General features: G+C 44.9%; 1 protein-coding gene across 10 annotated transcripts; it reads left to right on the plus strand.

Annotated features, from left to right (window-relative positions):
• The first annotated feature begins 2,556 nt into the window (after nt 1-2,556).
• RNF152 (ring finger protein 152) lies at nt 2,557-75,583 on the plus strand. 10 transcript variants are annotated; one of them, XM_057313359.1, is made up of 4 exons: nt 2,557-2,819; nt 4,053-4,176; nt 6,482-6,690; nt 67,813-75,583. In XM_057313359.1, exon 4 carries the CDS (start codon nt 67,960-67,962, stop codon nt 68,569-68,571), a length of 612 nt encoding a protein of 203 aa, XP_057169342.1. In that variant the 5' UTR covers nt 2,557-2,819; nt 4,053-4,176; nt 6,482-6,690; nt 67,813-67,959; the 3' UTR covers nt 68,572-75,583. The 10 variants fall into 10 exon arrangements, with proteins under 10 accessions (XP_057169342.1, XP_026352204.1, XP_026352202.1 ...); XM_026496419.4 differs by lacking the exon at nt 4,053-4,176 and having other exon boundaries at nt 6,479-6,690; XM_026496417.4 differs by lacking the exon at nt 4,053-4,176.
• Nucleotides 75,584-129,294: the final 53,711 nt, after the last annotated feature.

Genomic DNA, 129,294 nt, shown 5'->3' on the forward strand with positions numbered 1-129,294 from the left:
GCCCGTGGGCAGTACAGACCCATCTCTAGTACCCTGTCTGATAAGAGCGAGTCCTTCCCTGTTTACTGCCTGCCTTGCTCCCTCACTTCCTGCAGCATGCTCCTCAAAGGATACCTTCTGAAAGGTGCCCTCCGGCCACCGGACTGAAATTTTAGCCTTCCTCGCACACGGGGACTTCATCCCCCTCTGTCCTGCTTGCCTTGCTCCCTTTCCCCTTTCCGCCGCCCCCCAGCACACAATTTATTTTACTTATTCATTATATTGTCTGTTCTCTGCTTTCTCTGTTAGAATGTGTGTTCTGTGAGGGCAGGAATTTGGGTCCGTTTTCTTCTCTGTTCTGATCCTAGGGCCAAGTTCCCGGTACACAGTCTATACTCAAGGAATATTTGTAGAATGAATTCATGAATATCTGATCTTTATCTTGTTCCCCAGTGCCAGAGCCTATCCTGATAAGCCTCGTTCTTCAAGACCTGGGACGCTGCCTGGACCCTGTCTCACTCCCACCATGGGCAGGGTCTCAGTCTGGAGGGTAAGGCCAGAAGCTCTGGCCACACTGCTGGCCAGCTTGTGGCTCGGGACACGGCCTGGTCGCAGCTGCCTTGCTCCGGGGACTGCCTCTCTGAAGTATCTGTTCAGACATGTCATTGCCTGTTCCTCCCCGGACTTGAATGGTTGCTGCCAGCCCCAGTGCTGCCCCCGACTAGTCTTAGAACTGGTCTATCCCAGTCTGCCCCAGTTAATTAACCTTCTCTACGTGACAGCTTTACAAGACTGGACAGAAGGCAGAACACCCATGATGTGGTGTGAATTAAAATACCAGCCAGCGGGAATGCTTGAGTAAGGTTGGAAGTTACCCTGAACCATGCTGAATGCTTGAATCCTCCTAAAGAATTGTTTTGAAAGCAGCTGAAAGAAGAGTTTCAATATTTTGGAATAATTACTGGTCCCTGAAATTAGCTTCTTAAAAGCCATCTTTAAAGTCACTCTTGTGTACTCGTAATATTTATACGTTAAACTTTCCTAGTAAAATTTTGGGGTGTGATAACTCACCATCCTATTTCAAGCTCCTGGTCAACATCAGAAGTTTTCTATACTCTCATTAGCTTCTCATTGAAAAAAAAAATTTTTTTTTCTGCCCTTAATTTGAGCCCAAAAATAAAGACTCCTTAAGTCTTCTACCTCAAGTATACCTGAGATGTGTGTTAAAAACACACATCTAGCTTTCACTGCCGCCAGGTGCACAGTGAGGATATAACTTCGGGGTACAAAAGAACACGAGTTAGCCAAGTGAACACTTTAATTAGGAGCCTAAGAAGAGGACTGACAGCCATCAAGCTATAAAGCTATAAAGCTGTCTCTTGGTGACTGATTTCTGTATGTGCTTAGTGATAACACATTTGGAAACACTATTAACAGGTTTTAGTTGAGTATGTTTTGAATTTTAGTAGGTCATTCAGAGCCCCCTCGATGGTTTGCAGGGTTTCCTTTTCATTTTCTTGGCAGAAACACTTCAATGAGCTATTGGGAGAGGTTAGAATGGGAGTTCTTTCTTTGTGGACAAGACAGCAGAACATAAAGACAGCCAGGGAGAAACGCTGCATGCCCTCTGTTGTTTGACTGAGGGACCACTCAGTTAACCCCGGTGCTGGAGTTCCAGGCAAGTGGGTAGGCTTATCCTTACCAGAGTCATAGAAGAGAGTTTGGGTCTTCATTTTGCATAGAAACCCTTTAAAAAGGCACCAATGAGCATGGATACCATCCTCTACGAGCCACCCCCTCTCCTCCATTCCCCAGTTTTGCAGTCACACAAGAGGCAAGAGACCATGTCTTCACATTTTCTTGGAGGGACTAGTCATTCTAAGCACGTCCCCTGAGGTAGGAGTTAGGTTTCAAGGTGGAGAATAAGGTGGGCCGCAGTGGTGCGCACCTGCCATAGAACCCTCAGCACTTGCACCTCCCTCTTCCCTACCGCCCGCACCCCCTCCCAGGGAGCCAGGTAGTAGGGTATCCATTCCGGCTTCTTTGGAACCGTCTTCCCCTTCGCAAAGCAGAACCGCTCCCTGCTTGGATTACGTGAACTTCTAGGGGCAGCCAAAAAGTATCTGCGGCGACGCGTATGCCAGGGCAGTTTCTGGAAGCGCGACGATGTCAACTCCCTGGCTCGGTCACCTGGTCTCGAGCCGCACGCTGGTCCCCGCCAGCCTCGGCCCCCACCTCAGCCCTGCCCTCCTGCCGGCTGAACGCGGCCTCGTCTCACACCTGATCGCTGCTCAGGTCCCACCCGCGCGCGGTACAGAGACAATGTCGAGGTCCCGGCCGAGGTTGGGCACTTAGGGCACGGCCTAGGAAGCCCGCGGGCCAGGGTGGGCAGCTCCTCACTCGAGGGGTGGGTGAGCGATTCCCGACTGACAGATGGACGTCCAGGACCCGCCGCTGTAGGGGGTGGGGGAGGTTGGAGGAGGTGGAGCCGCCGGGGAGGGGCGGTGCCGCGGGGAGTGGAGCCCGGCCTCCCGCCCCCACCCCCCTTCGGTGCCTTAGTCTGGGCGGTGACACAAAAAGCTCCCGCTCGGAGCCGAGCGCCTGGCGGCGGTGTCCGACCGGGAGCGCGGAGGGCGGCGGGCAGGTGGGGCGCCTCCCGAAGGGCCGAGCCGGGAGCCGGGGTGCAGGCGCCGACGCCGCGTTCCCCGCGCCCGCCCCGCAGCCCGCCACGCGCGTCTAGCCGAGCGGGTGGCGGGCGCGCCGGGACCACCCCGCGATGCTACAGCCGCCGCCGCCGCCTCCGCCTCTGTAGGGAGCGCCCGAGCCCGCTGCAGAGAGAGGTCGGTGACTTTCGGTTTGTTTCTCTGCTCTGCCCCTCCCGGGTCGGGGGCTGCGAGAGGGGCGCGGAGGGATGGATACCTTCGCCCCCACTGCTGCCGCGCCCGTAGCCAGGGAAGCGGGGAAGGGGAGCCGCCACCTGGTGTGTTGGGGGGCTCCTTTTGGGCAGCGGACTGGGGTGGCGGGCCGCAAGGGTCCCGGGGAGGGGAGTGCGGTGCACAGCGGGGCGGTCCCGGGGCGCCGGGGAGGGGGGGTCCCTGGAGTTGCGTTTCTCTCGAGCGCTGGCTGAGTTGGGCTGGCGGCTGGGGCGGGGGAGCGGCGCTGTCGGCGGCTCCGCCGAGTCCTCGGATGCCCCCTGGAGCTCCAGTCCGAGGGAGCGCGTCTCGTGCCCGCGCCGCGCGCGCCCCGGAGGGTGCACGTGCGCGCGCGCGCCCCAGCTGCGCCCCCACCCCGCACGCACCCTGGACAGTGCCCTAGCAAGCCCCCTGTGGAGTAAGGTTCCCACCCCCAGAAGTTGCCCTCGCGCGCCACTCCGCGGCCCCGGGACCCCTGTCGGGAGGAGAGGGAGCTGTGGCGGGCCAGATGTTGGGGGTCTTTTGTGCGGATCCACGTGCCTGGGGCGCTTGCTCCTGGAAGGGCAGCGGCAGGACAAAGCAGGCTGGACGCGTGGGACGCTGCACGCGAGGCGGCGGTCCCCGATCCCGCCTAGGGTGGGGGTGGGGCGGGGGGAAGCGCCACACGGTTTGGGAAAGAGTAGAGAAATCGGCAAAACAGTGACAGGGACTTGATGAGGTGGCGGACAGGGGCGAGGAAAAGGATGCTCGCGAATGCAGCACTTGTGTGTCTGTCTGGGCGGGTGACCGGGAGCCCCGCATTCCCTGATAACCCGATTTACTAGTATATTTTGTTAGTGTGTCTTTGCCCCGAGATGTTATTCTACGCCTTCTCGTGTTTCTTTCTTTTTGAGAGGTTACAGTTGCTGGTGGAAGCTCTACCAGCAGAGGAAAACTTGGGGGCGGGGGGAGACTGCAGCGGAGTAGGGGGAGGGGGTTATTTATCCTATAGAGACAATTAGGAAGCGTTACGCCCCCTCCGCGACTGGCCGGCTCTCCGCACCTCCACCGCCTCCCTCCACCGCCCAGCGCACCCACTCCACCGCCGCTGGCCGGGGAGGGTGCTTGGATTTCTTTCTCTGCTGAGCGAGTCTAACCCTTCCTGCGTGTATTTCACTGCAGGCTGAACAAAGCTCAGGCTCAGTTGTGCTTCCTGCTTGTCAGCCTCTTGCCTCCCAAACGCGTACCATTTCCACTTGATGTCATCACGCAGAAGGGGGTGAAAGAGACTCGGTGACAGATTCAGGTAACCCCCAGCAGTCTGGGTAGCCGCCTGGGTGTCTCTGGGTCATTTGGGCCAACAGTGTTTGCACGGGGCTGTTTGGGTGGTTTCTGCATCACACCATTCCTTTCCTGTCTATGTGGAGGAGCTGTGGGGGGCTGCTGATAACTCCTGGTTCTGAGAAAGAAATTGCAAATGACTTGAAACCTTCCTTTGGAAGAAGTCGTTGAGGACAGGGTGCGTTTGGGGTTGAATCAATTCCACTGGGTTTCCATTGATGGGAATTTTGATATATTCAGTACATAGGCAATTGTATCTGAATGTGGGGTTTGGATAGATGCCTGCTTTCTTATCTGTAGTAATACATTTTGGCTTCAGTCTGTTCATGGATATTGCTTGTTGAAAAGGTATCATCGTAAGGCAGATTATAAATTTGACCAGTGCTCAATTAGGGCATTGGTCAAATGTAGTAACCTTATGAAATAATGTCTCTCCTGCAAGCCTTCATTGTAATAGTGTTTGCAATATCAGGAGGGACATGCCAGCAGTAAGTTCCTGGGAGGTGGAACGGAAGGCAGTTGGGGGAGCAGAAAGAGAACAGAGAAACGGTGCTTTAGTTAAGTTCCCATTTACATAGCCATGAACCATTAGGCTCTCAGGCTGCATTTTATCTTTAGGTTGTTGGTTCTTTTCCAAAAACTCTGGCCTGTTCCTTTCTTTCCAAGGATAGTTCTGTTTTGGTGTCAACCTCACGAAATCTGGGGTTATCTTGATGGAGCTCAAAGAAAACGTAACCTTCAGATGTGTCAGATCACCTTGGCAATGGCATTGTCTCCTAGAGGGCAGAGTCCTGGCATCCTGCATGAGGAGCAGAGAATAAGAATGGTTATGGAGGTGGACTCAAGGTTTATCTTGTAGGAAGAAGGCATTGCTGAGGGCCAAAGGCTCCTGGTGCTCTCTCTTGGACTGCAGCAATAGCCATACTGGGTACTGGGCAGATTCTTCCATCACCAACCCCCCCCCCATCCCTTGAAAAATAAAATTTAAAAACTTGAAGGATTTGTCATTCACCTCTGGGGTAGTTCTGAAAGGTGACTTTAAGAAAACATAAGTGACACCGGCATGTATCCTTCTACTCAGAGCATCCAGGAATCACCAGGAGAAGTAAAGGAGGTCTCTGGTCCCAGCCGGAACAAAGACCACCGCTTGGGGAAGGTCAGATTTGTAATGGTGCTAGGATAGAGGGATTTTGACAAGTAATTTTTATGTCAGCAATAACGCAGGGTGTGTGCTGTGTTCCTGCAAGAGGAAAAGCCACGTGATGGGATAATAAGGAGTGTAATAATGCAATAGAAACAAAGGGTGTGGTTTTTTTTTTAATAGAAAAAATAAATACCTCACACACAAAATTCCACACAGGAAAACAGCTGCCTGCACATGTAAATGCACGTCCAAGAACAAAGATAGCCACAGTGCAGTGTTAGGTTTCACTGTGGTTTTAAAGGGTGTGCAGGAATAAATCATAATAAAGTGTTGTATTGATGCTTATTTTGGTTTTTTTAGGTGGAGCCTCCCCACCTCCAGATGTCTGCAGCAGTGTGTTTAGCTGTGGGTCGGGGGAGCCCTCGAGGGTTACTAGACCAACCTTTGCCTCCAGTGCCCGAGTCCTTTCTACAGTGTTCCTTTAATTCATTCAGCAGATGTTTATCAAGCACCTGATAAATAATAGGCTCTGTGAAAGATGCCAAGGGGTGGGGTGGGGGGGCTGTCTGGAGACATAAAGATGAACCACCTTCAGGGAGCTTATGGAAGACCTGATTCTAATTAAGTTCAATGGAAGCGAGAGGGAGAGGAACAAAGGGTGGTATTGGACTTCTGAGGGAGGAGCGTATGATCATTGAATGCCTCGTTCATTGGGGAGATCACTACTTCCTAAGTGACTAGACCTGTTGTCAGAAGGTGACCTTTTCTTCCTAGTCTTTAAACTCTTCAGCTGAATTCCACATGAATGTTTGGATTTCACCATGTTGAAAGGTCATTCTGTTTCATTCCTTATTCCCTTAGAGTTGCTTGAACCTGTCTATCCTGTCTGCACCCTCTACATTTGAAAGAATTATTGAATTTTGAAACAAACTCTGCTTTCTTGGTATTATCCGATTTAGAAAACAGATGGGGGAGAGGAACTTTTGCAGGTTTCTCTCTTTTTTAAGACAGCGATATTATTGGCAGTTTAGGTTAGGTTATGCTGCAGTAAGAAATCACCTCCAAATCTCAGTGGCTAAATACAGTTTCTCTCTTTCCCGTGCTGTGTGTCCGGCGTGGTCAGCAGGTAGGCCCTGCTCGTCGTCGCCCGAAGACCCAGATTGATGGAGGTGTGATCTTGAGTGTGCAACGTTGGAAAGGAAAGTATAGAGGATCTTGCTGTAGTAGTGACATGCTCGGACCCAGAAGTGACTTACATTGCTTTGGCCAGAACTAGTCCCCACTGAAGCCACAATTCAATATCTCTTGTCTTGAGAAAGAGGGAACTGGATAGAGGTGAGTGATCACTACTGACTTCCACAGGTAATGTGGCCCAGATGGGGTTGCAAAGTGTCTTCCTACGGGGCTAGCTCATGCTTTGTAGACATTGAGTGTTACACGAGTATCAGATGAAAGAATGAATGATAGATATCTTAAAGAATCTGGTCCTACCCCCACATGGTATTTACTGATATGATGGTATTATGTTTACTAATACTATTGTACACTGACCATCAAATAAGAAAATTATAATGCTGTCTCTTGTTGCCTGTTTTGAGTAGTTGTTTATTCTGAAGTGATAGGCCAGGAGATGGTTCTAGGGCCAGTTCTAGGAGGTTCTGTGCTTAGCATTATGTAACAGAGAGCTGTTAACTTACAGACTTTGTCTCCCTCACCATCTGCCTCTTGTCTAAGACTTCCTGAGTTTGTTTGGAACAGCCTGGGGTAGAAAAGGAGTGGCAGTGGGCCTAGAGTCACACAGGGGATGGCCTCTCACAGCAAAGGTTTCAGGGCCCCAGAGAAGACTTCGAGGGGGCAGGAATGTGCGTAGGGTGGCCTTGGGCCACCCCCTTGTTACTCCGATGTTTAGAAAAAGCACTTTGGACAAGCGGCGTTTTCTGGTCACGGGACCAGCAGAACACTCAGAGAGTTTTGGGACATTCATGCTCCCATCAGCAACGATGTTGACAAGGAGAGTGGTAAGTTTTAAAGCCTGCCTTGTTGCATTGTCCCTAAAAATAGTTGGGTGCCGAGGAATAGGCATCGCAAGGGGCGGTGGATTAAGTAGCTGGTGGCTTGTAGAGAGATTTTGCTGTTGGAAGTGCTGGTTCTTCAAATATCTTTGTTCATGTTGTGATAAATGCATGAACGGATTAGAATTTTTAGGATTTAAGAAGTACCTTCGGCATAAGCGTGGAATTTAACAATATAGTATTGCTTCTGGCTCAGTAATCACGTCGCTGAAGTCATTTTATAAAAAGAGCTCTCCCTAGACAGGTGATACGGTGAAATGAGAGCTGGCCCCTGAGTCACAGTGACTAGGGGACATCAGTGTTCGCCTAAGAATGCAGAGGCTGCCCTCTGCTTCCCTTGAGTGACAAAATATTGCACCCAAAGGGAGGGAAAGTGGGAAATGAGTGGCTCAGAAGCCAGCAGGGAGAACCAAAGATCGCCCTCCACGGCCTCCAGGAAGCAATTCAGGGTGTGTGTGGTTGGGCTGAGGGCAAGGCACAGACCTGGCGAGAGGGAAAATGAAGCCCTGAGGGTCTAGTCTCGAAATGTATTTGGGAAGCCCCAAAAGACATTTCTGTATTTTGGTTGCCCGCCACTTGAATTTCATGACCAGTCGGCTGACCAGGTAGAGGGCACTTGTGGAATGAATGCAGTGCTTGGCCTGAGGTGCTGTGGTAATGTCAAGAAAGCCAGGAGGGAGGAAGGCATGGGTTTTCCTGCTCCTTCCCTCCTGGCTTTGTGAGCTAGCTGCCCAGAATTCCAGGAGTCCGCCTGAGTGATTGAAGTCACCATTTGGATAAAAGAAAACTCGTTTTATGTTTAAGGATCTTTTATTTCTGGTTGACTTACTGTCATTGGAAGACTCGAGGCCAGCAGCAGTGTGTGTGACTTGTTTCTCCTTTGGGTGGTTCTTGAAGCCTGTGGTTTTCTGGCCTAGACCCTCTATGGCTGCTGAGGCCCAGAGTACATTTTTTGTAGAATTGTGAGGGGGGGGCTCCTTGTAATCTGCTGGGAGCAGAGGGCATAAGTAGGGCAGGATGTCTTATTTACCACTGGATTTGTTAATTCCTGCATATGTAAAACTCATTGCAAGCATCCTGCGTGCTAAAACTTATTCTGACATCACACAGGCTCCCTGGGCTACCAGACTTCATGCAGGGAAGGTATTGATCGAATGCCACTAGGAGGGGCAAAGGCCTGATGAAGTGGGGTCTTGGGGTACCATGTTCTGTGCCCATGCTTTCTCTCTAGTCCCTCCTACCTACTTCCCAAGGAAATGTAGCTTTCCTGCCTCACTTTCCATTTATTTTATTTTTTTTGATTCATATAATAATATTTTTTTATTATATTATGTTAGTCACCACACTTTCCGTTTATAAATCCGGAGAAGCACGCTTAGTACACTTGTCACTGAGGTTCTACAGTCATTGATGAGATTTTGGCAAAAGCTTTGCCAGATACTGAGGAAATAGGGAGCGTTCTTATGAATATTGGGATTCTGCTGATTAACAGATGAACTGTCCCTCCTTAGTGACAGTTCCTGTCTCCCTTAATTTCTGTCCTCACCGCCATCTCCCAGCTGTGGACTTCATTTCTCTCTGGATTGTAAGAGTGGGTACCCTTACCTCCTGGCTTTCCCACCCCAATCCATATGACAAAACGCTGCTACCCTTAGGACAGTAGATCATTTTAAGTGTTCATTCCCTTGCTTTCTACTTTTCAATGGCTCCTGTCTTTTGGCGATGAAGTTCATATTTTTTAGTCTTCCCTTTAAGGTTTTCCCCACCTAGACCCAGACTTATGTCCATCCCTGACTTTCGCTCCACCTGACTTTAAAACACCAGCTTGGCTGGGATGGCGAACACACAAGTCCCCAGAAATGCTTTGCATAGCCTGTTTTAAAATTCTGGAATATTCTGTGGCCTACAGTGTCCTCTCCCTATACTCCGTCAGTCAAGGTGTGACTTTGCTCTTAACTCTTCTAAAAAACTTAACTCTGTCACTTTAGCCCCTAGCAGTCTTTCACTCCTCCAAAGTTCTCTGGCAAAATTGCCTTCATCTCTCATTTCGTTCAACATTCATTCATTCTACAAAGGGCATTTACCATAGATGGTCTTGTATTATCACCTAAGATTGAGGGGTCTTTTTCATTCTTCCTTTTTTTTTTTTATTTGAGAGAGAGAGAGTCAGAGAGAGCACAAGCAGAGGGGAGGGGCAGGAGGAGAAGCAGACTCCCCACTGAGCAGGGAGCCTGACTTGACGTAGGCCTTGATCCTAGGACCCTAGGATCATCACCTGAGCCAAGGGGAGACACTTAACTGACTGAGCCACCCAGGTGCCCCAGTCTTTTTCTTTCTTTTTAATTGCAAAGAACAGAAACCCACTCCAGCTAGTTCAGATAAAGTGAGATATGCTGAAAAGATGTCCCAGGATGAGAGTGGGACTTTTCCAGTCACTGCTCAGCTGGGGGAAAGGGTGAGGGGTCCAGTTTTCTCCAAGGGGGTCTTGGAACTGGTGGATGTAGGGACTGAAACCAGCAAGATCTCATTTCTCTTGCAAGCTCCTTAGAGATGAATACTGGGTAAGGTTTGAACCTATTTTGTATTCCCAGTGATGTTTGTACAATGTAAGGGCTCAGTAAATAATCATTGATGAATCTTTGACAGCACAGAAATGATTTTGACCTACTATGATAAAGGAACTATAGATGCTTTTGGCCTTAGACTTAAAGGAAGTTTAGAAGAAGGAAACTTTTTTTCTGATTTTATTTATTTATTTATTTATTTATTTATTTATTTATTTGAGAGAGAGAGCATGTGCATGACTAGAGGAGAGAGGAGAGGGACAAGCAGACTCCCCACTGAGTGCAGAGCCCAACACAAGGCTCCATCCTAGGACCCCAAGACCATGACCTGAGCCAAAGAAATTAAGAGCTGGATGCCCAGCTGACTGAGCCACCCAGGCGCCCCAAGGGAAGCTTATTTTTAAGAGCTTCCCATACTTTTGTGTTAATAATGATTAAGTATTGAATCAAATTAGAGTTGTCAGGCTGCAGTGTGCATTTCAGTGGTCGGGAAGTGACCATTCTCATTGAGGGTCATCACTCTAACAAAATGAATTGTTATTGGTAGTCTGTTTTTCAGCATCCGTTTGTCTTCTTCCAAAACAACAACAGAACACACAAAAGCATCTTCTTGGGGGACGTAGAGAACTTGACATCCCACAGTCTCAAGGCTACCCCAGATTCTCAAGAAGCAGACTGTGCTGTTTGGGTTTGACCGTAGTGGGTGACAGTTGTCCATAATTGGCTGCCATATCTCCCTTTGTAATTAGCTTGTAGCCATCTGGTTTGCTCTGCCTCTTTTGATTTTGGAATACTCGTTCATGTAATAGAAACTCTAACCCTTGGAATGCTTGATCATTATGGATAGCGTTATTATGAAAGAGGAAATGTGTTTAGCTGCTTGGAGAAAATGGCCACAAATACATTAACATCAGAATAATGTTCTCAGTTTGAGGCCTAATGAATGGAGCTGAGATCAAGGTCTCAAAAATGAAAGTATTTGCTGTGATATTCTTTTCCACTTGTATTGCTCTGGGGTGGGTTTGTAAATTGCTTCCTTGCAGGTTAGTATGAGGTTAAAAGTGGTTGGAGAGAATGTGGATAGATCTCTCTACCTTGTTTGGAGAATTTGCCCCTTTGTTGCATGTGACGTAAGGATTATGGTCATTCTAAGTGAGGAATAGCTAATTCAACCATACAGGTAGAGAGCCATTTTTATCTGGGGTAAGTACTTGTCCATCTGGTCCTACTCCATCACCTAAGGTAGGAATCCATCTATTCACCTCTCATGGTGGGTAAAAAAACATTTAAAACACTGAGAATCAATGACTTAAACCCTATATTAGGTATAAGGTTGTATATATTACATTTATTCAAATATTCAATGTCCACTGTTTGCTAGGCACAATTCTAAGTAAAGTCCTTGCCTTGCCTTAACTTAATATACAAACTTGTAATTATTTTGGTTTTCTGCCCTTTTTTTTCTTTTTTTCTTGTTTGCAACGGCAAAGCTAAAAGGGGACAGAATAAAAGAAATGTATCCGATACTCTTCTTTCTCAATTCTTGGTCTGTTACTGTACATACCCATCTTACTTGATCCTAATTCAGTTGAGTGATTAAAACCTGGCATTTTTGAAGCAAGATGGGTTTGGGTTCAAGTGTTGGCTCTGCCATAATGACCTTGAGTAAATCAGGTCTGACTGAGCTTTGGTTTCTCCAGCTGGGAAATGGAGGACAGTCAGCCTCATTGAGTTATTCAAGAGTAAGTGAGATCATTTACAAAAGTGTTTAGCGCGTTGCCTTGTGCATTGTAAATGCTCTGTTAGTGGCGGCTATTATTGATGTCCTTTTTATTCAGCATCTACCATCCACCAGTTGTGGTGTTGAAATCTGGAAATCTCGGGATCAATAGTTGTGCTCTATACTGAAGAAGCTTTTTAACTAGCCACGAAGATAACCACATCCAAATAACTACGGCTTTTGGCATTTTTATGAGGATTTGCTTTGTATGCCGTGTCATCCGAGTCTTGTTGCAGAGTCTTTCTAAAGCTTTGCCTAAATGGTGTGGGGTTTAAGATGATAGGCCTTCTCAGGAGGAAGCTGGAGGAAGTGGAGAGGCTCTGGGACAGCCTGCAGGCAATCGAGCCTTCCTTCAAGAGCACCGGCCTCCTTTCTCCTGTGGCCTCACTCCTCCCAGGCCAGGCAAGGGTCTGGTTTCTTGGGGAGGGGAGGGTAGGAGGACCCACTGACTCAGCTTGTCCAGGACTAAGAGGATACCCAGGGTGAGGGACTTTCTGTTTTAAAACCAGAATGGCCCCAGGAAACCTAGCATCCATTGGTTACCCTACTTAGGGGTCCTGTCCTTGTTCTGGGATTGTTTTTTTAGCTTCCTAAAGCAGGCTTCGTGGACATTTCACATGGGTAGAGAGGCAGCCATCCTCAGAAAAGGAGCGGGAGAGAACAGGGCTGGATAAGCCTGCAGGAGGCAGTTGGCTTTGTCAATTCTTTTCTTTACGAATGTACTTTTTGGAATAGGATCTTTATTATTGTTGTTACTTTTATTAAAGAAGAGATCTCTCTAGCACAGGCAAGAAAGGCAACTAGACTATACAATAGGACCGTAAAGTTAATGGGCTCTTTAAAAAATGCTCTTTAAGCTGTAGTATTTGCTGTGTCTGGGAGGGTTGTTGCACAGGGCTTGGTGCACCGTAGACATTCAATAGATACTTGTTGAAGGAATGGTGGAATTTAATCTTGAGAAATGACTTTTGAGAGCTGGGTTCCAGTTCAGGGCTGGGTTGCGGATCCTTGCAGGATTTCAGGGTAGGCCCTTGGATGGCTACCTTGAAAATGCATGACCCTCTATCTGCTCGGGGTTCTGGAGTGTATTTATGTATAAGCTTATGCTTTTCTTGATGGTGTTTGTTGTTGTTGTCTTCTTGGTGGAACCACACAAGAGCAGCCGATGAGCTGCTGCAACGTGCGCGTGTTGTGAACATAACGGTTGCGCGAGCAAGTGCCTGTGTACACACTGCCCAGGGAGCGATTTCCTGATGAGTCTGTTCATTCCAAGAGGGGGTTGGGAAGGGAAGCAGGCCTAGCTCCGTACTACTGAGTGGAGATGTCTGGAGCCCGGGCTCCAATTTGCCTGCATTCCCTCTTTCTGAATCTCCATTACTAACACATGGCATTGATGGCAACTGATAAGGCCCTTGGATAAGCCACAGATTTTTCTAGTCTTTAGCTGATGCCTCCAATGATAACCCTTTGTGTTCTGTTTCTTTTTGGCAAGTGTAACTATTTATCTGGGGATGTTAGGACCTGCAGCAAATTGCCAGAAACAGTAATTAGTTTGCTAGTTCTGCAAACCCCATGCACATAGCACCCGAGGGCAATTGCTAGACATTTACGTCACTCTTTCAACTCAGATTCCTGGGTAATCACCATGCACACTGAGAAATCATACTCATTTCGGTTCCCGATAAGCCAGATTTCTTCAGGGCCTGTTGCTTCACCTGAGAAAAAGGTAAATGGTTTGTCTATGGAAGGGGAAACTTACAGGCAAGCAGAATTCATTTTATAAATTGCCCTTATTTCTACACACAATGCTAATATAAGTTGAAAGAATTGGTGGGGTTTTTTGTTTTTTGGGTTTTTTTTTGCTTTTTGTGGATTTTTTTTTTTTTTTTTTTGCAGAATCGTTTACTTTTTTTTTCCCCTAACAGTGGAGTCAGCGCTATCAAAAATTAATTGTTCACACACCTTGAATTTATGTTAAAATAATAAACGAGGTGTTTGAGAATTGTATCTTAGGGCAGTCATTCTTCCCAACAAGAAGTTGTTTGATTTGCAAGAAAAAATGTCTTCACTAAGAGGTTAAAGAGAGTATGTGAGGTTTTACCCCAGATTTATTATATCTTATTTGTGGAACCTGTGTGTGGAGGTGCCAAGCCCTCTCTTTAATGTGCTCCTTAAAATAACATTCTCAGGAATCAAGGCCAGTCCGGAATGGAAATTGAAAAAGAGATGCTGTCCAAACAACTTAGAATTCCTTGTAAATTAGGCGGGCAGTGATAATCAATTTTGAAGTATAAATGGGATTCAGCCTCGGTCGTCTGGTCGCCTTGGCTTTCATTCTGTTCCTTGTCCTTGACTTACTGCAAAGGGCAGTGCCATTAGACTCTGTGGCCACTGTGAGTAAAGGTGAGTGGGACTTCATGTGTGTTCACCTGGAACACCCCAGAAATGGGCATTCCGGATTCTCGGCGGAGGAAGCCACTCTGCGCAGGCTGACACTCCGCTGGGTTCTGGAGTCCACTTCCCTGGGTTTAACTTCTCCTTCGAGATTCTGACTTGTAAAGAAACAAATTTCTTCCTTTTATGAGGCTTTTTAGTGCTAGGTGACTGGTGTCGTTCGATATAATCTATAGTACTTAACAGCGAAATACACTTTGTTTTCCCAGAGCTGATCACAGTGAAAATGAGAAAAGGAGAGAGAGGGACAACAGTTTGAGGGAGGAAAAGTGAGTTAAGCGAATAATGGGGTAAATAATGGTGTAGGAGAGTGTTATTTTTTAGACTCAATTTTAGCTTCAAAATTAAGAACAACTGTTGTTTACATGGTGGTATTGACTTCGTAATTGAAAGCATCTTGCCCAAAGCAAATTGACGTTGTTATTAATAATGCATGTTTTACAAAGTGACCTGGAAGTTTATCAGATGCTTTCCTTCCCAAACTGTGTGGGATTCCATAGTGTATTACTAGAGGGGGATGGGGGAGATAACTCTAGTACAGAGATAATAGATAATGTTTATTATATGCTTCAGGCTCAGTGCTAACTGCTTCAAGCGTGTTATCTGAGAGACAGTGGATCCTGAAAAGTTAGGGGACTTGCCCAAGGTCACACCACGAGTTTATGCCAGAGCCGGGGTATGAGCTTATGCTGTCTGTGCTCTGAACCCGAGCCTGGGAGCCACATCCACGGCTGGGATTCGGGATTGAAAGAGCAATAACTCCTTTTTCAAAAATGGGTTCAGTGCAATATAACTCAGGAAGTGATCTGACTTCTGCACTGTTCTGTCTCTGGGAACGAAGATGGATGATTTTGGTCAGCATCTCCCTGAATCAGTTTGATGTTGACTTTGAGGCCGTATGGTTTTGAAGGAGTCAGTGATGAGTTCCGCTGGGAAATTCACAGTGAGATTTCCGACTATTATCTGAGTTTTGCCCTGTGCTAACACGTTTCTGTGTAGTTAGGTGATGGGAATTGTTTCTTGAAGGGCCACTTGACTGAAAGCCAGTGTGTGTAGTTGGGAGCTTAACACTTTCATGAATACACTACTAAAAAATATTGTTTGAACAAAAAAGCATTTCTTACAATGTCTGTTTGTGGGTGAACCCTCCTCCCCTAGTTACTGTTTTGCCCCATACCAAAAGGAGAAGAAGTCATATCCTTTCATATTGCCATTCCTTTGTTCGTATAGTTCCCTTTTCCTGGAATGCCTTTTCTTCCTGTCCCCCTTCTCCCCCTTCCCACAAAACGCCTTGTCTTGATGGAAAGCTGTTAAGTATATGCTTCCTTCAAGGCTTCCTTCCCATTCCATCTGCGTTATGGATTCTCCTCCAACTCTCTCAGGAAGAATGAGTGTTCCTTCTGTTTGTTCTTTTTTAATATCACTTACCTCCGTGCCTGATAATACTGTATGTGGTTGCCTCCCTGCTCCATTTGAATTCTGACTGCAGGGACCTTGTTTTGTTCAGAAGTTTGGATGAATGGATGGAGGAACGAATGAGCGAATGGATGAACAAACTTGAAATGTGGATTCGCTGGAATTGGTTAGGGTGTATTTTAGTGACAAATGGTGGTCGACCTGAGCATTGACATGTCGCATGATGGTGGTGAGTGGCTAGATGCTTACCAGAATCTCAGCACTGTTGACGTTTGGGACTGGATGACTCTGTTGTGCGGAGACTGACCTGTGCGCCGTGGGGTGTTTCGTAGCACCCTTGGACCCTACCCACTAGGTGCCAGTTGCCTCGTTGTGACAATCAAAGATGTCTCCAGACATTGCCAGTGTCTCCTGGGCGTCACAGCTGCCTCCCGTGGACAGTCACTGTACTAGACTACTTTTCACATGTGGGCGGAGGGGGGGCATGGGACTGATTCTCACCAATAGATGTGTGTGGACATGAGAGGCAGCTAAGAGCGGGAGTGCTTTTTCCACATTTGCTCTCTTTCTGGTCTGCTGGCCGGCTGCAGGGGGCAGGGGGATGGAGAACTGCGAAGCCCTGGGCTATGATGGAGCCACAGGATGGGAAAAGCCACGGGATGGGAGAAGCCACGGGACGGGAGAAGCCTGAATGACTGTGTGGAGCAGAACCTCCCTTACCAAGCGGAACTGGAATGCCGCGGGAAGAAGAGGTTAAACTATGTGTTGCTTGATGCTAGTAAGATTTGGGGGTATTTGTTCTGGCAGTCAGTCTCCCCTGCCTTACCTTCCCTGACATTTGGATGAAGAGACCTCGCTGAAGCAGCCGTGCCAGGATTCCAGGTCGTAAGTAAAAACAGACCTTCCAACCATGGAGAAGGGGACAGATATTTTTGTTTGTTCTTGTAAGGCATCAGCCTTAGTGCTAGAATTCTGTTAATTTCTAGATTTGGTCAGAAAATACGACGGTGAGAAATGTGAATTTGTGATGCCACCGCTCTGGTAATTCTGACATGTGAGTAACAAGTGATTTTGAGCTGTAAATAATTTTAGTAAAAAGTAATAAAACATCAGATGTCCTGGCAGGTTTCACTTCACTGTGTGGGAATATGCGCCCGCGATGTGGGTTCAGGTTGTTTATTTGTGGCAATTTCTGTATAACGCATTTTAACATTTAGGGGGGAAATGACAGATGTTGATGCCCTACAGTCACAGCTGTTCCCCACACCATTAATTAATAAGTCACCGTATGATGGGGTGGGCTTTGACACAGACTCATATTTGCATAGTCCAGCTGGATGCTGTGGATTCGTGTCCTTTAAAAATTTGACCCCAAAAGCTCCCTTATCAGACCAAATTCAGTGCCTAGTTCTGGCTTTCTTTTGCCATAACTAATTGTACCTGTGGTGTGTCTACACAGAGCCACTGACCAAAATGCATTTGGTCAAATGGTTTCATTCGGCCCCATCCGGATGACAACAGCAGGGTTGTTTGCAGGAGACAATGGCTGTTTGTGGGCTGTTTGTGGGTGAGCCCTTCTTTGTGTCTGTTTCAGAGGCCAAGGTGCCTGCTCTGTTTGCACAGCATTCAATCCGTGGTCCCGAGAGCCACCCCTGGTGAATTTCACCCTACCTGTCAGTCAACCAGAAACTCCCTGTCAGGAAGTCGAGCAAATGTGGATTGATGATTTTAAGATGGTGAAGTCTTCCTTGCTAGTAAAAATCCTGCTAGGCATCTTAACTACCGAATATGTGATTCTTGTGTTTTTCCCCCATATAGAACATTTGCACAATAATAAGAACAGCTAACATGGACAGGACTAGTTATCTGCCATGGCTCTAAGTGTTTTTGCGTATAGTATGTGCATAATTCTCACTACAGTCTGAAGGGGAAGGTACTTTTTTTTTTTTTAAGATTTTATTTATTTGACAGAAAGAGAGGCAGTGAGAGAGGGAACACAAGCAGAGGGAGTGGGAGAGGGAGAAGCAGGCTTCCTGCTGAGCAGGGGGCCCGATGTGGGGCTGGATCCCAGAACGCTGGGATCATGACCTGAGCCGAAGGCAGACGCTTAACGACTGAGCCCCGGGGAAGGTACTTTTTATATCTTCATTTTAATTTGTCTCTTTACAAGGACTTGAGGCTAAATGACTTGCCCAAGGTCACAAGGTGAGTAAATGCCAGAGCTTGGATTAGAACTCAGCCCCAAGGGGCTCCAGGGTTGAGGCTATAGGCCACTACAGTATGCTGCCTCAAATTCTTCATTCTGTTCAGAAGACTTCTTTTCTCTGAGATGTTCTGTATTTTCATGAATTCAATAAACATCTGTATAGGATGGTTAAAAAGAGTTACTGATATTATTGCTTTATTTTTGCATTGTTTGAGCATAATTTCTCCATTTAGCTGTCAGCTCATGCTCTTGTGTCTTCCATGACTCTTGGCACAATGCTCGCTCATCAGGAAGTACTAACGTAGCACATTGGTTTGATTATTTTCCCACAGAGATGCTCCTTTAGGAAGTCACCTTGGTAGGAGTAAGAACACATGCGCACAAGGAACTCACATGCTGGGTGGGGTGGATGAAGTGGTACTGGAATGCGGAGGGGAAAGATTACTTCCTGCTAAAGGATTTAAGATGGCTGCATGCGGGAAGTAGCATTCGGTGATGCTCTTGACGCATAGGGGATACTCTGGCCACGTGGCAGTGGAGTGGCATCCCAGCAGCAGCAACGTGGTCGGGGATGGTGGATCTTGTCTTCTGGACAACAATTAATGCTTTATGACTACAATGCTTTATGACTGTGGAGTATGCAAGCCGGACTGGGAGGAAAAGGATTAGAATAGCTGGTGGGAAGGGGGCCTTTGGGATTTATTTGGCAGGAAGTCCTTGATGGTTTGGGAGTTGGGGAGCATGTGGGTATGAGGCTGTACTTTTGGGAGCTTAATCTGGCAGCAGTCCATATGGATGGGAAAGGACAAGGGTGGGGAGACCAATTGGGGTCCAGAGAAGATGTAGTGAAGACTTACACCCCAGGGGGAGGGCCACAGGAATAGAAAGGATGCATGGACACAAGAGACATTTCAGAGACAAAATTAGTGGAATTTTGGAGATGAATTGAATGAGAGGTGGGAGATAAACAGGTTTTCAAGTCTGGGTAACAGGGTAAATAACAATAACAAATATAAAATGACACAGAAAAGGCCAGATTGGGAAGAAATCAAGAGTTCTCATTGGAAATGGCATTTGGAAGAGAGGTCAGAGTTGTACATTTGAGAGTAATCTACATCCAGATGGCCATCGTGAGTCTGAGGTTGAACCATGTTGCCAAGTGGGGGAGAGAGCCTCTGAGAGCTGTCTGTGAAAGGACGCAGGTTGAAAGGGAGGTAGGAACAAGGAAAACACATTTGTTTCCTGGAGCAGAGGACACCTGCATGTATTGAAAACTAAAAGATAATGTGTGACTTCATGGTATAGTGTAGCTAAATTTATATTTATTCTTCCCAGATTGATTATGATTTCTCCTAGATTGAAGATACTGGAGCTATTTTGCAGACCATGCATGAAGAGGGTTCTGTAGGGGGCCCTGCCTGGAATATGGGGAATCTGGTGGGACAGTGCTCTGCTCAGCTGAACTGGCCATGGTGGTTCTACCTCACCAGCCCCGGGGCATGCTCAGGCTGGCCTGCCTTCCTCCTGTGGCCTCCCTGAGGATGCCTGCCTTCTCTTTCTTCCTCCGCTCCTCAGTTCCTTTGGTACCCTGCGCAAGGCCCATCTCTGAATCCCTGATGATTCGTGGGGCCTGGTGGTGGTGATAGATGTGGCTGAGTGATGATAGATGTGGCTTGCCTGAGGGCCGTGCCTACCTTATGTATCTTTGCATCTAGGGACCTGGCTTATTTTTTTTTCCCCACCAGTAAATGTTGTAACTGGTTATCTTCTACCTCTAACTGACTCTTAATCTCCTTAAAGACTGTAGTGATCTAACACTTTTATATACCCCCCCACACTATCTTGGATGTGGTATCTTCATGCTACTGGTTGGTTAGAAGCTGTATCATCAGGAAGTTTTCTTTTAGGGGGCACTGTATCTTAGTAGCCAAGTCTCATATTAGCAATGGGAAGTATGATGGTTCCCACCACTGGCATCATTTATATTCGGCTGTTCCAAAGACATATTGACTGTCTTGATTGATTCTTCTCTCAGTTAATGCGCAGTGAAGCTAGCAGCAAGGGGATGGTATTGTCTTGTAGGTCAGCCTTTGGGTTTCATGTAAGAAGCTGGGGGTAGGTTTTCAGGAACCAAAATATACTTGGAGTCCCATATGGGTAAAACAGTAGTAGAGGCCGGAAATTAGTTTTTATATGTCTTAAATTAAATTAATTGACAAAATTCATTTAGTACAGTGTGAGGAATGGTCACAAATACACAGAATAAAACTACTCGTGTAGATAGATTAGGAAGATACTTTGAAGATGGGAGAGGTTTCTTTTTCCTTTTGTGAGGTTTGTTTATTAATGCAGTCTCTGGCCCGTTGGCCTCAAACACTCTGGTATAATCAGCGCCAGTTAGTTTGAATCTGCTACCCTGGCTTTGCTCTAGCTGGTTCCATTGTCTCAGAAAATGTGTCTACTTTCTTGGGGTTGTGAAAAGGAACCTTATTCCTTCAGAGATTGTGTCAGGTGGACTGACGTTCATAACCGACTGTTGGATAATCAGTTTAGTACATTGGCAAATGTACTAAATGCAAAGAAGCAAATGCAGGTGACATTTTGAGTAAAATCTTATTTTATTTTATTTTTTTTAAGTAGGCTCTATGCCCAACATGGGGCTCAAACTCATGACCCTGAGATCAAGAGTCACGTGTTCCACCTACTAAGCCAACCAGGCGTCCCTTGAGTAAAATTTTAAATATTGAATATCTTTGAACTGAATTTACAAGTTAAAGAAGTAATTGCTAGCTTTACGTGGCCGTAACTAAGTCCAAAGCATTTTGTGAAGCTCTATAAAAGTTACCCCACCTAATTATTAGAATAATTTAGAAGTGGGTTCTGTTTTAAGCCCCATTTTTTTGGATGAGCAAACTGAGACCCAGAAAAGTTTGGTGGCTTGGGCAAGATTATGCTCCCAAGGGGAAAAAGGAGCATAAAACCCTGAATCTGGGGGTGCCTGGGTGGCTTAGTAGGTTAAGCGTCTGCCTTCGGCCCAGGTCATGGTCCCAAGGTCCTGGGATTAAGCCCTGCATCAGACTCCCCACTTAGTGGGGAGTCTGCTTTTCCCTCTGCCCCTCCCCCTGCTTGTTCTCTCTCTCAAATAAATAAGTAAAATTTCAAAAAAACAAAACAAAAGAAAACAAACCCTGAATCTGATTAGTAGTAACATTCGTACTCAGATACAGTGGTCTTTCAAAACTTTGCAGTAGTAGTTATGGAAAAGTACCAATACCAAGAAAGCAGCTGCTATTAGAAACAAAATATACTAACAATAAGTGTCTTTGTAGTAATTATTTGCTGGCTACAAAGATGAACATGATATCAAAAATGAAATACTAAAACTTTCAGGGTTTTAATTTCAGTCACTGTGTGCTATAGTCATAATAGAGTTGTAATTAATTATCTTATTGTGGCTATTTTATTTCTACGCCAGAAGTTCATCTGGAAATGATGGTGCAACAAATAGCCACTGGAATCATGATGGTAGTAATTATATCTGTGACATAATTGTTCAAGTCTTGAATAATGAGGTTATTTTGAGGGAAGTCTGCTTCAGTGGCATAGTGAATGCTTTTCAAATGTAGAACAAGCCAGAAAGGAAAGAGGCCTAATTATGGATTTGTAACCTACAATGGAAATAGGTGAGTTTTCAAGAATATTTTGGAGATTAAAAATTAGACCGCCCAGACTTAATTCAAAATTTTTAACCAGATATTATCAAGATCATTAGTAATATTTTTAGCTCCAGCATTTTTTTTTTTTAAATAAGCATTGTTCATCTCTAGCCTGTTGTTCAGTGAAGCCTTGATTTCTCACATTGGAAGTAACTTAACATTCCCAGGTTTGCTGTCCTCCTTACTGTAGGACTTAACTCCCTTTCTGGAGTTTCTCTCACAAGGGGTTTTCTCTTCTGCCATGAACACCTCCAGGGGTCAGGAGCTTGCAATGTCCCAAGTAAATTTTATGTTCCATTTTACAGTCAGGAAATAAGGCAGAGCCTAAATGAGGCAAATGTGTAGACCAAGGTCTGTGGTTCAGAGGTGGGCCTTGAGTTAACCCTGACAGGACATTCCATGCTGTTCAACTCTGGTCATGCTCCGGGAATCATTCCGTGCTCACCCCAGCTGCCCAGCCTTTCCTTCTGATAGTCCACCATCAGCATACCACAAGACCCCTTCAATGAGATCTCACCCCACAGGCCTGCAGAGTGTCCATGATTTTACCATTAGAGATGCATTCCTTGTGGTGTATTGAAAACAGCAGGGATTGTGGTCACTTGGTAGACTGAGGGCTGTATCCCTACTCTGCTAATTCATTAGCCTTGTGATCCTGAGCAAGTCATTCTGTGTCCTCGTTTAAGATGAGACCAGTAGTGCTTCGTTCAGAAGGTCATGGTGAAGGTTAATAAAACTGATGCACGTGGAGCCCTTGCAAGGTGTCAGGTGCTGTTCTAAGTATTACGTATATGTTAGCTTACTTAATTATCAGAACAACCGTGTGAGGCAGGAGCCAGAGTCAGGCCCAGAGAAATGACATGATGTGTCTGGGGTCTGAGGCTGGTACGTAGACAATTCATTATAAATTAGTTCCTTTTCCTTTTGGGTTTTATGTCCCTGAATCCTTTGCTAAAATGTGCGCGCCCTTGTGAAGGGAAACACAGTCACCTCCGTGAGGGTGTTGCAGCTAATCGCTTGGATCAAGTATCTGCCAGCCCTGCTGGGAAGCAGGTGCAGATGGGGTGTGGGCGGGTCTGATGGAGGGAATGGGAAGAAGAAGACCACAGGTTGTAACGTTATCCAGACAGATTGGCCCCACTAAGCCTTGGGGATGGGGTGGTGGGAGGACTAACCTGAGCATCAAAACCAGGGCAGGAGGCAAGAATGCAGGAAGACCGGGAGGCACTCAGTTTAAACTGGGTCATTTTGCCTTGGATGGAGCTGGCCCCTTACTTTGGCTTCTCTTTTCTTTTTCTTGGATCTGAAGAAGTGAGGTCTACAAACATGCTGGCAGGAAAATAGGACTCTGGTCCTTTTTCCTTCGTGGTTAACCTTAAAAGAACTCTTCTTTCCACATTCTTAAAAAAAAAAAGGTGGGGGAGACAACAGTGACATCCCGAAGCAAAACCTAAAGGGAGTGGGGTTGGGGTCGTTTTGGCCGAGGCACAGACCCTGGCTGGACTCTGGAGCCGTGCAGATGGCGGGGCTGGGGAGTCTTTCCTGGAGGGAAAGCAGGCCGGCTGTGAAGAGCCAAGGGGTGAGGGGACTGACCGCGGGAACACGGAAGGGAGCGCTGCACACTTTCTTACTTGGCCGAGCAGATGAGGTCCCTTGGTTGAAAAAAAGCGGTGTGGGAGACAAGCAGACGAAATGTATGACATGAAGATCTTTAAAAATGCCATCCGTGAGTATATTTGCGATAATAAATCCCATCCTCAGACACTGATCCGTAAAGCCTGTTTCTCTCTGGAGAGAGACATTTGGCCACCGAAGGCTTCCCGCCACACTCTGAGCCCCACCCCCCTCTCCAGCCTCTTTATAATCCTAAAAGCAGGGGATTAGAGTCAGATGTGGGTCCAGTAAAATAATATTTCTACACTTCCAAATGATTTCTTTTCCAGACAGGGCAAGGTTTAGGAGCAATGGAAAGATACGATATGACAAGGTATATAGTGAGGCCTGCCTTGGGTTGATAGACTTGCCCATCTTTTTTTTTTTTTTTTTTCATGAATTACATCCAGAGTGAACAAGCTCCATGCAGAAGTCTCTACCAGGAAATACAAGTGCTTATAGTGAATCCTGATTACACCGTCAGCTGTCGTGGTTTCCTGGTCAAAGCACATAAGCTTACAAACTTCCTCATTTCGTCTTTATATCATTATTGCATTGTGAGCAGTTAAAATGTGAAGATCGGGATTTCCCATTTCTGTGGATTTCTCTAATTAAAATTTTGTGGTAATTGAAATGGTGGGAACTGGGGCTTCCTTTGGCTAGTCCTACGTATAAAGAAACAGAGAACTTGAGATATTCGTAGAACAAACAAGGTCACCTGCAAGGTGTTGGGATGTTCAAAAGAATCTTTTCTAAGCCTTTCAAATGCTTATGAAAGACCTATATTTTTATAAACAGTGAATACTTTTAGTTCTATTTAATCGCTAAATTGGGAACCCTGGGAACCTCAAGGATAGGCAGCCCCTTTATCAGCCTGCTTTAAGTCACGTGGGAAGCCTCCTGTATGTCATTGACCTTTTCCCCACAGCTGCTTTTGTAAGGCCTCCTCCTGACTTTCCTACACACTTTCCTGCTCTGCCTCTTTCCTCTGCATCACTACAGGGCACGATACTGATTTATGCTTTTCATTCATTTAGTGGACGACTTTGAAGTTACTTGTAAAGCCTGTACCTAGCCTTTCGACCTGAACCGGCTTTTCCAGAGTGCCCTGCAGCCTCAGCAAACAGCGATGGGGGCTGCACTCCCCCCCCCCCCCCATCCCGTGCTCTCTGATCTGACGCTGGGCAGGTGTGGCTGGGAGGAAGAGAAAATATTATTAAAATGCTTTTCCCTGGGAGAAACACCCCCGAACACAGTGTTGTAAGCCTGCAGCGACACTTGGAGCCGACCTCTGTAGTCAGCAGCTTGTTCTGAATGTCTGTGCTGCCTACAAGGAAAATGGGGAGCGATTGGAAAAATCCCGCTCCACCCATGACCATGAATCTCCTTGGACGGTTTTGTGAAAGAGGCCGTGGCATCCAAATTGCACCCCCACCGCCCGCCCCCTGGGGCTCATTAAGTTCTAAGAAGGTGAGCAAAATGGATTTAATATATAGTTGTTTTAGTTAGCATATTAGTTTTAGGCTAATTTTACATAACGGTAGGGTTGTATTTTTAGGTGTGTTTTGTGTATTTCCACAGTACTGCGGGGTTTCTCAGAGAATTTGCATGCATTGGACATTTGTAACCATTTTATGGGATTTAGGAGCATTATTTTCTATTTTAAATTATGACCGTGAGTTACCATCGTGATCTTTGATCTTCGTGCTGCATTGCTGATGGTATTGGGGTTTATTTGATGCCGAGTTCATGGTCAGGAATGGATGCCCGCCTGGTAAGACTGGTACTGTGGGCAGACCAGCCTGCTTTACATCCCTCACCCTGTGTGGGGGCGACAGAAGAGCTGCAGGGAGTGGGTACACTCCCTCCTTAAAATTAAAAAAGAACCTCCTTAACGTGCCTCTTCTCTCCCCCTCCTGCTGCTCAGAAACTACAATAAAGACCAGTCTGAGTTGCGGGTTCAGTTTGCCATCCCTGTTTTGTGGCGCATGGGTAACTCTCGAGTTCCCATTCTGAGATGACCTCTTGCTGATTTTAAATCCCAAACAGGCTTGTTTCATAGAGCCACTTGCTACTGAGCAGATAGCTAGGTATTCTTCCCTTCACGTGGTTGCAACGTTTGAATGATTGATGGAAAAAATACTCCCTGATGGACCTTTGACAAAGTTCACATAAATCCTGCCATCCCTCGTCTTCACTCTCTAGGGACCTAACTGGGTCATTTGGGGACAAGTTCCTGAGTCTCTGGTTTGGTTTTGGTTTTGCTTTTTTAAGTGTCACTGATGATTTGCTGTAGCACATTCCTTAGTCGCAGAGGTTACAGAACGTCTCACCATGGCCCTGCTATGCTGTGGGAACACAGGGCAGGTCATAGAGAAGAAGCCAGGGTGGTGGCTGCGAAAAGGTCACACACTCGAGGGGAGACAACGGTGCGCCTCCAGCGTCAGTAGACAGTAGTGGATGGTCAACTGAAGGAATGAACTTGGCACTCCAGGAGCATAAAGGTGGGGGGAAGACACCCCAAAGGGGGACTTGGAGGCTGTCACGGGGGAGAGGTGGAAGGAAGATCAGGTGCACGTAGATTGGAAAAGCCAGAATGGGAGGTAGATGGAGAAGAGCGTGTTTGTCAGATGAGGCTGAAAATGTAACTGAATCACCAAAGGACCCATAGAGCCTGGCGGCTGTGTGGGCCCTGCCCCCTCGGAAATAAAGAGTGAGTAGAATATTTGGAACGGTGGTGTGGCATGATCAGCTGGTTCGAAGCATGGGCAGTTGGGCAGAAAGTGTGGGTGTGAATCCTGGCTCTGCCGGTTACTTGCTCGGTAAATTGGGTGCGTGTCTTGAACCTCTTTGCCACCATTTCTTGCTCTGCAATATGGGGACGAAGAGGACACCTTCCCCGAGTTGTCCCAAGGACAAAGGAGTCACCATTTGTAAATCCCTGGCATGGAGTAGCACCCTTGAGGGCTCTTGGGGATCTCACCTGTCATTTAGGAGCAGCACACAGGATGGTTGGAGTGAGACACACCCTGGAGACAGGGGACCTGGTTTGTGGCAGTCTAGCAGCAGTTCTCAGAGAGGTGCCCTGGGGGAACCCTGATCCTCTGAGGTCCTCTGGAGGTGGGTTGTGTGCAGGCAGGAATATCCTTGCCTGCTGCTTCTCTCTAGCCTAGGCTCCAAATCCAGGCAGTGGTTACAGGAACCGACCTGAGAGAAATTTCTGGAGACAGAATAACCTGGGCTTGATGAAACTTCAGGAGCATTCTGTTCTCTCATCTTTTGGATAGCATGGTTACTCTAGTGCCCAATTGTTCTAATGGGGAGATACGTAATTGGATCTCAGCTGGCGAGGCTTCCTTGCGAACGAAAGGAAAATTGCCATTTTTAGAGTTTTATGCAGGTTTCTTTGGGGAGATGCGGACAGATATCATGGGGATATTTGCCTTTAATTTAAAATGAGTTTCCTTAGAAATCCATTGGATTATATGTCTAAAGTCTAATGTCGAGAAAACTCTCTTCCGAGGCACAGAAGTATTAGTCCATTATGAGCCTCTCCGAGGCAGTAGGGACTCTCAGTACTGAATCCCACTATGGGGTGGAGGCCGCTAGCAGGGGATTATCTAGGACTTGGGTTTAGGCAGTTTGCAAAACAATTCAGCAAAATATATAAAGGCAATGGGGGGAAATGGTATTGCTTTTTTTGTGTGCTGCCAACCAGGTTTGTCACACGGATTAGTAATTTAGATAGGAACAGCCATGAATCACTGCTTAGAGTTTCGCATTTAATTTTATCCTGGAAGCAATTTCCTTTCAAATTCTCGAGCTGTAGTTATCATTAATGAATTAAACATTATGAAACCCAGAGAACCACTAATTCATTTTGAAATAAGCAGAAATTTACGTCTGAAAAAGAAACCTTAAATTTTGTTCAGTGGTGTTTAATATTTTCAAGCTGACAAAATGTGGAATGGCGTTTCGCGGCCGAGCGTTCGCAGAGTGGTGAGTGGCTGGTCCCAGGGTATGTGTGTGTGCCTGGCATCTTGGCTGCAGGTTTTAAGGAGCATGAAAGAAGAAACCCAAGTTTTCTCGGTGGCCAGAGACTGGGTGTTTTCCAGAGGGAGATTACAATATTTGGAAAAGGCAGCTGATTAGAGTCCGAGCTCTCCACCCAAGGTCCTTATCTCCAGGGCTTCCAGCTTAACCCTTTCCCTCCTGTCCTTTCCTGGGACACGGGCCATCCCATTGGGTCCCTGTATTCTCCTGCCTTCTCAAGTGCTGCTTTGGGAGACGGCTCACTCAGTCACACAGGTTGCTGGACACAGTCTGTGGGAGCTCCAGCCTCTCGAACGCTCAAGTCCAGCTTCAGGAGAGCACGCCCTGGCTCAGGTGACGGCTGGGCAAGGACACAGCAGCGCTTGAAGATTGTAGAGCGCACGGTGAAAGAGCACGCAGACGCCCTATATTTCAAGCCTGGAAAACGTGCAGCTTTTTTTTCCCCCTCAGAGACACCTGAAGGTAAAAAGCTCGCCAGAGAATTGGCAGAGTGTGTCGACAGCCACGTTCTGTGACTGTTGCTACCTTCAGGAAAAGGGAAAGGGGCTACGTGTCAAGGGCAGCAGATTTGGTTTGGTTTGGACATGCAAGGTGTCTAGACCTTTTGTATAGCTTGTTTTTTGTTTTTTCCCAGACAGGATTTACCCCCATCTCACCTCTTTTGAAAGCCTTTTGCTTTGTCAACTCAAGTTCTTTTTGGAATGGTCATCTTGTCTGTGGGCAGCCCATGACTTAGTCTGAGCCTCCTTTTCCTTGTGTGTGAAATGGGGATGATAATACCTGCCCTCTTTCTCTGTCACCCAAATGGTCGTGACAATGAAAAGAGATCATGGATTTGAAAACACCTGCCCAGTACCTTTTGTCAGTATGTGAGGCAGAGAGGCGCTAAGAGGCTCAGGATGGAGAAGGCAGGACTTCCTCCTCCGTTCCCTCCCCTACTCAGGACCTGAACTAGTCTCACTTCTTAGGGGAAGGAAGGTTCCTCGGAGGGATGCAGGGCCTTGTCTTTCTTCCTCCAGTTCCTTCAGGTGGGCGACCATGCTGCAGAATGAGCATGAGCACAACCATATATTTTTCTTATTTGGTGCTTCTTCCAAATCAAGAGGTTTTTGTGATTCCTAGGTTTTCCTTTCCACCTTATATTAATTTCCTAGGGCTGCCGTAACGAAGTGCAAGGGCCTGGGTGGCTTAGAGCCACAGAAGCGTATCCTCTGACAGCTCTGGAGGCTGGAAGTCTGAATCCAAGGTGTCAGCAGGGCGACACTCCCCTGAAACCTGTAGGGGGGACCCTTCCTTGCCTCTTCCAGCTCCCAGTGGGGCTGGCAACCCCTGGCTTGTAGACGCAACTAATCTCTGCCCATGCTGTCATAGGACCCTCTTTCCCGAGGTGTCTGTTCCCCTCTTGAAAGTGCACCAGTGGTGTTGGATTAAAGGCCATCCCAACAGTATGAGCTCATCTTGCCAAACCACCTGTGCAGTAACCCTACTGCCCAGCAAGGCCACACTGTGAGGTGCAGGGGGCTAGGACTTGAACATAGGTTTTTGGCGGAGACTCCATTTAATACCCCTGTGCACCGGGCACACACACACACACACACACACACACACACACACACGCATGGACGGATTGCTACTCATCTACTCATTCACACCACAGCTCCGAGCTCCTTTCCAGAGGGCAGCACGTGCCAGCCTGGACAGGGAGGCAGCTCCTCCCTGGCTCTTTCCAGAACCGGTAGCTGTGTGTCTCTCGTGACTACGTTGCGAGGCCCCCGAGAACATGGTCTGCGAGAGTTATGCCCCCTTCGGAAGTTAGAGTCTGAATTAGCACCAAACAGCCCTCTCATGCTCTGCTGCTGATTTCACTTAAGTCAACTAAGCCTGAAACCAAGAAGCTTCGATGGTACCGGTGGGAAGTACAAAAGTCCTTCCAGTTTTATTTGAAACAATTGGTTTTATCAGAAGTACTGAGCTGGGACTTGAGCAAATGCGTCCTGTGGCTCTTCTGCAAGTTGGAATGAGTACGCGGTGGCTTTGGAGTCGTGCAGGCAGGTGACAGGGACGCCAGGGAGCCCCAGCCCTTGTCCATGATAGGAGGTCGGCCCATGGGGGCCGGAAAGGACCTTCTCTGCCCGCCCACTCTGGGTAATTGACATAACTCAATGCACAGGAAATGTGGTTTCCCCAAAGAGGGTTCATACTGTAAGCATGAAGCCAAGAGACTCCGAGTTACTCCTCGTTTTGCCCCAGTCTTGCCAGCGGAGCGTAGGCACGGTTCTTATTAGAATGGGATCTTCGGTTTCTCATCTGTATGTGGAAATAGTGAGATTTGCTGCGTCATGTTGTCCGCAGGGCAATTAGTAGGTTGCTGTATGCAAGCCGCTGGCAGATGTCAAGTAAATAGTGAGGGGTTGATAATGAGGACAGCCGTTCACTAGCTCTGTCTCCACCAGTAAATGGAGTGTGGGCTCAGACAGGGGCATTTAAATAAGCACATGGTCTGAAATGCAGAGGGTCACTTGAAGAGCTGCTGGTCTTGTTCTCAGGGCCCTGCCGGGCCTGGAAGGAGTGGGGTAGGCTTGCCCCGTGGGAGCCCGGGGTAAAAGTCCACCTGTCAGATGAGATGGGGGAGCTTCGGGAAAGCTGGGGGCATCCCCTCGGGGTGAAGGTTCCAACAGGAAGTTGAAGGAGTCAGGATTGGGGAATATTTCCAGAGGTGGCCGAATCTCGGGGACAGAGTCCCAGTCCTAGAGTACAGGATCGAAGGGACAGCAGGTCCAGGTGCTTGGGGAGGGAGAGCTCGGGGGTCCAGTGAGCTTCAGACCTGAAGGCTAAGGAATCAAGAAAGAACGCAGGTGTAGGTAGAGGAGCTGGCAGGAAGTCAGCACCGAGCTGGCGTTCTGGGGGACTTGGGCGGGGTTCCAGGGGGTTGCACCAAAACTCCCCAGACGTCTCCACTGAGGTTAGAGTTAATCCTAGAAACTGGGGTAGGTGGGAGGGATTCATTTGTGAGAAAAGAGGGCTGGGGCAGCTTGACTCCAGGTTGAGACAGACCACTTCTGGGGCAGAGCCGCCACCCTACCCTGCCTCATTTATTTGAACAGACTTGTGGATTCGGTAGCAGAGATCCCAAAATAAAGCTAAACTCCTAGGAGTCCACCACCTGAGCATGGACTAGAGTTGTTTCTCCTGCGGCTGTTGTTGTTCTGGTTGTTTCATTCCTTCAAATCACGGGGCAGATGCATTATTTGGGAAAACACTATTGAAGGTAGATGTTCATATGCGTCCATGACAGGTTTACCTAAAAGGACTTTTCATTAACAGAGCTGGGACTGAGAGGTGCTTTGTGATGTGATACCATCCCCAAATAGAATGACCAAAGGCCCACAGTCCTATTTTTGATTGCTGGCCAGAGCCTGGAAGACCCTGGAAATAGTGTGGAACCGTTGGCTGTTTTTGTGTCCTGTACAAGCAGATCATGGCCACGAACCATGAGGCTTGGGATTTAAAAGAAAGATCTGTACATGCAATGGAGTATTACTCACTCATTAAAAAAATGAAATCTTGCCATTGGGAACAACATGGATGGATCTAGAAGGTATTAGGCCGCGTGAAATAAGTCAAACAGAGAAAGACAAAGGCCATATTTCACTTATACCTGAAATCTAAAAAACAAATAGACTCATAAAAACAGAGAACAGGCTGATGGTTGCCAGAGGGGTGGGGGTGGGAGAAGGGGCAAAATAGGTAAAGGGGATTAAGAGGTACAAACTTCTGGTTATAAGACAAATAAGTCACAGGGATGGAAAATACGGCACAGGGAATGATCGCGTTGTATGGGGACTACACTTAGGGTGATGGGCACTGAGTGATGTGTAGAACTGTCGAATCACTATGTTGTACACCTGAAGCTCGTGTCACACTGTATGTCAATTATACTTCAGTTAAAAGAATGTAAAAAAGGAATAGTAGGTTATGAAGAGAACTGCAGTTAATAGACCGTGACGAGCATTCTCTTGCCTGTCTCTGCTTGTAGAGAGAACCCTGTTTGTGTGGCTGTTGAAAATTGGCTTCATTTTGCCAGGAGCCAAACCAGGATATTCTGAGGCCTGAAAGGTTCAGAAGCAAGGCCCAGACAAAACAGATGACAGCGTCTGATGTAAAAATTATTTTAGTTTCATCATGAAAACAAGATCACCTAGACTGTGTTTGATGTCCTGAGGCATCAAAATAAGGAGTTTGGTGATCAGGGTTTTTTGTTGTGACTTGACTTTAGATGAATCATTTAATTTCCTCAAAGTCTCAATTTTAAAATCTGCAGAATAGGAAAAATTTTTTTACACTTTCTCCCTTTTCCAATGTGGGGGGTAATGCACTGAGTAATGTAGACAACCCTAGAATCTGACAAGTTCTAAAACTGTTAAGGAGGGATTATCAGCACGAAGGTGAAAAGGCAGATTCTCTCTCTTTTATGCCTGTTCCCTTGCATCTTATTTTAATTATATTCATTCGAGAGTTTTGATGGAAAAATGCTTGTTTTTCCATATTTTACTACTTAGTTAATCTAAAATGTTACCCTGAGTAATGGCACTGTATCTAGACAAGGGCTGTTCCAAGAGGAGAAATTGTGCAGAAGGATGTTTGTAAATAATGCCTAGGTGACACGATTGTGATAATTATGGCTTTTTGAAGATGAGTTTTATAGCAAGTCTTCAATTTTCCTGTCACTTTTTTTCTGGGCTCTCCCACTTGAGCAAGCACATTTGTTTCATGGAACTAGCAGTTCAGGGATCTGAATCCTGAGCAAGCTCAGCAGCTCTGTGAATCGACTTTTCATTTGCTGTGGCTAATTTCGCAGACCCTCAAGAAGATGAAGATTGCTCTGCTGTCCCCCCCCCTTCCCCACCCCAGGTAAGGACAGGAGGAAGAAGGTGTAGCAAATCCCTAACCGCTCAGCTCCAGCTCAAACGAGTAGCCATCCCTGCATCACACTGACCTTGAACGCTATGTTGGATCCTACATGGCCAGAAAGGCCTTAGTGATGATGATTCGATGATGCTGCCTGTGGAATTCCCATCCCGGGGATGACTGCCACCCCCCATTCCGGCCCATCCCTTCTGTGCCTGGACTTGGGAGGCTCTGAGTACTAGAGGCAGCATGAAAATCCAGGACCCTCCTGCTGTTAAGTATAAGCACCCCCAGGAGTCTTTGAAATAAACTCTTGGGTCCCCCAGGTTTTGTAGCTTTCCCCAGGAGGGGAACGCATTTTCTTTTTCACCATGTCGTTCTCCAGCTTATGTGTCTTCCCCAGCTTTTAGTTGTTGAGAGTCTTGACCATCAGCTCATTGTCTTCCCTTTATTCACCAACTCAGTTGGAATCTAGTTCCAGATAGAAGTCAGCCAGTAAACTTTGTTAATGAATCTTTTGAAAGCTTCTAGAGTCAGAATTGGAGGAGCCCTTAAAGGTCATCTTGTCCAGCCCTCTCTCCTTACCAATGAGAACTCTGAGACCCAGACAAGTTGAGTGACTGGTCCAGGTGAATTAAGGGCAGAGCCAGGACCAAAACCCAGGACTCTTTAACTACCTGGATGTCGGGAAACGTGGAGTAAGGAATACTTAGCAGGTGTGCTCTCTTTTAGTTTAGCCAGGTTATATCTAAATCACATGGTTTGGAACATCCTAACTTTACTACAAGTTTATGGTTGACTCCTGGTAAACCAGAATTCCCGTGTAATGCTACCTTGTTGAAAAGCTTTAAAAATGCATTGGTTTACTGTTCTGGATGAGTGGCCCAAACTGACTCTTAGATGTCAGGGCATCTTGCTGCCCCTAAGAATCCTTCCAAATATTGATTATAATCATATACAGTGATAGCTTCAGAGCATGGATTTGGCATGAATACAAGCCACAGATACATTCCAGCATTCTCCCTCCCCCCACCGCATTAGCTTATTTAAAATATAATATTCTAGCTGTTTGAATTATTCCACATGACCTTTAAAACGCTGTTTGCTGTTATTTTATAGTTCTGGGAACAGAAAATCATGTAACTTGCTGGTATTATACCAGTTGCATTCTGATGCGGCATTGATTTTTTTTTTTTTTCTTTCTTCCCTACTATTTTCACATCAGATTGAACACAGACTCAGGCCAGGTATGAGCTTGGCAGTGAGATTTGCTTGGCTTGTTTACTTTCTCCTATTGTTAAAGTGGCTGTGATTCAGCCAGGTTCTTCTCTCCCTGACGTACTTGGGAGGAGGGATATGTGAAATCCCAAGGCATCAGTGGAAGTGTGACCATCATATTAGAATGTCCTTTGTGTAGAAAGCCTTACCCACTACTTCCTGATGACCCCAGCTGCTAGAAGACCACTATCTGAGCTTCTAGATACATACCACTTCCTCAGTTGAGAAGAAGAGAAAGTTGTTCTGAATAGGCTGTTTCAAGCAGGCAGGATATGGAAATCACCAATTATAGATTTTTCTCGAGATGGTTATGTGTATGTGTATGTCTTAGCAAGTTCAGATTGTTTGCTCTCTTAAAACCGAGAGCTCGCTTTTTCTCCCGATGTACTATCTTACGCAGCTAACTCTGAGGTTGTTGTGACATCATAGTCTGTATAAGGGAATTACTGCCTCGGGGGACTTGCCAGTTCTTCTGGGCCATAGGGAAGGGGTCTGACTTGAGACATGTTTGCCAGGAGTAGCGCATGGAAGTTTCCACTTGGCATATATTGGCTGAGGAACAGAAATAATGCTTGAGGCCGAGTGAAAACACGTCTTGTTAACAGTGTGGCAAAGACTTGGAAAAGAAAGTAATTTTGCAAACATCACCTTATTGTGGGGAAACGACACTTGTGGCAGGGAGAAAGTGGGACTGAGAGTTATGAGGTCAGATTTAAATTCAGCCTTGTCCCAGACATGGGACCTGGTTAAGTCATGCAACCCTGAGCCTCAGTTTCGGTGGAAAAATAAGGATGATGAGCAGACGGAATGGGCATAATGGTAATAGTGGTGACATTTTCCTTATTCTGTGGCAGGCTGAATAATGGCCCTCGGAGATGTCTTTGTCCTAATCCCTGGAACCTGAGAATGTTATCTCACAGGGCAAAGGGACTACGTAGAAGTGATTAGGGATCTGGAAGTGGAGAAATTATCCTGGATTATCTGAGTGGGTCCAAAGTAAGCCCAGGATCCTACTTATAAGGAGGCAGCCGAGGAATATATGGAAGGAACGGTGGGTTAAGGAATGCAGGCCGGCCCGAGAGGCCGAAAAAGGCAAGGAAACAGGTTTTTCCCCTCAAGGCCTACATCAGGAACCAGCCATGCCCACACCTTGACTTTAGCCTAGGGAGACTAATTTCAGGTATCTCGTCTCCAGAACTCCAAAAATAAATTCGTGTGGTTTGAAGCCACTAAGCTTGGGATAATTTGTTACAGCAGCAGTAGAAAACTAATACCTTGTAGCTCTTGTAATGATTAAATGTGACTATATAAATGTAACTATATAAATATAACTATTTATATAGTTATAAATCTCAGAGTGCTACATAAATATTAGTACTTTCAAAATGCATTTTTATATTCATCTGCATTTCCAGGTGAAGGTGGTCTGGATATGTCAGGAAGACCAGGAGAACAATTTCAATTATGCAGTGAACAGATTGGGTCTGAAAATTTAAACCCATGTTATCAAATAATCCTACATTGTGCAATCGTTCCTGGTCCGAAGGTCAAAAGTGAGTCACTTTTTACTTGAGCAGGCAGGCGTATGCCTTACTTTCTGTACTTGCGGGTCTCAACCGTGGGTGCAGTAGAGTCACCGGGAGAACTTCTAAATGCCCCGATGTGCAGACCTCACCCAGGACAATTATATCAGAACCTCTGCAGGTGGTACCTGAGCAATGATATTTTTTTTAAAGCTCTGCAGGTGATTGTCGTGTTCAGCCAAGAATGAGACCCCCTGCAGAGGTGTTTGGTCTGCTAAGTAAGATTTTAAATCAGTCTTCTGAAGTCTGATGACCTAGATGTTCCTTTGAGTTTGGGGGAAGTTGCTCTGCCAAGCACTCGAGGTTATAGCTTTCAATGATATTAACTTCTCAGTTTATGAGCTATGGTTTAATTCTGGTAAGAAAGACGAAAGTATTAGCCAACAACTCTTGAGATGTTCAGTGAACAGATTGGTGTGCCCCGATGGCAGACAGTTTCAATGAGCAAATACTTTTCTCCTTGTATTGCCCAAAGGTTTTGAAAAGCAATAATGAGGGAGAGAGAAGAAAGATGTGGAGACCTTCTCCTTAAATGGTTGATCCCCTTGAGGATTGAGAAATATTGTCTTTACTTACATTCTATGTCCTTGTGTGTCCAGTCTGGAGGAGAAAGTAATCATTTTGAAATTTCTTTCTTGGGAACCCCTGTTGGCAGGAGCCGTGGTCTTTGAAAGTTGCCTCCCTGTGTTCCTGGGTGCTTTGAGCTGAGATGTGTCGCCGAGGGCCTCTCTGGGCTGCCTGTCACTAAGATTGCCCTGGTCTTTGCCAGCTGGTGATATTATCTGCATTGTGTATGTCACAGGGAGGGTATTGTAGATGAAATTGTTTTTATAAATCACAAGGTGCTATGCAAATATCGTTGTTGTATTTTCAGTGGGAATTCTGGGTTGAAATGAGAAAGATGATAGAAAGCCTGTAGCATAAACTTACTATATTCACGTATAAGAACAGATGGGGGTCCTTATTTTCTAGGTTCTAAGATAGCTACCGAGTAGAAGCACTGCGTCTGATACTGTGAGATGGTGTGTGATTTTTTTATTGGTCATTTAACCAGTTGGGTTTAATTTTCTTATCTATAAATGAAAACCTTAATGACTGGCTTTCTTCAGGCTGTCTTAGGTGAATTTAGGTGTCCAGATAGTAGGGCCGTGCTAGAATGTAGCTCAGATTATATTGTTCAAGTTTAAATCTTGGCTCTGAAACTTACTGTCTAGGGGGCACTCAGAAAACTATTGAATCTCTCTGTATCTCAGTTTCTGCATCCTTAAAATGGGTGAATGAGATACATTCTCATAGGACTGTTGTAAGGATGAGGTGAGGCCCATCAAAAACATGGGGCTGCGTCATATAGGTCCACTCTTCCTTTTCCTCACCCTTGAACCTGGGGCAGCTCAGGAGCTTGGCTCAGTGTTTTTTCCACCTTTCTTTCTTCCCTGCCTCTCTCCCTTCAGTAAATGTTTATTGGATACCTGCTACTCCTAAGAACTACACTTAGCTACAGTGTTAATGCACAATAGACACCATGGCCCAGAAGTTGAATGGTTTAAAAGTTTGATTTAAAATATTGATACAAAATGGTGTTGGGGAGGGACTGGGTGAGTAAAGCCTGTCCGTTTCTGTTAGATCAGAAATGTAAGACTTCAGATGGTTTATCTGTACCAACCAGGGTCCGATTGGAAGACATTTTTTATAATTGTGGATATCAGTAGATGGTCTTAGGGACCAAACAGAGGAAGGTCATTGGCATGTTGCTGATCCACTGAGTGGTTCCCTGGGAAGCTGACAGGGTTCTCTGATCCGATTTGCCATAGAATCAGTCATTTATCAAAGCAAACGTGGCTGGGCATTTCCGTGTGCTTGGCACTGTGCCAGCTGTCCGGGGGGGCCTGGTCCCTGGCAGGTGGAGCTTCCTAAGTATCAGAAGACTTTACAGTAGAGGGGTGGGGTACTTATATCCAATGAATGCTGGGTAGGAGCATCAGGAAGTTTTCAACAGGTCCCTGAGCTCAAAGAAGCATTTGGGGTATTTTATGGCTCATGAAATTATTTTTTAACCTATATTTTGGGTACATTCGTTCACAGGCAGGTTTACTTTGTTGTCATGAACTTAGACCTTTTCATAGAAAATAGTCCAAAATGAAATCCTCTTTCCCCAAGATTTCCCTCAGGACATGTTTCTTGTGCTCTAATCAAGTCTATGTAGCTTGACCCTGCTTTTCAGTAACTTGGGGTTTATCGATGAGAGCTATTAATCAAGTTTGGTGGCAATCACAATATCCATTTGTGTTCTTTTTTTTTTTTTTTTAAGATTTACTTATTTTAGAGAGAGATAGAGAGAGCATGCACACAAGCAGGGGGAGGAGCAGAGGGAGAGAATCTTCAAGCAGACTCCCTGTTGAGCGTGGAGCCTGCCTTGGGGCTCAGTCTCACAACCCCCGAGATCATGACCTGGGGGGAAACCAAGAGTCCCATCTTAACCAAATGAGCCACCCAGGCGCCCCCCCCGCCCCCGCCATTTGTGTTATTGTCAATTCTGCTTGTAAAGACTAAAAAGAGAATTATTTTAAGGTCATAGAATAATTCTGGAGAATGCTCAAAGAAATTTTATACTTTCACCAGTTCTACTTAGAACCACATATGAAAAATGATAATGAGGATTATAATGATGATAATGATTACATTCTGCTTTCAAGTGGTTATTCTATTCCTTATACTTTCCCGAGGGCTTTGCACACATGTTCTCGTTTTATCACCCAGCAACTGTGTGAGTGCCTGCTTTCTTAGTGTTCACATTTTACAGATGAAGAACACTAGGGCACAAAAAGTTTGGATAAATTGTCCAGTTCAAATGGTCCACCAGTGAAAGGTCTACCATTTGACTCCAGATGACTCTGACAGATGTGCTTGCAGTACTACCCTATCATCGCTTTGGGCAAAATCCACATTTAGGAGGTTGGGGAAGAAGAGCTTCTGGAAGAGACTGGAAGGATATATTAAGTAATTCGCTTCCATATGTCCCTGACAGGTTTGGATGAAGGGTCATTGTATTTAAAAGCTAGGGACACTGAGCTGCTGAGAAACTGAGTATTGCCTCTGGTCACAAAGTAAATCGTTGATCGAACTTAATCCAGAAGCCAGGTGCTCTTCACACTCATTCATTAAAGGTTCAGCCTACATCACTGCACCATCTATATCAATTCAAATGTGTTGATGAAGGAGAGATCTGTTTTGTTATGGGTCCTCTGAAATCAGAGGTTTACGAATTTTTCATTTGGATTAAATTCTAAAACTTATTTTTTCATATTTTGGAAAAGTGCACAGGCTTTGACATCTGCCCAGTGGTCAGCTCAGCAGATGACTCAGCCCTGAATACTTACTTTGTGTGGCTCTTGGGAGGAGTGGGTGCAAATGGCACCTAGAACTTTGTAGGTATTCTCTGTAATTGCTCAGAGATTGGTCATCTGTTGCACATTTGAAGTAACTTTAGAAGAGAGAGCAGGACTCTCAAAACCGTGATCATGGGCCTAGGGAAATCCTTCAGGCTCAACTTCAAGGTAGCAGAAATGGAGATTTTCTGGGGCACCTGGGTGGCTCAGTCATTAAGCATCTGCCTTCAGCTCAGGGCGTGATCCCGGAGTCCTGGGATCGAGCCCCACATTGGGCTCCTCCACTGGGAGCCTGCTTCTTCCTCTCCCACCCCCCTGCTTGTGTTCCCTCTCTCGCTGGCTGTCTGTCAAATAAATAAATAAAATCTTAAAAAAAAAAAAAGAAGAAGTGGAGATTTTCTGTAAAAGAAATTCCCTGGCCATACCACATAGCAATTGCATCTCAGTTTTTGTGTGTAGGGTACTAGAGACCATTTCCTTTCGGCAGGAGACTTAGTACTTAGGTTACGAGCTGTTAACCCACCCCACCGCCCACCTCCCACCCAGGGCAGCATTTCCCTGACACAGACTTGGCTCCTAAATCTTAGTGGATCCACAGCTAACAGAGAGAGGAAGTAAGGAAAACTCCCAGTCCCTATCCAGACTCCCCTTCCATGTTTTTCCCTGGACTGGTCAAGGCTCCAGGATCTCCACTGGCTAACAGGGGTGTGCTGGACATTCTCCAGTCATCCCTCCAGATCAATCTCCTGTCTTCCCAGACATTCTTGGGCTGCATCCCCCTGCCTCCCTTGTCCTCTGGCTTCAGGTTGGGTTTGACTACTGGCAGGAGATGGTAGGACCTCTCCTTTCCCACATCCTTGCTCCCTGCCTGCCTGCATCCCATTTTCCTTTCTTTCTATTAGCTCCTGGGCAGGCCCACTTTCCAGGTTCTAGAACTTCAAGCTTTTGACGATTGTGACAGCTCCCTTCTCTTGCCTTTCAGTTCTGGGGTTGGTAGGGGTCTTCTGTTGCTAATGCCTGGTGGCCTTGAGAGGACCCTCACTCCTACCCAGACCGATTACAGGCCCTTCCTTAGCTCTCTTCGAGTACTCCTCAGGGAGATGTAGCTGTGTCCAGCTTAGGTCAAGCACAGACTGGATCGCTGCGTATTAAAATGGGAAGCATATGAGTGTTGCTTGCTATATTCTCTTACTGACTTCCAGTTTAATTAGAGAAAGTGATAGCAGAGGAGGGTTAGTAATTTATTTTTATTTTTACTTTTCACTATATCTGACATATACACTTTTAGGGAATCACTCAAACATGGTACAATTATTAATGGCCAGAAAAATTATGGAAGCCTGATTATCTCTTGCAAAAATATTGGAAAACTTAGAAAGCTTTGGTGTGGTGGGACAGAGAGAGAGAGAGGACAGGGTCAGTAAGAACCTGTTTTTCCTGCGCCACCCCCCACCCCCCACACAGCTTTAGTTGGCTGATGTGCTAGAAGCCCAGACGCAGTTTATCAGTGCAGCATCTGGTGTGGATGGGCACAGTCCTAGATGCTGGGGATACAGCACCGAATAAGACACATGGAGCTCATGTTCTGGGGACTCAGGAGGGGACGCCAAGCTAAATAGAATAGGTAAGTGACATACAGTGTTAGAAGATGATGTGTCTAGGGAAAGATAACCAAAGAAAGAGGAGAGGGGATGCTGGGAGGTGCTGCAATTTGTAAAAACGGCCATTAAGAAAGGCCTTCTTAAGAAGGTGGTGTTTGAACACAGACTTGAAGGAGGTGAGGACGGAAGACAGCAATATCTGATAGAAGAAATTGTGGGCCAGGGGAAGAATGAGCCTGGAGCAGAGGGAGAAGGGGGTGAGCCAAGGGAGGCCCTGGGGTGTGATGGCACACACATGGGTCACTGTGAGAACTTCGGTCCTACTTCTTACGGCATGTGTAGCTATCAGGCTTTGAGGGAGGGGTCCCTTGCTCTGACTTGTCCGAACATCACTCTGGATGCAGTACTGAAAGTAGACTGTAGAGGGCAGAGGAGGGGGGCAGGGGGCCAGACCACCATATTGCCTGTGCTCCTGGTGAGAGGGTGGTGGCCAGGACCAGGGTGGGGGAGGGGAGGAGGGAAAAGAGCAAAGCTGATCTGGGAGGTGGGCTATGAGGTATGTGACAGAGAGGAAACCGGATGATGCCGAGGGTTTTGGTCTGTGCTGCTGGAAGGATAGAGTTTCCAGTAACTGGGATGGGAAGGACTGAGGGAAGAGCAGGTTTTGGGGTGTGTTGGGGGAAGACCAAGAATTACATTCTGGACATGTTAACTTTGAGAAGTTTATGAGAACTCCCAGTGGTGATCTCAGATGTGTGATTCTTGTCTATGTTTGAATGGTAATTTTAATTTTCAAATGATATTACCCTCAGTGATTGGCTTTCTCTGAGGTGTGTTTTAAGAAAAAGAGATGTTTATACCATGGCCGTAGTCATTTTGAGAGTGAGCCTCAGGCAGGCTCTGTTTTCCACGGATGCAAAGCCGTCTTCGCATAGTTAACAGATTCAAGGAATTTATTCTGAGCCAAGAGACTTTGGGCACTGTTTTACCAGCTCCTACTATAACTGCACCAAACCTTTTTTAGAGCAGAGCTGCGTGCGATGACATGATGCAAGGAGGGTCTCAAGTCAGCCACGGAAGCGGACCTCACGGAAAATAGCACATTTCGCAAAGCTCGTATTTACTTGTGTTTGCTGCCCTTTTAGAGATGTTTTTGCTCTTGAATGTTATTCTGCTACCTCTTTCTTGTGCTTTTCTCTCCACCTCTTTCTTTGTATTTATTTTCAAAAGATCTGTTTTCTTGTCATCAATGTCACATTTGCTCCCAAAGTGAAGTCAGACCACAAGTAAGGGAAAGAATACCCGTGTTTATCTAGCAGCTATTATGTGCTGGTTACTGGGCTGGATACCTTCCCAATTACCCATTTAATCCTAAAAACAATATTATGAGATCAGTGTAATTGTTCTTGCATAACAGGTGAGGAAACTGAAACTTAGTGAGGTTAAATGATTGGCCTAAGGCCACATAGCTAATTAATGATGGGTTGAGATTCTAATTAGTGACTTTCCAAGGTCCAGGGCCTCAGCTCTGCCCAAGCAAAGTTCTCGCTTCAGGCAGTTTAGTGCTTCTAGATGTTGGTGCATTGCTTTGTCTGGCCTTCTTACTGATGAGGAAGTACTACTGTTTCTGTGCCTGCTGCCCCTTTCCTAAATGCTTCTGCACGGTTACCACAGTGAGCTCGGAGTTGGTAGAGGGCAGCAAGTCCTCAGGGCTTATATTTGAGCAAATGTGAAGGAGGGAATTACGCGAGAGAGGAGTGTGAAGAAGAGGTGGGAGAAGAAGACTCCTGGCAGCAGACGCAGCAAGAGCCAAGGCTGAAGTAGGGCTGAGACCGGGTAGAGGAGATTGCCCAGGTGCACTGGGGAGGGAAGAGAAGACGGTCTAGCGTAGATGGAAGCAGTCTGCTCTGTAGTGCTAAATGGTGGTTGTACCTTTGACTTTCTATTTCAGGATACCATAGCTGCTCTTTAAGATCGTTTTTTGGGGGGCGCCTGGGTGGCTCAGTCACTGAAGTGTCTTGACTCTTCTTCTCAGCTCAGGTCTTGATCTCAGGGTTGTGAGTTCAAGCCCTGTGTTGGGCTTCATGCTGGGCATGGAGCCTACTTAAAAAAAAAAAAAAAAAAGATAGTTTTTTGGGAATTTTTTAAAGGTTAGGAAAAAGACAGGAGGAAGCGCAAGCAAGGTTGGATGAGTGGTTTGGGCTGCATTTTGAGCGGGCTTATTCTCAGGCTCCCCACGTGCTAGTGCCATTCCTGGAGGACAGTTTCAACTGGGAGGAATGTCAGCTGGGCTGCCTCTGCTTTGGGCAGCTGGTGTCTCAGAGTGGGGAGTGCGAGTGCTTTAGAGGTACTCCCGTAAATCCGGCAGCATCTGGAAGTATGTATGTACTTACCTGTGTAAGATGAAAGGATAGAAAAACTCTGCTGTAGGGCGCCTGGGTGGCTCAGTCAGTTAAGGGTCTGCCTTTGGCTCAGATCATGATCCCAGGGTCCTGGGATCGAGTTCCGAATTGGTCTCCCTGCTCAGCAAGGAGTGTGCTTCTCCCTCTGTGTCTGTCCCTCCCCTCTGCTCTTGCTCTCTCTCTCAAATAAATAAATAAAATCTTAAAAAAAAATAAAAGAAAAACTCTGTTGTCAGCGGAGAAACATTTTTGACCATAAACTTCACACAGAGCACCTACCTGGATGGAAGTGGTGTTTTCTAGCACAAAGCTCTGGGAGGGCTTGGTGGGCATGCGCTGTGTGCCCAGCAGCCACGGGCCAGCCTGCGGACTTGGCCAGAGGTCTGGCATTCCAAGCCACCTTCATTGTCTAGGTTTTATCTGAGATCCCCAGCGTTTCCCTTCTTCTACAGCACACGCAAAAACTGTCACCTCTACAAGTGACTAGGAAAGTCATTTTCACCCAGCCTTCCTACTATTAGAAAAATCTTCCCAGTGTCATCAACAGTTTTCTGCCCTTGGATCCACTTATGGCCCCCAGGAGAAACAGAGGGAATAAAATGAATGAGGTAGCCTCTTTGTTACTTGCCCTCCATAAATTGTTCATCACTAGGGCAAGCAGGTGAATAAATGCCTTTTTTGCAAGGCCACCGTGAATAGCTAAGGGCCATCACAGCCTTTAAAAACTAAGGTAAAATGTATTTTGCTCATTCCCTTAAGAAATCAAGTTTCACTGCATCTGATCTCCCTCCCTGGAGACACAAGTTTTAAGCACATATGACCTACAGACTCAAGTTAGTATTACTTTTATTCCCTCATAATCTCTGGAGTTATTGTGGAGACGCAAGATGAGTAAGCTGTTGGACAGTCTGTGCTAGTGATTTACAAAGAGAATCCGACCTCCAGGTAAAAAAATGCTGCTGTGATTGCCCTGTAGTCCCAGACATGTTTCTCAAACACAAACAACAACAGCAAACACCCAAGAAACACCAGAGCCCCCGTGGCTTTATTCCGCCAGATCCAGGTGATGAACGTCCTTGGCCATAGCAAGAGGTGGGCAGCAGGATATTGTTTTTATGACGTCTGGTGCTCTGTTACTCAACAATTGTTTTCGGATTAGTTGCGTGAGATCTTATAAAAGGCGTTTGCTCATGAATTTGAGTTGGACTTTCACACAAAAGGATAAGCATCATCTGTGCTTTGTAGAGTTTTTACGCTTCATGCTGTTTAGACACCTGCATGCTCTAGGTTTAAACACTGGCTGGCAATCCTGAAGAAGTTAATATCGAATTCGGTGAGGCTTAACTTGGGAAACCAGCGAAAATGGCTAGAAACACACTGTGAACCTAAGTCATTTCTAGCAAGAGCTGGCTTTTCTGTCAGGGTGTGCATGCACTGAAAAGAAAAACGTCTTCTCAGACCCTCGGAAATGGCTCCATTCCCACACAGGTCATTCTAATACCCTTCCTCCAGAGCAAGGTCGGCAGGCACCTGGCCAGGTGTGAACTTCAGAATGCAGGACTCGTGGGAGGAAAACCCATCCAAATCCCTTCCATTCTGTGGAGCTGGCTGGTTGTGGGTGCTGGGGCTTGCCAGAAACAGGAAGCGACTGGGGGCAGATCACCCAGGAAGGCACTCAGTGGTCAAGCATCTGCCCTTTGGCCACGAAGGACAGGCTAGGCCAGAGAAGAGCCTTGTGTGGGTCCTGATTTTTGTGAAAACAAGTCTCTGTGGAAACAAAGCCCTTGTGGCTGTTGGCCTGAGTCTGACAGCTGCCAGCCTTGTTAAAATGACACGAAGGAATGTGTTCTGCTTTTATGTCTGGCGTGTGGTCAGCTGTCAATTAATAGAACTGTGCTGTGAGTTAGAACAGCAGGCCACAGAGGGTCTTTCAGGAAATGTTTATAATGTGGAGTTATTCTGACCCTCGCTGTGTCGGCTGCAAAATGGAACAATGGCTTCTTCGTAACACATTGTTCAGTAGGAAAGAATGTGGTAATGGGAATTGCTGGTTAAGTCTGTAACAAAGTGAATATGTGATAAACCTTAAAAAAACAGTTTAGTTTTGTAATTTGCTATTATAAAGTCCTCGTGCCGGGTTTAAAGTAATACCTTGCAGCATGTTCCTCAGGTCAAAGCAAGCCTGCCTCCTGTTTCTGTAAATAAAGTTTTATTAGATCACAGGCACATCCCGTTTGTTGGGGTATCATCTATGGCTGCTTTCTGGGACAGCGGCAGAGTTGAGTTGTGGTAGCACCTTCTGTGTGGCCCACAAAGCCTAAAATATTTACCATCTGTCCCTGGACAGAAAAAGTGTGCTGACCTCTGTTCTAGAAGGTTGCCACTCAAAGCAGCATCGGTGATTCATTGGCACATTAACATTTGAGAAGCACTGGCCGAGGGCAGGGGTTCTTTACCTGGGGCCTCAGGGATGGAAGTCCGTGAAATTATAGGCACACTCTCCTTGTGCACATGGGTGTGTTTTTGCACTTCTACCCGCTCAGACATGGAGGAGTCTGTACGTTTATCACTTTCTCAGAATGGGCGTAGCCCCCGAAAACGAAGAATCATTAGTCTAGAAGAGGGAGACCTTGACTCAGAACTCATGAATTCATGTTTGACATGATGGTTACAAAGATCTCACTTCTCTATGCCCAGAAAAGTCAGACCAACTCATACTTATTTATTTATCTGTTCTTAGATAAAGAATATAAGATTTGTAGCACAGCACAGCTGTGGGATATGACATTTTGTAACTATTATTAATGGATAAGGGACTGTTTCATGGATATTGGTTCCTTGAGCCTTAATAGCTGGTGTCATATCACATCGTGGTTCTGGAGATATTTATTACATTCCTTTCCCATTTGGGAAAATGAAGGCTCTGAGGTCCAAAATTATAGGCCTTTGTAGTAACTTTTTATGGGTCTCCACTAGAAATCACTGCTAGTTAGCCTGACAACGTTATTAAACATCCATCATGTATGGTACCCTGTAGAAACTTCCAAAAGGCAGAAGATGGACTGTACAATGGGCTGGGGCTGACTTCTGATCGCCTTTCCCGTGAATGGCTATTTCAAGGGCTCTGTGAGTCTTTCTCACCCCAGATTAAGCTCCTACAGTAGGTAGTAGGAACCAGAAGATTTATATGTCCTCTCTAGGTTACCTGGATGGACACATTTCTGGGGATGGAAGCTGAGCAGAGCAGTAGAGGAAGGAAAGACACTGGTGCTTTTAGAAAAAAAACTGTGATGTCAGAGTAGAGAAAGGGAGGAAGCTCAGAAATGCAGGACTAACTGAGGAGCCCACACTTGGGGACCAAAATATTACCCCCACAAACCTAAAAATGTACGTATCACTTTGTTACACCACCTAAAACTTTTTTTTTAATCCATTAGAAATTAACACAGGGAAAAATGGACTGTCACCATGAAGAATGTAATTTTTTTTTTTTTTTTGGTGCTGTTTTTTAGTGGGAAAATTATCCTCTGGGACAGACAGATTCCTGGGGTTCTGGGAGCTGAGATGGATTGTGCACAGGGCAGGGCTAGCTTTTGGGCTGCCTGGAACCCACAGACTCTGAAAATCCACCTGGGAAGCCAAGAAGTTAGAAGTGAACACACAGAGTAGTATGACAAGGAGAAAGACCAAGGATGACATAATCAGATAAGACTAGAAGCTCCCAAACCAGAGCATGAGGCTTTAGAAGAGGAGGGGGAGCTATGAGTGACAGGATAGGATCCCCATTTTGTAAGCATAGCTCCTTGGGTTGTGGGCTATAAAGAAAAGACAGACCAGTCCAAGTTGCAGTACCCTAGGCAATTTAACTGATGTTGAGGCTTGTCTGCTACATGGGAGCAAGATGTTGGACATCTCCAATGGAGCTCAGTTCCTAGCTGTGTCCACTGACAGGTCCTGAGAGCATGATTGATGGCCACGAGCATACCTATGGTTTCTAAGACCCACCCTTCCTTCCTTCCTCCCTCCCTTCCTTCCTTCCATCCATCCATCCATCCATCCATCCATCCTTTTTTTAATTTTCAAGTAATCTCTACACCCAACGTGGGACTCAAACTCACAACCCCAAGATCAAGAGTTGCACGCTCTATTGACCAAGCCAGCCAGCCATGTACCCCACTAAGATCTTGATTTCTAAATGCCATTCTGCAAGTGAAAGGAATGGGCTCCTGGGAGAAGTGGCTGATTCTGGGCCTGGGGCAGGGGAAGTATCAGAAGAGCCTAAAACATCTTTTTGTGTCACAAAGTAAGGAAGTGCTTAAAGAATGACAGAGACGTAGGAACCAGCCTGAAGGAGCCCCTGATAGCCAAACCTAGGGTACTTACAGCACCACAGTAAATATAGCAGTAATGGGTCTTAACTCATTGAATAATATAAAATCAGTGAGCCCGCACTAGTATGAATAAAATAAATAAGGAGAAGAGGACATTCTACCTTCAACAGAATATCAGCTAATAAACGTAGAAGAAAGGGTAGAAGTAACAGTCACCGTCTGGCAACCATCATGTTATAGTTAATTCAGGCAAGAAATTTTAAAGCATGCTAAGTGGATGGGTGAAAGTTTCATAAGGTATAAGATTTATATAGCCTCAACCTACTTCTCTACAAAATACTCGTCAAACACAAAAGGGAGGGGATTAAAGAGTAACTTTACAGTGGAGAAATGTGGGAGACACAAGTATCAATATGACATAACCACCCGCTAGAACTACTTCTGTGGTCTCTCTCCTCTCCCCACCAAACACAATGTATAAACTGAATCGTTCGTGAGAAGACAACGGACAAACTCAAGCTGAGGGGTATTCTACAAAGTAACTCCTGATAATCTTCAAACTGTCAAGTTTATTAAAGTCAAGAGAAGACTGAGGAGCTGTTCCAGATTGAAGAAGAATAAAGAATCAGGACATGTAAATACAACATGTGACCCTGGATTCTATCCCTTTGCATCATTAGGACATTTGGTGAAATTTTCTGATTTTAATGGTTGTACTGCTGTTATGTAGGAAATACTTCGAGCACAGAAGAGTAATGGGACCTCTGGTCTGCAACTTACTCTCAAATGTTTTGGGGAAGGGGAAGCTGTTTGGTTTTGTGCTACAAGGTGGGGTCCTATGAGTAGTCATTATGTTTAGTGAAGCTGCGGAAGATGATGGTAAAGGTCAGCTGCCACTGCTGATGGGTGAGGAAGGTTGTGAATAAATCAGCAGCCTGTGTTGGTGTTAGCAGAGAAGCAGGTACCAGTAGGGACAAGAAGGACAAAGGAACAGATGGGAAGTATAGGCGGTTTAGGATAAAGGAGCACCAATGTACAAAGGGCAGAAGTCGCCCAGGAGGGAGTAGGTGGGAGGCAAGGAGGTGAGTCATGAGAAAATGATAGGTGAGACTTTGATCTGGATGGGGCGGGGAAAGCAAGGACCTTGAATGGGGCTTTGGACAGCAGACGTGTATCAATCCGTGTGCCGTCCTTTGCTGGAACCTCCAGTGCCAACCTAGTAAATGGCGGCTCTTCCGTCTCTTTCCAGCCGTGAATGGTAGTGCTATCCGAGGATGCTCTGTGACTATTTGTAGATGCTTTGGGGCCAAGTTGGGTGGGAGGGGTGACAGGAGAGGTGGTTTGCCAGGGTCTAAAGAAGGATGACAATAGTTTATTCTAGAAAGAGAGGTTGGTTTAAGCTCACATTGACGTACATTTCATTTGATCTTGGTTCTCTGAGATTCATTTCTGCTAATACTAATGAATATCAGGCTGGCTTCAAGTACAGGCTGAGATGTGAGGATTTAAGTATTACTCCTCTGCCTTTGGTTAAGGTGCTGAACTTTGGAGTCCTTTTGTGATTGCTTCTCTGGTCCCTTGAACATGCCAAGTGAATGAAAAGTTAGGAGTCTGAAATTGAACATATAGGATGGTTCATGTTTCATGTTAATTTAATTCACCAGAGATATGAATGACTTGCATGAGCTTAAATGCTGTGGTTTACAAAGATAAAGAACACGTATTTCCTGCTCTAGAGCAACCAAACTGGGGGGAGAATTGTGAGTGAACAAGTAGTTATAATGCGGCACGGGGAGGGGTTTCATAGGGGCTGATAAAGAGCTGAGGAACTGGGGAGGAGGGAGCCTCCAACTTTGTAAGGGTTGTGAAGGAAAGTCTTCAAGTCAGGAGGAACAGTGTGTGTATTTCTTCAAAGAAAGGCCCAGAGGCAGGGAACCAGGAGTTGGAGGGTGTCCTGGAGCCTAGGGGAGGGGGTGGGGGTGGGAGACGGACCCTGTGTGATCGGTGGGGGTGGGATCGAAGGACCTTGTGTGCCATTCTTGCGAAGTCTGAAGGAAAGTGTGCATTTGGGTGCTATAAGCCAGGAACTCTGCTCGACACTTGGCCTAGCAAAATAGAAAATTAATCAAGAGTAGCACAAGGGGCGCCTGGCTGGCTCAGTTGGTGGAGCAGGGGTTGTGGGTTCAAGTCCCACACTGGGTGTAGAGATTACTTAAAAACAAAATCTTAAAGGAAAGAAAAGAAAAGAAAAGAAAAGCACAAAGTCAGTGTATTCGTTTGCTTGGGCTGCTTTAACAGGTAGCACGGACTGGGTGGCTTAAGCAACCGAAGTTTATTTTCTCACCGTTCGGGGGGCTGGAAGTCTCTGATCTAGGTGTCAGCAGGGCTGGTTTCTTCTGAGGCCAGTCTCCTTGGCTGGTAGATGGCCACCTTCTCCCTGTGTCTTCATGCGGTCTTCGGAATCCCCGTCTGTGCACTAATTTAACCTCCTAATAAAGACATAGTTACATTGAATTAGGGCTGCCCTGATTACCTCATTTTAACTTAATCACCTCTTTAGAGGTCTCTAAATTTAGGTGTCTCTAAATACAGTCACATTTTGAGGTCCTGGGGTTAGGACCTCAATGTATGCATTATGGAGTGGGGTGGGGGGAGCACAGTTCAGCCCGTAACAGAAAGTTTTATTTTTGTAGGGACTCACGCTTTTGAGGGGTGATTGGCAGCTTTTCAAGAAGTGTAAGAGGCTTGCTTTGGCTGTATTTAGCTTTCTCTCACCTATAATCTTAGAAATAGAAGGCATAATGAAACAGGTGGAATGGAGATGAATTTTACACTTCACCACGTTCGCAGGCATCATGACACTTCACTCCCAGAATACTTCTCACATATATCTCCTGAGAACAAAGACATTCTCCTTCAGAATCACATCATCACCCCCAAGAAATTCACCATTAATTCAATAATAGCATCTAATATACAGTCCATATTTAAAAACGTCCTTTATCACCGTGGAGATCCCACCACACACACCCAGTTGTGGATCCCAACATGGTTCACGCATCTTCCTAGGCTCCTATAATCTAGAACAGTCTCCTTGCTTTTGATTTCGTTTCCATGACATTGCCAGTTTTGAGGAGCTCATAAAAGTCCTCCACGTCCTGTTCCTTGTGATTAAATTCAAGGTGAACCCTTCGGCATGGCACCTCACAGGCAAGTTGTGTTCTTCCGTGCCCCACTGCAGGCGACATCAGTCTGTGCCATTACTGGGAGGTGCTGAGTTAGATCTGGGGTTAAGGTGATGCCTGCCAGATCTCTCCATTGTAGAGATGACTTTTGTCTTCACCATTTAAGAAGTAATCTGTGAGCTGATCTTTGAGGCGAGTAAATATGGTGTGCTGCCTTCCAGCGACCTTTCACCCAGTGATTTTGGCATTTATGAGTGATCTTCTCCTGGATCAGTCACTGCTCTGGAGATGGCAAAATGGTGGTTTAAAAAATATAATCTGTTGTTTTTCATATATAAGCTGGGATTTGTCATTAAAAAAGAACTCCCTCCCTCTTCCTCTTGTTCTTCTTCTCTTTCTGCATGTTTCCCCCTCTGCTTATGATGGTTATGTTGTCCACCTGAGCTCAGTTCTGTTGTTTCTGTTTGCATATTTAATTTTAGGTTTGACTTTGTCCTTTTTTATTTAACTTGTTTTTTAAATATGTAAAATGTATACATGACTCAAAAGTCACAGCTGTACAGAAGATATACTGAGACCTCACCCCCGTGCCCTTCCTCTCCATTCCCACCCACCCCCTTATTTGTGACCATTGTGACATTAATTTGTTTGTTCTTTGTTTATTTTCATAAAAATAAGCAAATATATCTTCTTACTCCCCTTCTTCCTTCCACCTTGCTTCCCCTCCCCCCCCTTAGTATAACCAGGCTGTCATTACAAAGCATTTCATGGCATCTTCCTCATTCTTTTGTATGAATGACCACATTCCTTACTACTCCACTGAGTGGGTAGAGATCAATTAGCTTCTGTGAATGGGAATTTAAATTTCTGTTTTCCCCAGCATCTGACTGTTGCAAGTAATGGTGAAATGAATTGCCTTGCGAATGCTTTATTTTGTATGAATGGTGGTGTATTTTCAGAGTGAATACTTAGAAGTGGAATTCCTAGGTCGACAGGTAAATCACATATAGGTTTATTAGATAACAACACCTCCCCCTCCTGCTGTTATATTCTCCCAGGAACGGTGTGGGAGAGTGCCTGTTGTGGGGTAGACGCTAGAGCCCACTCCCAGGCACTGACTTATTCAGTCTTCAGTGAACATTATGAGGCATGGATTCAAATTATTTTGTTGAAGTACTAGTTTAACATCCGAGTTTGTTTTCCTACACAGTAATTCCTTCCTTTAACGTACCATTCTAGAAAGAGGTAAATGAAAGCATACTGCTCACGTATGAATCTTACCATGTTCATGAGTCCTGAATTGCCTATGATACTGGTGACTATATGTCCTTAATTTTTCAAAAATGGCCTAATTTCAGTTAGTTTTCAGTCAGTCTACAAGCATGTATTCAGCACTCACTGGATGGCAGTCATTAAGGAAAGAAGAGAAGACAGGCCAGATCCCTGTCCTCGGGTATTCATTCTGGCCAGGGGAGATGCTGGTAAACAGGAGTCCATTGAACCCCTCAGTTGGTCAAACTCAGGTTGTGTCCAGGTTCCTGCCCTGATGGAACTCTTTCCAATGGGGGAGACACAGGTAAACAGAGTATGAGAACGTGAGTATTAGCACCTTATCCAGCTAGAAGGGTAAGAGATGCTTTCTTAGCATTTCTTAGAGTTGATTCATTCTGGGCTGAATGTTTCCAGGCATGCTAAGCTAAGAGAATGTGTGTAGTTTAGAGGCTCTAAGAAAAGCACGCTGCTTCTACGGAAGGGCAAGTGACCCAGTGGCTGGAGGGTGCATTTCAAGCCAGGGCATGACAAGTACTTGAATAAGTAACCAAGGGCCACATCATTTGCTCCAGTGCCTGGGGAGAGTAGGTGCTCAACAATTCACTAGATAGCTGATTACATGAATGACGACTTGCTGATTTGTGGAATAAAGCAGGTTTGCATTAGCATTTTGCACCCATAATAAAAGGAGTTGGTTGTGCCATTGTATTTGATATTTTATCTTGTGGATTAACTTTTTTTAATGCAAATGGAAATTGCGTTATTAAAGTAGCCGTAATTGGGAAGGGTCACCTGGATGATGTATTGCCCCATCCTGGATTGATGGACAGAAAGAAAAATCTCTTCAAATGGTCGTCATGATGTTTCTGTCTCTTCATTTGCTTATTATAATCCCGCTTCAGGGATAGATGGCATTTAAAAAATGCATAGTCCCTTTGACCTTGAGAGCTCTAGAATGTTTCCCATCAGCTAAAAAAAACCAAAAAAACAAAAAAACGATGAGACTAACAGACGGCCCTCATGTTCAGTGATGTTAGCCTAGAATCACTTCCTCAGGAAATTGTGTTTGTGTGAGTCTGTGGTTCTGTGGTCTCATTGATATTCCATTGATGGGAAGACGGAGGGATTGCGACAGTTAGAGGGAAGCACGACAGGAATGGAACTGGATCTTGGCTGCGGGAATGGAACTGGATCTTGGCTGCGGAGTGTGAGGGTAGGGGAGTGGGGCGGGGTCTGCGCTGTGAATCACCTTAGATTGGTATTTCTTTGAGGCTTTGCTACCTCTTCTCTCCATTCAATGTAGGTTAAATTCACCCTTGTTTTATTTTAAGTTTCTCAGTAACTTGAGAGCATTAGAGAATTATTTTCTGAAATAGACTGGCTGTCTCAATAAACCAATATAAGCTGATTCCCAAGACCTACATCAGCTAATGGTTTGTGAGACATCTATCTTCATTTAAATCTGTGTTTGTTGTTTTACTGCTATTGCTACATCTCTGTGTTTTAAATTCAAAGGTAGAATTGGGTTAATCTAAAAAAATATTAACTTATTGCTTTTAGATATATTTTGTGACTGTTCTGAGAAAGGTAAGTTATGAGAAATTCTTTTACAAACGATATGAAAGCTGAAACTCAATAAGTTAATTGGAAGATTAAACAGGCTTAATTTGCAGTGTTTTTTTGCTTCAAGGGTACTTGGTGAGAGTAGGGGGCGAGCATGATGTCTGAAATTGCTTAATTTTTTTCTTCTTGAAGCTTAAATACTTTGTGTGTGGTCTTGGATATAAAAATTTGGATAATCCATATCCTCACATTTCAGTTTGGGGCTCCTCGTGAAGTTGAATATTCATATTATAGAGATAATACGACAGTGAGAGGAAGACATGCTCTTTTATCTGGGTGTTATTTAATAAACGAGCGCCCACTGTATACCATCTACTGGACTTGGCAAGCTTTATTAATCTGTAAAGATGTGTCTGAAGAGGAGGGGGGAGCTCCAGCTGAATAAGCAATAAAGAGAGAGATTGTGAATCTGAGCATATCCTCGCATTGAGCTGGTAACCACAGCCAGGGTTTAGAGAAAGGAATTTACATGGCAAAAGATAGCCTCGAGCCTGGTGACAGTCATTATTTGACAATGTGATGTCCTAATAAACAGCTCTAGCTTGGCACCTTGGAACCTCTTACAAATATTTTACACTGTGCCTTTTTAGAGATGAGAAGAATTTGAACACTGCTAAGGTTTAATCTCTGTGAACTTAAACATTTGTGGTTCATAGTCTCTTCTCCTCCCCTGTTTTTTCTAGAGGACCCAGTAATGAAGACGTGCGGGGTTTTTTGTTGTCTAATAATTGACTTGGTGAAATGTAACATCATATAAATAAAATGATGCGGTAATGCTAGTTTCCCAGTGGTTATCTAAATTTCACATAGAAGTCAGGACTTGAGCAGTTAGAAAACTTCAAGATTCAGAGCGTATTGGCCATCTCTCTAACCCTCAGACCCCGTGCTGCATTTCATTAAGCAGCCCTCCTTAGAATTCTGACCTCCATCCAGTTGTCTGAACCAGAAACCTGGGGATCTTTCCCTTCCCTGTCGTGTTACCAAACGATCTATCACGGTCACTAACTCAGGAAACGCATGCATGAGCCTTGGCGTTGCCGTGGCCAGCTGCTCCATCCCAGGGAACCCAAGGGGGCTGGACAAATCAGAACTGTAGCTTCTGGCAGGGTTGGCCAACACTGCTGCCAAACAAACTTGGATAAACTTGTTGGAAGAGAAGCCAATAACTCAAGAGATGAGAGTCGGAAAAGAGATAGGGAGAAATTTATTTTGGGTGCCAGAAGTGGGGGGAAGTGGCATGCTTGAGCCTTCACAAGTGACCTCTATTGCCCGCAAGATGGACGCTAGAGTTTTATTTATTTTTTTGAAAGATTTTTATTTATTTGAGAGAGAGCGAGCGAGCAAGAGCATGAGTGGGGGAGGGGCAGAGGGAGAAGCAGACTCCCCGCTTAGCAGTGGAGCCTGATGTGTGGCTGGATCCCAGGACCCTGAGATCATGACCTGAGCCCAAGGCAGACGCTTAACCGACTAACCACCCAGGTGCCCCGACACTGAAGTTTTATGGGAGAGGTTCAGGAGGGTATGTGCAAGAGCAGGCGGGGAGCTCGTAATCACAGGTGGGGGTTGGTATGTGTTCCAGCACATGATCACGGGCCGGAAAGGGGGTGTGTGGGGTGTGGTCTTCTAGGCATGACCTTGCTATCTGCGCTTTTCTGGCCTGGCAGTTAGAATGTTCCAGTCATTGCAAAACAGTTTGGTCAATCCCTCAAGAAAGTGCGATAAGAAATAAGCACAATGGGTTTCAGTTAGAGCATGAGTTAAGCAGTCTTGTCTATGGCTGGTTTTAACTGCTGGGGTCTGTAGTTGAGCAGGAGGGCTCCCCAACGCTCCCTCTGCTAATTCTAACCAGCCTCAAGTTCTCTTCATTTGCTCTTCTCCCTTCCCTTCATCCCCACTGCCTGTGTTCCAGCAGTGACCCTCCCCTGAACCAGTCCCAATTCAGTCCCCAAGGAGCTTTAACAAATAATGCACAATGGAATATTACTCAGCCATAAAAAGGAATGAAATTCTGATATGGGTGAACCTGGAAGACAAGCTTAGTGAACTGGGCCGGACACAAAAGGACAAATATATGATTCCACTTATATGAGGCACCTAGAATAGGCAAATTCCTTGAGAAACAAAAGCAGAATAGAGGTTACCAGGGGCTATGGGGAGTTACTGTTACTCAGGAGTACCGAGTGTCAGGCAGGAAGAAATTCCTCTGCCCTTCAAGATCCTTCTGGCTGGACTGAGAATCAAATTGGTAAGAGACAGATGGACAGGAGAGAATCGAATGTAGTTTCATGCATGTGGGGAATCCACACAGACATGAAATCCCCAAGACAGTGAGGCACCATGGGGCTTATATGAGCTAAGGAGAAGGGTAGGGTCTGTAGGCACAAAAGGGAGAAAGACATTAGTGGGGACGTGATAGGAGGTGTTTGGAAAACAAAGGTTGCCCTGTTATGCAGATAAATTTCTTAGGTAAAGAGGAATCCCTGTGAATCCCTCTCTTCCTGGTACAGGCAGACAGTTGAGGGTGAGGTAAAGCGGTTTTCCTGAATATGCTGGGTTTCGATTGCTTTTAACTCAAAATAATCTTCATGTCAGAGTGGCCCTACAAGAGTTTCTGTTTGGGATGATGAGAAAGTTTCTGGACACAGTGATGATGCTTACCGACGCTATGAGTGCACTTCATGCCACTGAACTGTGTACTTTAAAATGCTTAAAAAGAAAAAGAAAAAAGATCACGCAGTCATGATTGTGATACACCTACCCAGTGAAGTCTTCACCAGCCCTGTCACTCACAGGATAAAATCCAAACCCTGAGAAATAGGAAGGGCTGGGGGCTGGGCCTTTCTCAGTGCCCCTCTTTGAGGATTTGCGAGGAGGAGGGAAGGGTCCTGCTGGGCCTTGCTTTCTTTCCTTCCCCCTTCCCCTCTTCCCTGCTTCCTCTTTCCTTCCCTTCCTTTTTCTCTTCTTCCTCTCCTCCCTTCCTTTCTCACTGACTTATTTGCCCTCCCTGGGGACATGTTTTGCCCCCTGCTCCTACTGCCACCTAGTGACCTGACCTTTCCCAGCCAGTGGGGACAGCTGCTGTGTCCGCTGGAATGGGAATACAAAGGAACAGGAAGCGCCATTTTGGCTTTGGGGCCTTCCTCCAGTCTTGCTTCAGGACCCTGGAGCCAAGGCTGTACTTTAACCCCTACCTGTTCCTTTGTCTGCCTTTCCATTAGGCTCAGAGCACGCAGGGAGGGACTGGGCTTAATTGATTGATTAGCTAATGCTGCTCAGACCCCACCTCCTGCCTGTCCATCAGGCTCCACGCAGACCTTCCCTTTCCTTCCTCCTCAGGTAGTGATAATACCAGGAAGAGCCGTCTGGGTGTCAGGCACTATTCTAAGAGTTTTACACGGGTTACAACGCATTTTAATCTGCACAGCCTAGAGGTAGGTGCTGTTATTACCACCTTTTCCAGAATACGCGAGTCCTGCTGGAGGCCACAGGTTCTGATCCCTGCCCCTAGCCACTGGTCCTGCCTCATCTGGGGCTCTGTGCCTTTGCTTATGCTGTGTCCTCATCCTTGAGGTTCAAATGCCACCTTTCCCTGAAAAATCTTGCCGGCCTTCCCCAGGCAGACACGGGTGCTGCTGTTTCCATTGCTGTCTGCCAGCCTGCCTTAAGCCCAGACCACATCACATGGTTATCCTTGCAGGGAGGGGCCCATCTTTTTCTCTTTGGATCCCCCAAACCCAGAATAGTGCCTTGTACTCAGTACAGACTTAAATGAATGCATTCAGAGTACTATTCGTTACTCTGGTTTTCTCTGGGAAATACGAATGTGAAGTTGGTTCAACACCTTATTCCCCAGAACATGGTTCTAGGTCGTCTGAAAGGACACTCAGAATATGGCCACTTCCCCTAAACCTATACCTACAGAGAAGCTACAGATTCAAAATTAGAATGGAGCTGGGGGCAGGGAGGGAGGATGGACTGGATGAGGCACAAAGAGACCTTGTGGGGTGATGGAAATAGCTTGATCGGTATAGTGGTTACACAGCTGTGTGTATTTGTCAAAACTCATTGAACTGTATGTTTGAAATATGTGCATTTTATTGTTGTCAAATATGACTTCAGAGTTGCCTTAAAAATAAACATAAGAAAGCAAAGGAGAAGTCTTTCGGAATTCTTGTGAGGTTAGGAAAGATGGATTAATGGTTGATAGCATTTGGTTGCACTACCATTGGATATCCAGTTTGGAGGGGGTGTGCTTTTTAAATTCTGACCTTGCCTAAGTGGAAAGTCAGGTCTCGTTGTGTTACTGCAGCTGGATGTCAGAAAAAGCAGAAGTGTGACAAGCAGACTGACAGCGGACTCCTGGTGCCCCCCACCCCCATGGCGCTTCTTGGGTCTGGTTTAGTACCGGTGCCTTGAGGGATCCTTTGCAACTTCAGTTTGAGGCTTCACTTATGCCATGAATCATCGAAATTGACACTAGGTAGGGAGACTGCAGCAATAAACACTCTCTGCTCAAAGAAAATAATCTTATGAATGGCTTCCAAATAGATTTATTTAAAGAGCTGTCTATAAAACCCACCAGGTTTTTAATGCGCTGTTCTTTTCAAATGTTTAATTTAGAATGTTTTCTGGGTAGTCTGAAGAAATCTTAAGAAATTTTTATTTTTTAAATGTGTAAAAGTAGGTGAGTCTTAATATTTAGGTTTTTTTTTTTTTTTTTTTTTAATTGAGCCAAGGGGGGCCTGAGTGGCTCAGTCGGTTAAGCGTCTGACTCTGGGTTGCAGCTCAGGTCATGATCTCATGGTTGTGAGATCGAGCCCCATGTTGGGCTCTGTGCTCAGCACAGAATCTGCTTGAGATTCTCTCTTCTTCTCCCTCTGCCCACCCCCTCCCCTGTTCTCACTCTCTAAAATAAATAAATAAATCTTAAAAAAATAAAATAAAATTGAGCTAAGACTTTCCTGTCCTGCACCTCCTTCTAGCCTTAGGGAGCCTCAGAGTAATGGAGTTCTCATCATCATATATGTTCTGTGGCACTTTGAAGGAATTCTCCATGTGTTTGGGAAATGTACCCAACGTCCCTTCTTGATAAAGGTGAAGCACCTTGACTGAGATTAACCTGGCCGGATCTAAATTGGGTCAGCAACCTCTTGGCTTGCCATAACTGTGGAGATGAGCGATTGTATCCAGAGTTCCGGCAGTCAGGTGGCATTACCGTTGTATCTCTGTGAAGTTCCATCAAATTAGGAGTTGTCTTTAATCTGCAGTGGTCATGATAAATTCTAGAGTTATTGCCCATTTTGTCGAAGTAATAGGTCCGTACTTCTAAGGGGGAAAGAAGTTTGGAACCCTACTCTGTGTTCTCACAAATGATCTTAGTACTTGCTGTTGGTAGCACAGGGGAATGATGGTCATTGTTAATGTTCTTTGCTCACCTCTCTTCCTGTTGTCTGAAAACAGTGATTTAAAAAGGTGTTGCATCTATAAAGCTAATATTCTCTTATCTCCCCTGAATAACTGTGAAAATATTTTGTCTTCTGGAGCTTGACAGAAAGACATCAGGTGAGATAACTAATGTTAGAGCAAGAAGCTGATGTGGGGATGGGTGTCTCCATAGTAATATACTGAATTTAGGAGATTAAGGGCAGGGCTGAGAGGAAATGGTGGCACTCTGGGGTCAGCAAATGATAGCCTCTTGGTCAGCTCCAGCCTAGGCCTGTTTTTGTAAAAGCACTGTTCCTTGTCTCTTGTCTGTGACTCCTTTCACACTTTGACTGCAGAGCTATTTGTAAGGGAGCCTGTACGACCCACAAAGCCTAAAAGCCTAAAATACTTCTCTGCCTCTTTACAGAAAAAGGTTGAGGGTCTCTGATATAGATAAAATGTAATGGGAAAAAATTAAAAAACAAATTGCCTGAAGGTTTCTGTTTGTGGCTGGGCAAGAGAAAACAAGTGGGGAATGCACATATTATGGAAATGCAAATATATCCATAGCAAGTCTGCATGGGGCCTTCGGAGTTCCCCTTTACCCCGTACACGAAGAGCAGGGGCAGTGGGGACCCATGGCAGAGAGGGGCCTTTGCTCTCCAGGGACCTTGCTTAGAGCCTCACGGTCATCAATGCACACCGCGGAGCCCTCAGACCCTTCTCCCCAGGGATGACCTAGTGTGCTTCCCCAGCACTGGGCTGTCTTAAGACAGCCTCGAGATACCACCTCCAACTCCTGCTTCTCCTGACGCTTGTAGGCTCAGGGCCCACCTTGCTGTCTGGAGTGATGCCCGCATGGGTCTGATGTGATGTTTAATCATAAAAGGAAATGTTGGTGTCCTTCCCTCTGACTGTTCCTGTTCTCCAGTGTCATTGGAGTAGAAGGAACCACTAGTGGGCCAGCTGGTAGCCTCTTCCGTTCCAGCATCCTCTCTGTTCTAACAGGCAGTGACAGTTCTTTGCTTGGTAGTTCTGTCTAAGCCCTGTGCAAATGATCCCTGGAAGAAGCAGCTCCTTTCAGTGCTCTGTCTGTCCTCCACCCTCCTGTGGTTCTCTTTCCATAGCTCCTCCCTCAAGTGCACATCTAGGCTCCTTGAGGGCAAAGGCGCTAGTTTGCCATAGTGTCTCAGTGTCTTGGGTAATGCTTGGTATATGATGGATTCCCAATATATATTTGTTTACTTACCAAATGTTTTGCCCTAGTAGATGTCCAGCTGTTGGGAAGGCTTCGGATTTTTGTTTGTTTTTCATTCCTTTGGCTTTACCTATATGCCTGACTTGTCAGTTCCCTCGGCTGTACTCAAGAATTCTAGGAGTTGGGGTAATTGATCATTTTCCCTTTGTTCGACCTGTCTGTCTGTCTGTCTGATGGCATCCTTTATTATCTCTTCTCTCCAGGGAGGCTGGGGATCCCCTGACGGTCCTTTATGTCTCTTCCTTGCTTTTATGAGCGTCTGCAGCTTTTTCTTCAGCATTACTGGGTGATCAGAACAAGTGAAGGTGAAGCAGAGTGTCTGATTTATGCCAGCGTCAGCCTCTGTGTGAGGTGGACAGCTGTGCAGGCGGCTTCCAAAGGGAAGGTTAGGACCACCTTCACCTGGTAACAAGTTTGGGTAATGGTGATACCTTCCTTGGTCTAAGAAGGTTATTGATTATACGTAAGATAGTTATTCTGTGGATTGTTGCTGCAAATCAAAGTTGTGGCTGTTTCTGTTAGCATGTTAGCTCTACTTAGACTCATTCGTGGAACCAGAGGCACAAAGGAAGAAATTTCTAATGTAAGTTGCCTCCCATTTGTTTAGCTGCCCACTCTCTCACATTGATGTACGTTCTTGTGAGATCATTAACATGATATTTGCAAATTATCTGTCAGGTATCGTAAGCACAGAACAATAGTCTGACAGCTCTGTCACGCTGTCGGAAACCCAGCCCTGTGTTCATGTGGCAGAACTATGTTTACCAGAAGGTCCTTTAGAGGATCTTCTAGTCCAGTGTCCTCAGAGGTGAGGACACTGCAGCTCGCAGAGAGGTGACTTGCTTAAGGTCACGCATCTGATTAGGGCAGAATTAGAGCTCAGATCCTCATCTCCTGACCCCTAAGAGCAATGATTGCTTGATAGCTATTAGAAGAAGCAAACCCACAAATAACCAGTGGTTATTTTCACTCATGGCCATTCTGAAATTTGGCTTTAATTCCTAAAAATGTCTTGATTCCAATATACTTGGATTTTAAACGTGCATTGCCAAACTGTCGATGGATCACATTTGTTTATCTTTTTCCCAACTTGACTTAAATGCATCTGAGTAAATGAAATGCCCCCGAGTAAATAGCATCTCCGGAGACCGTGGTTCAGCTCCAGCTGCTTGGTTATTGCATTTTCAGAGTAACAGAATTGGCACCTGTCCTGTGGCCTGGTCCATCAGGACTGTGGTTGTCCCAGTGGGCAGTGCTGGCAGGGCCAGTCCTTTGGTTGTGTGGCAGGTCCCCAGGGCTGACCATGGCATTCTGGCTGGTCTGCTGCCCTCTGCCTGTTTAGCCACGATTTCTCTGTCCCACCCAGCCTGCCCCAGCCTGCCCCTGCTACCAAGGCCACTCCGCCTCCAGACTGTCACCCTTCCCTGCTGCATCCCTCTGGTTGTCCAAGACAGTGGATGACAGTTTTCACTTTCTAGATTCTTGACTGTTAAATACAGCAAATCATGGATGCTCATAGGAGGAAACAGTGCAAATATTAGAGTTGGGGCTGACGGAATTCTCATTTAACATTTGTCAGAGTCCTAGAATCCACTGCCTTCTCCATTAAATCGGAGAGAGTAGTTACACCAGTTAGACTGAACGTGTACCAGGCAACTGTGTCCTGAAAGGATTGCTCTCTGCTACCAGAGACCAGAAGTCAGCGACACATCGGTCACTGCCAGGCCATTCCCATTCTTGCCACTAATCAGAGTGTTTGCTAAGATCCAATGTAACCAAGTGGTCTTGCCAGCTGAAATACCACATTAAGTGGAATTGTAATTATTTCATTTAATCCCATTTCAAATATTTGCTTTTTCTTGAAGAATGGAGTAAATGACCTGTATCAGAAAGACGTGCTATGTCAAGAGAGGAAGAAAAGCAGTACAGTGTCTAGTTTAGTCTCTGACTTTGAAATTTTTCTCAACATGACCATTGAATTGAAGGTCCTGATGGAGACCATCAGGTGGAACAGTTCAAGGTCAGCCGGACGTAATCACTATCAGTCCATGCCACAGTTCTGAGGAGAGGCTTCCCCGTTATTGTCACGGCCACAAATCTAAATCAGAGTGTATGAAGGGTCTTAAGAGTCTAAGCAGAGTGAAACTATCTGGATTATTTATTTCATTGGCTTTTTTATCCTCCTATGCCTGGACTTCTAAAAGCCACTGAGACTATAAAAACTCAGTATTGGAAAACTGTGCTATTTTACCACCCACTATGTTCATAGTAGCACTTTTCAGGCCCACACCTTTTATAAAGGTGCTTAAAGTTATATAGTTTTAAAAAAGAGGGAAGTTTTATTTTGGGAACATGTATCAATATTGTAAAGCATCAAATATCCACTGTCCCCAAACAACAGCAACATGCACAACTCTTTGTTTTTGGCATTCCCCCCCCGCCAAATCACGCCTCCCTCTATTTACACAAATCTCAATTCATTTTTTTAAAAAGATTTTATTTATTTACTTGCGAGAGAGCGAGCACGTGTGTGTGAGCAGGGGGCCAAGGGGGAAGGAGGGGGAGAAAACCTTGAGCAGACTCAGAGGAGCACAGAGCCCAATGCAGGCTCCATCTCACCACCCTGAGATCACAACTGAGCTGAAACCAAGAACAGCATTTTAGGGGCGCTCGGGTGGCGCAGTCGGTTGCGTGCCCGACGCCTGATTTCGGCTCAGGTTGTGATCTCAGGGTTGTGAGGTCAAGTCTGGCCTCGGACTCCATGCTCAGTGGGGAGTCTGCTTCTATCCCTCTCTCTCTCTCTCTCTCTCTCCCTCTGTCTCCTCCCACCCCTCCCCCTGCTTGCTCTCTTTCTCTCTCTCTCTCTCAAATAAATCAATCTTTTTTTTTTAAAGCATTTTAAACCAAGGCATGCATTAGTATTGCATTCAATGATTATTCAAGGCCTTTTATCTGTATATTTTACTGCTGACATCATATATGAAACGAAGTACCGTTTTATGAAAATAAGTTCTATCTTATTATAAGCCATAATTATTTTGACAGTGCCCTCCTTTAGGGGCTCTTCCTCTTCTTGTGATCTGGTTTTTGATCGTTACTTCACATTCTTTCAAAATAAATTGTTCCAGGGTATTTCAGATACACCTTTTTGCATGCATTCCATGGAAGTGCCCTTTCCTCTTCAATGTAATGAGTGTTTTACTTGACTGCCATATCTTGCTCCTGTAGGGAAATAACATCAAACTCTGGTTGCCTGCGCTCTCGCCGGTGTGTGCTCCGTGTATGGTGCATTTCACCAGGCACTCGAGTTTATTTTCCAGCTTACGTGGGCTGTGTTTGCACTCCCTTTCTTCGGTGGTTGAGTCACACCTTTCCAGGTTCCAAAGAAAGGGAAAAGGGGTGATTCATTACTAGCTTCGGTCCATAGGCTCATAAATTTTCTTCTCTTTACCTAACTAATCATCATCATTAATAAGTATGCTGCAGAAAATAAACTGGGATGCAGTATAGCTGGCTTCATACAGAACGTGTCCACTTATAAATCAGGATGCTGCCGCCAAAGTGGCCAAGCATGGAAGATAGGAACTGTTTCCCCAGTCTGCTTTTGTGTTCAGCCTCTGTCCTGGGGCCAAGGCTTACTTGGATGGAGTTGGAAATTGAGTAGTATAATCTGGTTTTAAGGGAACTCAATGCCAATTAAGCAAACATTAACTTGGAACATAAATTCATGAATAAAATCGTATGTTGGTTTTGTTGAAAAATGGTGGTATGGCAGGTCTTGGGGCAGGGCCAAGGAGAACCCTTGCATTCTTCCTCCCAAGCTGTTCAAAATGGCAGTTCTTTGAGAGCCAGGAAGAGCTCTCTGGGAAGATGGCACACAGCACCGGAAGGAGTCTGGAGTCAGGAGGAAGAGAGAGAGAGAGCACAGGTGCTCCTTGAGCCCTTCACTTGACTTCAGCAACAACTCCATTTTTCCTTGTTAGCCAGTGAAGAAGCAGGCTTCCAGAGGTTCAGCGACTCGCTCTAGTGTCACAGCTGGTGGTGATAGAGCAAGGGTTGAACCCAAGCTTCGTTGAGGCCAAAGCTCCTGTTCTTCCTCCTCTGCTAAGCTGCTTCCCACATTTTTATATGGAAGTAAGGTAAAGAATATGGCAGGAAGGAAGGTTAAGAAGTCGGTGGTCAGTTTCCTTACTGATATCAAGAAACATTTTTTGTCCCAGCTCCATGTATCTTGAAGGTGGTGGTCCTGAGTGCGTTTGTTAAGGAATGCTGTCCCCAAATTCTTAAAATGGCAGGGATCTCTGCTTTTTCTCGTACTCCTCCCCAGTTTTGTCTTTTCTACCACCATAGCTCCAAGCCGTTGAGCCTTCCCACCCACACACATTCACATCCCCCTGTAGTCTGTAACACTGTGCCCTTATCTCTGTCCCTGGGTAGAGAGGAGCATTTGCCAAGATTCACCAGCAAACCCTGTGTTTTGCTTTTGTATTTTAAGAAAAAATAAATTCCGTACCTGGGGTCTGAAATTAGAAGGCTCTACCCTGACTGCTGGCGCAGTGGGGATTTCCGTTCCGCATTCCCCACTGCAGAAGCCCGTCAGCTTTCCCCTTTCTAAGCTCCACACACTCCCTTCGCCTGCACCTGTGGCTGGCGGTCACGGCGTTGGTGTGGGACAGCACGGCTCAGACCCTGTGGCTTGGCGCACTCCTGCGTCCTCTGCTTCTCTTTGCTCACATTTCTCTGTTCTCAAAACAAAGGGTTTGATTCCTCGCCCTCTCAGCTACTGGCCTGCCTCTTCGCCTCACACCACCTCAGAAGGGACACCGTGCGCCCATTGCAGCATCCCTGCCGTCTCTGTCATCTCCCTGATACACCACTGAAAACACTCTGAAAGAGACTAAGGACCTCTTGGGCACCGAAGCCTGAGGTTCCCTCTCCATAACCTTATGCTGCTCAGGCCTTTTTTTTTTTTTTTTTTTTTTTTTTTGCCAAGGATGCGTGCTGAGATATGTTGATGGCTTTCCTTCTTCTTCTGTCCCAGTTCTTCCTTTCCACCAGATACAGCTGTGTGTTCCCCAAGGGTGTCTCTCTGTTCTGTTCTGTTGTCTCTGGCTGATAGCTCTTCTCTGTGGACATCCCCTGGGTCTCCCAGGTCCACACCTAACTCTTCTGTACAATATCAGTCCCACATTTTCAGCTTTTTTCCAACTCTTGCCTATCTTCCTGAATAACTTACTTCGTGTATCTTCCCAGTACCTCAACTGGAATAGGGCCCAAGCAGAACTCACTGTCATTCTCTCGGGATCCCTGTGGCTCTTAATGATGCCACCCTCCTCTCCAGACGTCACCTGTGCCTTCTCCCTGCTGTACGGCACATTGTAATTCACTGCCAGATCCCACTCGGCTTCTCTAGAACCGCTTGGCACCTCTCATCTCTTCATCCTAATTGCCAGTCTTTCCTTCAACGACTCGTTACCTCTTGTCTAATATTATAATAGCTTCCCAGCAGGTCTTTCTAATCTATCCCGAATGTGACTACCTAATGAATCATTCTCATACTCTTTTTTTTTTTAAGATTTTATTTATTTATTGGAGAGAGAATGAGGGGGGATGGAGATGGGGAAGAGCAGAGGGAGAGGGAGAAGCAGACTCCCTACTGAGCATGGAGCCCCACATGGAGCTCAATCCCAGGCACCCCAGGATCATGACCTGAGCCAAAGGCCTGAGCCACCCAGACACTCCTCATTCTCATACTCTCAACCTCTCTGGTGTTTTTCCATCATTCACTAGAAAGTCCCACATCCTTGGCCTGGGACTCGAGGCTGTCCACGGTGCGTGGTCTGTGCCCGGCCATGCTCACCTCTCCCCTCCCCGAAGGACTGTGCTCTCTGGCTGGGCCAGTGGGAAGATGCTTGCAGGTTCTATAAGAATTCCGTTTCTTTAAAAGGCATCTGGGGGTGCCTGGCTGGCTCAGCTGGTGGAACCTGAGACTCTTGACCTTGGGGCTGTAAGTTTGAGCCCCACACTGGGCGTAAAAATAAAATCTTAAAAAAATAATAAAAAATTTAAAGGCGTCTGTTTCAGAAACCTAAACATCAAAGCTAAAACTATTAAACTCTTGGAGTGGGCATTTTTAAGTTACTCTCATATTAGGAAAAAAACCCTCTAGCCAGTGCCACAGGTAGAGTCTAGAAATAATTCTGTAATTGCTCCCCGTCTCTCCTTTGCTCACACCGACTTCTGAACCTGAAAATAAACTGCCTGCTGATGTCACATGTCTAGATCCTCTCCGTAATCCAGATCTTTCATTGAGCCCTCCCCGATTCCCCCTGCTCCTGTGTGGCCTGTATCACTCTGTATTTACATTACAACTGTTTACGTGAGTAACTGCATACGCTAGGCTGGGCGTTTCTTGTGGGCAGTGACAAGGTCTTAGTGCCAAGGGACAAAAACAAATACCATAACACTTGACAGACGGCAGAGGTTCCATAAGAATTTGAATGAGTAAATGAATGGAGAAGAAACCTGTTCGTGCTTCTTTCTTACCTAACCTCAAACTGCTTAAGAGTGGGATTTGGATCTAATTCATCGTTACGCTCTAGAGTAGTTAGCATTGTGCTTTGTTCGTGATAGCTGCTCCACAGACATTTCTTTAATTTTTACTTGTTTCAGCTTTATTGAGGTATAACCGACAAAATTGTAAGATATTTAAGGTGCGTGTGGTGGTGATTTGTATATGTACTTTGTGAAGGGACCCCCCCCCCGCAACTAGCTGATTAACATGTCCATCACCTCATATATTTTTTTTTTCAGTGAGAACATTTGAGTTCTATCCTTAGCAAATTTCAATTATCCAATAAACATTTCTTGAATTAGTGGATAGATAAGCAGTTGATTATGATATGAACTTTCTGAATGCTGTATGATTCTATTTGACTTTTAGTAATTTAATCTAGGCACTCTTACTACCGCTAAAATGTCTTACAATATGTTGCTCTTTTTGACTGTCCTTGTTAATTTTTACCAGTGATTATTTTTTGCTTTCAACTTTTTTTCCGCATTTCTGATGTTAACAAATCATATCATTGGCAAGGAGTACATTCTTAATTTCACCAAGGAAGTTAGAAAAAGGTTTGCTTTTTAAGAAACATGCTGGAGCTTTTCCATGTTATGAGCTCCTGGCTCTGGGAGTGGGTGGGGTTCAGTGACTGGCAATTATTTTTACAATAGTGGTTGGGTAGCTCTTTCCAGAGTCATTGTGACTCCATCCAGAGACACGTAATTTGGACATTTCTCAATAGGAGTTGGGCAGCCTTCACTGAAACACTGGAGCACTGAGGGGTTCCTCAAGCCCCAGTTAAGCCAAACTAAGTTACTCGACTTCCTTTCAATACCAGGAGGTGAGCACTATTTCTGTTTTATGGTGGGGGCTGCCTGCCAGTCTTCTCTGGTAGCCTCTTGCTAGACAATACTTGATTAAGACTGGCGAGTTAATAGTATTTGCCTGTGGTCCCGTTACTTGGTGCAAGCCTAAATAGTAATGAAATTCAAAGAACTGACTAAAAAATACTAGTGGTCCTTGTGTGCCTTTGTGACCCCTGCTGCCTGAAGGTTCACTGCTGCGGCTGGTGTTTGTTGCTGTTGTTCTGAATTTTTGTGTCTTTTAAAACCAGATGACAAGAATGACTTTGCTTCAGTGATTTTGAGGGCTGGGGGGCAAGAACAGAGGCCTGTGTGAGCTTCTTTGGCGGCACTGTTTTAATTTCCTATGAGAGAGGAATAGTCCTGACCCATATAAAATGAGCGAACTAGTTACTCGGAGTCCCTAGATTTGGGAAGTTGCCTGAATCTGGCAATGAATACTTACAGGAGGGTAAGTAGAGTCAGGAAAAGAAGACCAGAGGGTCTAAGGAAAGAAATGTACTTCTAGGAGATGCTACAAAGTTGTTGGAAGCAAGAGGATTTCTCCAGTGTATTTTAGAAGAACAAGCCAGGGTCCATCGAAATACACAAAACAGAATCAAGACTCCCTCTTTATGAAATATGGGGCATTGCGTACCCCCATGAAGGCATTCCCTTTAGAAATGAGCAAAGTATTTACCGTAAGAAGCCACCTGACAACTCATTTACCTTCCACTGGGCATCACCGGCCGGACTCCTGTAATCTCCCTCGAGTGGGAAATTTTTACGTTTTTGACCCAGTGTCAAGACTTTTGAACTCCGGCAGATATGCTGACATCTCAGCCTATTTGAAATAATTAACTTTTCTGCATTTTTTTTTGTCTTCTTCAGAAATGAACACTCTTGAGTATGCTCTATGCCTGTGAGCTCCCTGACCACCTCACGACTCTGGAAAGACAGGAAGGAAGGCGTGGGAGTGCCGGCCCCTGAGAACAAGCGCCTTCCCCTTGGCCTTGACCTTCCTGCTTCCCGGCCACGATGGAGACGCTCTCCCAAGATTCCTTGCTGGAATGTCAGATCTGTTTCAATTACTACAGCCCCCGGCGAAGGCCCAAGTTGCTGGATTGCAAACACACCTGCTGCTCGGTGTGCCTCCAGCAGATGAGGACGAGCCAGAAGGACGTGAGGTGCCCCTGGTGCCGGGGCATCACCAAGCTGCCCCCGGGCTTCTCCGTGTCACAGCTTCCCGACGACCCCGAGGTCCTTGCGGTCATCGCCATCCCGCACGCGTCCGAGCACACCCCAGTCTTCATCAAACTTCCCAGCAATGGGTGCTACATGCTGCCCCTGCCCATCTCCAAAGAGCGAGCACTGCTGCCCGGAGACATGGGCTGCCGCCTGCTGCCCGGGAGCCAGCAGAAGTCCGTCACCGTGGTGACCATCCCGGCGGAACAGCAGCCTCTGCAGGGCGGGGCGCCCCAGGAGGCGGTGGAGGAGGAGCCAGACAGGCGTGGCGTGGCGAAAAGCTCCACGTGGTCCGGGGTGTGCACTGTGATCCTGGTGGCCTGCGTCCTCGTCTTCCTGCTGGGCATCGTGCTGCACAACATGTCTTGCATTTCTAAGCGCTTCACTGTGATCTCCTGTGGCTGAGCAGAGCTGCAGGGGGAGTCTCTCGTGGGTGCCAACTCGGGGTTGAACCAGGTGTTGGTGATGGGATCGCAGCGAGAAGATGGGGGGCGACGCTGATCTTTTGGTGCCAGCGCAGGCCTCTGGGCTGCCACTTGATTAACCGGAGACAGACACGAAGGGCAGACGTGAGGTCTCAGCGAGATACCAGGCAAATCATTCTGAGTATTGGTGGCAACGGCTTCGAAGACGATTGCATGCATCCTCATAATCACTTATTAAATGGACTGTAATTTATGATTTTTCAAAATCATGTTACGAGATAGACGTATTCTACTTAGACGTTAAACCGTGCAAGTGCATACAATGTGATCTTCTCTAAATGTGGTAGATTAACACAAAGATGCTATGTATACAAATAGAATTAAACCTGAGAATCCACGTAAAAATTCAGCGACGACATGCAGTGCTGGTTTCTTATCCCTTTTTAATGGAAATCCAGTCTTCATTTAGTTGCTAAGGCTTTTTATACTTTTTGAATGGCACCCAAATTAAAATAAGTGAAGTGGACGGTCATTTTTTTTTTTTTGAAGAAGATATCTGAACACGTGTTTCCAATGTGTTGTGTTTTGTTATGTACCTTCATTTTTCTTCCCTTGTAATTAGAGCTCGCTACATGTTTATTAAACTGAAAGCCCAACAGGGGAGCAATAAACTGAGTAATGATGAGAAATGCCTAATCCCATAGGAACCCTATGTGCCAGTTTTTCTCAAGCCATCTCATGAAATAAGAATTTTAAATGTAAATAGTGTGTGTGTGTGTGTGTGTGTGTGTGTGTGTGTGTGTGATTTGATTTACCTCAGGTTTTGAATCTTTTCAGAAGAATCCCAGGAGTAAGACTTTGTGGGCCTGAATGAGTCCAGGGTCTGACTTGGTGGCCACCTCTCGAGCGCCGGGACCTGCCCAGTGAAGTGTCACACACTCGTCTCTTCCAACATTTGCTCCTCTTCTGTGTATTCAAGTCCTGTATTCTGTGAGGCACAAATGGAGACTAACAGAAGATTCTGTCTTTTCTCCCGGTTTAGAGGTATCGTGATAGATATGAGTGTTGTTCATCGATGACAAACCCGGACTGACATTTTAATAGACAGTCCATGATGACTTTTTGAAGGATGTCGTTCCGTGGGAGTTAAACGGTTTAGGAGTCCAGTTTCCGCTTGTTGGTATAAGTGAGAAAATCTCTTGTATTTCAAAATACGTTTTTATTGAGAAAAGTGACAAGGTAAACTAACAACTCACATTCCCAATTTAAGTGGATCAGCTCATCATAAATTCTCAAATATTCTTAAATGTGTGGTGGTCTGCAGACGCTGGTGAAGACAGATCTGTTGGCGTCACGTGGTAAATTCCTGTGCCTGGATGCGTGTGCATTCAGAAATAGCTGTGAGCTTTACAATTCTCTTCTAATTTCTTTTATGGAATTCATGAAGCAAGTGTATTTGAAAGCTTAAAGTAGAAATTAGGTTAAAATGTCATTTTATTGTGTAAGCTATTGGGCGTTATACAACAAATAATCTAGGGTTTATTTGGTATTAATAATTTAGGTATCATATTAGCTGAATTCTATCCTCTCTTACGTAACATAATATACTGTTGGGTTAGTGTCAGTTTCTCAAACTCTGCCAGACTTCTGTGATGCATGTCTGACCTAATTTCTATTCCTCTTGGAGGAAAAAACCCCACAGAAAATGTTGCATTAAGAATGCTACATTTCAAACGGACTTTACCCTTGCAATTTTCAGCCAGGCCATATTTGAGTTAATTTTGTGAATGATATCTACATCTGTTTATGTACAGTATGAAATGACTGGCCCTGTAGTGTAGTATGTCCTAGAGTTCTATGTGTTAAGTAGGTTATATATAGACACTAACCTGTGTGGTGATAGCGTGCCCTGTATTTCTTAGTGCAAAGCCGTAGAGTAAAAATGTCCACGTAACTTCAAAACAATCCCGTGCTAGAGCGGCAGTAAAGCAGCGCAAACTTAATCAGCTCTGTGATAGATTCTTGACTTTACAGGTTAAGGTAACAGTAACACCAAAATCAGAATTGTGTGCGTGCGTCTTACTGACCTAAGGAATATTGTTTAAGTGGATCCTGCCTGCAGTTATTCGTGCATTGCTTGTTAAAGTGTGCAGTTGTGCACACCTGTGTGTGTGTGTGTGTCATATCTCAGCCTGCAGATAGAATTTGTGTAGACTTGATGTTTCCATGTTAGTTGGCATTCCGTCGCTCTGGCCTCTTCTGGCATTTCCCCACGACACGAACAACTCATCTGCCCCCTGTGACAAAAGCCCTGTGACACAGTCAGCCAGAATGCACAGTTGCACATCAGTGAAAACAATCACAACTGAAAGCACAGGAAGTCAGAGCTGAAAGCAACTTCTGATGGCTTCGTTTTGTATGTGAGTCCGTGGAGGCGCACAGAGGTCTGTGGCCCCTCGTAATTCTGCAGCAAAAGGGGGACAAGAACTGCGTTGGAGTTTCTCTTGCTCCTTCCTAGGCCTGTTGACCTCTCTATTGGGCTATGATCTTTTGGAGGGTGGGTGAATACCCTTTACTAACTCAATATTGCTTTAGTTTCTTGTTTTTGTTTTTTTAATATATATATCTGTTTTAGTTAGCGTCTACCTCTCTGGGAAATGAAAGGAGGGTTGCTTTAAGGATGAGTATAGACATTTAATAAAAATGATGTGATTTGGATTTTTAAAATTGCAAACCATTGGTTCCCCCCTTCCCTTATGTAAAGGACAGTGAGTGTCGTGTAAATAGTAAACTTTAAGAAGCATGAATTTTCATCTTTATTAATGATCTTGACATAAGCAAGAAAATGCTTAATATGTTAAGTAGAGCCAAGTATGCTATCAAAAAGCATTGTCTTTGGGAAATTTTTGTATAATGACCTGGGGCATAAGTTGTGATGAAAAGGCAAACTGGTTCTCAGTTTCAGTCGTACTTTATGATTAGAAAGCTAAAAGGTATTTTCTTTACAAATATAATTAAGTTCAATCTTGAGCATGACTTAAAAGTAGGTCCCTTGAAGGTTAACCCATGTGCTGGTGCAGCCTTTGAGATCTCGTCTGTTCAATAGATCTTTCTCCAATGATGGGAATGTTCTATGACCTATGTGGTCCAATATAGTGGCCACTGGCCACATTGGCTAGTGGGCAGCTGAAGTGGGGTTAGTATGACTGAGGAACTGGATTTTGTATTTTATTTAATTTTAAGTTATTTAAACATAGTCACTCACATGTGGCTAGTAGCTACCGTATTGGACCATGCACTTCTGGAGGGCCGCGCAGTGGGAGCTAGCATGACAGTGTTAACAGTGTAACAGAGTAAGGCTAAGAAGACAGTTTATGGTTTAGTAACATGCAGTTGGCTAAAAAAATCCTTCTGGGCTTAAAAAGCGTATGATCTCAAGTACGATGATTAAAATTCATTGATTGCCCTTTGGGGTTATTACTTACATACTTTGGGCCAAAGAATGGTCAGTGAAGCTGAAAGAGTGCTTTATGAAGCCCCTTTTCTGGGCTCATTAGCTGCATGTGAATCTATTGTCCAAAAATAGTAGTTAGACAGTAGCTATAAAAACGTTTGACTTGCAAGCTATGCATGACCTGTACTGTGAAACTGTGTTTAGGGTCTTATGGCCAAAAAGTAAGTGTTACAGAAAAAAAGAAAAAAAAAAAAAACTTAATGAAATTCCTTTTCGCGTCGAGCGTCTTACCCAGACTTCATCACTGCATTAGTAAGGTGTGAAACGTAAGAGCAGTCGTGTTTTGCAGTGTTCATAGAGGGCTTTTGTTTGCCCTTGAAGTCTGCCAGCTCGGCTTGTGTTTGGTGTGGGCATATGTGGGCACCCTTTTTCCGATGCCAGACTACAGCACAGGTACTGTTTTTAGAGTGAGATTTCACACTGTTGTAGACTTGTTCGGTTTTTCCTTTTATCCCTTATCATGAACAAATTGCAAATTTGCAGCCTTGCACAAAGGCTTTTTTTTTTTTTTACATTAAGAAATATTGCCCATGGAATTTAAAGACTTGAGGGTTATTAAAGTTACTAAAATTGCTTTTGAAGTGAGTAAAGGAAAGCAGAAAATTCAGTTTGTGATATATTTTCATAGAAAGATGAGACTCTTCCTGATAGTATGGTATTTATTCCAGTCTAGATTTTGATTTGAAGAGTTCCCATTGCCTTATTTGAAATCCTGTGCTGTGTCAAAATGGGCTAGTCTGCTTTTCATTGTTTCTGAATGTAACGGAAACATTGCATTTGTCTCAATTTAGCAAAATCGGGTGAATTTTTTTTTCTAGAACTCGCCAGTGGACATGACCTTTTTAGCTTATCTTTTAAAATTATTTAATTTTCTTTTTTTTTTTTTTTGGCAAAATGGTAGTTTTTCTTTAGACTTAAGAGGAATTTAGAGGCCCAGAGATTATTGGTATGAGAAGAGTGATATCAAAAAGGTTTGAATTTCTATCTTCTCCTAAAAGAATGATGCTGCCAATCAGAGTGTTGTTTCCACACAAGACGTGTCGCCAGTCGGTTGATCTGTCATCCTTGATCTGGAAGGAGAAACTGGTTCTTGCCATTTCCATCATTCCCAGTAAAACCTCACTTACAAGGTAACCCCTACTCAAACAGAAGGTCCAAAAAAGAATGAAGTAATCAAGAAAATTCAGTAGCTGTGTTGAAAGTAGTCATCTATCTCAAAAGCAATGAAGATCAGTTAAATTGTATTAAGCATGAAATACTTCTAAAAAATAAGTGGAAATTCAAGCCATTGATTTTTTCTGACACGATTCGCTGTAAATAGATATGTATCTGTATCTGCACATATAGGTATAGACATATATGTAGATAGACACACACACACGACTTAGCTGTAACAGGAGGTAAAAATCAAATAAAAAATGTTGTTAGTCATGTTTTCCAATTTGTGGGTTATATAATGTTGAATTTAGATGTTATTTTCTTAACAAATGCTATAGGCTGCATACATTCTATCAAACCAACCACCTTTGGGAATGTCAAGATAAATAAACCCTTGAGGCTTCAAACATGAAGAAGTGGGTTCTACTGTATACATTTTATTGGAGAGCCATTGGTGATTGAAGAACATAAGCAGGTGGGGCATTTAATTTCCGTCTTTCAAATGGCTTGTTTTTTGGCTCTGCTCAAGCATCGTGGTTGGAGTACCATTATTCCTGAACTCTTGCAACATAGCTCCAATTTTTCTGCACAAGTTTCCTTGCACAGTTGGGCCAATGGATTTTTTTTTTTTTTTTTTCAGGATTCACTGCCTGGGGTATCCCACTATATATATCTCACTTATGATGTAGTGGTGCTTGAAAACCCTCATCTAAGATTTTTGATACTATTCATATTATGATCTTTTTGGGACAATCAGTAATATTTGGGGCAAAGTACAGAGGAGTCTCTTGAAGTCTGCAACAGCATGCACTTTGTTTTTCTGGGGGTGCTCTCTTATAGTTGTCCCTGTTCTAGAACGCTGCTCTAAATTCATCACCGCGGGATGTGGGGCTAGTAGCCTGTGTGAAAGTTTTCTGTATTCTCCCTGTGAGTTACTGGGTTGTTCTAACAAGAGTTTCCCAAAGGGATGTTCCATTTTTAATTTGACATTTGCTTTTTGAGAATCTGGAAGTAGACGATTGAATGTGAGGTGGTAAAGGAGCATGGGCTGTAAGGAGGAGGAAAAAGAGGAGGGAGATGTCCCCTTGAAGGGGAACAGGTATCGACCTCAGTCTATGTCATCTCTAAACAGTGGGAAGACAGCAGCTGCTATCGTACACGGTGCTTCAGGAAACTCCTGGTCTGATTTTCTGGCTGAGAGACAGATCCTGTGTGGGAGCAGTGGAGACATGGCCTCGGGTCTCTAACAATAGATAGATGTGCCCAAGACAGTGAGAAAATATTTGCATGAAAAGAGAGAAATCGGTAATGGGATCATGGGTGGAGAACAAAATATATAGGAGCCGATGTTCAGTTGTGGCAGAAACCAGCTGAAGACTAGGAATAACTTAGACAAGCACAATCTGTCATTCTAGAATGGCCTACCAAATTCAAAGCCAGATGTTTTAAGTTGAAGACCTATGGGGAATGGGCTCGGCCGAGGAGAGGATCCAAGGAGGCCCCCCTGGGTTGTCTACACACTAGACAATCTCAGTGCCTGCTCTAGGGTCGGTTGCTGAGTCATGACAGACAAACTCTAATTGGACACCCTCTTAGCAGTGGAATGTGGTGGCCAAGCCTGTGGATGTATCCCGACTTGAGTAGGTCGATACTATTGGGAAGACTCGTTCAAGAATATCTTGGTTTTCAATCCTGGCTGTTGTCATTTATTGTATTATCTTTATTCTACCACTTGTTCCTGTTTGCCTCGCTTGACAGTTGCAGGTGGGGAGGCTGGTTTCAGCTTGGGGTGGGTACAGACTCCCCCCAAGTAAGCCGTGTAGCTGCTCTGCAGGGTTCCTGCCCGTCTTCCAGCCGCACTGGTGGGTTCCCTGGCCCTCTTGATAACTAATACTCCAGTCAGATGGCTAGATGAATGCTGCTCAGAGGCTAACTCAAGTCCTTGACATGTTTCATTTATAATTATGTGGATGATTTATTTTAGGAGCTTTTCTTTTAAAGGGCCAAATAGCCCTACAAATAAATGAGCTGCTGGGCTGTGTAGAAAATATTGTTCAAATGTTGCCAAATAATTGACTTTCTAAGGGGGATATCAAGCTGCTGTTTATAAATCTGAATGTCTTAAAGCATTCTTGCTTGCTCTCTCTGGTGTAGATGGTGTCTTAGCAAGTCCTGAGTTTTTCCAATGAACCCAATTTTAATATATGGTATTTTTGTATGCTGAACTGGTGTCTTGTCCTTTGTACATGTGGTAATGTTGATTTTATGACTACTGTTAAAACACATTTGCTATGATTAAAATTCATAAAACGATTTCAAATAGACTCATGTGTTGGTTTTTTTGTTTTTGTTTTTGTTTTTCTTCCCACTCCATGGAGAAAAAAAAATTGGCTGGAATTTTCATCATCAGCTACTCTAAGAATTTTAATGGACTTGGGTAATAAAGCAACAAGGAGTTACCAAGCCAAGAATTTTAAGTGGAGGTGACCTTCAAGTGGCTCCTCCGAGAAGCCAAAGCACGCGTTTGTAATTACTAAGACCAAGGATGGTATTGCAGCTTGGGTTTTCCTGACTTCTGGTGGCCCTGCCTTTCTCCTTCTACTGTTTAGAAATGGCATTGCGTGTGTCTCGCCCCAGGCGGACCGTCTTATTGTACTGTGTGTAGAACAACACACAGGCCCCTGTATAGGAGAGGCAATGTGCTCTGCCTCTTGGCTCTGAATCTGGAAAGGTATCCTTCAGTGCATGTTTTCATCAGTGGGACAAAGAGTGTTCGGGAGAGCCTTTTTTGATAAAAGCATCCTGTCTTTCAATAACTCTGGATCACATCAATGAATTTCAAGTCAGTTTAGTAAGTGGCCTAGTCCTTATTAAGGGGTTATCAATGATCGGATCATGCATGCATGCTAGTATAAGCGTGACCTGGCTCTCTTTGGGCAATTAAAAAATAATCCCCATAGTCTTAAAAGTGTGAGATTACTGTGATTCAATACCCATTTCTTGTACCAAAAAGCAAGCTTTGTACTAGGGAGTCCAGATTTTTGGAAATGTGACATTTACTTAGCATATTTTAGAGTTTCTTGTGTGGCTTTCCCTGGTCTCAGAGTGAGTGGGCATGTGTGTGTGTTGGGGTGGGTAGGGATTCCCTTCTTGTAACTGCTTCCTCGTGCTTGAACTTTTCTTCCAGCTAGAGGAGTTAACTAGAAAGGGGCAGAAAGGCCTTTAAGACATTTACTAAATACCTTAGCTTTTCTAGGTCTTCGCTTCTCCAAGGCCATTACTGGATAGTACCTATAGCCTTATCTAGAGACTTCTCTGTAGACTTAGTGGAACTCGGGGTGAATGAGAGGGGAGCACAGGTGAACCCTGCATGCATGTCTTGCCTGGGGAGGCCCAGGTTGGCAACCTCTTCAGATGGGCTGTATTTGGATAGCTAGCACAAGTTTGTGCTTCTGGGTGTAGGGTTGGAAGGGGCGGGGGGGAACGTGTGTCAACTCCAAAGTCTTTGCCAATCTGGCGCTCCCTGCCTAGGGGTACTGCATGTGAGTAACTGAGGGTCTGGAGGGGATGTAGAGGGTACACGGAGTGATTGGAACCAGGCCCGGCACCCACTGCATGCCACCCTCACCCTCAGTCCTTTCATATGTGTCCCCTCCCAATATTCGGCTGAATTTTCTGACATGAAAGCCTGTTTACCTGCCAATGCATTATTTTTCTCCATACTTTTGTTTCCAACGATGACTCTTGAAGAAAAACCCATGTTCAGTGTACATAGTGTAGCACTAGGCTGGAGAAATGACAGCTGGGGTGGGGGGGAAGGAACTGATCCCAGAACCAGACTGGGCCTCTGCTTTTCTTTTTATAGGTTTGAAAACTTTTGCACAATTCTACTTGACCCAGAAAATGATATAGCTGTAATTGGATTCAGTCTCTCTTTCCTCCTCCTGCTTCTTGCATTCCCCATCTCTTCACACTGTTTCGCTCGATAAATGAAGGTATTTATTATTATTTGCAAAGAATAAGTGAATGTAGAGATGTGCACGCGTGCGCAGACGTGCACGTGTGTGCGTGTGCCTACACATCCATGTGAACATTTTGTGGACTTGGCACAGATTTTTTTTAAAGGTTGAAAGAGTGAAGATCTTTAGAGATAGGTCAAAGTAGAGAAAAGTACACCAATTGGGCTACCAAGAAAGGATAATTGATACAGACTCCTTTGGGAAACGAGGGAGGAGGAAGCTCTCCTCGGGTGACTCGCTCCTTCACGCGGCATTCCCACTGCTCGCCAGACACTCGAGCTGCCCTGATGAACGAGATGGAGACGGCCGCTGTCCTCTCAGCCCTCACAGTCCTGGAGGGAAGACAGGCATTAATAAATAAACACTGTTTGTGTCCAATGTAGGGGTACGTGGTGTTTGAACGCACATGACAGGGAAGAGGGCAGGCTGATCTGGTGGGTTTGGGGGAAGGGATTAGTCAGAATAGGCTTTGGCTTCTAGAACCAGATCTGAAGGATAAATTGGGGTCAGTGAGGACCATTTGTGAGAACACATTTAAGAAGGGACAATAAATAAGAGAGAGAGGAGGCTTGATGCCTTTTATGGAGGCTGAGCCGGCTTTTCTTGTCAGGCTCCCTGCCATTCGGGCGTCGCCTTATGCCACGTTGCACTGTAATTGATGGTATTTCAGGATGACTTGCCAATCCCCAGAAATATCCACAAAAGAGCATTTTACAAAAGCCCAGCCATGGGGTCCGTTCCACCAGTAGTTATTTTCATCAGACATCGCAGTATGTGGAACTGGCTCCGCAATGAACATTTCCCCTTGCTGCGCCCACCGGGCACGTGGCCGTTTCCCCCTGCCCGCGCCACGTGCAGAAGAAAAGGCCGCGTTGAGCCTTTTGTGCTGATAGTTATGCTATTCGTTTCTGAGTTGAACGGGTTTAGCGTCTGATGTTGCTGACAGAGGCTACAGATCAGCTCTGGCTAAGGTCAAGTCTTGAGAAAAACCTCGCCCTAAGCTATATTTGAGATAGTCGTAGGTATTATATGAAAAAGGTTTTGTGGTTAAATAAACTGGGAAAACACTGGGTTGAACAGGGATTTTTTTTTTAATTGTAGAACTTTCTAGAGCCTTTAACATGGGTGGCATGTCCTCTAGAGAAACAGAGCAAGAGGATGCGTGTGTGTGTGTGTGCACTAGATCTATATGAGAATATGCATACATGTGTATATGTAGGTACATAAGTCTATATAAGTCTATCATATCAGTCTATTTATCTATAAAGAGATTTATTTTAAGGAATTGGCTCACGTACGTGGAGAAGCTGGCAATCTTCAGAGCAGGCCAGTAGGCTGCAGACCCAGAGAGGCGTTGGTGTTGCAGCTTGAATCCAAAACAAAATGCTGGCAGAATTCCCTCTTCCTCGGAGGTCACTATTTTTTCTCCTAAGGTCTTCAACTTAGTGAATGGACCCACACACATTAGGGAGAACAATGGGCTTTACTCAAAGTCCACTGATTTAACTGTTAATCTCATCTGAAAAATAGCTTCACAGCAACATCCGGACCAGTGTCTGACCAAATATCTAGGCATCGTGGCCCAGTTGACACATAAAAGTCACCATCACAGTGTGCTTAAGGGCTTCGCGAATCTGGAAAAAGGATACGTAATACATCTCACTTCCTCCCAATTTATGTGAGTAAAGAATCCGTTGTTTGCAGAACACCTATTAACATCTGGTAAAAAGCAGTTTGGACACTATTGACCTTGAATAATGATTCACAATTTTGTCCTGCTCCAGATAATCAAAATAGGGCAAAAAAATAGCAATGTGTGTGTGTGTGTGTGTGTGTGTGTGTGGCGCTTACTTTTTATGCAATAAGATTAAACCATTACTTATATGTTCGCTTTTTTAAGACAATAACATGTAAGTGTAAAATAACCCAATACTTTTATTAGATTTACTTTCATGTTATATTGTAATTTGCCTGCTAAAATTCCATGCACTGCACGCATTACTGATGAAATGTTCTCATATTAGCAAATCATGGGGGAAATATGTATACATCTGCTTTAGTAATAAGGGAGTGGATGATTCATACTTGAACACGGTGCATACATACCAGAGTAATTTTGGAAAATTATAGCCTAAAAATTCATAAATATTCATTACTACATACTATGGGGTTAAAAACAACTCACAACAAACTAAATTGATAATGATGAACAAAACTAACAATAATTTGCTGTTAAGAAGCAAAAGAGCAGCAATTACAAGAACATGATTATTCAAGGCAGTCCTGATAATTAATATGTATCCTTCCCCCAAATTGTAGGAATCCAACTACTTGCATATGCACACATGCAATTGGAGCCTTGCAATGTTAGTAAGATACTGAACTGGAGCCATGCCCAAATTCTCTGAAGTCTAAAAAGCACTAATTTAGTTTTAAAATACCAAATGTAGCAAAACATGTAGACAGATATTAATGAGTTGATCTCATTCGGGCAGTTAAGAAAAAATTTTAGGATTGTCAAGGGCAACCCATTAGGAAGACTTGTTGGCCCTGCAGTGGGCAGGGGGCCATACTTTAAGCATCACTACATAGAGGATTAGGCTAACAAATAAAGGAATTTACGAGTATATGCAAAATACATAAATTAAAAATAAATTATCTTATCATTTCATAGAAGATCATTTTAATAGAAATATAAATTTCATGGGATGAAATCAATAGTTGTAATAATTACTTTTTTAAAAAGATTTATTTAGAGAGAAAGCACGTGCGCATGTCTGCACACGCTTGAGCGCGGCGGGAGTGGGGGGTGTGGTGTGCAGAGGGAGAGGGAGAGAGAAAATCTCAAGCAGACTCCCTGATGAGCATGGAGCCTGATGCAGGGCTCCATCTCACGACCCTGAGATCATGACCTGAGCCAAAGTCAAGAGTTGGATGCTTAACCAACTGAGCCACCCAGGCGCCCATGTATAATTACTTTCAATATACTCAATGCATAAGCAATATAAGGACTATCTATGCTTCTATAAATTTCTATCTATTCGTATATACTTTAAACACAATTGGCCCCACTGCACAGGTGAGTTCCCTGTTAAATTACACCCCCTCCCACCACCATTTAGGACAAATCACACCTCCTTCCTAGCTTTATGTCAGCCAACCAAGAAATGGCCCTGGTTTTACCCCATTCTAGGGTGCCTCATCCCCCAGCCATCGGAAGGGTAACGTTCATTCCAAAGTAAAACCTTTACACTTCCTCAAATTCAGCCCAGCTCCTCTAGCCTTTTCCAAAGCAGATACTTGGTGGCTTGTATTTCTATGGAAACCATTATTAATTTCAGAATGATTTCAGTTTATATAGTTCTGAAAAATGGTGTTCTGCTTAAAAAAAGAGAGAGAGAGGATAGGGGAGCCTGGCTGGCTCAGTCAGTAGAGCATGTGACTCTTGATCTTGGGGTTGTGAGTTTGAGCCCCACGTTGGGGGTAGAGATGACTTACAAATAAAATCTTATCTTAAAAAGGGATTGAATATGTAAATTTTGGAGAAGCACAGTTAGTGGGTGTGGGATTACACGGGAAAAGACTTCCTACAAGAGCATTTGAACACGGCGCACAGCGAGAGGGGACCATGTTGATCCTGCCCTGGATCTGCTGCTGATGGGGACCTATCTGTGCCTGGCACTCAGCACTGCACCGCCCAGCACTCAGAGGAGTGATGGAGGCTCAGTGAGTATTTGCTGAACGAATGAGGACGGGAGTCAGCTCGTCTGCTGGGATAGCTCAGCACTGTCGGGTTCAGATGCACGGCCGGTTTTGGAGTGCCCGGGGGCTGGGATTCTCTTCTTTGCAGATCTCATCACTTTCCGCACTTAGATTCTTGCCACTGCTGTGGGGAATAGTTTGCTTTCTCTTTCCTGCCCATCAAGCCCGTTTTAATGAGCTGCTCCTGTTCAGCTGTCTTCCTACAGTACAGTCATTTCCTCTTCCTTCAAATGTTCCTGCTCGAGGCTGACTGGCTTGGTGACTTCACTTGTTAATCGGAATTAACTGATATCACGTCTATACCAGCCCTCTCACTTGACCATCTACAGATGTTGTGCATTCCCCATAGCTCATTGCACACATGCTTGATTTTGTGGTATGTAATTATGGCGTGTGGTGTGTGTGTGAGGAGGGAGAGGGCAGGGCCGGGAGTAGGGGGAGACAGGTGAGGCTGCTGGGCTGGGCATGGAAGGAGGCGCTCACTCTGAGAAGCCTCCGTTGCCTCGGCCCGGTCCCAGCTCTGGGAGGAGGAAGGGAGGATATGTGTGAGTGTGACTGTGTGTGTGCGAGTGTGAATAGGTGAGCGTGAGCATGGATGTATGTATGTGTGTAAGTATGTGAGCATGAGTGTGAGTATGAGCAGTGTGGGGAAAGTGTGAGTGTGAGCATGAATGTGTGAGTGTGAGCATGAGTGTGCATTGGTGATAGCACAGGTGTGAGAATGAATGTGTGAGTGTGGGTGAGTGTGTGCCTGAGTGTGCATCGGTGAGTGTGTGTGAGGGTGATGAGTATTGACTGTAACTGGATTTAAGGTGGTGCCAGTTACACATCGGTCTCCCCCAGCAGTTGCAGACAGTTCTCCGCACACAGTAGGTGCTCAGGAAACACTGCGTGTGCTCAAATAGAAAATCATCCAAATTACAAGGTGATACCTTATCTTTCCAGTGAGAAGTTAAAAAAAAAATGCAGTTTAGGTCAACTTGGATTATATACTTTTATAGGCATAGATGTCAAATGTCTGCTTTAAATATAATTTACCTCAATTGTACAATATATTTTAAATCTCAGGTGCCTTTTAAAAAAAATTCTATCAGGGACCTCTATAAAAAATTTAAAACTAGCAGTTTCCTCATTTTACAATGGAAATGATCATAATGGTACATGATTTATAGGGCTGTTGTGAGGGTTCAAACGTTTAATGCAACTAAAGGACTTAGAACAGCGCCTGGTATGCTGTGAGCTCTCAACCAAAGACAGTGCACACGTGCGTGTGCGTGGGGGGGGGCATGTGCGTTTCTAGCCCATGTGCCTAATCCAGTAGAGCTTTGTTATTCGAAGTATATAAACCTCATAATAGGAAAGACAATGAAGATGTGAAAATTTGGGCTACTTTCTCCGTTCAGAGGGGTAGTTTTTTGAAATAATCTTATCTTCTCTTTGGGCACATATAGTAACGGTGAGGTAACTGTCACTGACTCCACTTTTGAAAAGACCTGCATTCAAATTTCAATGGAAGTTTCTAGAAATGTAAGGTGAAATTGAGGCCATGGGAAAAGACAATCAGGAGACAAAACCTCTAGAAAATAACAATGATTAACTCTCTGTGCAAATATGACTCCCTTTGTTTCTTAAATTTTTTCATGCCTTTGAGTGAAGTTTTTTCCCCTCTTCTCCCTTTTTCCCAAACAAAAAGCCTGTTTCATTGCAGTCTTCACTTTGCTCTTCAAGACTGAGTGACTTTAGGTATGTTTAATTCAACTGGATTTATTCGAGGAGCTCAAGAACTAATTTATTTATTCTATTTATTTTTACAGCATGCGCATTACCCAGGGATTCTGGGCACATATAAATGATCTGCTTGGGACTGGCAAACAAGAACTGGTGACAAATGGACAGTGAGCAAACCGTCGGAAAACATTAGTCAAAAGGACTCTTCCCTTCCAGAAATGCTTGGTTAAGCAGGATGGTCTTGCAGTTTTCTTGGGTCTTGACATTTTATGTTCACATTGCTTGCTTTTCTTTCTTCCTTCCTTTCTTTCTTTCTTTCTTCCTTCCTTCCTTCCTTCCTTCCTTCCTTCCTTCCTTCCTTCCTTCCTTCCTTCCTTCCTTTCTTCCGGACAAACACAACAAGAAGACAGAGGTCCCTGGGTGAAGGTGGGGCAGAGAGGAGCCCCTCACGGGGAAGTGAGGGGGACCCAGAGGCAGGGGAGGTGCCCCCCCAACCATTAGGCAAAGGCCTGGACTCTGTCCCCTGGAGGTCTATTTTGCCACTCACAAAGGGGAAGGTTCTGGGCTGGATGATTCTGCATGTCCTCAAAAGGTCATGTCGTTTCAACCCAGGTCCAAGGGGTAAAAAGGAAAGATGCTGGTCCCCACTAAGGGGAGATCAGGAAGGAGCACACTGAAGAGGGACCAAAGTTGAAGATCTCCTGAGTCTCCCGCTCAGGAGAAAAGTGGGAACAATGACATGATCAAAGAGGAACCCGAATGCTGTTTTGTTGCTCCCTTGATTCCCTCCTCAGTGGAGGAGACCTGTCGGACACCACACTGTCCCTGCCGCTGGCTGTCAGCCTTTGAGCAGGCCGCCTCATCTCTCCAGACCTCTGTCTCCTTATCTAAAAAATGAGGAAGTCGGCCTGCAGTAGAAGGCTTCAGAGAACATTCCCTGGGAGCCGCACGGGCCGCAGGGGAGGGCAGGGGAGGACTGTGGCAGTGCCCACCCGTCCGTCAGAGATTTCCACCTGGTAACAGGAGTTCTACTGGAAGAAATAAACTTGATGATCACTTTTCTTGGTGATTTCTGCTTTTTCTCCAGCCAATCTTTTCCCATGAGCTGGGATGACTCTAATTTGCGTCTAAACTTGAGGTGTGGGCAACCTCTCTCACGGGGGGTCGGGAAGAGATGGCCAACGGGCAGTCTTTAAGGCCGTTCCCTCTACCAGGGGACTGTGGGGGTTGTGCCCAGAGCCCATCTGTCATTTTGACAGTTTGCTGAGAGCAAGTGGCTGGTTCTAAAGAAGCAGCATCCACGCATTGTGGCTCCGGACGCGCCTCTCAGCCCAAAGTGCCCTCTAAATGGAAACGGTTATTACAGACTGATCTCTTTTTGCAGCGAGAAAACACAGGCCCCGTCACATAAACGCGGCGGCGGAATCAGCCGGATTTAACTCCGAATGGAAAATGTTTTTCAGCACACAGGTCCGGGAGCCACAAATAATGACCAGCCTAGCCAGAGGCGGAACAGTCGGCCGTGGCTTCCCGAAGGCGCTCCTGCTCGGGGCGCAGGCGAACGGAGACCGCGCGCAGACCCCGGGCGCGTGCACGGGCCACGCGAGGCTCGGGGCCGGTCCGCAGATGGTGGAGAAGCCCGAAAGCAAACTCAAGCCTAAATGGGTCACCAGATGCTTTTTGGTTTTCCTTCGTGATCAAGACAGACCTTCACGGCCCCAGCCGCCTTTCCATCTAACACGGAGCTTTTATAGATCCACTCCCCCCAACCCCCGCAGCAGGAAGGAGGCGCAGGCATCCTGTCGAGCACCCCAGACCCCCCGGTTATTAACGGAGCCAGAGCTGTGTGTGTGGATAAATGGATTCCACGCTTATTTAAAAAGCAAACCAGAAACAGCCCTGCATTCCTTCTCATTTGCGGGGCCACTTGTATCTAGATCAATGACTCCAAGAAATTCTACAGTTCACTAAAAGTTTTGGCTTTGTTTGGAATTTTCCATTCCCCTGACCAATAACCCTTTGCCAAGCAGCCTTCCGTTTTCTGGGGATGCGTCAACAGGGAAATGGTTTTGAGCTGTTGACATCATGGGGGGAGAGTACACCTCGTTCCGGGCAAGGTCTGGGTCCCAGCTCAGGCTTTGCAGCCAGTTCTCTGGGTAACCTTGGGAAAAATCAGTTCACCTCTCTGGACCTCAGTTTCTGCATCTGTAAAATGGGGATGATGGAACTTTCTACCTTGCACAGTTGCTCTGGGGCTCAACCATGGTAACGACACTTGTGAAAATGCTTCAAAAGCTTAAAAATATAACGTGTTAATGAAATGCTTCAGTTAACAGGGAATGCTCGTTAAATACCTGTTAAATGAATGGCGATAGGGCTAAACATTTAAAGGCGCCTGGCTGGCTCTGTCGTGGACCATGTGACTCTTGATTTCCGGGTCGGTTTGAGCCTCAGGTTGGATGTAGAGATAACTTAAAAAAATAAAATCTTTTAAAAAAAGACTAAAAAAATAATAAAAGAAGCATTGAGTTTCTTTTTCTTCTACATTCTTGTGGCCTGGTTTCGATGCTCATGAGGGAAGTCCAGTCAGCTCTTGGCTGATGTCCCCACCTTCTGCATTACCTCTGCTACCCACTCTTTGTCCTGCCCACCAAAGCCAGCGTGTTCTTTCAGAAACCACAGATCTCTGAGCATGCCCCTCTCCGGATCAAACCCTTTCCTGGCTCCATCTCGTCAATGAGACCAGGGTCCCTGGAGCTTAGCATCACACACAGGCCTCCTGGTTCCGCCCCCTACCTGCCTCTCCAGCTTATTTAAGCCCCAACAGTGTTAATGGATTTTAAATGTTCTCTGAATGCAATTGTCCATACACTGTCTCTCCCTCCCTTTCTGGTCTGACCGGAAAACTACTCAATTTTCTAGCCTTGATGTCATATATGCCAGGAAGCTTCTCTGACCCCCTGAGAGAGGGTTCATCAGTCCCTTCTCTGTAGTAGTCGGTATCTTACTACCTTTCTTCTGCTTGGCATCCTCATGGAACTCGTCGGCTTACCTACCTCACTCTCCTGCCTGATTGTGATCGGCCCATAGGGAAGGATCCTACTTAGTTCCTTTGTGTAAAGGATCCATAGAGAACATTCTCACTTGTATCTTTTCTCTCACCTGAACTTCCCGAACAGTGCTTGGCTATTGAAAAAGTGAATGTTCTTGGGGCTGATAAAAGGTATGTCAGGATTTCTGCCCCTACACTGAATGGCCTTGTTCAGTGGATTAGATACCTTCTCTCCATCCACCCCCACCCTGTTCCTTCTTCTCTCTTTTCCTTCTTTCAAAGAACTTCCAAATATTTCGGCCGACTTCCCCACTGAGAGTTGTCACTGTCACCCTGTTGTATGGGGTGTCCTCTACTCCCAAACTTCAGCATGATGGCTGGGGATGGGACCACTGGACAGGGAGCCATGCAAAGGCCCTGTGGCAGCTTCTCCTAGCACGAATAGTCCTAGATTTGGAGCAGTACCTGGTTAGCAAACAGACCACATTTACTAACAAGGACTTATTTAAATAAGTTATTTAGAATACAAACAGAGATATAAAATCAGTCCCTGGTTATGTTTCAAAAAAATTGAATTACTTAAACTCCTCTGTATAAATGCTCCTTCTGTGTTGTATATCACATTGGATATTAGTGTATATACGAATTATTATTTTCCTGTTTTTTTATGTGAGAATTCCAGGGCACAGAAAGGTAAAATAACATTCCTAGAACCATACAATAGTTAATGGTGGTGTCAGGATTCAAATCCAGACAGTCTGAAAGCCAGAGATTTGGACAAATCAGGATCCTTTCTTTTTAAGAGAATTAAAGCTCTGAATGATGCATACTTTGGTGGTTTTTATGCTAACAGTATTATCCTTTTTGTATAAATTTACCACTAAAATAGGGAAAGTGGTGAGGAAATATGGGGGAAAGGAACAAAATAAAAAGCAAGTGGGATGTTTGTTCCAACATGGATGGACCTTGAAAACATCATGCTTCGTGAAATAGGCCAGACCCAGAAGGACAAGTCTTGCGTGGTTTCACTCCTATGAAGTACGTAGAGTAGGCAAATTCACAGACAGAAAGTGGAATAGAGGTTACAGCGGCTGGTGGGGAGAGAGGAACGGGGTGTGATTGTTTAATGAATAAACAGTTTCTGTTGGAAATGATGAAAAAGTTCTGGAAATGGATGGTGGTAGTGGTTGCACAACATTGTACTTAATGCCACTGAGCTGTGCACTTAAACATGGTCAAAATGGTAAATAGTTTGTGTATATTACCACAATAAAAAATAAAAGAGAAAGTAAAGTAGCGGTTTTATAATCCTGGACAGCAGCTTCCTCTGGGGGCCGCCGAGAAGGCGTGAAGCGTGATTGAGGCCTCTGCCATTTGCTCTCAGCAAATAGAATTTAATTAATCATGGCCAAGTCCGCTTCTCCCCAGTGTGGCGGCGGCTCGGGACGATTACTGTTGACAGAGCAAAATTATGTATGTGGAGGGGGAGAGATAGAAATTTCCTCTTCGAAATTAAGGAATTATGCAAAGTAAATGTGCCATCTCTAATATCAATGTAATCAGAGCTCACTCTGTCCTGCACACAGAAGTGGAGTCATCTGAAATGCGAGGGGTCGGCTGAGAGCAGAAGAGAATTGTCCTCTGGCCTCACACCTGGTTGACCTGGGGCGGGAGTTGCAAGGCAGTAGTCCAATCCCGCCAGAAACTGTTTTATTTGACCTGCGATCGTGTTTATCTGAGTTGCCAATATTTTCAAATCTGGCCATGTCTTACAAATAAGGATTTCTAACTTTTCTTGAAAAATCTGAAGGCCCAGTAACATGGCCCCAGGCTTGTGCACAGCAGAGGGGTGGTGGCTGTCCCGTTGGGACTGGGCATGTGACCCTCGCACGTCCAGCCCATACTGCTCTCACTCGCTCCTGTTTTCTGCTCGGCCCCCTGGGCATTTGAGTTCCCATCTCAGATGCAAGTCTTCCCTGCCCTTTCTCTCATCTCCTCAATAAAACTGCCTAGTCCTCCAATCCCCTCCCTTGGGAGCTCTTCGTTCCTACAGCTCTTACGCTGCCTACACTACTCTTGGCCCTTATCATGGATTATCTTTTTTTTTTTTTTTAAGATTTTATGTATTTATTTGGCAGAGAGAGAGAGAGAGCACAAGCAGGGGGAGCGGCAGGCAGAAGGGGAGAGAGAAGCAGACTCCCTGCCGAGCAGGGAGCCTGATGCAGGGCTCAGTCTCAGGACCCTGGGATCATGACCTGAGCCAAAGGCAGATGCTTAACAGACTGAGCCACCCAGGAGTCCCTCTGTTTCTCCTTCCGAAGACACAGTCATTCATGACCCAAACTAGATTGTAAGACCCTCCAGCGCATAGATGACACCTTAAAACACCTGATTTTCCTAGCAGCAGCATGGGTTGGGTTGGTGTCAATAATGAATCAATAGGTTTGGGAACTTCTTTGAGAGTACAGATGACTCATGAGTTCAGCTGTTTAGAGAATTGTGCTAATGCAGCCAACGACATGGACTTCATCCCTTGGAAAGTCAATCCATTTGTTCCATCCTGTGGACATGGACCATATCTCATCCTCTGGCCAATGGCTGTTCTTGCTCAAAGGGCAGAAAGATTGACAGACTTGTGCAAATTCATCCTTTAGTCCTGAGGAAGAATTCATGGCTCCTGGGCCTTATTATTTTTGTATAAGGAGGCTGTCCCTCAGACAGTAAAGGTATTTTTACAAAGGATGGCAGCTATTTAAGTTCATTCCGCAATATCTTGAGTGAATCGATGATGAATTAATAATTATAACTCAGTAACCAGTATTACTTATGCGATAGGAGGAAGAGTTGTTTGGATACAAAGAAAGGAGACCATGACAATCAGCAATGTTAAGATAGGGTACGTGAAGTTCATTGCTATTGAGAAGTTACAGTAATTTACAGGAAAAACATTCTTGATCTTTGAAGAAAAAAAGAAAACCAAAGGAAACTGTCAGGAAATTGAGTTTCAAAGTCTTGTCCCTTCATAGTTCAGTACTTTCTAGAAAAGTCAAATTTGGGCAGTCATTGCTTTGCACAGTACAGTGGTGGCTGAAACAGGTGCATGTTAGAATCATGACCATATCGTTCTGAGATGCACAGGGTTTGGTAAATATGGTAGCATGCAAAGCAAGGACTCCACTGAAGTCCAGTAAAGGTTGGTACATTCCCCTTCTCTATGAAGAATGAGGGACAATCAAGGAAGACGAGAGGACATTTCCATGATCACTGAAATGAACTAAAGAGCATATGTTGTGAGTTACTTAATATTTCAGGTGGAGGTCTATTTCGCATTGATAGATTTGGTTGTAAATACCAAGGCTCTCTTTCTGGCTCTTCATACGATCGACCCTAATACATTTTGTATTAGTCAGGGTAGCTAGGTTATGCATAGTAACAAACAACCCCTACGTCTCAAGGCTGAGTACCTCCCAGCTTATTTCTCACTCTTACAAAGTCGTTTGTGGGTCTAAGGTGATTCAGTCTAAGACAGTTGCCCTCTGTGCAACATTGTAGGATCCAGGCTGAACAGAGGGCCCGCCATTCCATAGCTCTTCCTCCTGGAACACTTGACCTGTTCAGGTGACAGAGCAGATGAAGAGGGTCTCACACTGATAATTAAAGGCTTTGGCCTGGAAGTGACATTCTTCACTTCTGCTCCAGAACATGGTCGTGCCTGACTAGAAGGGGAGCAGGGAGATGTTACCTTCTCACATGCCCCAAAGGAGAGGCAGAGAAGAAATGGGTAAGCACTAGACATCGCCACCGCACATTTCCAATCACATTTGGAGTTTCTTCACCTGACACCTACATACCAAAATCCTCCGGTGAATATTCCAGTTGTTCTCCGTAAACCTTTGAGGAATTGGCAGTAAGCATCATCACTTTATTTAGAGATACAACTCAGGAAAAAAGAAAAAAGAGAAAGGAGATCTTCATTCATTCATGTGTTCAGCAAATATTTGTTGAATGCCCGCTATGCACACAGACCCAGGTGCTGGGATTCAGCAATAATCAAAACACACAAAAGTCCTTGTCTTTTTGAAAGTGTATTTTTGTGGGGGAGATAGACAATAAAATATGCATATGACAAAAACAGTAAGTGTATACTGTAACTCAGAGGAGAATTAGTGTCGTGTCAAAATAAGGCCTGGGGTGGGGTGGGGGGACATTCTCGCTAGGGTACCCAGGGAAGGCCACCGTGAGCCTGATTTTGTATACAATTTTTTCAAATATTAATACATGACAGGCATGGTGGGCCGAAGAACTGTGTGGGTTTATGAGATAGATTCTACCCACAGGGATTTTACAGTGGAGGAATGAGCTGGGGGAATATATGGAGTATAATAAAGATTAAATGTGATTTTTTAAAAATAAGAGTTAATATTTACTGACTGTCAGCTACATGCCAGGCACGTTCCATGATTTAACTTATTTAACTTTCACAACCACTGGCTATCTCACTTTTCAAAAGGACAAACAAGCTGTGACTCCCAGAAGGTAAGCAATTTGTCCAAGGTAACACAGATAAGAAGCAGCAGATCTGGGCCTCAAACCCAGTTCTCTGCCTCCAAAGTTGTGCACCCAAGTACTGCTCCCTGCTGACTTCTCTAAATGTGATAAATATCACAAGAGAGGGGCACTGAAAGGTGAGAATCTATTACTATTTGGGAGGTGGGAAATCAAGGAAGGCTTCTTGGAAGAATTGCCATGCCTGGGCCTAGGTGAATTACTGGGATTCAAGGAGAGGGCATTTGAGGAGGTGCTAGTACAAACAAGTGATGTGGAGTCAAAAAGGCTCAGGGCAGGTTTGGGGAGGACCAGAAATTTGTGTTTGGCTAGAACTGGTGCATAGAAATGTGGAAATAGAGGCGCCAGGGTCCTGGGATCGAGCTCCGCATTGGGCTCTCTGCTCTGCTGGGAGCCGGCCTCTTCCTCTCCCACTCCCCCTGCTTGTGTTCCCTCTCTTGCTAGTTGTCTCTCTCTCTCTCTGTCAAATAAATAAGATCTTTAAAAAAATATGGAAATAATCTTGGAAAGAAAATTTGAGGTTATATCACAGAAGGTCTTAAATGCCAAGCAAAGGAGTTTGAACTTTGTTGAGAAGAAAGCAATAGTAGTTACTGAAACTTTTGAGCAGAGAATAGAATGAGGGAAGGCTGTGTCTTAAAAGAAGTAAACTGGTCAATGGTGTCAAGAATAGATTAGACAGTTCGGTCAGGAAGATCAATCAGGGGCACTGTAAAGGGCAATGTCAGTGGAGTGGAAAAGCATGAAATGAGCTGTCATTTCAGAAGTAGAATGGAGAGCATTTGCAACGAACATGGGAAGGGAGGGCCAGGTAACAGTGAGAGAAGAATAAAAGATAACCTGGTGAGAAGTCTAGATAATTCTTTATTTTCTTACAATTTACATTTCGTTTCTGCTTCTAACACTTATCTTTGATCCCCAGACAGGAGTCAAAAAAGGAATTTTACTGCAGTCTTTTTGTGAAATTTGATGAATGCCAGTGGAACAAAGCTACTTAAATGATGAGCTGTAAAGCTTCAAATCTCTTCTCCCAATGAAAATCTCATTAGCCTGCCGTTTGGAAACCAGCACATTCAAATTTGACTCTGTTTGGCTTGTACAGTTTGATCCCTTTAAAGTGATAGTTTTTCAGGAGTGTGGCAGGAAGCCTGAAATTTCAATTAGATAAGCCAGAGGTTTACCTGTTGGAGGAGAGAAGGTATTATCTTCCTGTTGCTAGGTGATGGGTCTCTAAAGCAACAGTTCAGTCTTAAAGGATCAGAGCTCTTTTTAAATTCCTTTTCTTTTGAAAACAAACATCAATTTAAAACTAACCCCAGATGCCCCACTCTGGTTCTTTAAGGAATAAAACCACTTACCTGCCATAAATCCACCAACCCTTCTGCTCACCCCTTCCCCAAACTAGAGAGCCGTAATGTACGTGGATGACCAGCCTTTCCTGTTTCGATAGGGTTTGGCTAAGAATAATGACAACCAAGATTAATGCTAGCAGCTATTCTCCCTGCTTTGTATGCTTCATTGCCGTACAATTCTATGACATGTATACTATTTGTTTCCCTTTAATGGACAGTGTGATATTAATTTCATATGTCAACCTGGCTTAGGCTATGGTGGCCATTGTTTGGTCAAACATTCATCTAGATATTGCTGTGAAGGTATTTTTTAGAGATGATTAGCATTTAAATTAGTACACTTTGAGTAAAGCAGGTTATGCTCCATAATTTGGGTGGGCCTCATCCAATCATTTGAAGGCATCAAAAAGCCTTGGCCTCCTTCCTGTCCCCTCCCCACCAAGTAGGAATTATCCTAAGGACTGCAACACAGAAACCCTGCCTGAGTTTCCAGCCCGCTGCTCTGTGGAGCTCACACTCCACACTGCGACATCGACTGTCAGAACTTCTTGCCCACCAGCCTGTCCTGTAGTTTCAGACGTTCTAGCCCCTGCAATTCTGTGAGCCAATTGCTAAAATCAATCTCCATCTCAATCTCTATCTAGTGGTTCTCTTCCTCTGGACAACCCAGGCCAAGACAGAGGGGAAAGTGAGGCTTACCTAGGCTAACTTGTTCAAGGTCACACAGGTGGTAAGTGGTGGAAGACTATACTACCCTCCTGTACCAGGACAGGGAGTTACTCGTGGCAATTATAGTCAACCTTGAAACAAAAAAATGTATATATTTCAAACAAAATAATTTTTTAATGGGAAATTCGCAACATGTTCAAAAGTGGTGAGGATAGTGCATTGAACCTCTATGTAACTGTCATCCTGCTTAAACAATCATCAACACGTGGCTGATCCTTTTTTTTTTCTGAGATGTAACTGACACCTTGTATCAGTTTAGGTGTACAACACAATGATTTGATACGTGTAGACACTATGAATTTATTACTACATTAAGTTTAGTGAACATCTATCACCACTCGTAGTTACAAATTTTTCTTTCTTGTGATGAGAACTTTTAAGATCTCTCTTCGAAACTTTTAAACATGCAATAGAGTATTGAACTCGTGGCTGATCTTGTTGAAACAAAATTTTTAATGAGTTTTATCAGATTCTAAAAAAGGAGGTGCCAATGCTGGAAGACACTCCTCTGGCTCTCCTCTCTTTGTTGCACTTCCTCTCATCTCTGAGGGGGAGTCCAGTCTGAGTCCCGCCAGGAGGTGTTTTCTCTCTTCCCTGAGCCTCTTTCTTGGCCGTGAATCCTGAGTCGCCAAGCCCTCACACGCGGTTCTAACAATGATTCTCTGATTCTTTCGGCTTAAGGAAGAGGAAGATCGTGTAGGTTTAAGTCCTGGGAGAGAGATACTCACAGCATTATCACAAACACCTTTCTCATCTCTTAAAGATGCAGGGGTGTATATGAAATTTACGAAGCTGCTTTAAGACAAGAAAGCATGGTCCCTGGAGGTGGAACCTAGCACGGCCCAGCGGATGAAGTGTGCCCCTCCAGATCCCGGATGGCCGAAGAGAGGCAGCAAGGTGCTGTCTCCCCTGCGCTATATTCACTGCCAACTGTTAGAGCTGAGTGTACCTGGGGCCCATGATCAAAGGGGGATCTTCTCAGAAAATAGCAATTTCTAGGAGATTCTCACCTAAAAACCCATAGTGGCAATGGGATCGTGGAATGAATCATTTGCACAAATGTCACTGTAATTTCCGTCTCTGCCCTTGAGTACTGCCCTCCCATACCGACTCTGGGCTTGGCCGTGTGAGTTGCTTTTGTCAAGAGGACAATAGCAAATGTGACACAATCACAGACTTGAAAACTAATTGAGCATCGGACTTGCTCTTAACCGCGTGAAGGAGACCAGGAGACTGGAGGATGAGAGGCCACATGGAGAAGAGATGAGCCATCCCAGCTGGGGGGGGGGGCACTAGACCCCCCCATCAGTGAGTGAGGCCATCCCATCAGTTGGCAGGAACACCTGAGAGGCCCCATCAGCCCAGAAAAAGCTCCCAGCTGACTCACAGAATCATGAGCTAAATAAAAGCTAAATTGTGTTGTTCTAAGGCACTTCATTTCAGAGAAGCATGTTATGCACCAGAAGCTAAGTGATAGACACCAGGGCCCTTCAATAAATAAGGATACCATTTCTTCCTAACAAAATTCTAAAACATGTCTATCAACTGAAATAGACCCAACATACCCATAAGCTGTTAACCTTATGAACGAACTTGAGTTTTCTTTTCTTTTTTAAAAAAGATTTTATTTATTTATTTATAAAAGATTGAGAGAGAGAGAGTGTGTGAGCAAGCATGGAGGGGAGCAGAGGGAGAGGGACAAGCAGACTCTGCACTGAGCGTGGAGCCCTATGCGAGGCTCGATCCCATGACCCTGAGATCATGACCTAAGTGGAAACCAAGAGTTGGACACTTAACCGACTGAGCCACCCAGATGCCCTGAATTCATTTCTTTTCTCTATTTTATATATGATTTATGATTTATATTGCAACAATTAGTTGTTATAGCACACCGATATCAGAGTGTATTAACTTTCTCTCAAGTCAAAATTTAGTAATTAAGTGTATTTCATAGTGAATTTTAGAATTTCCTTTTATCGTGATGCCATCTAATGAAAAGCCATGGTGATGTCAGTAATGTTTACAATTTGCATACTCTTTCACATTTACATAGGTGTCCACTGTTGTTAGTTAGCTCCAACAGCATTTGGATAAGTGGGAGAGTCTATATTCGATTATGCCACCAGGATATAAATTCTCTAAGACCAACACTATTGCCTATTTGGTTTATTGTTTATCCACAGCACCTAGAACCTGAAATATAATAAATGCTCTATAAATATTTGTTTAATGAATGAATGGTTATGGACGCAAAATACTTGCTTCCATGTGTAGCTCCCTTTCGGGTACTATGAAAAAACACATTTCCCCCCATATTTTCTATTCTCTGTCAAATGAATTACTTCCTTTGTTCCACTTAATTATCTTTACAGCAAGACTACTAATGTCAAAAATACTCGAATAACTCCTTTTTAGAAGTACTATGTTAATTTCCCTTAAGTACTGCAACTCATCAGCCATTTCAAAGAGGTCTAGACTGCCACAACTTGTATTATTTCTACTTATATTCTTTTTAATCTAACAAGGAAGATAACCCTCCAAGACCTCTAATAATTAATAAGGCCATTAATTATGCATAAGGCATAAACCACGGTGGGAAACAGGGTCCTCTTCATTTGAATGAATGCCAATCCACTCTCAAGCTTGGGCTGCTACATTAGGGACAAGTGTTGAGAAAACCTGGAACAGTGGGCTGTGGTTCAACCAGGAATTATTTTTACCCAAAGCTGTTGAATTCTAGTTGTGCGGAGAATGATTGCACTAAACCTGAATTCTTAGTTCTGCCTGCACATTTGAATCACTTAGGTCATTAAATATATATGCATATATTTTCTTTTTTTAAAGATTTTATTTATTTATTTGTCAGAGAGAGAGAGGGAGAAAGAAAGCACAGCAGGGGGAGCGGGGGCGGGGGGCAGAGGGAGAAGCAGGCTCCCTGCTGAGCAAGGAGCTCAAAGCAGAACTTGATCCCAGGACCCCGGGATCATGACCTGAGCTGAAGGCAGACGCTTAACCAGACTGGAACCACCCAGGCGTCCCTATACATACACTTTCCATATGGCATATAGATGTCGGTATATGGGGACTCTCTGGACTAGCCTCAATTTTTCTGTAAGCCTGAAACTGCTCTAAAAAGAGAAAGTCTACTAATTAAAAGAAAGAGAAGAAAAAGAAAGATGCCCCTACCCCCCCAACTGATGCCTAGTCCCCAGACCACACGAATCAGAATCAGAATTTCTAAGGCTGGGATCTGGGCATCCAGATTTGCTTAAAGCTCCCCAGAGGCTTCTCATGTGCAACCAGGTTTGGGAATATTTGCCTTAAGGGTACTGCCGCTTTTCTGGCTAATACAAGTAGCCCCTTGGTGGCAAATGGGTAAAGAAGCTTGATTTTGCTTCAAAATGTCTATTAGATGCTGAGTGGAAATGACGAACAGAGGTGTTACAGGACCAGAGTTGAGCTCATGTCTGGAAATAGGGAAGCACTATTAAGCAGTGCATTAATCACGTGCTTACCGGAGACTCATCTAATCAGTGACACTTTATTTTATTGGAGCCTCAGGTGCCTGTCTGTGCAAGATAATGGGCTTGAATTTAGCAACTCTGTGCACAGAGGGTTCAGGGAGACAGTCCCCCTCCCCCATATGTTTACAGTGAGATCGTCCGGGGTTGGCTCAGGGTCCTAATTACGGTAATAACCGAGCATCCTTCACAATAAACTGCACACAGGATCCTAATTAATGAGCTCAATTCATCTGAAGTGAAGAGTCCACCTACAGCGCAAGAGGGATGCGTGTCCATCAAGCCTGAGTGAGACACGGGGCCTGCAGTATGTGTTCTATTAATGCCATTTAACGTCTTTGATCAGAGGCTTTCAGAGCACTTTATAAACACTAACTCTCACCGCACTCTTGGGAAAGTCACTGACAACGCGCTAGCTGTGAGCGAGCAAGCATTCGCCTTGATCACCCCAGGAGCCCCGGCTTGTCAGCAGCTGGTGCGGCCAGGGGATCCTTTGGCTCCACTCACAGCCCAGACTGGAGGAGGGCCCAGGAAGGAACGAGCCACAGTTGGGGGGGGAGAGAGAGTGTAGAAAGCGCGGTTTCCGGTCCAATTCTGACTCACATTGGCACTTGAGGCAAATCTCAGATTTCTGTGTCTCCACCAAGAAATCACGATGATACCTCACCCCAGTTTCAAAGGACTGTCTCAAGATGGGCGCTCCTTCTCTTTAAGGGGCTCTGCTTGCCCCTCTAGCCCTGAAGTGTGGTTTGCCAGCCCCTTCTCCAGGCGATACAGTAACACGGGAAAGCCTGGTGAGTTAGCCAGACCAAGTTCAAATTCTAGCTGTGTGACCTCAGGCTCATTGCTCAATGTCGCTGGGCTGTAGTCTCCCCAGGCCCCCACATGAGGCTTATAGTATTACTCATCACAGAACTCTCGGCAAGATTTAGTTAAAGGAGGATGAGGGTCCTCATTAGGATTCTGCCGGCACGTTTACACAGCATGCCAGCTGCTTCTGACCGTGTTAAGAACATAGTTCTCCATCCATGTGACTGTGACTAGTGTTCGGTTTCCCCAGTCCCTTGGTGTAAGACTAGAGTGGAGGGACCAGTCAGGAGACCATTGTGGAATCCAGGCCAGAGGGCCCCGGGGGCCTAGTTCGGAGAGGAGGGCAGATCTGAGCGCTGTTTCAGATGCAATGTATTGATTGGCTGCCATTTAAACCTGGGGCGCACGTATCGAAGGCCTCCCTTTTGGCTCCTGTTTCTGTCCCATCCAGGATTCCCCGTTGTTCTCTTTTCCCAGGGCTGCTGTGGCAAAGAACCACACACTGAGGGGCTTAGAAGAACAGAAATCTATTCTCTCAGAGTTCTGGAGTCTTGAAGTCCAAAATCAAGACTCCCTCTGAAGTTTTAGGGAAGAATCTGGACCATGTGTCCCTCCTGGCTTCCAGTAGCTGACAGCAATCCTTGGCATTCCTTGACTTACAGACACATCACTCCAGTTGCTGCCTCTGTCTTTCCATGGTGTTCTTCCCTGTGTCTCTGTGTGTCCAAATTACTGTCTTCTTATAAGGAAACCAGTCATTGGAGTAGGACCTAATCCAATGGCCTCATCTTAAATTGATTACATCTGCAAAGATCATTTCTAGATAAGGTCACATTCACAAATACCAGGGATCATATTTTGGGAGGAAACACAATCTACAACACCCTTCATGAGGTTTCGAGCACAGCAAAGACAATAGAGTAGCCAACCGTGTTGCTTCCCTTTCATGAGTGCTCCTTGCCATCACCCCACAGATGCCTTCTTCCCTCCAAGTGGTGTGGGAAGGAGGGCCTGGCAGGTAGGATGCTGCAGCTTCCCATTTGAAGTAGTGAGCCAATGTTTGAGCCTCAGAGGGGCCCTGGAAATCTAGATCGACCTCCAACAGGCTTTGGAGGAGGAGATAGGGACTCCCTCAACCAACCCTCCCAGGCAGATTCCAGCTGACTGCCTTCTCCGCTACTTAACAGGGCTTTGAGGCATTAAAACTGATGCCTTATCATCTAACAACAGATGTTGTTCCTGGTTCTTCTAGGAGTAACTTACCACATTTGCTGATATTAAATACTTTTACAACAAATACAGTTCAGATGCCCTAAAAGCAGACTTTAAAGAGGATACTCAACACCAGGGTTACTACATCATCTTGAAACATTTACTACTAATGGAAGTCAACTCATTTGAATATTCAAATCCTTTTCCTAACACACAGACCAAAATACCATTAAAATATTTCTTTTTGACACTATTAAGCTTTCCGATGGCCCCTCAGATGGGCAGAGCACTCTGGGGATTTTCCAATGTCCCAGAATCAGTATAATCAACAGGATTACAACTGATGGGAAATGGGTATGAGAGAGATGGAGAAGTAGAGGATGATGTGAACTTTCTGGGTTGGGTATTTAATGGTAATTCTGCCATTTCAGCAAATGGCATATTAGAGGAGAAGTTGGTATGTGTATCGTGGGGAGGGGCCAAAATGAGTCCAAGTCTGGACATGTTGAGCTTGAAATGTACGTGGGACATCCAAGTGGTGATGTCTAGAAGGCCAGTGACTATGGGTGGAAAGTACTGGAATGAGATCTCTACTGTAGATGCTGACTTAGGCATCGTCAGCATATGATGGTACCTGAGGCTAAAGAGTGAATGTGATCACTCAAAAAGTGTGAGGATAAAAGAGATAAAAGAGAACTCAAGATGGAACTGGGGGCCCCAGTACTATGCACACAGGAAGAAAGACCATGAAGAAGCCTGAATGGGATTCAGGGAGTGATTCGAAAGGTAGCAGATAAATCAGGAGTTTTGTGGAACAGAAGAGGGACGGAAACAATTTGAAGTAGGAGGAGCTCAACAGGATAAACTCCTGCTTGGTGGTCCACCCATGTAAGAACTAAAAAGCACGAGTTGAATGTTAGGAGAAGGGGGTTGTTGATTGATTGTCTGAAGGTAGCGGCTGAAATGTGAAAAAATAGATTCTACAAAGTATAGAAAATTATTTGAAGACTATGGCTAGAAAGAGTTGACAGAAAGAAAGGGAGAGCTCGAAGGTCCAGGAGAGAGAGAAAGAGACAGGATGGTAGACGGAATGAAGCCCCTGAGATGGCTGGGGATGATGAGATCCAGAGCCTTGGACTAAGGAAGATCACTTCTTTCTTTTTTAAAAAATTGTGGTAAAATAGACTTAACATCAAAGTTACCATCTTAACCATTTTTCAGTATACAGCTCAGTGGCAGTAAGTACTCATTCTTGTGCAACCACCCAACTCCAGAACTTTCCTCATCTTGCAAGATTGTAACTGTACCCATTAAACAATAACTCCCTCACCCTGTTACCCTGTTTCCCCAGCCCCAGGAAACCACCATTGTACTTTCTGTGTCTATGAATTAGACTCTTGCATGTGCGCCAAATGAATGTCCTCATACACTATTTATCCTTCTGGGACTGGCTTATTTCACTTAGAATAATATTCTCTAGGTTCACCCATGTGGTAGTGTATGTCAGAATTTCCTTCCTTTTTAAGGCTGGATAATGTTCTTTTTTTTTTTTTTTTTTTTTTTTTTTAAGATTTTATTTATTTATTTGACAGAGACAGCCAGCGAGAGAGGGAACACAAGCAGGGGCAATGGGAGAGGAAGAAACAGGCTCCTAGCGGAGGAGCCTGATGTGGGGCTTGATCCCCGAACGCTGGGATCACGCCCTGAGCCGAAGGCAGACGCTTAACGACTACGCCACCCAGGCGCCCCTGGATAATGTTCTATCTACGTGTATGCCACATTTTCTTTATCCTTTCACCCCTCTATGGACACTTCTTTATCCATTCATCCCTCTATGGACACTTGCTTCCAACTTCTGGCTATTGTGAATAATGCTGATGTGAACACGGGTGTACAAATATGTCTTGTAATCCCTTTTAATTAATTTGGGGATATATCACTTTTTTTCATGAGGTGTCTCCGATATCCAGACATCAGCCTGACAACTCTCCTGCATTCTAGTCTCACTTCCTGAACCACTTAGGTATTTGCGAAGACACCTCTTCTCCCATCTTCTTCTCTCCCCACTCTTCCTCTCTTCTGATTCTGATCCTATTTTATCTTATTTTCCCCTCTCCGTCTATAAGTAATTCAGTTTACAAAGGCACATCTGTCTAACCTTCCCTGAACAGAACTTCACCACTCTGCTATAGACTGAATGCTGGTGTTTCCCCCAAATTTGGAAGCTGAACCTAACTCCCAGGATGATGCTATTAGCAGGTGGAGCCTGTGGGAGGTGATTAGGTCAAGAGAGTAGACCCCTCATGAATGAGACCTCTCATCCTCATCCGCCCTGAGGGGACACAGCAAGAAGACAGGCATCCGTGAACCAGGAAGTAGGTCTCACCAGACACCAAATCTGCTGATGCCTTGATCTTGGGCTTCTAGCTTCCAGAACTGTGAGAAATAAGTTTCTGTTGCTTAAGCCCCCCAGTCTGTGGGATTCTTTTATAGCAGCCCAAATGGACCCAAACACCCACCTACTCAAGAATTCCCAATCCCCTCATGGTTCCCCTGTCACATATGAACTCTTTGAGTTACTTTTCAATGTCCTCATAATTGGGTTCATTATTACCTTTCCAATCAGTCTTACATCCCATGCTCACCTTTCTCTCATTCAAGTAAATCACCGTTTCCTCCACATGCCATGCTCATTCTCTGACTCTGTTCATGCTGCTCACCCAGTTTCAAATAATCCTTGTGTCCTCGGTCTGAGCAAACTCTGTCTGTCCGAGAGTGTCCAGCCCAAGGGTCATCCAAGCCCCATTTATTTTATGCTTTGGCAAAGTCATTGCCAACCATTGCACCACATTCTCCTCTCTGGGTGGAAGAAAGGAGATTATATCTCACATTGTGCAGATTAACTCTTCTTTCCTTGTGGGTGAGAACCATATGACCTATGGGTTAGATTATAAAGTCCTTGAAGGCAAGTCCAATGTCTCTTAATACCTTCCCTACATTCTCTGCTCTACCTGAAAGAACTGAGAGACGTGGGGAGCCTTGAGGTGGACAACCATCTCCTTGAGAAATGGAAATAAGTTGGTTTAGTCTAAACAGGCAAGTAACAGGCAAAAGGTTGAGGCTGGAAAGGATTAGTGAGTCCTACATTAGCCCAGAAAGGTGAAGAAACTTGCTTAAGAGCATACAATTATTTTTTTAAAAGATTTATTTATTTATTTGAGAGAGAGAATGAGAGCAGGGGGAGGGGGGCAGGCAGAGGGAGAGGAAGAGAATCCCAAGCAGACTCCCTGCTGAGCGTGGAGCCTGATGTGGGACCCAATCCCACAACCCCAAGACCACCACCTGAGCCAAAACCAGGAGTCATCTGCCCAATCGACTGATCCACCCAGACACCGCATAAACATCCAATTATTTACCGGCAGAGCTGTGACTTGCTTTCAGAACTCCTGACTTTTAGACCATTGCTTTTCTTTTTATAGCATGTGGTTGAATGTTTCGCTGGTGATATCAGTAATTTCAGGTTGAATTTGCTTCAGCTTGAAGTGACAATCACAACTCTGACTGCTCTTTGTGTCCAATACTCTCCAGCCATCTGAGCATCTCCCAGCATCTCATTGTCATGTACGTGTTCCTTCAGAGAATGGGAGGCACAGTCTTGAAAGTGGCTCTAGAGATCTCGTGGTTCCTTTTTGAATACCTCCATCCCTGGACAGCTCATGATCTCAAAGAAGCAGATAAAGCTACTTGGCTACCTTATTGATAGTGCTAAGTTAGCTATCAACTAGGTTTAAATGAGAAAGTCTCATAGGACTATTTTAGGAATGTGATGAGTGGTGATAATCGGATTAAGGAATAATTAGGTGGTTAGAATGGGTTTTAATCATTTATGTTGCAATGATGACCAGCTGCCAATGTTACCAGATTAAGCTTATCCTTATTTGAGGCCAAGTTCGTTATTAAGGAACACAGCTCATCTTGTAACAACCGACTCTTAGACCTGATGTATGTTAAGGACTTTGCAGCTGAGTAAGCAAACGTGGATTACCATAACAAGTCACTATGTTTGATAAGTGATCTGTTAACATTAAATGGTAACAGAAGTCTTTGCTAGGTCAGAAAAACTAAGAGGCAGCCCACGGAATGGGAGAATATATTTGCAAATGACACTACACATAAAGGACTGGTATCCAAGTTCTACAAAGAACTTCTCAAACTCAATACACGAGAAACAAATAAACAAATAAAAAAATGGGCAGAAGATATGAACAGACACTTTTCCAATGAAGACATACAAATGGCTAACAGACACATGAAAAAATGTTCAAAATCATTAGCCATCAAGGAAATTCAAATCAAAACCACACTGAGATACCACCTTACGCCAGTTAGAATGGCAAAAATAGACAAGGCAAGAAACAACAATTGTTGGAGAGGATATGGAGAAAGGGGATCCCTCCTACATTGTTGGTGGGAATGCAAGTTGGTACAGCCACTCTGGAAAACAGTGTGGAGGTCCCTTAAAAAGTTAAAAATTGAGCTACCCTATGATCCAGCCATTGCACTACTGGGTGTTTACCCCAAAGATACAGACGTAGTAAAGAGAAGGGCCATATGCACACCAATGTTCATAGCAGCAATGTCCACAATAGCTAAATCGTGGAAGGAGCCGAGATGCCCTTCAACAGATGACTGGATTAAGAAGTTGTGGTCCATATACACAATGGAATATTACTCAGCTATCAGAAAGAACGAGTTCTCAACATTTGCTACAACATAGACGGCACTGGAGGAGATAATGCTAAGTGAAATAAGTCAAGCAGAGAAAGACAACTATCATATGATTTCTCTCATCTATGGAACATAAGAACTAGAATGATCAGTAGGGGAAGAAAGGGATAAAGAAAGGGGGGGTAATCAGAAGGGGGAATGAAACATGAGAGACTATGGACTATGAGAAACAAACTGAGGGCTACAGAGGGGAGGGGGGTGGGAGAATGGGATAGACCGGTGATGGGTAGTAAGGAGGGCACGTATTGCATGGTGCACTGGGTGTTATACACAACTAATGAATCATCGAGCCTTACATCGGAAACCGGGGATGTACTGTATGGTGACTAACATAATATAATAAAAAATCATTATAAAAAAAAAAAGAAGTCTTTGCTAGGATTGTGGGTACAGCAAAAGATGCAAAATCAAATAGAGACCTTTGGAAGTATTTAATGCTAAGTCCACACTTGACTGAATTCCTTTATTTTGTATTTTTCTGAAGATTTTATTTATTTATTTGAGAGGGAAAGAGCGGGTGAGAGAGCACAAGCAGGGGGAGCGGCAGGCAGAGGGAGAAGCAGGCTCCCCACTGAGCAGAGAGCCCAATGTGGGGCTCGATCCCAGGCCCCTGGGATCATGACCTGAGCCGAAGGCAGATGCTTAACTGACTGAACCACCCAGGCGCCCCGAATTCATTTAAACAAATTATGATTCTCCTTATTTTCATATTGCCTCCTTTTCTGTGATAATGTATGTTTTACATTCTCCACCATCCTAAATCTCTAATGTAACTTCTCTGCTTTAGAACGAATCCACATCTGAGTTGTTATTGTTCCTTTTCTAAAGTAGCCTTGTAAATCACATAAGTAAGCAAAGCGTTCCAGTCGCCCCATGAAAAAAATATTACCAATATTGCTATTCTCTAGGAGACAGACAGCCTGCTATAAAACAACAAATTCAGCATTATTTATTAGTGGGATGGGAACATTTTATGTCACATTAGTTAATAATGTATAATCTTTCTTTAAATGCTCTATTTTCCATCTTCTCTCCTCTACAGGTTATCCTAAAATCATAATGTTGGAGTCGTGTTGGTTTTCCATGGAAAATTGTCAAGATTCTGCTGCCATTGACAGTGCCCCTCAGATGAAAGCACACAGATCACATGTCCTAATTCCATTACTCATAAATTGGATGCTACAGATTATATGTAGACCATAATTCATTTCTAGAAATTGTCATAAAGTGACTGTCATAAAGCGAGCTATATGCTCCCATGGGAACCATGTTACAATTAGGGGTTACATTTCTGATCCAGAATGCAATCTCCAATATGTAATGGATATGCAAAATATGTGCCATAAAATCAAATATACAAAACTATTAACCTCTTCAATTAATTAAAATAGTAATGCTACAAATTGGGTGTAAATGTACTGTGTACATTGTACAACAGGCTTCCAGTGGGCTATAAAGTGCACAAATAGCACATAAAAATTATGAGTGGCCAAATCAAAGATGTGACCTATTAGAAGCTGAAATCCATGTTAAATCTTAAATTAACAATACTTCTGCTTGTCTTATCAGGCTAGGGAAAGATGTTTCTGGTTGGGGGGGGCAGGATGTTTGCTCTACAAAACCCCTAAGATTGTTTGAAAGAGCAAATGTTGGTTTTGCAAATAGTGCTATTAGCAGTGGGGCTTGGAGGAAAGAGATCACGACTGGGGTTCAGGCCCCTTGAACCAAACTCAGCCCCTTCCTATGAGCTAGGCAGTGTACAAGGTACAGGTTTAGCCCCAGCTAAGGTCTTGGACCTCAACTTCCTTAACTATTGAATAACATACTGGAGTCATGACTTCCAGCTCTAAACCTCCATAATTCCACAGCCTAAAAGGGCCTTATGAGGATGATTTGGTTAGTTAGGTTTCTTAAAACGCTGTCTAAAGATGTTTAGACTAATGTCTTTTATATTTTCCTACATACATTCGCTTTTCACGAAACAGAGGGATTCGAAGTCATTCCATCCATGTAAGGGATGTCTGAAAACATTTTAATTTTTTTTCAAGATTTTATTTATTTGTCAGAGAGAGAGCATGAGGGAGAGCACAAGCAGGGGGAGAGGAAGGCAAGGAGCTCAAACAAGGAGCCCACAGGACTCATCCCAGGACCCTGAGATCATGACCTGAGCTGAAGGCAGACGCTTTACTGACTGAGCCACCCAGGTGTCCCTGTCTGAAAATATTTTAATAGCCCTTCCGTGTGGGGAGGGACTCAAAATGAAGTTGAGGAGTAGGACTGGTATCTTGCTGAGAAACTTACTTAAGATGACAAGAAAACACAACCGACCTCCTTTTGACCTTTCACATCTTGACTTAAAGCTACACGTGCAGCTGCGTGAGATCAAACTATGAAGTTCCCTGGAAACTTGCTGCTATGGAAGGAATGTTTATGTTCTCCCCAAATTCGTAGTGAAGCCCTCATCTCCAATGTGATGGTGTTACGGGTTGGGGCCTTTGGGAGGTGATTAACTCATGATGGTAGAGCTTCATGAATGTCATTAGTGCCTTTAGGAGAAGAGACTTGAGAGAAATGATTGTTCTCTGCTTTCCGCCCTGTGAAGACACAGCAAGAAGACGGCCATCGGCAAACCAGGAAGTGGCTTCTCACCAGTCACGGGATCTGCCTGCACCTTGATCCTGGACTTCCCAGCCTCCGAACTGAGAAATAAATTAGGTCGTTTAAGCCACCAAGTCTATGGTATTCCGTTTCAGCAGCCTGAAATGACTAAGGCAAAGTGCTTTGAATTATTTTACAGATGCATGGTTGAACATTGTTAAATTAATTCACACTTCATTAGAAACCTGCAAAAATTAAAAGGAACCTTTCCATTTCTGGCAGCACGCTGGACTTGATAACTCTGCCTCTGAAACTGCATAAATTTTTTTCCAAATGCATCAACGGGCTAGCAAGAAGGCAGAGTTGCTCAGTGATAGAAGCTAAGTAGACGCTTTAACGTATAGAAGTAGGGAGGGCACTAAATCAACCTTTTGCCTTGAGTGTCCTTATTGAAACCAGTGAACTTGAGCTTGGCTTTCGAAGCCTTGTGGGGACAGTGACATTTGACAAAAGCCAAGACTGCCCATGGAGTGTCTAATTATAGGTCTCTTGCATAAAGCTGAGACTCAAAATTCTGTTTCCTGAGGGTAGTAATGAATTGGAAATAATTGCACCTAGGTTAAGGAGGGGAAGGGGCTGCAAGGAAACTGCATCCCTTCAATCTTGGAGTAACAGAAAACAAATCTTTCTTGATAATTCAAAATTATAAGCCTCCCTTCATGCACATTTGTTTCCAAAATTTACCATACCTGGTGATTCCTAAAAAAAAAAACAAAAACAAAAACAAAAACAACAACAAAAAAAAAAAACACACAAAAAAAAACCTTAAGTCAAGAACAGGTGAAAGTAGTTTAGGATCGATTGGTGCCGCAGGCGTCTGACCAAAGAAATATGAAATCCTCTCTGGAGGAAATCATTTTCAATGCAGGCCTCGAGAATTCCCAAAGATGAAGTTCTAAGGAATATCAGGACATAGTGAGAAATTATAAAATAATAAAGAAACAAAGCACACCAAAGGCAAGCTAGCAGGAATAACAGACACAGAAGCGGGGGCGCCTGAGTGGCTCAGTCGTTAAGCGTCTGCCTTCGGCTCAGGTCATAATCCCAGGGTACTAGGTTCGATCCCCGAGTTGGGCTCCCGGCTCAGCAGGAAGCCTGCTTCTCCCTCTCCCACTCCCCCTGTTTGTGTTCTCTCTCTCTCCGTCAAATAAATAAATAAATAAAAATTAAAAAAAAGAAGCAGATATAAAACTCCTTCAGACACAGAAAATAAGTTTGCCAAACATTTTAAGAAAAAGAACGAATGGATTGGATTAAAAGCGTGCACAAAGAGTAAGAAATGAAAAATAAAAAGGAGTCACTAGAACCTTACAAAGGGAAGTCTTCTGATGAAAATCACTCGATGGCTTACAGCAGAGTACTCCTCACAGAAGAGGAACCATGAACTGGGAGACAGATTCAAGGAATGATGTAGAATGTAGCACAGGAAACAAAGAGATCGAAAATATTTAAGGAAGTTAAGATGGCACAGAAGCTAGAGGAGGAAGTTCTAATTACATCTCGTTTGAGTTCCAGAAAGGGAAGTGGAAAGAAAGGGACAGAGGAAATGCACAACAAAGAAAGAAGGGAGAAGCAGCGCAAGATGGAAGCCAGTCTTTGGTAACCTCGTTGCCGAAGTGATGACTTACCAGTGTTGCAGTATTCTCGCCGTTAGAAGCAAATCATTGAGTCCGGTCCATTACACAATCACACAAGTGTGTGAATGCCAGGCGGTAAGGACGCTACAGGCCATCTTAGGGACCGCCTACGTGAGTCATCAATGGAAGCGCATCAAAACCGAATGAGATCCTGCTACACATCGACTAGAATGGCAGAATTTTTAAAAAATGCAATAACAATGTTAACAAAGATGGGGGCAATTGGAACTGCTGGTGGGATCTAAAATGGTAAAAAATACATTTTGGAAAACAGTTTGGCAGTTCTTAAATAGTTAAATATACACCTCCCATGTGTCATTCCACTCTGAAGTATTTACCCCAAAGGAATGAAAACAGGTGTTCGCACGAAGGCTTGTATATGAATGTCCATAGTATATTTGTAGCAGTCGAAACACCAGGTACAACCCAATGGTCGCAAAGGAGGTGATGACAAACTGTGGCATATTTATACAATTGAACACCACCCAACACTGAAATGGAGCTGTTGATATATGCAATAATGTGAATCAATCTCCAAATAATTTTGCTGAGCGAAAGAAGCCAGACCCAAATAACTATTTACTGAATTATTTCACTTATATAAGATTCTAGAAAAAAGGAAACTAATCTATAGTTGCAGTAAACAAAGTGGTTGCCCAGGGACAGGGGGTACGGGAAGGATGGCGTGCCAAGGGCATGAAGAAGCCTTGGGTGATGGAAATGTTCTGTATCTTGATTGTGGTGCTGGTTTCACAGGTTTTGACATCTGTTGGACTCATCAGATTGTACATTGTAAATATGTGAAATTTACTGTACTGAAATCATGCCCTGACAAAGTAGTAAACAGAAAAAAGAACAAGGCAAAACCAAAACATTTCAAGACCAAAAACAAACCAAAAACAAAAAAACAAAAAAAAAAAGCTGAGTTTTCCACAACAATCCTTGACTAAAGAAAGTTGAAGAGATTTACTTTGGCTAGAAGGAAAGTGATCTTATATGAAAGGTCTGAGGTGCAGTAAGGAATAATAAGCAAATGGCAGATATTTGGACAGATTAAACCTTTTATATAATGAATCATGAATTATATAAATAAAAAATCCCAATGTTTAATTTGGGGTGTTTAATTACAGAATCAAAATACTACTTAGTAGTAACACATGATTTGGGAGGGAGGTGATGATATATGGTTAAGTTCCTTATATTTATTATAGATTTATAGATTTATTTATTTTTTTCAAGATTTTATTTATTTATTTGCCAGAGAGAGAGAGAGAGCGAGAATAAGCACAAGCAGGGGGAGCGGCCGGCAGAGGGAGAAGCAGGCTCCCCATTGAGTGAGCAGCCCGATGCAGAACTCGAACCCAGGACCCTGAGATCATGACCTGAACTGAAGGCAGTTGCTTAACTGACTGAGCCACCCAGGCGTTCCCCTTCTATTATTTATGATAAGTGTAAAGGTAATGGATAATCTTGTCTTTAGATAAATTTAGATTTCTTTAGTAACCACAAAAAGAATAGAAAGTATAGAACTTCCAAACTAGTAGAGAAAACAATGTAATGATTGAAACATAATCACAGGGAAGGCTAGAAAGTAAAGAAAAAGAAGCATTAAAAATGTGGGCAAGACAGAGGCAACAGAGAAGGTGGTGTAGAGCTTACTATGGCCGCTATGACCCAGTACCACAAACCTGGTGGCTTCAAACAACACAAACGTTTCCGGAGTCAGAAGTCCAACATGGGCTAAAATCACGACATTGGCAGGGCCGTGTGCCTTCTGGATGCTCCAGGGGAGAATTGCTCCTTAGGTCACAGCCTGACTCCCCCATCTTCAGAACATTTAGGGTATATGGCAGCTAGGCAAGGGCAATTGCCACAGCATGGGGACACTTAGGACCCACAGTCCACATGGGGGAGGAGTCTGAGATCAACAGGGGTTAGCATGGGTGCCCTTGTGAGAAGATGGATTGGGGCCACAGACGAGGGTCCCCTGGGTCCTCTGGGACGTTAATGTTGAGCACAGCAATTTCCACTGAAGAAGTAGGAGCTCGTTCTCAGGTACTCCCATCGCCAGGCCCCCCTAGCACCGGGGGGCGTTACTAGCCCATCTGAATGTCTCTCATCATATCGATGGAGGACAAAAAAGAGAAAATGCACAAGTAGAATATGAGAAATATGAAAGGGACATAACTATAGGTGTTTCAAAGATTTAAAATATAAGAAAATATGGTGAAATTTATATTCTACTATATTCGAAAACTTGAACGAGATAGACATGTGCCTGGGAAAATATAATTTACACAGACATAGAAATAGCAAATGGGCCCGAAAGACACTTATGTGAACACATGTATTTTGTTCCTAAGTCACGAGCCAGCCTTCTTGCGTGGAGGGCACTAGACAGCGCTTTGGCACTAGCAGTGGAATCACTGACACGAAGCGCCACAATGCGAAAAATATGACACTAAACGGACACCAAACGGACACGTTTCCAGCATGATGGCTGAAGCTAGAAGGCAGAGCCTTGCTCGCCTGCAACAGGGAACGTGCAGAGAGAGTGACTCAAATTTTTCGCCACTCTGCACCCGCAAATGGCCGCAAATGGCCGCAAAAGCGCTCTATCGAGTCCGGTGCTACAGAGAAGTCTTGGCAAGCAGGTGCGTTTGCAGACGTGGAATCCGTATATAATGAGGTTTGGCTGTATGTAATGCCTTTAGGAGCAGAAGGAAGACAAAGGTGGACGTCCTGGTCAGACCAGTGAGATATGGAAAAGAAAAGGCACAATCTTCTTTTTACACAAATGATATGATTATGTGCATAGAAAACCCCAGAAGGATCTCTAATAATTATTATAGTTAACCAGACTTTAGAAAGATTGCCTAATGCAAAAATAATATATAAACATTAAGCTGTTTGTATATTTCCTCCATAAACATTTAGAAAATGTAATTTAATTAAAGATACCAATGATGATAGCACTGAAAATATATAAAATACCCAGGAAGAAAACAGTTGGAATAAAAGAGCAAGATCTTAATGTACAAAATTATTAAATTTTACTGAAACACATTTATGAAGATACAAGTAAATGAAGAATATACTGTGTAAATGGATGGGGGGAAAAACGATTTAGCAAAGAAGTCAAGTCTTCCCAAATTTATCTATAGATAAGACAATACCATACAAAACACCCACAGGTTTTGGGTTGTTTTATTTTGAACCAGATGAGCTGATGTGAAAATTTATATCAGAGAGCAAAGGATCAAAAATAGTGAAGACACCCCTGAAGAATTGGCTGGGTGCCTCACTTTACAGAAACGTAGCAAGAAGTATTATTTGGAAATACTTTGGAAAGACAGATTGACCAATGGAACTGAAGCAGGTGCTCAGAAACAGACCCAGATACATATACAGAAACTCTAGACACTGCTGTTAATGGGTGAAGAAGTATTTAAAATGGTGCTGGTCAGCGGGTAAAGGATTGATTACTTAAAATGAATATCTTGTTTCATTTTTTAATTTTTTTTAGAGAGAAAGAGATAGTGCACGAGAGGGGGGTGGGGGGAGGGGCAGAGAGGGAGAGAGAGAGAGAGACTCTCAAGCAGGCACCATGCTCAACGCAGAGCCTGACTTGGGGCTCAATCTCACGACTCTGAGATCATGACCTGAGCTGAAATCAAGAGTTGGTGGCTTAACCGACTGAGCCACCCAGGTGCCCCTAAAATGATTATTTTAAATTGATAATTTAAAAATCAGTTGGTGGGGTGTTTGGGTGGCTCAGTCGGTTAAGCATCTGCCTTCGGCTCAGGTCTTGATCCTGGGGTCCTGGGATCCAGCCCCATGTGGGGTTCCAAGCTCAGTGGGGAGTCTTCTTCTCCTTCTCCTTCTGTCCCTCCCCCTGCTCCTTCTCTCTCTCTTACTCACTCTCTTTCTCAAATAAATAAAATCTTTTTAAAAAAATCAGTTGGTGATTCACCCCCAAAATAATGAAACTATCTCATAGTACATACTAATCCATTCCAGGTGGATTAAACATTTATATGTGAAAGGCAGAACCATAAAACTTTTAGGAGACAAAGTAGGGGAATATTTTTATGACCTTGTTATAAGGAAGAATTTCTTCAACTAGATAAAGATCCAATTTTGATGAGTATATAAAATAACTTGAACACGTACACGGTGCTTTTGGGCATGTTAGAGCTGCACTAGAAAGTAACCGGCATTATTTAGTCAACTTAAAAATGTACATATACAATAACAGCCATTCACCTCCTAGGGATTTCCCCTAGAGAAACCTTTGCATGTGGATAACAGGAACTCCCCTACCACTGTCATTGCAGCCTCCTAACAGGAAAAAAAACTGGAAAAAGTCAGCATTTCCATTGGCAGTAGAATGGTTACATAAATTGTGGTATATTTGTATAATCGAATGCCATAAAGGAGTAAGAGGGAAAGAATTGCGGTTATACAAGACCATATGGGTGACACCTAATATTGAATGAAAAAAGCAAGTTTCGGAAGCGTACCCATAGAATGATCACATTTATATAAAACTTTAAAAGGCTAGTTTGGGTATATTGTATAGAGATACAAATATGAAGTTAAAACTATAAACCAGAAAAGCAAATGAGTCCGGAGTTCAAAATAATCGGGGGTCGGGGGGTGGGGACAATGAGGTGGAGGTGGAGCGTAAGTACTTCTGGGTAATGGTAGCCATCTTTCTCTTAAACTGTTTCATGGGTCATTGTGTTGTTATTCTTTATACCTTACATATATACATATTTTTTGGTAAATATAGGGCATTTCCTTAAACGATTAAAAATGAAGCAAAACACAGCACCAAACAACAAAAATAAAATCTTTCCAATAATTGCCAAGGCAGGCCGTATATTGATGGCCTTGACTGATAAAAAGATTGACCTTCCATTTATGGATTAAGCTGTTGTGGGCATTTGGCATGCATCATTTTATTAAATTCTTTCAGCGATCCTTTTGGGATGTGTCTTCTTATCCTACTTTATAGAAAAGGAACACCGAATCTTAGGTTAAGTAGCTGGATCAAGATAAGTACTAAATGATGGAACGGGAATTGAAACCCAGCTCTCTCTCGTTCCAAACCTGTGTTCCAAAATCTTGTTAAAGACTAAATCAGGTGGAGAAAACTGACACAGGCCTTTCCTTTAGCACTTGAGAACCGGGGGCCTCTTTTTAATCAGGGAGAGGCCAGCCGTAGACACTGTCACTGCAATCACCCCAAAGGGCAGGTTCCCGAGGGAGAGAGAAAACAGGGTTAAGGAAAACAGAAGCCATTTTCAGTCCAGATGGATTTGTGTAGCCCCCAGAGGGGAGAACCTGTGGCCAAAATGAATAGAATAGTGCATGATCTGTGAATGAGGAAGTGGAAATACAAAACAGGGTCACGTGAGCCTTCCCAGGTGAGTAATGCTGTTAACAAGCTGTGAGGCGGCAGCCATTCCAGCAAAGCCAACCCCCGCTGGGCTGGACAGACTACAAATCCTGCGTGCTCTCGGAGGCTGCTCTCCACAGATAAGCCCCTCATCCCTGCGGGCAACCCCCTTCCCTTCAGATGAGGCCAATTAACATCACTCATTTAGAAGAAAGCCTCTTCTCAGAATTCAACCTTTCAGTGGTGAGCTGGGACAGAAACCGTGCAGCTGAGGTGATTTGGGGCCTAAGAATTGGGCAAGAGGCAGAAATTTCTGACAGGGCATGTTTACTAGAAACACTGCAGATGCCTCTTCCTTTGGGCAGAAATGCTGTCGGAAACACTGCATTTTCCACTTTCCCTCCCCCCTGTAGCCCAACTTCTGGTAACCGCCTCGTCTCAACTCTCGCTGGGTGCTGAGAGGTGGAGGTGTGACATTTCACAAAACCGCGGCCTTAACACGCTTCTGTTCGGAAAAGAGGCTTGTGAACGATTCAGTGTCAATTAAGTCTTCCCAGCGGCCTGTCACCTCCATTATCCAGGCGGTAAAACCTCAGGTTCTATGGATCGTCGAATTCCTGGGATCTCATTTCTACTGTTTCTTGGAATTTCCTTCAAAATACAACAGCCTCTCCACCCCCCAGATCCGAGGTGGCAGCTCAGTGGCATTTTCAGTTTTTCTGTAAGTCTCACTCTCTAATTTCTGCTTATTTCCCCAAACCATTGAAACCCCGGTTCCCTCACCGCCATCCCCCATCCCCAGAAATCACTGCCTCACTTTACTTCACACTATATAATTGAACTTTCTGGCTGAGAAGGGCCACTTCAGACGTTAACCATGATTTTCACAGTCAATAAATGAATAAATTAAAGAGCTTCTTGACAGCTGTGGTTTGTGAGGATCAGAAAGACATTGGCTCAGTCGTCTGACTCCATTGCCCAGCCTCCCTCTCATGGTCGAGGTGAACTTGAGGGGTGGATTCAGTTTCCTTCTTTTCCTAGAAGCTGGAAATAAAACTCTATTGTGAATCAACTGAAAATAATTTTCACCATAGTAGCAATTTCCATACTTCAGAGAACTTAGCTAGAATCCAACAGAACCATGGGGGCTTCTCACGCCCAGATCCTCATTTTTTTTTTTTTTTATCATGGTATAATATCCGTAAGATAAAATTTGCCATTTCAACCACTTTTAAGTGTACAATTCTGTGGCATTTAATACATTTACAATGTATTGCAAACCATCACCGCTATCTGTTTCCAGGTCTTTTTCATCTTCCCGAACAGAAACTCTGTGCCCCTTAAGCTAACTCCTCAGCCCCCCTCCCTTCACCAGTGGTAACCACCATTCTGTTTTCTGTCTCTACGAACTTGACCGTCTGAGGTACCTCATATATGTGGAATCACGTAATCTTTGCCTTCTGTGTCTGCTTTATTTCACGTAGCATAACATCTTCAAGGTTCAACCGTGTGGTAGCAGAGTTTAAGGCATCAGAATTTTATGTGTTTTGTGGGTGAATAATATTCCATTCTATGTTTATACCACATTCTGTTTATCCATTCATCTGCTGATGGACACTCGAGTTGTTTCCACTTTTTGGTTCTTGTGAACACTGGTGTACAAGTACCTGTTTGAGCCCTAAACTTCAGTTATTTGGGGTGTATACTTAGGAGTGACATCGCTGGATCATATGATGATTCTGTATTTTGAGGAACCAGCCCCTCATTTTTAAAGGTAAGGAGACTAAGCATCAGAAAGGGCCAACTGTTTTTTTAAGATCATACTTATTAAGAATATTTGATTACTGTGATTTTTTTAAACATGTGCTTCTTTCTACCTTACAGTGTATGTTAAGAACTTCTAGAGGGCAGGGAGCCTAATTCGTGTTTGCTTGAACATGACTCGCAGCGCCTGGGGCTTGATCAACATTCAAGCAATGGAATAATGTGTGTACCTCAACGTGTTAAAACGGTACTTGATCAATGACCCAGAGCCAAATAATAGATGGCAAGTACCCTCACGTTCCAAAGTGGGGTGCTAGACCACCTATGAAGGCCTTGCACATGAGGCATCCTGTGAGCCTATCTTGTGACCTTAAGGATAGGAAAGGACTGATGTTGAAGGCATCCGGAGAATATCTTTAAACAAGGGTGTTGAAGTGTGATGACATTTTCCCCTTCTCCCTGGTGGCACTATTGGGAGAAGGCCGGGCTTCCGATGATGGTAAGGCAGAGGCATACCGTAGACTAAACATAGGCCACTCAGAGGGAGCTCACCCAAGATGGAGTCCTGCCAGGAAAAGATGGGGGTGCACTTTTGGATGCAGAAGCTAATAGAAATGTCATAAGAAGACAGCTGGAAGAGAGCCCTTACCTTTTCAGTCAAGAGAACTGCAGGTGGATGTTTCTCGTAGATGTCCGTGAGAGAAAGTCAGCAAGGGAATCACCCATATTCATTGAACACTTGAGCAGATATTAACAGTAGCCGCCAAGTAAGATCTTTCTGGTGCTTCTCTTTCCAGTAGCTTGACCCCCAGTCCCACCTTCAGGTTTTATCTGGAAGGATTCAGACAGAGAGGAAGATGAAAGGCCGAGAAAACAGAAAGAAGTCAACCCTACCATCCCCTCTCCCTTCGGGCTCCCAGCCAGAAGCAAAGCTAATCTAGAGGCAAGAACTTTCAATGAGGTTCCCAGTTTTATCTGTTACACTGAAGAGGAAATTTACTGAACGGAGGCTATCCCTGGTTCTAAGAGTGACTGGAGAACTTTCTCTTATCAAAGGGTGCCTGACAGAGATATGGGAACTAGCCAAGAGTTCATCTGGGAGGGTGTGGGGCAGAAATAGCTCAAACAGACAGCGAGGGGAAACAGAGTTGTTTTCTGCTTATACCCTATTGAGTTTTTCTTTCTCAAGGCTAAATTTAAAGTGCATTAAAAATAGATTTTTGTTTCAAGAACATGATACATCATAAGCTTACTCAGGCTAACAAAAAATGTTAAATTTATTTGCTTCTGATTATAACTTAATTGACTGAATGTGGTGACAGCGCATATTTTATCAAAGTAAGAATTCTTAGGGTGATCTGGCATCCACTACCAATTTTAGTCATAGCACTTCAGTTCCTTGTGAAAAATTATTTCTCCTCCATTCCGTATAGTTTGGTGAGACTATTACTTAAGATGTCCTGTCTTCCCCTAGCCAAAGAATGGGATGGGGGACCAAGGCCCTGGAATTTACATTTTGAGCAGAATGAGAAAAAGACTAAGAACACTTGGCATCCATGGCTAACAGACACAATACTTTGATAAGATTGCAAGTAGCAATGGAAAGTCTCTGACCTCCCCCTCTGGATCCACACTTCTAGACTTGGGTTTCCATAATCTGAGCCAGCAGATGTCTTGCCAAAGGGTTGCTGTAATCATAGTTTCTATTGCTTATAACCAAAGGAAACTAATTTGTGCTGATTGGAGGTTGGTACACATTTATTTATGTCATTAATACAAAAAATAAGTTTTTATTTAATATATGTGGTTGGGTAGGGAGATGCTTGCTAACTGGAAGAAGAGCAGCGGTGAGTGCTACAAACAGTAAGTGGCGTTGTGGCAGGCACTAGAGAAACAATGATTAGTAAGACAGACCTATCCCTGGTCACATGAGATTCACAGTGTAACGGGACCTGAACAGTCATAAATAGCACTTGTTTCATTGAATATTAATGGATGACAATGGGGAAACAAACCCCATGCTATGGAAACATGTAGGCAAGGAGGGCTTCTTGGAGCAAAGGGAACCTGTAGGATAAGACGTAGGGCTCATTCAGCAAACTGGAGAAGGGGTGATGTTAGAGCTTAGGATGGCAATGACATAGTTTTCCAGGTAGAGAGAAAGAAGTTCAAAGTTTGGTGGATCAGAAATTGCCTGATGCCTCCAGAGATCTGAAGGAAGAGCTCTGTTCGTGGTTATGGCAACTCATAAGCCAAGAGCCTGTTGATGTTGGCTGAGAGGATGGCAGATGGGCATTGCCTTCACCTTTAGTGCAGGAGATTTTAGAAGTCTAGGTAAGCTAGTGAGAATAGGGAAATATTCCCTTGTGAGTTGGGTTGAAAGGAACACTTCAAAGACCTGTAGTCTCTGCCCTTAACCTACACTTAAAAATGATTCTTCCCAGCTGAGTACGAACAGAAATAGAAATAGCAGTTACCTCTGGAATAGTCGATCCAGCCATTTTGTTTTAATTCAGTACATTTGGACAAGAACAAAATAATAATCTAGGTGTGAGAAGATGATGCATGTGCACAGATAGGAAATGTCCGATCGGCTACCCCGTGACACTGTCTGGGAATTCTCCTCCGTGCCCTGCCTAACAATGCCCTTCAGAAACCCAAGAGTTGAAAACCTCAAGATGGAAACTACTGAACAAGGTGTGTCTTACAATTATTGAGACTCCCTATGATTTATTTTGGGGATGCCTTGTAGAGCTAATAAAATGGAACATCTGAATGTTTTGAGACAAACTGACGAGTTTCCACAACACCTGTGGAGCTCTGCTACGTTGACACTCTGGAGGATGTAAAGATGAGTAAGACATATTCCTCGCCTTCCAGTGGCTTATCTTCTAGAAGGGCGGTTAGACCTTTGGTAAATCTTTTTAACTCTCTTGGACAAATCACTTACTGTATGGTGGTATACATTGTCCCCACGTAAGAATTGTCAGTCTATATGATAAAGAATGGAATAAGCTAACCATTGATGATATGACCTAAGCCTGATATACCATAAGAGGAATTCAAGAAGGAGGAAAAAGAAATGTTTATGGCCAAGGGCTTAATGGGCCTCACTTCATTTAGTGCTCCCTGCAACCTTGCAAAGTAGACATTAATGACCTCATTTCACAGAGATAGGAACTGAGGCGAAGTTAGGGAACTTGCCTACAGTCACATGACCAGCAAGAGGAGGGCTGGAGTAGGAAGCTGTCTCTGGTCTGCAGGGCCCGTGCATTTCCCACGGTACCAGGCTGTTGTTTATTGCTTCTGACTGAATCCTCCCAGGACCCAGTCAGATCCTGGCATGCTTCCCCAGTGCTTCTAAGCAGACCCTTGGGATCATTTGAATAAATGATGGGCATATAGATTAAAAAGGCTTCTTTTACAGGTTTCTTTTATTTGCCTCTCCTAGACGAGACCTGTCCGATTTTGTCTGACTTATCTCTGGAGAGGTAGGGCTTTGGTGTGACTGTGAGTCTTTTGCTCTGTTGAATCACCACTCTGTGACCCTAAAAAGTCATAGTTGACAATAATCACTTACTGTAACCGAAGAAGAAAGCACGAATACTTGCAGAGTGATAGCTATGGCGCTATACAGCTAGTTAGAGGAGAGGATGTATGCTCTACTGCAGTGATCCTTATTTTTGAACACTTCTGGGCCACCCTTCTTCCCACGCTTCCCTAGTGTGTCACTGGATCTGACAGCTGTCAACCCTGTAGAGGAGGAGGTTGCTAAAATATAGCGTGTATCCGATCAGTTGTGTGTTTTTTTTTTAAGATTTTATTTATTTATTTGACAGAGATAGAGACAGCCAGCAAGAGAGGGAACACAAGCAGGGGGAGTGGGAGAGGGAGAAGCAGGCTCATAGCAGAGGAGCCTGATGTGGGGCCCGATCCCGGAACGCTGGGATCACGCCCTGAGCTGAAGGCAGACGCTTTAACCGCTGTGCCACCCAGGCGCCCCCAGTTGTGTTTTTTAATCGGGTGCCTGAGTGCTACAAACTATGATAGTGACTTTCTTGGACACTTAAACTCCACAGAATCCCCATGTAGTTATTATTATCCTTGTGAAGAAATGAAGTTCAAGAAAAGGAAAGTTTCCACATCCCCACAGTTAGCCAACGACAGATTTGGGATTCCCTGGCACTCTCCAGGGATTCCACTTACCACTCTGCCCACGAGGGGTGAGGGGGTGAAAGAGAACTTTGAAGTCTAGAGAGCCTAAGGGAACTGGTGATCAGTGGAGTCCTGGGAAGCAGGATCTCACCAGATTCCCAACGTGCTGGCACCTTGATCTTGGATTTTTCAGCCTCCAGAACTGTATGAAATAAATGTTCATTTTTTTAACCACCCGACAGATTGTATTTTCATAATTTAGCAGCCCAAGCAGAATAAGATAATGGTAGAGTAAATGACAAATATTAAACATAAATATGATTTTCTGTCATTTGTTGCCCTTCCTGAGTAGACCTCTGATCTTCTCCAAAGGGGCTGGTCACCTTTGATAATGCACCCCACCATTACTTCCCTCTGCCCTTGCCAGAGCCCTCTTGTCCCAGTTATCAGATGGCCCTTTGTATCCTCAGAAGAGGTGCTGCTATGAAGATTCCCAAGGTCTTCTCCACCATGACCCTTACAGTAATTACTTAAAGTTTCCTTTTGTTCTCCCTACATCTCCTAGATGTTGGGGCCTCAAGAGGCTCATGGCCAATGGAAGTGGTAGGCAACCAGACAATCCGTTGTACCATGCCTTCCAAAGGCACACTCAGTCACAGCTTTAGTGTGTTATTAGGAAATCGATAATGATTTCCTAGTGGTGAAATGTCTCATGATTATAAGACACCACCCCAAAACTACTATTTTTAGCATCCTTGATTGCATCCCAGCTGGTCAAAAAAAATTAATCTTTTTCTGCAATTCCTTTATCACAGGTTGCTTACTACTTTCTATTTCCAACAATGAATCATCTGGATACGACCTTTCATGCTCCTCAGTGGTCTCTGGTGGCAGTGGGACCGGGCCATCCTTTCCTGGTGCTGGGAGGGGCTTGGTGGTGCTCTCTTCCTTGGTGCCTTAGCAAGAAGACGCAGAAGGACTAATGCCACCTATAAATAGGCTCGAGTTTTATTTACGGCTTTGCCTAACATTTAAGTATAATGCCCAGCACTTTCAGCAATGTAAAAAACATCTTTGGATTCCTGGAAATTTTCGCCGATAGCACTTACGAGATTCATCTGGCCTGTGATGGGTCTGCTAGTGGTAGTGAAACAGGGCGAGGGGAAGCCAGCAACAAGCACATCTTTCTGTTTCCCTGCAGCATTCGAAAAACACAGTGGTGAGGCCATGGATGTTAATAAGAGAATTAAGTGGCTATTGGTCAAATGATCTCCATGACCTATTTTATCTAAATAGTGAGTCTGTTGTATGGAAAAGCCAGACCTGCAACTCTATTTACTGAGCAAATTCCACCGCCAGGTTATACATACCGAGAATTGGTGGAGAGCATCAATTTCTTTTCTCCTTTCTAGAAGAGGGGAGAAGAAATAAGAATATGGCCTGCCTGGAGAAATGCAATTAGGTTACCTATAGCCCAAAGACAGGTTTTACCCATTCTTTATGCTGATTTCTGGCAACAACCGATCTCTGAGCGCCAGAAAGCCCAGGGCCCAGTGTCACCGTTCTGGGTAAGCAGCCTGAACCTCAGTTTCTTCAAGCTGTTCACAGCTGCTGTAACTGGCAGGCTTTTTTTTTTTTTCTTGCACCCTTTCTTATCAGAAGGAATCATGATTCATGATATAATTCCTGGAAAGTTCATAAAGCTTCTCAGGATAAGGTTCACATTTAAATGAGATATAACATAATCTAAGAACTTAAATGGTCCAGATCCTTCAAATGTCTGGGTTGCTTCTTCCTTGAAGAAGGGCTCCTTTAAGAGCTATCTCAACTCTTTCATTGCACAAAGGTGCTGTCAGGGCATTTCAATAAATCATGGGATTCATTCATTCAGTTAGTCAGTCAACAAACATTTTCTGAACACCCATTACATGTTAGACACTGTGTTAGCCCCTGGGGTTATCCAAAATTGTAACATGGTTTCTCTTTGTTGTAAAGTGTTTTGGCTTAAAATGTTGCATTTATCTTCACAATAACAGGGGGAAGTAGATATCATTATTAGCTTTATTTTACTGATAAGGAAACCAAGACTCAAGGAGGTCAAAAACTATGCCCAAGAACTTATATGTAAAACCTACTTTCTAAATTTCATTCTATTTCCAATCTAACATGCTGTATTCTCAATTTTATGAACTTTAGTTACTAGGTTTTAATCAAAATCTATGAACAAAAGTCAATATACAGACTAGACCCTTGGCATTTGCAGATTTAACTTTTTTGGCTTTGACTATTTGCTAGACTCTTCTTGGGAACCATTAGCAAATTACCTGGAAGAGCCAGGACTTAGGAATTGGAATTGCAGAGACATGACCTGATAGGTCATATGTTAGGCCATAACCCAAGTCCTGACTCTCTTACCCTGGAGGCTGGAGTGCAGAGCCAGTCCCCCATGTTCTGAGCGGCTTACCAAGCATCTGCATCTCAATGTGGCTCTCTTTCTATATGTTTTCCTTAATGTATTCTGTAGGGAAAATGCTACAGTGAGCTGCCAATCAGCAATAGCACTTGTGAATATCGGAACTTCAAGAGAAAGCTTCAGGAACTGGCCATCAGCAATGTCAGTGTGTGAACAACGTCTAACGTGGGGATTAACAACTTCAGTTTGGAGAGGGAATTTGACCTAGTGGTTCACATCTCCTTGGCCATTGACTCACCAGAGCCTCTTTTACTGTGTTGTCTCTCTCCTCGGTTTAGGAATGGGGCATAGGACTCTGCTTTGGGTCACTTTTGTTGGGAACGTGATCAGTCATGTCCTGTTGTGCAGGACCTTCAAGGGGATTCCTCGGGGTCCTGAGGGCTTCCACAGTTCTCAGCGGTTACTTCTTCCTAGCTCAGAGTGGTCAGTTGGGGGTAGTGTCTTAGTCTCCTTGGGCTGCTAGAGCAAAATACCACAGACTGGGGGGCTTAGGAACAACAGAAGTGTATTTCGTTCAGTTCTGGAGTCTGGGAGTTCAAAACCAAGGCACCAGCATGCTTGCATTCTGGTGATCGTGTTCTGGTGAGAGCCCTGTTTCTGGTTCACAACTGGTGCCTTCTCTCGTGTCCTCACCTGGTGGAAGGGGCTGGGACTCTCTCCGGAGCCTTTAGAAGACACTAATTCTATTCATGAAGGCTCTGCCCTTGCACCATGACAAGCACCCCCCAAATTCCCTACCGCCTAACACCATTATCTTTGGGGGTTAAGAGTTCAATAAACGAATTTTGGCAAATGCAAATATTCAGACCATGGCAGGGGAATATTGTAGGGAACATAGTTTTATGCAGCCTTGGAGATTTGCAATAGTTTTTGTAATTATCTACCTACCATGAGATTCGTGAAGTAGCCAGGTCTTTCTCAGAACTGCTACAGTGGCATCTAACTTATGCTTCTTACTGCTGATGGGAGACTAACCCAGACTACAGTCTCTGACCCTAGAGGGTTCATTACACATTCCATTTCCAAAAAATGCTCCATTTGAAAGAATTTTGTTGGGAGTGAAACACTCCATGTAATGGATTTCAAAACTCTTTTTTTATTTGGAATAGATATTAATAAAATAAAGCTATATACCAGTTAAAGGCTTTTTTAAAGAGTAGAAAAAAGAGGAAATGGAGTTTGCAGTATCCCAGCCCCAGAATAACAAAACAGAGCATAAAACAGTATGTTTGGAGCAGAGAAGCAATAGCTTCATAACTAACACAATCGCTATTTCCAAAAACTCTTCCAGTTAGTGGAACTCAGTCCCCTTATGATACAGCTCTACTACAAGTAGTAATTTTGGGGGAAAAGTCCCATTTTTCACCATTAGTCACCAGTGACTTCACACATCAAGTCAAGACTCTTTGAAAATATCCTTACTGACCACAGACTAATCCTCTTGTTACTGCAGAGTTTTATTTAACCAGATGTACACACGTGACCCTTCTTGGTTGCCAGTGAAGACGGCACTTTGATTTATTTACCTTAAAACCGCTTGCTCTGCCGTCACTTCCTATCACATAGAGGAACTCGGCAACGGTTTTCAGAGGTCAAGAGCAAATCTGTGTCATATCCTAGTACGAATCACAGGCTGAGTCACTTCTGTTCAACTCCTCCTTTGTCCAAGAGAAGGAAAACCAGAGTTGACTTGGTCAAGATAAAATCAAGGAGAAACAACAACAACAGAAACACACCCGAGTTTTGCACACCGCTGGCCTCCTCCTCCGCACATTATAGAGTTTCCATGCTGGGTGTGAGTGTTAGCAAACATTCTTGAAGAGCAAAGAAAAATGCTGCCTCTGCAAATGTGAGAGCCTCAATAGCAATCAAAGCTTTGCTGCAATCTTGCGGTATTCGTGAGGTTCCCCAGCTGTCAATCATTCCAGTTGTGACAGCTGCAATGAGACTCTGGCTTAATGTGTACTTCTCAACAACCTGGGGCCTGGAGCAGGTGTTGTGCTCTTTAAAAGACAACTTGCAGACTGTCAACCAATTTCTTCCATCTGGAAGGGAGGAGGCGGCCCTCCGTGGTCCAGCATGAGCCGGGCCGTAGAGGAGTTGGGGCACACATGGTACTGAGTGCCTTTCTTCCCTACGGGCGTTCACTGCTGAAGGGAATGATGATTTCCAAATGGCCTTAAAGAGGGACAATTTAGTACCAGACTGTCTAATCAGGAAAGGCAAAGTGTTTGAACTTGGGAGTTTTACTCTAATTCCAATAGAGAGATCTCCAGTAATAGAAATTAGTTAAGTGTCTGTTCTCGGTAAAGAACGTATTTACTGCCGCCTCTTTTGAGATAATGAAATGCCATTTAAATTACCCTCTCTCCCTGGTAAATCTGAGCAGAAAGCCAACTCCCCAGGTTTCCTATCATTTTGCAGAGCCCGAGCCCATCCTAGTAACCACTTCAAATCTCACTAGGGAAGAACAGCAGGTAGGAAGCTATTTGGGATTTATAGTGCCACTTACTTCTATAGGCAAAACCAGAGTCATAAAAAGCAAGAAGAAAGAGTTCTTGAGCCCTCCAGGGTAAGTAAGGGAACACACTTTAAAATCCTGATTTTTATTGCTCTAGACAAAAGAAGACACCTTCTTTAGCCCGTTGCTGGAAGACCGAACTTCAGCCTTTGTCTGACGCTCTTATTTCAATGAGTCTCTGCCGATTTGTCTACGCTGAGCCCAGGCAGGTCTGGTGTTTCTCCCAGGCTCAGCTTCCTCACCTCTGAAGTGGAGCTAGTAATATCAGCTGGGTTCTAGCATCTTGTACAGGACACTTAGTAATAAAAAGTGCCATCTTGGAGCCCTAAAGTTCTGCCACCATGACCAAGAATTGCTCTAATGGCCGAGAAATCAAAACCAAAAATGTGACATTTTCCCAAGTTTTTCATACCCGGATTGGTCCAGGGTATGCCCTCTGCCTGTTTTCATGTCATGGATCTCCCTCATTTTTTTATTGCCACTTCATCTGGGGTAGCAAAGTGGGTGGCAGGAGGGAGAAAGACATGAACGTTGAATCGGTAGGATCTGAGCTTTTCTAGGTGGACTTGGCCAGGACTCAGGAAGGAAGCCGTGGAGAAACCCCACTCATTTACACCTCTTCGAGAGGAGGCCAGTCTGAGACCATGGAAAGGTCCAAGCATGAGGCTATCCTTCTAAACGGAAGAGATCTCTGTCCCTTTGCCTCTCCCCCGTCCTTCCCACCACATCCCCACACCCCGGGAAAGAAGAGCCCTCTGCCTCACCCTGGAGTCCTTCCTCTTCCCTTTGCTGCAAGCCCCTTTTCTCCCCAGCAAACATGCAGGACTCCTCACAGAGAAACAAAGTCATCTGGTGAAACTTGTTACCCCTTCGAGACAAGGGCACTGCTGTCCTTCCCGCCCCCCTCCCCATCCCAGTGCAGACAGCAGGCCGTATCAGGAAAAGCAGCGGCTGGAGTCAGGTTGAAACGTTCACCTCTCTCTAGCGGTGTGTATCTGGGGAAGTGATTTACCCTCTCTCTCCTCAGCTGAAACAGCAGCCAAAAACAGTGATAATAATGCCTGTGAGAGTTATGAGGCTGATACGAGATCCTGCGTTGAAGTGCTCACAAAAGACCCAGGACACAGGTAACCAGGGTCTCTTCCGAGCGTGGCTGGAGTTTTGGGCATGGCACTTGGACCTGCCACCTCTCCTACCTTGCCCTTGCCTTGGGCTCAGGCTCTGGAGGGACTCCACGTGTGTTGACCTTCGCCCGAGTACCAAGGATAAATACTGCCTCTGCCTGGAGATCTTGCCGCACCTGTTTCCATGACACAGCATATCTCCGCAGTTTACAGAACAACTCACAGAACTCCTCCGGAAATGTGGAGTCAAAATAGCTGGCCAGGGCTCTGCATTCAATGCAGAGATCTCTGCTTCTTCAGGGCCCCTGCAGCCTTGGGCTCCGGTCCCTGGGGCTCTGGAAAACCTTGTTTTGGGCTGGGGGCCTCCCTGAGCAGCTTGGATGCCAGTGCCCGGGGAGTGTGCTGTGTCAGTCGGAAGTAAGCCCGGGCTTCATCCTCACTGTCCTAGGAGCCACAGACTCGGTGACCTCGTGCCTGTTACCGTGGAGTGAGGTCCCGGGGGGCACATCCAACATCCCCTGCTCCCCCTTGTTCGCTTGTCGGAAGACTATTACTCCCATTGAGTCCCACTCCTTCATTAGCCACAGGAAAACCTGAGGCTCGGGGGCAGGGGCAGCTGCAGCAGGCCAGCAGCAGCACACAGGGGACATCATGGGCTCCAGCCTCAGCCGGTAGCTTGCTGTGCAGCACCTGCAGCCTGCGGCCCGTCTACAGGCAACACGTCCAGCTCTGTGTGTTCTCTATAAACAAAGGTGTTTGCAGGGAGAAAGGCAGAAAACAGAGCGCTTGGGCTGACAGGCAACTCAGAAGGGTGGGGGGAGGGAGGGAGACAGGAAATCTGATGTATCAGGGAGATGAGAGAAGGGGCTGAGAAGTAAATCCAAGGAGCAGGGAGACGTGATCGTGAGGGCAGGAGCCTGCTGCAAGGTGTGGAGTGAGGTGGGTGGTCAGTGGCCGCCAGGCCAGGAGGGAGCTGAGCGAATTTGTGTGCACACAGAGACCCTCATTCGGTCATCACGCCAGAAGTTGAGAGTAGGACCCGCCATCTTGGACAAAAGCCCTTGCCTTTAGGATTCACAAGCACACAGAGAGGAGGAAGGGAGGGCAGCTATGTGGGCACCAGGCCTTCATCTCGAACCGAAGGAGGAAGTAGAGGGAATATCAGAGGAGAACACAGATTCGAAGACCTTTAGGCCTGGAAGAGACTGTCTAATTTTACTCCTTCCTGTACAAGCAGGAAAGGGGCAGCCCAAAGAGGTTGAATGACTTCATTGCAGGCCGCAGAGTCTGTGCGGAAGTCACTCTAGGTCTCTGTCTTATTATCCGGGTGTTGTAGGTTGAGTAGTGTCCGCTCCCCTCAAAAGATATTTTCAAGTCCTAACTGTTGGTACCTGTGAACATGACCTTGTTTGGAAAAAGTGTCTTTGCAGATGTCATCAAGTTAAGGTGGGGTCACACTAACGTAGGGCCAGCCCCTAATCCAAAATGACTGGGGTCCTTGTAAGAAGAGGACAAGAGACACAGACACACAGTGGAGAGGGCCACAGAAAGCCACAGATTGCCAGCAACCATCAGAAGCTAGAAGAGAGGCACGGAACAGACCCTCCCTTAGGGCCCTCCCGGAGGAAGCAATGCTGCTGCCTCCCTGATTTCAGACCTCTGGCCTCCAGAACTGTGAGACAATCAAACTCTGTTGTTGGAAGCCACCCAGTTTGTGGCCCTTGTTGTGGCAGCCCGAGGAAGCCCATACACCCGGCTGAGGGGACGAGCACAGGTGAAGGGCAGAACTTCCTCAGAAATACAGCAGCGCGCACGGCAACATTTGACGGCTTTCTGTCAAGTCTGGACCCACCTTCTGTGAGGTCTCGATTCACTGTGAGGCCCGAGGAAACGTGGAGAATTGAAGGGACCTGGGGAGTAAGGCAGAGAGAGCCAGGACCAGGCTGGGTGCTGTCATTGCCTCTCTGTCTAGGTTCTGTACCTTCTTGAACTGGCTCCTTGACTAGGGCTGCTCCTGATCAGAGTCTCAGTTCTTAGGGGGGGTGCCACATGGGGAGCAACACTTCTGAACTTATAGGGGCTTCTGCCCTGCAACCCTGTCTGAGCCCCTACCCTGGCAGCCTGCAGGGGATCATGTCAGCATCGCAGGGATCTCCTTCCCCTTCCTCCCTCCGCCTCTGAGGCAGCCATGTCACCCTCAGATCCCAGCCAGTCCCTGCCTAGTTCCTCATGACCACCCGCACCCCGTCAGTCCAGCCTCACAGACCCACTGAATGGAGTTCAGCGAGGAGCTTGCCAATGTGTGATCCTGTCACTCCACCAATGGGACCTGCAGTATACATTTTCTTGAGGCTTCCATTCTGTCCTTGACACGAACAAGACCCCTTTGTCGAGGAGATAAGAATGGAAGAGTAGGAGGGGACACTCCCCGATGCCCTAATAAGGACACATGTGACCAAAGAACTGAGAGGGACAGGCTGAGGCTTCAGGAAGAAGAAGCTCCTTGAGCCCCTGAGGGACCAGCAGCTCCCCACAGGGAAGGAGTGGGATTACCTGAGCCCTAAACTAGGCGAGTACTTCTATCAGGCCTCCCCAGTCTCGGGTCCCCTCCCCTCAGGTGCCACTGCTGTTAATGGGTCCCTCTGTTGCTGTTGTTCAGGCTTGGCTTCCAGAAGTCTGGGGTGTGCCCTGGGGCTTTGCATGTTTGCACCAGCAAGCCAGTGGGTTTGCTGGGGGGACCCTCAGACTTTAGGCATGGTTGTTCTGTAGATGATCTAGAGCCTTCCAGGCTAGGGGATATGGGGTTGGGGGCTCTGTGGGGGGCACCCTGCCGGCCAGCCAGTCAGCGAGGCCATCCGCAGCTCACCGGCTTCCGCTCTGAGCGGCTGCCTTCTCCCATCTGTGGGAAGGGTGCATCTGCTTTCCTTGAGGAGAGCTTGCGCCTAGCTCAGAGCGGGAGAACAAAAGACAAGTGTCTTAGGCTGTTCAGGCTACTGTAACAAAAGGAGCATAGATGGTGGTTTAAACAACGAACATTTATTTCTCTGTTTTGCAGGCTGGGAAGCCTGAGCTCAAAGTGCCAGCAGATTCGGGTCTGGTGAGACTTGCTTCCTGGTTTTCTTCTATGTCCTCACGTGGTGACGGGGGGCGGGGCAGGGCGTTCTGTGAGGCCTCTATTATAAGGGCACAAATCTCCTTTGTGGGGGCTCCACCCTCATGACCTAATCACCCCCAAGGTCCCATCTCCTAATACCCTCATACTGGGGGTTAGGTTTCAACATAGGAATTTGGGGGGGTGGGGGGAAGCACACATTCAGTATGTAGAGACAAGGAAAGAATGAAAACCTCGAACTATTCCACTGGCCCCTCAAACCCACCTCCCTGCTCAAGTAGGGAAGAGGGGGGGATCATTCCATAGGAAGAGGGTGGTGGAGGGAGGATGCACTAGCGTTGCCCTAGGCACCCATTGGCCAGTTCCTCTGAGTGTCTGGCTGCCTATCACCTCTCCGTATGCATGCCTGGAATCTCTATGCCTGGGCGGCAGCTGGAGAGCTAGACTGTTTCTGGAACAAGTCTCGACGGGAGGCCATCAGACGTTGCTCGGGACTCGGTATACCGCTAAGGACGTGCGGTGCTTCTCATGGGCATCATCCCCTTGACAAGGGAGGGTGAGCAAACATCATCAAGTTTATTCAAATATTTGACCTCCGGAGTGCCTTCTATATTCCTTTAAAAAAGGAAATCCGATGAAACATAAAGCAGAACACTGGCCCCATTAAAGTGACTGTTGCTTCCTCTCAGGCCATTTCCAGCTAAACTCGGAACCCTCGCACTGCCGTATTTAGAACTGTTAAAAGGTAAACTGAGGCACATTAAAAATTGGGGGATATTGGAGCAAACTTGGTGAGAATGGGACGGTACTAAGCCGGAGGTGGTGAGGGGCGCCTTACGAACAGAAGCTTGGGGAAAGAGTTTTATAGAGCAAGTGCAGAAGCAAAGAAAGGAAATGATTTGACCGGCTACGGCTCAGAGCCTCGTTGGCTGTTTGTGATTGGTTGTCCTTAGGTTTTGACTTCATAACCGAAGCATGTGCAGGCTTAGGTTTTGGTTTGCTTATGGGGGCCACCAAAGTGTTAGGGCCACTTCAGTCGAACGGCCCATTTAATTAATTGAATGCAACCCAGCCAAGAGAATCATGTGCTGGGTTTAAACGATATATATTTTTTTTAATTAGACGTGCGTGTCATATGTCTCCTGGTGCCAACTGCAGTCATTCTAGGTTTTTTTGGCGATGACACGGGAAGGTGAGTAAGGCAGAAGCTGCCTTTTCTTGTTCGGTTTGGCCTGTTGAGTGAGCTTTGTTTTTCGCTATGGTGTAAAGAATGTCAGTGTTGACGAGGAGCAGAATCATGTCATTATCAAGAGCAAGGGCCCTGCAGCCAGATTGGGTCTGAATCACGGCTATGCTGCTCCCTGGCCTTATGACTTTTGGTAGCTGGCTAACTCTCTGTGCCTCAGTTTCCTTCTCTTTAAAATAGGACTGCTCGTGGTACTAATCTCACAGGGTTTTTGTGAAGGTTAAATGAGTTAACATAAAGTGCTTAGCGCCAAGCAGAGCACATCGTAAGGGCTTAAGGTGAGTCGGGTTTATTTCAGTCCATGCTTGCCACATGTTTGCCATCTCTTCCTGCTTTTAAAGCCACTATCAGCAAGTAGCAGGAGAAGTCATCATTGTCGGAGTAACGAGCTGCGGGTT

The sequence above is a fragment of the Ursus arctos genome, unplaced genomic scaffold (assembly GCF_023065955.2).
Source record: "Ursus arctos isolate Adak ecotype North America unplaced genomic scaffold, UrsArc2.0 scaffold_17, whole genome shotgun sequence".
NCBI classification, from domain to species: domain Eukaryota; kingdom Metazoa; phylum Chordata; class Mammalia; order Carnivora; family Ursidae; genus Ursus; species Ursus arctos.

Excerpts from the sequence above, each read along its gene's own strand:
- RNF152 (XM_057313359.1), top strand. The coding sequence starts at position 67,960 with ATGGAGACGCTCTCCCAAGATTCCTTGCTGGAATGTCAGATCTGTTTC.